Here is a 142077-nt window from a genome sequence, read left to right as displayed (position 1 = left end):
GTTTCTACTTCCTTTTCTTAATTGGCTTTGGAATTGAAGTCTATTTTTAAATTATTTGTTGTATTTATTGAATAAAGTTTTTAATGTCCCTGTTCTTACATTTAGACTAAAGTTTGCCTTTCACATGTCTCTCCTATCCCTCTTTACCACCCCAAAATTTCTACTTTCTAAGTTGTTTTTTTTTTCTTTTTTTAAACGAAGTGCTGCTGCTGCTTCCCATGACTCTGTGTCTGTGGTGGTCGTCAGTAGCCCCTCTCTCCCTCCCTCCCACTTTCTCTCTCTCTGACAGGGAACTCTTTGGGTAGGTATATGGTTTCCAAGTCTTTTCACTGGCTGTACATAGGAAGTGTGAGCATACAGCAGGAGAAGAAACACAGTGTGCTTCCCTCTGCTTTGTGAGCTGAAAGTAAAGGACTGTCACCCCTATTTACTTGTGAACGGTATCTCAGGTTTTACATTGGACTCTTGACCTTTACGCTGCCTGCTGCCTCCAGGAGTCATCCGTTTGACAGAAGGTATTTTCAAGCGAATCACTTTGAAAAAACTGCCATGTGCAGGTAGAACCTAAGTTTGGTGACTTGGCTAAATACAATACAGGTAAGCTTCATGGAAAAACAAGCTGAAAATTGGACAAAGCCTGTAAAAAAACTCTGGGCTGACTATAAGGCAGTCGTAAAGCCATAGGTAAAACAACACTGCCTTGAGGGGGAGGGAGACTGAGGCAGTGGGAATGCTAAGCTTCCTCTCCAGGACCACCAAGATGGCCCTTCATGCTGATGGTACAAAGCGACCAGAAGACAGGCCGTGGAACACTGGGCTCCAAGAAGACAAAGCTAAAATGGAACAGAATGTGCTGCTTAGAGCAGGCATTGATGGCAGTGCAGAGGCTGAGGCAGGAAGGCTGCCTGCCGCCACTTTAGGCCAGAGCGATAGTAACCTTTCGTCAAAAAGGAAAAAAGACTTTAGGGATAGTTAGGCATAAACTTTACCATAAAAATTAAAGTTTTAAGCCCCAGTCCTGTACAGTGTAACAGCTGGAATTGTGAGTTGGTCGACAGCACACAGGAAAGTGTTCCATATGCACCTCTGTCTCCATGGGCACTTAGTGTGTCCCACTCCTAGCAGCCCTGGATTTCACAGTATAATAACATGGCCCCAGAGACCAAGCAGCCTTGTCCCTGGGAAGTATGTATCACACTTGTTAAGCTCTGGTTGTGGTACAGGAATAAAGAACAGGCCAACTACAACTTTAAATCAGTTTATTGACACAGTAACACAACACACTTGCCTCCCTGACACCCCCACACCCAGTGTAGCTCTCTCTCCCTTTTCTCTTTAGAACAAGCTGTTGGTGAAAGCAGGAAAGGGAAGGCGTTTCTGCAGCCCAGCCCTGCCCCTCGCTTGGCCCTGCGGCGTAGGCACTGTTCTGAACCTGTTAAAAGGAGGCAGGCAGTACTATGCGTGGCCAGCCAGAGGCATCCAGTCGCTAAGAACAGGTTCCTCCACAAACCCCAGGCCCTGAGTTTGGTATTCTCTCTGCTCTTGGTAGGAAAGAGATCTTGGGGCCTGGGCCACAGAGGCAAGAACTCTAGTGGTAACTTGAGATGTAGTTTGGCTAGTTTCTTAAGGCCCAGGCACCCCCCAAAAAAGCCCTGGTGTGGGGGAGTGAGTTTCAATGCCCCTATTTAAAATGTACTGGTGACATTAAACAGATTAAGCCAGCTTAACCAAATGCCAGAATAACACTAAACTGTAAATAAAGCGAGGTCTGACCTGCTTACACCAGGCCAGACACAAAATGCCTGGAAGCTCAAGGTGGAGTGTCAAAAACAACCCAAGGACACTACCCAGGAGCTAAAAAAAAGCCCATACTCAGGAGCCCCTGGATGACAAGAAGCAAAGAAAAAATACCTAAGTCTTAAAAACCAAAAGAAGAAAGCCCAACTCCAAGGAGACCTGAGCCTGATGGTCCTGCCCTCCAGCCTTGTCCTGGACCAGGCAGCCCCTCCCCTCCAGGCAACGCCCTCCCCTGGGGCAGATGGAGCACATCACAGCGCAGTTTAAAAAGCTGCTAATGCCAGTTCATAAACATCTTCATTTACTATTGGTGATTACATGTGAATAATATGCGTATACTGTTCTTTATGGAAAACAATTTCAACGAGTCAACTCCGAGAACACAATGGGCAACCCTCAACCTGAGCCCCTCAATGTCCTTCCCTCTGTCCCGAGGCTGCCTCACTCCCCTCTTCCCCCAATGTGGCTCTTGGGCAAAACATCCCCTGTGACCATTAGTCCTCATCAGACAAGTTCTGGTCCAGAGGGTAAACCATAAACATCACATCTGGCCGAGAGGGGACACAGGGATGACCTGGACGCACAATCTCAAAGCCCAGGAAGCTGAACGTCTTCAGGAGTGGAGCTGCAGAAAACGAAGCATAGAGGGGACTCTGATGAGGCTCAAATCCGGGAAAACTCCACAGATCAATCAAATACTAGGTCCTCGGGCATCTCCCCTTAGCACAGCTCTCCGGCTCGGTAAGGCAAGTGTACAGTGTACAGCCCTCTGCATAGGTGTCAGAGCGCTCTGACTGCTCACCTCTGTCTTCCCGGCCCTTCCTGAAGCAGATGAAGACGTAGTTCACTTTCATCTTCTCCTCAGCAAACTCTAGCAGTGCTAACAATCTGCAGAAACAGACTGCTCAGGTCCACCCGCCGCCTCACACCTCCTCCACCCCACCCTTAAAAGGACCTTCTGAGCCTAAAGCCAGCAAAACTAATACAGAATGTCTAAACAAAGTTTTCCATTTAAGACCCTAACCTAGAGCCCTACGTGAAGAGAAAAATAAAGTCACAGACCCTGTTAGGAGGGGGAGGGTTCTCTCCCTGTAACTTGAGTTCTTCATCTGATAGTAATACTGTCTTAAAAGTAATGCAGATCAAAACACTGGGGCCTTCACCAGAGCCCAGTTTCCTCAATAAGCTAAGGCCAGGTTTGGTGGCTCACACCTTTAATCTCAGCACTCTGGAGACAGAGGCGGTGGATCTCTGTGAATTCAAGGCTAGTCTTCTGGTCTACATAGTTCCAAAACAATCAGAGTGATACAGTGAGAGCCCGTCTCAAAAGAAAAACAGAAACTGGGGTCAGTCAAGAGAATGTCCTGGGACTGCTTTTTACACACAGGTTAGTTACTTCATGAACGGCGCCCAACCCAATAAAATCCCGCCATTCTACCTGCATCCCCTGGTCTTTGGAATTGGACCTTTGTACGGAGGCTCAAGAGGAACCTGACATCTTCTGGGAATTGGATAAGCTGGTGGGTGACAGGTTAATATGCTAACAATCTGCTTTAATTATAACCCAGAGCAGGCCTGATTCGTTCACTAGCTACACACAACTTTCAACACAACATCGTCTACTAGCTCTTAAGGGAGAAGGCACAGACAGACAGACAGACAGACAGACAGACAGACATGCGCTTCACGAGTTCCTTACCCTTCTTTGCTCCCATCAGCTAATAATCCATCTGGGATTTCTACAAACAGGCTCTGGCTGGACAGGACTGCATCCCAGGAAGAGACCTTCACCTCGGTGACCTCGTACTGGAAGTGGACAATGTGAGGTTTTCCATCGTTCACGGGGAGGTCCTGGGTCACAGTGAGCTTCTCGTCCTAGGAGGGAAAGTTAGGGCAGAGGACAACTCTACCACTAACCACGCCCTATGCTCCCTTATCCAAGGGGGCTGCGTCCCTTGGGCCATTCTCAGGGTAGCCTGGATCAGGGTCATTTCAGAAATACAGACCTACAGGTCAGCTAACGACAGCCACTTCTAAGAACAGCTGCTGTTGATAAAAGCCAGAATGAGATGGGAAAGGAAATCAACCAGGTGCTTAGATATGAGCTAGTAAGGTACAAGCGATTCAGCGACTGGCCCAAGATTCCTACAGTAATAAATGCAAAGTTAAAATTAAAACCTAGGTATTCCTAACCAATAAAAACCTGAAGTTCTAGCGTTGTTTCACCGGAGCCTGGAGCAGGAGGATTATGAGTTAAAGGCCAACCCGGACTACATAAGACCTTCTGTTATTTTGTTTTGAGACAGTATCTCACTATATAGCCATGGCTGGCCTGGAACTCCTGAGTTCCACCTGTCTTTGCTCCAAAGTGTTGTAATTAAAGGCATAAGCTACTGTGTGTGGCCTAAGGCCTTGCGTTTCAGTAAACGATAGCTAGGCATGGAGTACACACCTGTGATCCCAGCACTCGGGTCCTTATGCACACAACTCTGATGCCCTGCTAACTTTCCATTCCCAGCCTAGGAAAGAAGCTGAGCTGATCCTGGGCCTCAGTCTCCAGAAGATTAAAAGGCAGCAAACAGTACTAATAATTCTCCCTCTAGGATTCCAATAAAAAAGTTATCAATTCCCGTTCTCCCTCAGCCACCCTGCTACTTCTGTCCAAGAGAAGACTAGGAAAAAATTAAGCATTTGAGTAGCTGCTCAGTGGGATCCAGCAGACTCCACCCAAGCTTCTATACAAAAATCCTCCTCCTTACCTTATATATTAGAGCTGAGAGAGAAGGATCCCTGCCGCCCCCTCGCCCACCGGGGATCTTCGACAGTGGGTGAGGGGCATCAGGAGCACCACAGAGGCCCTGGGACGATGTGCCTGCAGCACTGGAGCTGGGGACAGCTACTCAAAGGCAAAATACTACTGCAAGAGACAGAAAGTCAGTCGGTAAACACCCAGACATTTAGCCCATACCCCTCCAGCCCTCCCGCTGCCTACACAAGTATTCTAAGGCTTCTCCACTGCTCACGTTCTGTCTTCAGCATCTACAAACGGTACTTTAATCAAGAGGCAGATAGACCCAGAAGTCCAAGGGAGTCTGACCACAGGGTCACCTATCAAACATCAGTGAGCTCTTCACATGGGGTTTACCTAGTTTGGCTGCTGAGTCTCCAGCATCAGTCTCTTTCCTTAACCATCTGTGCCTTAGCCACCAACATAGCACAATCACTAAGCTTCAAATGAAGTGTCAACATGAGCTGAATACCAAGGCTACTCACTTTCCCAACCTCCATCTCAGCAAAGGAACTGCAATTAAAAAAAAAAAAAAAAGCTCCAAATTGCTCTAGGGTTATGATGAAGCAGGAGAATAGAGGAAATACTGACACTGTCGAAACAGACAAAGGCACAAGCAAAGTACGTGCTGGGTCTGAATAACATAAGGAGACCCCGCTTACAGATGTGAAAGGCTCTAGGTGCTCTGTTGCCACCATATGTGTCAGCCATTCTTTTCAAGACAGAATTTCTCTGTGTAGTCCTGGCTGTCCTAGAACTCAGTATTTAGCCCAGGTTGGCCTTGAACTAGGAGGTATGCCTGCCTCTGCTGGATTAAAGGTTTTCACCGCCACTGCCTAGCTGAAGGCCATGTTAATTTTCAGGAAAACACAAAAATACTGCCATCTTTGATTCTGGCTTAATGACAGGGAAAGAGGAACTGTGATGTGTATTATAACAGAGTAACAATGTCCAGAAATTTTTTTTCAGGTCAGGAGTTTCCCAAACCCCATATGAGAGGCTCCCCTTCTTAGCCCTTTGTTGCGGTTCTGTAGAGGTACCAGAAAGGCTGGGCTACTGGGAAAACTAGCTGACTGGCTGGCATACACTGGCAGAACTATCCCAAGGACTAGGCAAATCCCGTCTGTGACAGTAAGAAGACATCTTGAATACTAGAACTGCTTGGATTACAAAACTACATCACCAAGGCCCTCAAAATTCTAGAATTTGCTGAGTTAACTGGACATAAGCCTTACGTTCCATCCGGCATCTGATTCTTAACTAATTTATGATCAGAAATGGCAGAAACAAGAGGCTACCCCTACAAAGAATCGCACCATGGAGGGGCAAGGGCACACAATCCTTTGTCTTCCTAGAAATAATCCCTAAGGCTGGCCTCTTTCCTACACTCATCTGTAAACCTGTGATATCTCTGGTTTTCTTATCTCCAAGTAAATGCATCAAGTCCACACCTCGATAACACATCATTCACTCTTTCACACACACACACACACACACACACACACACACAAATCACATACAAGCTCTGCTGTTCTAAAAACCCTGTAGAAGGTGGGATGTGTCTAGCACCAGTTCCCTGAGAGAAACAACTGAGTAGACTTCACTGCCCATTATAATGCACTGATTAGTTACCTGACGTGAGTGACAGACGACTATACTCAAGGTATCTGTCATTTCTGAAGGGATGCAGGATGTACATAGCAATTGTGGCACATGAAACTGCCTGGCAACAACCTTCTCTGATATTGTTCAAATGATATATCAAAATTAGCTGCCAGTCACATGATGAATGAAATTTAAAAGAATTTGAAAGAATTTAAGAACAAGAGAATTACCCCCCTTCCTGCCTGCCCCCCAAACCCCTAGGTTTCTCTGTGTAGCCCTGGCTGTCTTGGAACTCTGTAGGCCAGGCTGGCCTAGAACTCATGAGATCACCTGACCCTGCAGCTTGGGTGCTGGGATTGAAAGTGTGTACCACCACTGCCTGGCTTGAGAAATGTCTTAAAGACAAATCTCTAACACAAAATAGAAAAGGTTTCATATTCAATTTAGTTTTATTTCAGCTTTTGCCCATCCTTCCACAGATTTTAGTCACTCTACTAGGGGGCAGAAATGACTTACACCAAAAAGATTATTTATTCTATCATGAGATGGAGGAGAAGGCTCAACAGGTAAAGACTTGCCACCAAACTGATAACCCCAGTTTAATCTCTTGATCCTACATGGAAAAATGAATTAGCCTTTGGCCTCCATACTCTATGCACACACACAATAAATAATGTATCCTAAACTTTTTTTTTTTTTTTTTAAGTTTAAGGCCAGAGACTTAAAAAGATAGGTTGAGAGAAGTCAACTGTGGGCTGGAGAGATGGCTCAGTGGTTAAGAGCACTGACTGCTCTTCCAGAGGTCCTGAGTTCAATTCCCAGCAACCACATGGTGGCTCACAACCATCTGTAATGAGATCCGATGCCCTCTTATGGGTGTCTGAAGACAGTTACAATATACTTACATATAATAAATAAATAAAAACCTATGGGCCAGAGCGAGCGGGGCCAGAGCAAGAGGGTGAAGGGAAGGGGGGAAGAAAAAAAAGAGAAGTCAACTGTATTATACTGCAGCCAGACACCCAGCTGATCCAGGCCTACTTTTGAGAAGAGCAAACAGACCATACTAGAAATGAAGGAGTCTGGTACCCACATCCAAGGCAGACAACACACTGGAGCTTAAAGCTGATGTTCGAGCCTCAGCTGCTGAAGGAGACACTTCAGATCACCTATATACAGCTCACTTACTGCTGATAATTCACAGCATCGGTGAGGACTGGAGTACAGCAAAGTAGAAGTATCTGCCTAGTACAGCAGGGCCCTGGGTTCAGTTCTCCAACAATCAACGTGGCTGTGAATCTACTATCTGAAATGTCCCTAGCAAGCCACAATTTCATTTGATGACCATCAACAGGTACTGTATGCGGATGTATAAAGGGAAATGAGGCTAAGTCAAATTTTTATCATTGAAATCAGATTTTTAGATCTTGATGGCATTTACTAAGTAAAAGAATTGGTCTTTTTTTAAAAGTGTATTTGTGTTTTAATAAGGTCTTACTTAGCTCTTGCCTTAAACTCACCATGTACATGAGGATGGCCTTGAACCTGCCTCTACCTCCCAAGTGCTGGGATTAAGGTACGCACCTCTACACAAAACCTATCAAATATCTTAACAAAGGACTCCAGGGCTGGAGATGTAGCTCACTGGTGGACCACCCGCCTAGAATGTAAAGGCCATGTGTCTCAGTGAACCCAGAACCACAAGGAAAAGGGAAACACTCAACAAGTGCCCATTTGTAGTCCCAGGTCTCTGGAAGCTAAGGGAGGAAACTGCTCTGAGTTCAAAGCTACATGGTGATTTAAGGGTGTGAGACCTTGTCTCAAAGCAATCCAAACAACTTCCAGGGGACTATGTCATTCTCCCCCCCCCCTTTTTTTTTTTTAATTTTAGTTTGCTCAAAACACAACCTAATCTAATAAATATTTGGAATTCAGATTCTCCAATAGTTTGGTTTTTCACTCAAATGCAGTGGCCTCAACCCTTGATTCAGGTCTGTTCCCTTTAATTCCCTCTGCCTGTCAGACAGCATCGTCAGCTGGCCTTGGCAGTATCAAATGAAAAGACACAAAAATAGCACTCCACTCCCAGTATTCTACCTTCATTCCCTCTACTTCTGACCCACTCGTGTCTCAGATCCTCAATTCCTCACATGGGTTGCTGGTACTCTAGGGCTAGGAATATCTCTGATGAGTAATCCTTATGTAAAGCAAGACTACTCCAGAACTACAAGCACACTTAGCAGTGAGGATGTAGGAAGTGTCAGGCTCCTTCAGTCTAAAGTGACCACAGATGATGCATTCCTCTGTGCACCTGTGAGAGTCATGTATGCTGCCATGCAGTAGTCACTTAAGTCACTTCACCAGAGCTGTCACATGCTCCAGAGGGAGTCTGCTCAATCAGTGTGATTGTAAGAAAATGAAATCACCCCTCTGAATCATAGGCTGAAAGCAGAAATAGGTTTGGGTTGATTTTCTACAAGAAGCATCTGATGGCAGCCCGAATACCTCTGTACCCGATGTTCGCTAATCACACAACTAACACTGGTACATCTGCCAACGACAGGCACAACCTATTGCCACTTGTGGTTGCTGGATAGCTAACAATGGTACTGTACTGTACTTTAAGATATTTTTATATGTTAAAGTCTTCAATGTGGTTTATACTGTTAGCTCTTCATAGCCCAGCCTCCCCTGAGGCAGGATTGCATCATTGTTTATACACTATCAAAGGCCTAGGAGATCATCTTAGAGCTTCTCTTACAAGACACTTGCTGCTGCTGCTGTTTACAGGAAACTGTCTTGCTCTTCCACTGAGCCATTAGTCGACTCAGTAACTTCCTTTTTTGTTTTGTTTTTCTTCTGTTGTAATTTGCCACCAGAGTCTTATTGACCATGTAGCCCTGGCTAGTCTAGAACTCACCATGTAGACCAGGCTGGCCTGAAATTTGACTACCACTGCCTCCTGGGATTAAAAGCCTGTGTCACAGGCTGGAGAGATGGCTCAGCAGTTAAAAGCACTGACTACTCTTCCAGTTCAATTCCCACCAACCACAATGTGGCTCACAACCATCTGTAATGGGATCAGATAGCCTCTTCTGGTGTCTGAAGACAGCAACAGTGTATTCATATACACAAAATAAATCTTAAAAAAAAAAAAAAGTCTTGTGTCACCACACTTTTGTTTGTTGGTTTGCTTTTTTGAGATAGAATAATCTCTGTGTAGCCCTGGCTGTCCTGGAACTTGCTTTGTAGACCAGGCTGGCCTCGAAGAGTCTACCTGCATCTGCCTTCTGAGTGTTGGGTTTAAAGGTGTGTGCCACCATGCCCGGCTTATTTTATGTATGTTGGTATTTTACCTGCATGAACACCTGTGCTTCTGGAGGCCAGAAGGCAGCTCTGGATTCCCTAGGATTAGTATCATATGATTCTATCACAGCGTCATGTGGACGCTGGACACTGGGAATTGAACCTAGGTCCTCTGAAAGAGAAGCCAGTCCTCTTAACCACCAAGCCATGTCTCCAGTCCCAGCCCCTGTCACTTTCAGTGAGCCTTCTGAATCTAACCACTGCACAACGTTTCAAAAGGGAATGAAAGCGCTCATTTGTAACATGCCTCTGCCCCACTCCTCAGTCTCCTTCATATATAAGCACAGCTCTAGGGCTAAATTTGGGTTTCTTGGCAAAATGGGGAATTGCTATTATTAGTCCCCATTGCTTTCTAAAGCACACACCCAATTTAGGGGTGTTTCTGACTATACTAGCGGTCATTCTCCCTCCTGCCCCACACTCATCAAGCAGAACTAATGATAAAGGAGAATTAACAATACCAAATTATTTGGAAAGAAACAGAAATTCCATACAGAGGAAGCCATGTAGTGAAAATACTATAGGTAGTCCTGAATTGCTCTTGGGAACTCCCTATCCCCCTCCCAGAAAACAGCTGTGGAACCTAATGTTTTTCTCCAGAGCCCATCACACAGACTGACTATAATATAGCTAACCAAGCCAGCACTGACTGTCCTCTACAGACTCGACTGTAGCAAGCCCTAGACAGACACTGTGTCCCCAGCCCCTACAAATCCAGGCAAAAGTAAGGTCACAAAATTTGGTTTCCTCTTCAATTTAAACCCATTGTTCAGAACACATAATTAAGGGGCCTTGCACTTGCTCTTTTTCCTTGCACCGCCATCAGGAATTCTGACATTTTGGAGACACTAGTCTGACTGCTAGAAATTCCAGAGGAGCCTAGTTTTCCAAACACTGCTGGTTCCTCTGCAACCACTTCTTCCAGGGAAGTAGGCCTCCCTCCCTGGAGCCTGGGAAACTGGAAAGCCCATCCCCCACCCAATGGGAACTAAGCTCTCAGCCAGCTCCCTACACTGCACATTAAAAATACCAGCACTCCTGGGAAGAACATCCGGCTGTTATCAGAACCCCAGCTAAGACTCCAACAGGATTCCTTTCAGAAAGTTAAGGGCCGGCAGAGGAGGCTGGGAAGCATACTATGGAAACAAGATTGCCATAAAGCAAAGAAACCAGACACCATGTACACCTCACCCCACCCCCAGGCCAAAGGAGATGAGCCTGATCCAAGGACCAGCTTTTGCCCAGGCCCTGGCAGGCCAACTGACTCCTCCCTCCACCTGCCTCACACAGCCAAGCCCCTCAAATTACCAACACACTAAAGCAAGGGCCCTGGAGACAAGTGAGCCTGTTTTGCCACTTAGGCGGCTAGAAGGAACCTTCCAGGTTAAGCTATCTCAACCCCCTTCTTTTAACGTGTGAGCACACCGGCTAAGTGCAACACAGTTAGAACTTGGAGAACTCACACTCAGGTCATGAAAGCGTAAGTGTTGGTCTCGAATATTCAAATCTCTGGCTCAAGCTGAAGAGGACTTGGTTGGCACCTAGACCCAATCAATCCAAAGGACTCCTAAGAATGACCACTGAAACGCCCCACTTCCAACCCCGGAGAAAAACCGCACCTCACATGCTCTCCCTCCTCAGCACACACAGTCTTCCAGACCACAACAGCACCTTTTGCCTCCTGCATCCTCCAAGGATACACCCACCTCCACCTGAGCTGTGAAGGACTGGGTTAAAGCAGGTAGAATCAAAGAGTGGAATGCTACTGGGACAAGGAAAATGAAAAGGCAGGATGTGACTACAGGCAAAGGAGGTTTAGTAGTTTGGTGACACTGGCTCAAGCACAATCATAACAAGCCAGGAAATGGGGAGTGAGTGAGTTTCTTATACAGAGAGATAACGCTGGAATAGAAAATGGCCAGAAATGGAGCACTAAATATCTAAGGTAAAGAAGAGTTTAAAAACAAACAACAAAAATGAAACAGGGTTTCTCCGTGCAGCCCTGACTGTCATAGAACCTGATCTGCAGACCAGACTGGTCTTGAACTCAGAGATCCACCTGCCTCTGCCACCTGATCAAAGGTGTGCACCACACCACTATCAGGCTCCAAAGACTTTCTTTGTGAACAGAGGAAGACCAAGAAATCACTTGTCAGTAGAGGAGGGGCTGACACTGCAGGGATGTGAGGGGAAAGGCTAGGGCCTTCTTGGGGTGAGAGTATTTTTCAACCCAGGCTCCACATGAGAACTGGAGAGCTTTAAAAGTATACACCACTAACCAGGCTCTACCCTAGGCCATTTGGAGTAATCGAGGAAAGAACAGATACCTGGTTTTGGTTTGTTTGGTTTTTTTTTTTTTTTTTTTTTTTTTGGCTTAGTTGATTTGTTTGTTTTTTAAATGTGCAGCTAGGTTTGAGACACACTGAAGTGTGAGGAAAACATAGCTGGAGAAAAATGATACTGGAAGGAGAAGCAGGAAGGAGAGAATATCAAGATCACTTAGTGAAAAAGACGCGCAAGCTTCTGGAGGACCCTGGAATGGCGGGGCCCTATATGAACAGCCACAGGAAAGAAGACGTGTTTGTAGGAGGAAGTCTGGTTTTAGAGGGACCGTGGCAGTTTGAGGGCTGGATCAGCTCACTCAGGGTCGGAGGCCATGAAGGTCCGAGGTGAGGACAAAGGGTCTATATGGGGATTGAATGGGTTCAGCAACAAGCCCTACACGGGAAGGGAAAGGACATAAGCAAGGGGCATTACAAATCCTGAGCAGTGAAAATTCTGGAATACTTATGAAGAGCATCCCTGTCTGGGGCAGAAATGCGGGATATCTGAGGACGCGGAAAGAAGAGAGGGGAACTAAAGGGATGACTTCTGCCTACTTTAGTTGAAAGTTAAGAAACCTGTCACACCATTTCAGATCCTGGGGGAAACGGGCATTGCGTCTTGAGGGAGGTAACTTCCAGAGGCCCAGAGTCTGGCTTCGGAGGCCCTGGAGTAAAATTTAAAAGGGGGTAGCACTTAAAGATCCTCCCAGGAAGGGGGACCGGCTAATGGGATGTAATGGTTTTAAATGGGGGAGGGGGGAAGATGAGCTCCGACTGAGACTTTGTAGTGTTTAAAGGGAAGAGTGTTGGCGACATCACTGGGGCAACAGGAAGGAGGGCAGGAATGGAACCCACGGTGTTAGAGAAATAGAAAGAGTGGGGTTTCCCAGACAGGAAAATGGGGCCTACCTGGAGAAGGGTGGGGAAGGAAAGTGGGAAGCGGGGTAAAGGGACGAGCTGAGAACCGCCGGACAAGCGCTTGGCTTTGGGGAGAGCCAGGCAGGGCTGAAAGAGAGGAGTCGGCCCGGGGAGCGATCTTCACTGGGGAGTGGATTTACGGCGATCAAGTGACTTGTGCAGGAAGGAGTAACAAACATTTCGGAAAGGCGAGCACCAATCCGGGGAATCCGGGAGAAAGTGCACGGTGTGGGGCACCGGGCACCGTCCCGCTGGGCTTCAGAGAACCGGGCGACCGACTGGAAGGCTACGTCCAGCTGGGGGGGGCGGCTCCGGCGAGGAGGAAACCCGGATGAGGGGGATGGGCCGGCCGGAGGAAGGGGGCTAAAGGACGGAAGGAGGCCCGATCGCGGGACTCGGGTGGCAGGGGTGGCGAAGGGGAGCGGTGGGAGCGGACGGAGCCCCCGGGGGCCCGGGCGAGCTGGGGGGGGGGGGGCGGCCACCGGAGCCGCGGAGGGGTGGGGGCGGGGAGCCTGCGCCGGGCCGTTACCTGTCCTGGGTGTTTATCATCCTCGGTGGCTCTGCTCAGGGTGGGAGGAGGCGGCGCGGGGAGTGGGTGGGTGGACGAGTGGGTGGGTGTGGGGTCGCGCGCGCGGGCCGGTCTCTGCGGGCTAAGTCCCTGTCAGGCCGCGGGCCGAGTGCGCTCCTCCTGCCTCAGCGAGCGCCTGCCTCCAACTGACCCTCCCCGGCCGCCGCCGCGCAACCGCCCCGCCCCCGAGTGCCTCATCTGCATAGCCCCACCCAGCGCCGCTTGGTGTCCTGGGAAACTGGGGCCCACAACAAAGGGCGAAGCGCCGCCCCGCCTAGGCGCAGGCGTAGCCGGGCGAGCTGTGGTCGGGGGCGGTAGCCAGGGAGCAGCGGGGAAGGAGGTCTGGATGCCGGGCTCGGGTCGGCTTGGCCGAGGCCAGTCTTCATCTCTGCTTTTGTCCTTCCTTAATAACTTATATGTGATTGCTTTTTATGCACATTGGCGTTTTGCCTGCACGTATCTCTGTGCAAAGGTGTCGGATCCCCCGGAACAGGAGCTACAGCGCGAGCTGCGTGTAGGGGCCGGGAATTGAACCCAAGTCCCCTGGAAGAGCAGCCAGTGCCCTTATCCGCTGAGCCCTCGCCACTCGCTCATTTCTGCTTTTTGTTTGTTTGTTGGAACAGTCTCTGAAGCTCAGGCTAGCCCCAAACTCACTGGAAGATGGCTCTGAGCCCCTCATCCTCCTGCCTTTACTTCCTGTCCTCCCACCAAGTGCTGGGGATACAGGTGTGCCTCACCACGCTGGGCACTTGCCGCTTTTGTGTGTGGCCAAACTGAAATCGGGGGGTATACATCACTAAACAAAACAAAATCTGAAAAGGAACAATACTGCTCATATATTTGCATCATTTCCAGCACGAATCCATCTCACGGATCTTTTTCTTCAATTCATAACACAAATTAGTCACCAGTCAGATGACAGCAAGTAACTTTACTGCCCCGGCCACCTTGCTGGTCCCCCACTGTCAGCTGAAAAGAACCATCTCTCCTATTTGGACACAGTCTCTCGAGTCAGTCCCCAGCCCCCAACACCAGCTACTGACCAAGCGCACTGTCATCTGCAGCCAGAACTTTGTAGGTCACGGTCATAGGCGCCTCACTAACTTGCTGACAATTGCTTCCAGTCAAGCAGTGCAAGCTACTTCAATCGATCATTGCACTAGTGCACTGCCACTGTCCTGACTGGTCCTCTAATCACAGATCAGTGGCAAGAGGTCAGTCAACAACACACACACCCCTCAAATCCCAGCCACGCTCAAAGGAGAACCCTAGGCGTCAAAGTGCACAGTCAACTTAAGACTGTAAACAGAAGAGATTGTGTAAGCCTCTATCCTAGCACCTAGGAGGCAGGGGCAGGTGGATCTTTGTGAGTTGAAGGTCAGCTTCAACACAATGAGACTCTTATCTCAAAGTGGGGGGTGGGGGCGGAGGGGGGACAGGCAGAGGGAAAGGGAGAGAATGCACTCTCAGACCACAGTGGTCACCTCACACCATCCATTCACTTAGTCAAAGTTCAGTAAACAGCTACTTACTATGTGCTTCTAGAATGGGCAGGAATCCAGAAATATTAAACAATGGGCCAGGCAATGTACCTACCTTGGATGTCACAATCTGGCCAGAGAGAGAGGCCATCACAATGTGAGGTAGGTACTCAGTCTGAAGGACACTGCAGAGAAAGCAACACGTGGGAGAGACAGCTTGAAAAAACTGTACTTTTTCACTTTGGTATTATTCCAAAATGCAGTGGTCATATGACCTCCGTTGCAGTCCAGTCCCAAATCACAGAGCCCCTCAGGACCTAAGGACTGTATCACACACACACAAGGTTTTAAGTTTTCAGATCATGGGGATACAGAAGGAAAGATGGGGCTTTCAAACTAAGGGGTTTTTTTTTTTTCTTTTAACAAAAATTGAAGTGAAAAAATAACTGTTATGGTTATCATTAGATCATTAGATACTCAGAACGATTGTCTAACTCTGGCTCACCTTGCTGGGCATGGCGGTACAGGCCTTTAGTCCCAGCACTGGAGAGCCAGAGGCAGACATCTCTGAGCTGAGGCCAGCCTGGTCTACAGAATGAGTTCCAGGACAGCCAGGGCTACACAGAGAAACCTTGTCTCGAAGGGGGGAAAATCCTCTACCTTGTCACCCTCAGCCATCCATACCTATTCTTCCAAGTTCAAGTCAGCTTAATTCTTACATTAGTACATACCAGAATCGGACTAGTAAACCTAGCTCCACCCACCGGGCCAACACTCCCGGCCCTGGAAGAGAATGCCTCAGGCTTTGCAAGTTACCCTGTGGTCTGAAGGACACTTTCTGATCAATCAATTGACAAATACTAAGAGCACATTATGACACTGATACCAACCATTTACTAAGCATTTTTGTGGGTTTGTGTGAGGTTGGATGGAATGTATGTGTATGTACATATTCATGTGTGTGCAGGTGCATCTGGGCTGTATGTGTATACATGTAGAGGCCAGAGGACAACCTGAGGTCATATTCCTCAGGTGTCAGCTACTTGGCTGATGGAATGGGTGAGTGACCTAGAATTCACCGAGTAAGCTAGGCTGGATGGGATCCCCACCTTCCCCCAACAAAACCCCTGAAATCCCCATCTTCCTAGAGCTAGAACAAACCAGCACTCATACTGGGAAGTTTTTGGGAGGGTGCTCACACTCAGGTCTAGGTACTTGCAAGGCAGCATCTGACTAGCTAAGGTATCTCCACAGCTCTTAAAGCACTAATTTTTTATAACAGCTCTGCTTGTTTTTGTTTGAGACAGGGTTTCTCTGTGTAGCCCTGGCTATCCTGGAACTCACTCTGTAGACCAGGCTGGCCTCGAACTCAGAAATCCACCTGCCTGTGTCTCCTAGAGTGCTGGGTTCAAAGGTGTGCACCACCACCATCCAGCCTTAATTTTTATTTTATGACGAAGAGAATTACTGTCTGTTAATGTTTATTGACCCATCTACAGCAAGAAACTTACTTGTTCAATTTCAAAGCTATCAGGTGAAGTTAGATTTTGTATCCAGGGTTGTCTAGATGTGCACAGAAGAAGTCAAAAGCATGTGCCACAGCTTGCAATTTAGGAGGTGACCATCTTCCTGCAACTAGGCCAGCAAGTGAGAACATCACACAGATGGGAACAGCCTTCCTCTGCCTACACTGTCCTGTACAACTGCTCCCACTATTTAAATCTCCATTAACTTAAATCAAATAGGGTTTGCGGCGTAGCTCTGTGGTGAAATGCTGGCCTAGCATGTGTGAGGCCCCGGGTTGGATCCATCCCCAAAACCAAAACACCTTATGGTGCAACATGGTAAGACAAATTTAAACCCGTCTGCTTGGCAGCTGTGTGACTGAACTAGTCAGGTCTTCTGCCGCCCTTTCTAACCAGTGTGAACTGGCACGGGAGCGAGTTCTCGGCTGGACACTAAGTTACTCAGTGTCTAGGAGCTACCTCACAAAAATAAACCAGTCCTCTGCTCTCTAGAAAAGGAAAGGATACTCAGGAACACAGAGTAAGGAAGAAAGGGTCAGGAGGATACATTCTTACAAAACCAGACTTCCATGACTTTAGCTCACTTTAGCGTCTGTGTCCCCCCTACCTGCTCTACCCAACCAAGGCTGGCTCCCCAGGGGCCGAGGGCCCAGGCCCCAGTCCACACACGTAATCAGCTCTTTGTTCAGGCCTTTTGGGATGAAAGCCCCAAGACTGAAAAATAAAAAGGAATTACTATGTAATTAAAGCCTTTGACCTCAAACTCCTGATCACCCTGCCTCTCGTGTGGGATTACAGACATGCGCCTGGTTTCTGCAGTACTGGGGACTAAACCCAGGGCTTCATGCGTGTTCGGCAAACATCCTGCCAATATAGTTACACACGCCCAGCCCGAACACCCACCTTTTTTACTTTACTTCCCGTGATAGGGTTTGTCTGTGAAATAGCCCTGGAGATCCTGAACCTGCTTTTGTACACCAGGCTGGCCTTGAATTTACCTAAATCCACCTGCCTCTGCCTCCTGAGTGTTGGGATTAAAAGGTGTGTGCTAACATGGCAGGCTAAGTCTTTACTGGAGGCTGGCTTTGAACCTGTTACGCAGCCAGCAATGCTCTTCATCAACCTGCCTCCACCCCTCCAGTGTGAGATCACACGTGAGCACCTCCATGAAGGAAGGCTACTTTACAGTTGGTTCTCACTCTGTAATCCAGGCTGGCCTGGGACCCTTGGGTTCTATTAATCCTCCCGCCTCACAACCAAGTACCACACCAGTAATAAACCAGACATTTTGAGGTTGGGGAACTGAGCAGTGAACCTGGGATGAGAGCAGGGTTCTGGTACCAGGCAGAACGCTGTTTTAGACCAAGTGGTGGTTCCCACCATCCTCCCAGCATGAGGCTGGAAATGACAAGGTTACTTCCATGTGTCCCTCTGAGTGCCTGTGAGCACTTCGTTAGGCCGGGTGGGAGGACTTGCCTGGTCTAGAAGGGAATTCGACCTTGACATGGTGAGAAAGAGGGAAGGAAGACACTGGGCTACCACACCCTGGGGGAAAAACCAATGGAAGGAAGAGGACTTGCTCCTCAGGGGAGGTCTCCAGCAAGGAGGAGGCCTGAACTGTGAGAACACCCAGGAGCAGCAGGGCAGCCAGAAGTCAGAGTCCGCGGCCTGCTGAAGACCTGGCCTGGCCTTGGGCTCCAGGCGCTGTGAGCTCTCCCTGATCTGCCACATTGTTCGGCAATTTCCTCCTCTGAAAGTAGAGCGGGGAATAGTGACAGGGAGCAGGGCTCCTATGGCCGAGAGTCCATGGAGCAGGGTGGGGTGGGCCTCCACAGGGAAGGGGCCGCAGCTCATTCCCATGACTGGCTGCCCTTCCGGCTGCTTGGGACTGCGGGACTTCGTGGGAAAAGGTCTTGAGAGTGCTAGAACAGTAACTATGAGAGAGAGAGAGAGAGAGAGAGAGAGAGAGAGAGAGAGAGAGAGAGAGAGTGTGAGTGTGTGTGTGTGTGTGTGTGTGTGTGTGTGTGTGTTTCTGCATGTGCACTAGACACATTTTCCACTTTAGCCACAGGACTCTGTCCTTTGAGAACTAGTTACCAGGGTATGTTTGTTCCCACTGGGCTCTGTCCAGAGAGCAGCATAGAAACCAGCCCCAAAGCCCTGGAGGCCACTGGACTAACTCCCTGGGGATCTCCTCACTCCTGGCAAATACAGACCACCTGACCTTTCTGGACTAACAGGGATCCTTCTAGAACTTCCAAGCTTCCAAGCAGAACTCTTATTACTAGATTGATGTTAAAAAAGCAGGTGGAAACCCATGAGAGCCAGAGGCCAATCAAAACAGATTTCACAGTAATCTATAATCTAATGAAAAAATAGAGCCAGATGGTGATGGCACACACCTGCCAGATGGTGGTGGCACACGCTTGTAGTCCCAGCACTAGGGAGCCAGAGGCAGGCAGATCTCATGAGTTCAAAGCCAGCCTGGTTCATAGAGTGAGTTCCAGGATAGCCAGAGCTACACACAAAAATACTGTTTCAGGAAAAAATATACATGGCTAAGATGGACATGGTGGTGCACACCTTTAACTTCAGCACTGGGCAGAGGGGGGCAGATCTCTGTGAGTTGGAGGCCAGCCTGGTCTACCTATTGAGTTCCAGGCCAGCCAGGACTACATGGTAAAACCCTGTCTTTGAAATCAGAAGACTGAAAATAAGGTTAGCATCATTCCTCTTAGACCTGGTACTTGTTATCCCAGCACTCAGAAGGCTAAAGCAGGATTTTGAGTTGGAGCTCGGGCTGCATAATCCTGTTTTAAGCCATGTGGTGGCAGCGCACACCTTTATGTCCAACACTCAGTAGGCAGAGGCAGGAGGATCTCTATGACTGCAAGGCCAGCCTGGTCTACAGAGTGAGTTCCAGGACAGCCTAGGCTACACAGAGAAACCCTGTCTCAGAAAACAAACAAACAATAGACTCTGTTTGAGAAAACCACAGTAGAGCCTGAGGACACAGTTTAATTGATAAAGTAGTTGCCTGACACTCGTGCAACGGTCGGTCCTCGGCTCTCCCGACGCTGCAGCCCTCTAACCCGCTCCTCACGTTGTGGTGGGCACAGCCACTACATTATTTCGTTGCTACTTCATAGCTGTAATTTTACTACAGTTATGAATCGTAATTTAAAGATCTGTGGTGCTGATTATCTGACACGGATTCCCAAAGCAGTCGAGACCCACAGGTTGAGAACCGCTGCCCTCATTTCTGTGGTCACAACTGAGGTAGTTTCATGAACTGGGAGTGGAGCAGACTGAGCGAGGGTCTCAGACCCCCTCCTGCCTCTCTGTAGCTGGATATAAACACACCCACATGTGGTAGTGTAGACTTTTATCCCAGCAGCTGGGAGGCAGAAGCAGGCAAATCTCTGAGTTCAAGGCCAGCCTAATCTATAGAGGTCCAGGATAGCCAGGGCCGCATAGAGAAACCCTGTCTTGAAAACCCAAAAATAAATGACAGCCAAGGAGTCCAGCTGAGCTAATCATTTAGAAAGAGGGTGCAGCTAAACTCTCCACGATAGTGACTGCTTCACTCGGAGAAAAGTCATTCACAACCACCAGCTAAACCAGGAGTCATGGTAAATGCCTGTAATGTCAGCACTGGGGAGGTGGAGGCAGGATGATCAGAAGTTCAGGGTCATCTTTGGCCACATATGAAGTTTAAGGCTAGCCTGAGCTACATGAAACCTTTTCTTTCTTTTTTTTTTTCTTTTTGGTTTTGTTTGTTCATTTGTTTTTGTTTTTTGTTTGTTTGGTTGGTTTTTTTTTTTTTTTTGAGACAGGGTTTCTGTGTAGCCCTGGCTGTCCTGAACTCACTCGGTAGACCAGGCTGGCCTCGAACTCAGAGATCCTCCTGCCTCTGCCTCCCAAGTGCTGGGACTAATGGCGTGGGCCACCACTGCCTGGCGAAACCTTTTCTTAAAAAAACAAAAAACAAACAAAAGCAGCTGATTTGACTGAGTAGTAACATCTACTCGGGGCTCAGTGCTTAAGAGAAGGGACCAGAGTTTGACTCCCAGCCCCCACATCAAGCAGCTCACAGCTGTCTACAACTTTAGCTCCCGGTTTGAGTTACCCAAAACCTCTGGCTTCCACGGGTACCTGCCCTCACTTGTACTAAACTACATATAGGCCACACACACACACACACTTAAAAATAAATCTTTATCTGGGCAGTGATGGTACGCACCTTTAATCCCAGCGCTGCCCTAGAAAGAGGCAGGCAGCCACACGGTGGCTCACAACCGTCTGTAGTCGGATCTGATGTCATCTTCTGGTGTGTCTGAAGACAGCGACAGTGCACTCACACACAAAAAATTAGTCTAAAAAAAAAAGTTAGGGCACAAAACCAGGTGTGGTAGTACACTCGTGTAACCCTGTGTATTGGAAACAGGAGGATCAGGCGCCCAAAGTCATCTTCAACTACAGAATGACTCTGGGGCCCAAAACAAAACAAGCTTCAAAACAACAAAACAAGCGCAGGGCCAGCAAGACCAGATCTGGCAAACATGCCTGTTGTCAATCTCCAGAACCTACAGAGTGGAAAGAGAGACTCAATTCCACACACACAAGTGCACACATGTGCACACATTCAGGTAGCGGGCAGAGGACAACATTTGAGAGTAGGTTCTCTCCTTTTACCACTTGGGGACTCCATCAAACTCAGATCTTCAGTCTTGGTGGAAAGAAATCTTACTCAACACACCATCTTACTGACCTGAAGAGTGTGAGGATGATGGCGGTGGTAATAATGAAAACCATCCACAGAATACAGGGAAAACCAAGAGAGACACCTGTTTGTAGACAAAATAGTCTGTAAACAGACGTGGCTGTGACTTGGTCCCAGCTTCCAGCGGGCAAGTGTTTCTCACCACCCTGGCAATGCAGGGGACGGCTCTCATGTTCTCAGTGAGAAATCCCAGTTGCAAGGGGCGCAAGAGTCAGAGTAAATGTCTGACAGTGCCCCAGCCCCAAGCTGCAACTCCTTAGCTGAGCTGTTGTCTGGAGTAGAGGCTGCAGCTGTGACTGGGACACAGGGAATGCACCTGAGTTTATACCCTATATCCAAAGTCAACTCTCAGACTTTGGTGATGGGTCTAAGCCTATGATAAAGCTTTAATTTTTATGAGATGATGCCCGTGCATAACTTGGATATTTAAATAAGCTAAAGGCTGGAAAGTTGGCTCAGTGGTTAAGAGCATGTGTTACTTTTGTGGAAGACCAGGGTTCAATTCCTAACACCTACCCTATAGCTCACAGCTGTCTCCAACTCCAGCTCTGATGATCTTTTCTGACCTCCTAGGGCACTAGGCATGTACACGGTGCACATACAGGCATGCAGGCAAAATACTCAAATAATAAATCTTTAAAAAAAAAAAAAAAAAAAAAAAAAAAAAAAAAAAACCAGAAATGCCAGGGTTCAGACCTGGTGATGTAGCTCTAGCTTATTCCCCAGTTCATTTCAAATTTGTTTGGTGATCTGGTCTACTGGCAATTCCCATCATGCCCTGCTTTGTTCTCCATACATCCTTTTGGGAAGAATGCCTGTTCTTTGTCCTTTACCAAGGCCCCTGTAGCCCTTCTCTCAGAAGCCTACACAATCACACCCGGCTTCACCATCAGTCTTTCAATCATTTGCTTTATACGCACCCTAGATTTTTTTTTTTAAATCACATACCCATCCAAAACACATGTGTTGGGTCATACCTGTAATCCCAGCACTTGGGAGGCTAAATAAAGATGGCCGTTAGTTCCTGGCCAACATGGGCTACAATATGAGAGCCTTATGAAAATAATAATGATAGAAATATAATTTTTTCCCATGAGACAGTGTCTTCAGAGAGCCCTGGTTGTCCTAGAACTCACCATATAGATCAGGCTGGCCTTGAACTCACAGATCTGTCTCTGCCTTTCAAACACTGGGTTAAAAGTGTGTGCCACCAAGCCTGGCCCAATAATACAATTCTTTAAAGGGCATGCCTCTAATCCTTGCACTGAGATATGAAGGCTGGAGGACCAGGAGTTCAAGGTCATCCTCAGTTACAAAATGAGTTCAGGGCTAACCTGGGCCTTGTGAGATCCTATCTCAACTACCCCACCTCAGCCCCTAAAAACCAGAAAACAAAATATACACACTATAAATAGCCAATCAATCATATTAAGCATTCTGCCTCTGCCCCCTGGTGGCTCTTTTTAGACCTTTCTTTTTCTAAGATTTGTTCAGGGTTTTTTGTTTGGTTGGTTTTGTTTTGTTGTTGTTGTTGGTTTGGTTTGTTTGTTTTTTTTTTTTTTAAGACAGGGTTTCTCTGTATAGCCCGGGTTTTACTGGATCTCACTCTGTAGACCAGGCTGGCCTTGAACTCAGAAATCCGCCTGCCTCTGCCTCCCAAGTGCTGGGACTAAAGGCGTGCGCCACCACCGCCCGGCTTGCTTTCATGGTTTTTTGTTTTGTTTTGTTAGTTTCTTTGATTAGTTACCAACAAATTAGGAATTTTCACATTAAATTCTGAGTGTCTTTCTATAGACAAATATTAAGCCCCATGGGCCCACCCTGCTGAGCAGCAGGGGCCTCCAGTTACTACTGCCTCCCTCTGCCTCATCATCTCTGGCCCCTACAGGCCTGGTGTGTGCAACTCTTGGCCAAGCCTGGAACCTGGTGGCACACACCTGCTCTTGACCCAGAATAGCCCCTGTAACATTAGCCAGCTTACCCTGAAAAACACCAGACCATGAACGTTAGTGCCCTTGGGCATCCCACTGTGCCCACAGAATGTTCCCACTGCTTTCCCTGGATGGGGACTCCCAGAGAAGTGGGGTTCCCCTGAGGACACATGCCCAGATGGGAGGAGACTTGCCAAAACAATGTCTCAGAAGTGAAGTAACCAGTTAGCTGCTATGTGTCAGGTACTACCAAGTACACTGGACTCTCCCAGGCAATGACCGGGAACGTTTACAAAGATGAAATTAACAACACCTAGTGGCACTGTCAGGTGCCACTGCATAGAATGCCAAGTGGCACTGGGGAGGCTGGAAGGGAACATTCCAAGTTTCAGGTACCAGATACTTCCGTCATTCCAGTGGGCAAAACGTCTACTGGCTATAACAAGGAAATATAAACTCTGGGAATATCAGCTATTGTTAGAAGACATGTGACCACTTATTACTAAAGATGTCCAGGCATTTTGTCAGTGAGGTAGGATGAAACAGAGGCCACCCTGTTACCCAGATGGCCTGATACTAACAATGTCAACCAGGCTAGCTTTGAACTTGCAAATATCCCTCTGCCTCTGCATCCCAAGTGATGGGATTACAGACATACGCTGACATATCCCACCCAACCCAATCTGCAACACCTGAATTTTATATCAGCTCTGTGTATCTGAATGCACTTGGACACATCTCTCTGCTTCTTAGGGCTGAAGCTCCTCTACCCGTGAGCCAAGATTGCTGAATGAATCTGATAACGCAGTTGTGTCCCCAGGATCAGTAGTTTATGTAACTGTCTTTAGAATGCAAAGCATACACATATCCAGGAAGTGGTCCGTGTTTGTGAGTGACTTCTCAACTCAGAGCTTTGGAGCAGGGGGTCTAGAAAGTCCCCGCCTAAGTCTGTCCTAGAGGATTCAAAGGAAAGCAGTCAAGTGGCATTGAGCTCTTTCACCAAAAGAGGGCACTCCAGCCTCATGGTCTGGATGGCGCCCCAGCCATCACCAGAAAGGTAAAGTGAAGGGAACAGAGAAATCTCATCTTCCCTCCACCAGGGCCTGAGACAAGATGCAACAAAGACAGGAGGGTGTAGAACAGAGGCAGGAAGAGGGCAGGAGGTAGGATGGCTGTAAACTAGGCACCAGAAGGCAGGAACATCAGGGACCAGTAAATTCAAGGTTATCTTGGGCTGATATGAAACTGTCTCAAGCAAAAACTGTGACAAAATACAAACAAACAAACAACCCTAATAAATTAAATAGAGCTTCCTGGGGCCAGAGTATGCCATGCCTGCAAACACAGGCAAGAACAGTTAAGGGTAGGATCACCCTGAAGTTTCTTGCCAAGAAGGCACTGCCACCTACAGTGAACACAAGCCAGGTGGGGCTGACTGCAGTCATCAGTATGCAATGTATATGCAAACACACACCAGAGAGTGCAGCCCCGAGGAAATCTTCTTGGAGACCTTGGCTCCGGCCTTTTGCACCTCGCAACCCTTGGTCAGCATCTCTCCTCCAGTCTTTGTTCCCTGAGCAGAGCTGATTTCCAGGAGACACATTGCAGATTCTAGGAATGTGAATCTGAATTTAGATAGATACAGACTTATCAGAGAGGCCTCAGATTCAAGCGACCCTGTCCCGGGAAGCCAAGAGGGAGAATGACAACCACACACCTAACTCTTCCCAGGAGGGAGAATCACACATGCCTTTAATCCCAGCACTTGGGAAGTCAACAGGTGGATGGATCTCTGTGAGTTTGAAGCCAGCCTGGCCTACACAGTGAGTTTCCAGGTCAGTTAGGTTACACAGCAAGACTCTGTCTCAAAAAAGTCATCCTCGATGTTGAGTTTGACTGGTTTCCTTTCCTCGTGTGTGTGTGTGTGTGTGTGTGTGTGTGTGTGTGTGTGTGTGTGCATGTACTTGATGCAGAGGATCTGTGTTTGATTCATAGCACCCACACCCTGGCTCACAACTCAAAGTTCCAGGAAATATCTGATGCCCTTTTCTGGCCTCTGCAGGTACCAGTCATGTACATGGTGTCTCAGTTACGGTTTTACTGCTGTGAACAGACACCATGGCCAAGGCAGCTCTTATAAGGACAACATTCAATTGAGGCTGGTTTACAGGTTCAGAGGTTCAGTCCATTATCATCAAGGTGGGAGCACGGCAGCATCCAGGCAGCCATGGTGCAGTCAGAGCTGAGAGTTCTACAGCTTCATCTGAAGGCTGCTAGTGGAAGACTGACTTCCAGGCAGCTAGGATGAGGACTGTAAACCCATGCCCACAGTGACATGCCTACTCCAACAAGGCCACACAGCTCCTTGATTATAGATGGCTCTGCTTGTGAACTCAACCCCAGTCCAGATGTGACTGTCCATCGAGGCCTTTCTGCAGAGGCCCTGCCCTCAGCAAAGCTCCATCTGGAAACAGTGCAGGACCCTCCCTTCCTCTCTCAGACCAAGGCCTGGGCCCTGCTCAATAAAGTGTGAACGAGTCACCCACCCTCTTTCCGAGAAGCCACAGGCATAGGGGCCTTTAAATTATGGAGTAGCTTTCTCTGTCCCTCTTAGGAAGACCCAACCGCCTCAACTAAATAATTCAGCACCTTGGTAAGACCCAATGGATCCTGACACAGCTGAAGTAGGTCAGACCATGGTATGGCCCCCGGAGGGGGCTGTCAAACACATAACAGCTTTTTCTCCATGCTCGAAGGAGCTGCAGGCTGGGAAGGCCCTTGCTTGCATGGGAAGATCACACAGCAGTGAGAGATTGAGTTACCCCAAAGCCTGTATGTACTTGCCTGGGCCCCTCTCAGCCCACTTAGCACCTAGATGCATGTCACCCCTGACACGTGCAGTTAACACCCTACACCCAAGGTGCCAGTCATCCAGGTTCAACTGAAGCCAGCCATGGCCCCTTTGCTCAGAGGAAACCAATCGGATGCAGGCTCTGTCCACTGGCCCTGCCCTCCAGGACCAGGGTGGACCAAGAAGCAAACTCTAAAAGCTCCCTCTAGGAGTCACTTCTCATGTAAGACTAAAACACCATGTCACAGGAGAATTAGAGCAGCTACAGGCACCCTGTCCATGCCAACCCAGGCTCCCAGCACAACCTAGCCTTGAAGATCTTTTATTCTGTTCCCAGGAATCAGCTGCAGTCCACAGCTAACAGCATGGGTAAGTTTAACCCGTCATGGGCAAGATTCTGTGGATCCTCTGTTCCCACAGGCCAACCTCGCAGGACACAAAGTCAGACTCTAGAGAGAGAACCTAGCACACCAACTCCAGTATTTCCATACTAGAGAGTCTGAGAAGACTAAGGGGCTGGAAGGGTGAAGGTGAGCAGATAAAGGCACACTCGGGTTCCTGACTGGGCACAGGGACTAAGGCTCTCTACACCTTCAGAATTCCCCGAGGAGCGTACAGGATGGATGGATGATGGAGGCATGCACCTGAAAACACTGGTGCAGTCACTCCCCACTCTTGGACAGGCTCCCCAGCTTTGTACAGAAGGCAATACAACAGCAGCTCTGAGATGTCCCCACCAGATGGCCACCAGGCCAGGACTGTTTCTGCCCTCCCTGTTGTCACCACTCAGCCCAGCAGCCTGCATCCATCCCATGGGTCACAGAAGCAAAAAAAAAAATCAGCACAGTCACTTCAGGTTTTTATTTTGCATTTCATTTATGATCCAGTCTCACATTCTCACAGGGTCACCAATAACAGCCACCTCCAAATATCACCTTCCCAAGTAGCCAGACATCTGAGCTGAGGTTAAAGTCAAAGCACAGAGGTGCTCGTAAAATAAAACAAAATTGCACCATGTATCTTTCATCTCATTCTTCTTAAACCAATGCCCAGCACAAAGGCAGACAGCTGAAAGGGAACCCCTTTTCTTATTCATGCTTCAAACTAAACATTAAACTTATCTGACAGGCTGAACAAGGTCTCATCAATAATTAATGGTAAACACATGAAAAACCCTTTATGAACCATAAATATTTTGTTACACAGGGTACAAAAATACTTTTCACGTTTTGGTTGGACACCTGTCGGCCTGGAGAAGGACACGATGCAGGACTCTGATTTGAGGTGGAATTCAGAGGCTGTGGATCTGCTGCTGGGTGAGAATGGAGAATGGCATCTGTGTGTGTGTGTGTGTGTGTGTGTGTGTGTGTGTGTGTGTGTGTGTGTGGTGTCAGCAGCTGGGGCCCCCAAGGCAGAAGTGACCACAGGCTCGGGTGCCTCTGAAGCAGGGTGGGTGCAGGGGTTGGGAGTGGCAAGGAGTAGGCCTGACCAGCTTCCAGTCTGAGAAGCCTTCCTTGCGCTTGCCTCCCCAGTGCACCCCACTCTGCCACCGCGCCTCATCCTTTCTGAACTTCAAAACCAACTAAAATGTGAAAAAGTATTTTGTACCTTGTATTTAAAAAAAAAAAAAAAAAAAAAAAAAAAAAAAAAAAGGTCAGGCTTCAGATTCACAGTGTCTAGAGGGAAACAGCAGTTCTGCACAGGACTCGGGTGGCAGTGACGGCAGAGCCCTGCTTTGGCCCCACACAACCCAGGGCCAACTCCAGGGTGACAAGACCTGAAGGGAAGGGAGAGAGAGAGAGAGAGCCATCAGCAGAGTGGAATGGGAACTGGCTATGGGAGGCTGCAAAAGGGGATGCAGGGTAAGGGTAGGACGGAAGGATGAAGCAGTCAGGTTCCTCGCCCCCCACGCCCCGCCATGAACAGGCTCTGGAGCCTACAGCCCAAGCAAGCACCCAGGAACAGGGTAAGCAGCCAGCACCCAGGACACTGACCCCTAGAGCCAACACTTATTGAGGAGCTAACAGAACTGGCGGTGATACTTCCATCCTTGCTGAAGGGTATCAGAGGAGTACCAGCGTACCTGCAAGAGAAGCCAGTCAACACATACTCATACTTACAGCTACGCATCTCAGTCCTCAGCAGGAGCCAGGTGGATCTGGCCAGAGTCTTACGGCTGACCAGGCTGTCACTTGGTAGAGCCTAGGCCAGCTACTTCCCTCTAAGCATCAGCTTCTTCCCTTAAAAATGGGAAATCACCACCTGGCCCATCTTCTCTGCAGGTCAGGGCTCCATGAGGACCACATGTCAGGATTTGAACCCTGCTATCCCCCCCCCCTTTTTTTTTTTGCTTGTTTTTTGTTTTGTTTTTGTTTTGTTTTTCGAGACAGGGTTTCTCTGTGTAGCCCTGGCTGTCCTGTAACTCACTCTGTAGACCAGGCTGGCCTCGAACTCAGAGATCTGCCTGCCTCTGCCTCCCAAGTGCTGGGATTAAAGGCGTGCACCACCACTGCCGGCTAAACCCCGCTTTTAAAAACATACTTTGTGTGTGTGTGTGTGTGTGTGTGTGTGTGCGCGCGCGCGCGCGCGCGTGCACGTGTGTCTATTTATGCATGCTTTGGCATACAAGAAGTTATAGCACAACTTGTGGGAGTTGGGCCCGCCCCTCCACCACGTGAACTCATCAGGCTTGGCAGCCTTTACCCGCTGAGCCATTCTGAAGGCCTTGGGATTTTTTTGGCTCGGTTTCAGACAGGATCTCATGAATCTCAGGGTGCTTTGACTCACCATATAACTAAGAATGACCTTGAATTTCTGGTCCTATTTTGCGTCTACCTTTTGGGTGCTAGGATTAGCACTCACAACTGAAGGGTACCTGGATTGCAGAAGAGAGCAACCTTGTTTTATGTAGGGCTGGGGATTGAACCCACGGCTTCAGGCATCCTATGTAAACTCTGCCAACAGTGATGCCTAGCCTGAAAAATTATTAACAGGGGAATGAGCTTGACACTTTTCATGCTGTTTCTTTGGATATGTTTCTCAATCTAGCTACAGAACAAACATGGCTGTAAAGAGCAAGCAAGACAGCAAGTAAGACACTAGACATCAAAGACAGTGTGGTCCCCAAGAAGTGGGTCTCCATACATGGGTCCTGCCAAGTCTTCAATGTAGCCATTTTTGACCTCTGTATTTCTCCCATGCTCTTGTTACACGGCTCCTAAGTTCAGAGACTCAAAAGCCCCACTGAGCCCTCAGGCAGCTTCAGATTGGCCTAGAAGGCCACAGCTGCCTACACTATGACAGTCACAGAAGGCCCGAAGGCGGAATTCTCAGAGACCGGTCAATAAAACAGTATGTATCCCTCCCTCTCTGTGAGCTAGGTGTCTGGCAAGAACAGCTGGGCTGCTGCCTGAAGGCTTCAAGGGGAGGAACTTGCTCCAGCAATGCAAAGCAAGGGAGGAGCATGTCAACCCCATAGTGACCCCAAACTAGCTGGGGGAAGGTGGGTCTGAACATCCAGGAGGAGAGCCTAGAGGAAAGAGTGGGGCGGCACTTAAGAGCCACTGTAGAGAATGCGGCAGGAGCTAAACATTCAGACACCACACACAGAGCTACAGTAGGCAGACCCAGTTAGCCCATTTGGGTGCATGTGATTCCTGCTTCTTGGGTAAGCAGAAAGGGCTATGACCAATGCCAGGCCGTCTCCGTGCTCCTCCCAACTCTAGGTACTACTTGTAGAGAGTATCATTTAAGCCATCACATTCTCTGAGGATAGGCAGTGATGAGAAGTTATGGCTAACTATCCTTTTTTCTTTGTTTTGTTTTTCGAGACAGGGTTTCTCTGTGTAGCCCTGGCTGTCCTGGAACTGACTCTGTAGACCAGGCTGGCCTTGAACTCAGAAATCCGCCTGCCCCTGCCTCCCAAGTGCTGGGATTAAAGGTGTGCCCCACCACTGCCCAGCATGGCTAACTATCCTAACACCTGTAGCAGCACAGGCTCTTCCTTCTGGCTGACAGCTGTGCAGGAGGAAGTTCCTCGGGCCCACTGCTGGGCCAGGATGCCCTCTCAGCTGGATGCCGGGCTAGACACTAGAACATATTCACAAACAAGGGTGTAAGAAGAAGTAGTAGCCGTCTACGCAGGGCTCCAGCCAGCTCAGAATCTCCTCACGAGCCCTGTCTGCCACCCTTCACCCAGCTGGGGCAGCCCCGTGACAATCAGCGCTTGGCTGGCCAGCAGCCCATGGAACCGGACAAAGGGTAACTGGAGGGAAGCCTTCTTAACAGAGGAGCTGAGTCCTCAGATGGCTGCTTGAAAGTCTCTTCCACTTGCTCCTCAGGTGTCCCAACTATAGCTGTTCCTCAGTCCCAGAGTATTGAGGCAGGGGCTTGGGGACATTTATGGGCCCATGGCAGCCAGGCCACAGATGCCAAAGGAATGTATTTGAATGGATGCACTCAGTGGGATTGCCGTGTTTGCCGTGGAACATGTCACAGATGCCTGGCATACGCCTGTGACCTGGCTCCCTCTAAAAGCATTCCAGTCCCTCTCTGCGTCTCCTCTTCTTGCCCTCTGGCCTCCATACATACATCACGGCACCAGGCCCATGTAAATATCATAGGTGATGAGGATGACATTAAGTAAATGTTTTAATGGATCACAGAGTCAACAAACTTCACTCCTCTCCTGACAAGACTATCAAGTTTGCACTATGACTTTGTAATAGGTCCAGGAATTTGCCATAAGGAAAACCCATCAGGCCAAGTACCCACAGTAGGGACCCACCTCACTAGATCTTGTCAGCAGGAAGGAGCTTTCAATAAGTTCTTTGACATGCAACAGGAGCTGGTGCATTTATACAATGCAGTGCCAGCCAGGCACCTGGACAGAAATCTTGTTACTGACGTGGAAAACTAACTGTCCTAAGATTAAGTCCCAGCAAGGCATGGTGGTTTTACTCCTAATGCTAGAACCCAGGTGGCAGAGGTAAGAGAATGAGGAGTTCCAGGCTGGCCTTGGGTGCATGAAACTTTGTCTCAAAAAGCCAAGAGGGCTGGGGAGATGGCTCAGTGGTTAAGAGCACTGACTGCTCTTCCAGAAGTCCCAAGTTCAATTCCCAGCAACCACACGGTGGCTCACAACCATCTGTAATGGGAACTGGTGCCCTCTTCTGACGTGCAGGTGTAATGCAGGTAAGTGCTCATATACATAAAATCTTTTTTTAAAACGTGGAGGGAGCTGGGGGACAGGACCCCTTGAGATGTAGCTCAGTTGATACTACAGGCTTAGTATCCATCCTGAGTGCCAAGTAAACCAGGGAGATGCCTGCCTGTGATCTCAGCACTCTGGAGGTAGAGACAGCGGGATGAGAGGCTCAAGGCCATCCTGACTCTTAGCTACACACAGCAACTAGAAATCAGCCTGGGATACAAGAGACCTCAGCTACAAAACCAAACCAAAGCTTTACAAGCAAGCAAGCAAACAAACAAACAAGCAAAAATGTGTGTGTGGAGCCCACCTTCAAGTGAGCACCACTTTCACTATTTAACAAGGAAATGAAAAAAATTAAAGTTAAGCAACTTGTAAAGGTCACACAGAGGTTGGGTAAGGGGGCCAGGATCTGAACTACAACTAGAAAGCAGTGGAGCTGGGACGGAGTGGGGAGGGGAACCACAGGACGAGGAGGGGAACCACAGGACGGGCAGCTACAGAGTTCAGGGACCAGAAGCAGGACACAGCTCCCAGCTAGCACAGCAGAGGAGCCCCTCCCAGGTTTCACTTGACAAACCCACCGTTGCAGGCTCCATACTTGACCCAGCCGAACCTTCTCATTTTATAAATGAGCACACATGGGCCTAAAGGTGAAGACCATGCAACTAACTAGCAGCAGGGTTGAGATCACAGTGCCTTGCACTGTTCCTGCATTTAAAGCTACCAGCTTGCTCAGCCTAGAGCACCCAGACCTTCTTAGTGCATGTGCACACGCGCGCACTCACACTCACTCACACACACACACACACACACACACACACACACACACACACACCCCATCCCTGTCTCCTATTCTGCTCCCAAGTTACTACTCAAGCCTTCCCACCTGGAAGACCTTAGGTGAATTTTCCAGACGCCCAGGGTGCTCAGCTGGAGAAAGCACCACGTTTAACCACATTTTGGCACACCATCAAAACCTGCCGGAGAAACTTTCCTGCTTGGGTACACCTGCCAAGTTAGTGGCACCTGGCTTCAATTTTCTACATGGAGACTGGGACAAACTCTGGGTCCCAAAGCCTCTCAAAAGACTTAGATTTAGCAGGTAAAGTGCCCAGTTCTGCTTCCTGTGAATCCACCCCCAACCCCACTCCCACCCCCACCCCCGCCCCCACCCCCACCCTCAAGCTTTTCTTTTGTCCATTTTCCCCATTTCCCTTTCTACTGCCCAGGTCAGGGCCAAATAGCCACCTCCAAATGTTCCTTTCTTGATGATATAGGACACTCCATGACGGACAGCCACTTCATGGCCACGTTTTGGTGACTTGTCTGAGCAGAGGTTTAGATAGACTCAAGACTGTCCCTGACTTCCTTCCTGTGGCTGCTTGGCCGGGTCCCCTACAAACAGCTACTCTCTTTTTTCTGCCCCCAGTGCCCAGGCCCCAAACCTGTAATCCCAGTTCCTGGGAGGCTGAGGTAAGGAGAACTACCAACAGTTCAAGGCCAGTCTGGCCTCTAGGGTACCACTGTCTCAGAAAAACAGAACAAAATAAAACACAACACACACACACACACACACACACGAACAAAAAGAAGTCAGGTGTTGTGTTGTATGCTTGCAATCAATCCCAGCATTTGGGAGGCAGAGGCAGAAGTATTTGGAGCTCAAGGCCAGCCTGGGCTACATAAGTGCCCCTACCTTGCCCTTTAAAAACTTAATCTACCAACAAAGCAAAATAATTAAACCAATAAAACCTACTAAAAAAGCCAGGGCTGACAAGATGGTTTGTCCCACATGGTAGAGAGCTGGTTCTCAAAAGCTCAGCACACATGAGACATAAATGGAATTAAATGGGAGTCCTAAACTGTCCAGGCAAAGTTCTGGCCTTCATTGTGTTACTACCCAACTCTAATCAGTCCGAAGGCACAGTATATTATTCTAGTTCTCCAGAGTAATGACTGAGGCATGGAAACCTCTAAAAGCTTGATTAAGTTCATAAAGACAGAAGGCTGAGCAGACCAGTTTTCTGCTCCTAACAGTGTCCCCAGAGACACTGATCCCAAAATAATCTGAGAAGACAACAGTTGTGGTTTTTTTGTCGTTGCTGTTTTGGATTTTTTTGTTTGTTTGTTTTACAGCATGTCTCACAGTTTAGCTCAGGCTCTCTTAAAAATCCCAGCAGTCCTCCTGCCTCAATCTCCTAAATACTAAGATTACAGACACGGGCTATTAATCCTGAGAGAAGACAATAATTCTGTTGGCTGCAGCCCCAGAGACAGGAACAGCCTATACCAAGGTAGGCAGACTCCTCCACCCAAAACATCTTACCTGAACATGAAGGGGGACGGCGGAAGCGGCAGCGGCAGCAGCAGTGGCAGTCGGGTAGGTGAACGTAGTTTGAGAAATGGCTGGGGTCAGCTCTGTGGTGATGAGAGGGTAAGGGGCCCAGGCCTCTGGGGATGCAGGAATCAGAGCAGCCCCCATCAGGTCATCTATAACAGGAGACAACAGCCTCCATGGTCAGAACACTGGTCTCCCCTCCCAACACCCCTTTCCATAGAGAAAAGGACCCAGCATTATAACCGAACCACAATTCCCCTTCCTCAAGACCAGGGAAAGCAGCCCTGTGAACTTGCCTGGCATGATGAAAACCCTATTTCGAGATCTCAAGCAGGCCAGAGACAGCCTATATTAAACAAGAGAAATCACAAAAAGGCTTCAAGGAAATCTTTTGGCCCTAATAGCCTTGGAGCCCAGCCTTCTTGAGTCTAGAAAAGGTTGCAGCGGAAGAAGCGAGCTGCTAAGTGTCAGGGCAAGTGGCTACGGGTGAAAGAAAGTCCCAGAGAGGGAGACACAACTGATCTCAGGATCTGAATATGGCAGCTGCTGGCTAGACCAAGCCAAAGGGCAGGAGAAGGAAGGTCAGAGCCTGACTCACAGGGGTCCCGATCGATCAAGTGCGCTCCCAGGGCACGGTGGACACTGCTGGGATTTGGTGTTGCTATTAGTTTGCTCTTGGCCATCTTGGTGTTGGCTTTGGCAAACTCTACCCTCAGGGTCTGTGGTTTCTCCGGATCAAATCGAATACCCTAGACAGGAAGAAAAGAGAGGTGCATACAAGCCCCAGAAGCAAGCTGGCTGTAAGACTTTTTCACAAAGGGCTACAGCAGAGGGGAACGCTGCTGAGCTGTGGGGTAGTGACACCTTCACAAACCAGGTAGCCAAAGATTCTGCCCTGAGACGGGTGGGAAATAAAAGCCCGTGTGTTTATTGGGTGTGCAGTAGGGGAAGATCTGCAGCAGACAGAACAGGGCCCATCACCTCGTCAGAGAAATGGCACCACCTCCGCCTACTCACATTCAATTCGTTTTTGGCTGCTTCCGCTCCTGCCCGGCTGTCAAAGATCACAAACCCAACAAGCTGGAAGGAAGAGAGAACAGCCTTGCATCTCTCCCCCCTTACATCTGCACCCCAGGTCCAGCACGTGCCTAACATGTCCAAGACCTTGGGCTTGACCCCTGCAATACCACAAACACAATAATAACAAAAGGAGGAGGAGGAGGAGGAAGAGGAAGAGGAAGAGGAATAAGAAGAAAAACCACCTAATTGGAAACAGTATTTCCCTTGCTGGTTAGGGAATACAGAAGAAATAAAGCTCCTGCCCATACCCTCCCTAGGGTATGTCTGGAAGATTTACAATTCACAAGCGACTAAGTTAAGTGTCCCTTCTAAGTACCACACTATTTATTAAATGATACCAAAACAGCACTGGCCCATGGGCCATTTTAAACATCACCTTTTCTGTAAGTTTTTTGTTGTTGTTGTTGCTTTTGTTTTTTTGTTTTTAATTTAGAGCAGCACCAAGGACTAAAGCAAGGTCTTGCAAGTTAAGCAAGTGCTCTATCACCAAGCTGTAACCACACCCCAGAAGCATTTGTAAATACACGCAGATAAAGTTGAAAGCTTCTGACTTCACACTCCTAGTGGCCTCCAGGAGGCTCTGCTATCATCTCATCTCTACTGTCTTCAGCCACTGGGGCCAGGCAGTCTGTGCTTCCAGAATGTCAGAGCCAGACAGAAAGGAGAGAGGCTGACAAGGCCCAGCTAGCTAGAAAAGAGCAGAGAGCTGCAGAGGCTGCCCTTCTGTCAGGGCTGAAGCAAGACAGCAAGGAGTGGGTTTCCACCTTCAGATGCCTTCAAACAGTAGGACAAAAGTTTCAGTTCCATGCCAGCAGTTAGCCTGGGCCGAGAGGAAAAACCTACGAGAGAAAATTACCTGTCCTGACGTGAGCTTGATCAGGGACCCTTCATAGCCCTGTGGAGAGAGGTGGCCATTTCAGGGGGTCAGAAGCTGTTGTTATGCTAACCCAGCACTGTCTCCCCCATCAGCCTCGTCTTTCCTCAGAGACCCCCTGAATCACTCTGTAATCCTCCAAAGGCAACCCTCACACTGAGGGTTCCTGCCTTAGTGCTCTGAATCACGTGGTACAGCGTGCCCAGGGCTTGCCTAGGGCTCTGCTACCTTGTAACTCAAGATCAAGTCCTTATCCAGTTTGCTCAGCTTCTTCACCGTCTCCACTTTACAGATGAGTTAAACAGAGGCTCGGCAGGGCCGAGAAACTGGCAGGAGTCAGCAGAACCGTCAGAGATGGGCCCAGATATGTGACCCCAGTTTCTGAAACACCTTTCTGCAGTTCAGTCCACAGCAGAGATTCATCCGTGCCGCTCAGCCCTGATCCTGGGCTCTGGGGGCTCCTGGGTCCTGACTCACCTGGAATGGCCGGAAGAGCAGGTAGAGTTCTCTAGGTTTGATATCCACAGGGAGCCCACTGACAAACAGTGTCCGGACCTAGAGAGAGACCACAGTGGTCAGGGCTGTTCATTCATGAGGTATGGCTTACAGAGAAACCGAGTGCCTCCTGTACACATGCAGTTCCATAGCTTCTATCAAAGATCGGAGGCATCACACCACACCGAGCACATCTCCAGGCAACAGAGGCACCGTGGGGAAGCTCCTGTGTATAAATGCACCATCCTTTTCCAGACCCAGCAAAGACCATCGCAGTGAGGCCACCCCACTCCATAAACAAGCACATAAAAATGTTATGGTTTTGCACTTGCTACAAAGTCAGAAGCACCAGTTCGAATTTGAGTGTACCCACATAATAAGCTGGACATCGCAGGAACACTTGTAACTACAGCTCTGAGAAAGATGGAGACAGGAGGTGACCAGAGCTGGCTGGCTTCCAGACTAGGTTCAAAGACGCTAACACCCTCTTCTGGCCACCATTCATCTCATGGACACAAACACATATATGTGTAAGCACACGAACACACACACAAATAAATCTTTAAAAAAAAAAAGTTCTATTTTGCCAGAAGATAACCCATAAGCCCTTGACGGTAAAGCTCTGGTCTGGAGAGGCAAAGACACACAAGGAGGTTTTCTTGTGCTCTGCAGACAGGGTGCGGGGAGTTGTGGTGTGGGGAGGGCACAGGCTGCTATGTTTTCTACACTCCACTCCACAGTAGCTGGGAACAAGTTATAATTTTATCTTTAAACCTAGATAGCACTTAGCAAATGCTATCAAAAAGTTACCAAGCTTAGCTGGGCGTGGAGGCACATACCTTTAATCTCAGCACTAGGGTGCAGAGGTGGGTGGATCTAAGTCTGAGGACAGCCTGAGCTACACAGAGAAAACCTGTCTCAAAAAAAACCCAAAACCAAACCAATTTTATGGAGCTGGGTATGCTGGCACTCACATGTAATCCCAATGCCGGAAAGGTTAAGGCAGCAGGATCAGTTCAAGGTCATCCTTGGCTACAGTGACCTTGAGCCAATCTCAGCTACAAATTTACTGGACATAGAGACTTGGTGACAAGCTGGAAATAAAACAATTATTGTAATAGATTAAAGGGCAGCCACCATGTCCATCTGGCTTTGTTTGTTGGTATGTTTTTGAGAAGGTCTCTGTAGCCCTGGCTGTCCTGGAACTCGCTCTGTAGACCAGGCTAGTCTCAAACTCACACAGCACCATCTGGCTTTCACCTGGATTTTAAAAAATATATTCCAGCCTGGTCTACAGAGTGAGTTCCAGGACAGCCAGGGCTACACAGAGAAACCCTGTCTCGAAAAAAACAAACAAACACAATTGTGTGTGGGTGTTTTGCATGTATATATGAATATGCACCACATGTGTGCCTGGTACCTTTGGAGGCCCAAATAGGGTTTTGTATCCTCTGGAACTAGAAATACAAAAGTTTTTGAGCCACCATGTGGATACTGAGAATTGAACTCAGGTCCTCTGGAAGAGCAGCCAGTGCTCTTAACCACCATATTTCTCCAACCCCCAACCTGGCTTTTTAAGTAGATCTTAACTTCAGTCCTTGAGCATGCAGGACAAGTGTTTTGCCTACTGCCTCCACAGCCCCATATGTTGAGTTTTGAAAAGTAAAATCTTGCCAGGTTCCTATAAGACAGTTTGATGCTGTAATGAGAATCCTCCTTGTGGTCACACGTTGGTAATGAAGTCAGATCTAAACACCAGGTTCTAGCTTATGACTCTTGGCCTCCAGAACCACAGATAGAGTACTTGAGAGAACCAGTAGAATTGTTTACCTTACCTAACTTAAAAAAAAAAAATTTGTCTTTTTTTAATGATTTAATTATATAATTAAATATATATTTATATGTGTGTGTGTGTGTGTGTGTGTGTGTGTGTGTGTGTGTGTATATACCATTGCTCTCTTCAGACACACCAGAAGAGGGCATCAGATCCCATTACAGATGATTGTGAGCCACCATGTGGTTGCTGGGAATTGAACCCAGGACCTCTGGAAGAGCAGTCAGTGCTCCTAACCACTGAGCCATCTCTCCAGCCCCTTATCTAACTTCTATTTTTGTTTTATTTATTTGTTTTTATGGTACTAGAACCCTGTACATGCTAAGCAGGCACTCTACCACTAAGCTACAATTCCTAGTTTTGTGTGTGTGTATATCTTGAGACAGGGGTCTCTTTATAGAGGCCCGGCTCTCCTGGAACTCTCTATGTAGACCAGGCTGACCTTGAACTCAGAGATCCACCTGCCTCTGCCTCCCTGATGCTCGAATTTGAGGCATTTGCCACCATGCCCAGCCAACTGCTAGTTTTTAAAAGAATCTTTTTGAGACAGCATCTTGCTTAAAAGGCTCAGGGCTAGTCTTAAACTTTCTGTCCCCAAGGCATGGGAACAGGTTTGTCACAGGGGTCTCTGCTATGTAAATGGTGCTGGCACCTGATATTAAAGTAGGCACAGCACTTGGGGGCTGTGGTGGGAAAAGAAGGTCCTCTAGTTTATTACAGGTTTGGTTTTGTTCTTTTCAAGATAGGGTTTCTCTGTGTAGCTCTGGCAATCCTGGAACTTGCTTTGTAGACCAGGCTGGCTTTTGAGGACACGATACTCATAATAAAAACACACAGACATATAAAATACAGCTAAAAAATTATTTAAAACAAACATAGATAGCCAGATGGTGGTGGTGCATGCCTTTAATCACAGCACTCTGGAGGCAGAGGCAGAAAGGTCTCTTGAGTTCAAGGCCAGCCTGGTCCTACAGAGAACTCCAGGACAGCCAGGGCTACATAAAGAAGCCCTGTCTTGAAAAACCTGGGGGGAAAAGTGTAAAGTAAATCCCCAGGCACAAGTGACTCACCCAAGGTCACAGAGAGAACCACTGACTGAAAATCCAAGTCTCTCTGCTACATAGCCTGGCTTTGGGGCACCAGGAAAGATAGGACCTCAGCGCAGACAGATGGGACTTCAAGTGCAAGCTGCCTACTGAAGGGACCACAGCAGTCATCTTGTCTTCTTCCTTAGAGCGGCCCCACAGAAACTTCCACCTCAGCCCTCTCCACATGCCTATCTCAACTCAGGCTAATTTTAATCCCTCCCTCAAAGGGCTCTTTGGCCAGACCTCCCCAGAGACCCCTTAAATAGCAAGTTCTCAGCACAAAGTTTCCTGCTTGGTGTGGGATCTTTCCTCATCTCCAAGCCTCTCTGGCCTGCTCCCTCTGGTTTCCATCACATATGTTCTAAACCTCCTGGAAGGCTACAGCAAGGCTCCCTGCATGTCCCTGATCACCCTGACAGAAACAAAGCAGTGTGGATTGGGTGACTGGTTCCATCTGCAAGCCACGGGCCCTTGGCAGAAGCCAAGTGTTGGAGGCTAAGTCACAAGAAGTCTGACCAAGTCACAGGAAGTCGTCTGACTGAACGCTCCACCCCAGCCAATTACATCCTTTTATCTCCCTTGTTAAGACATAGGCACTGCCAGGCAATGGTGGCGCACGCCTTTAATCCCAGCACTTGGGAGGCAGAGGCAGGCGGATTTCTGAGTTCGAGGCCAGCCTGATCTACAGAGTGAGTTCCAGGACAGCCAGGGCTACACAGAGAAACCCTGTCTGGAAAAAAAACCAAAAAGAGATAGGCACTGAGATGAGAAAGTATCAGTAACTTGTCTTTGATTTTCTTTTTTTGTTATTGTTGTAATTTTTTTTTTTGAGACAGGGTTTCTCTGTGTAGCACTGTCTGTCCTGGAACAGCAACTGCTCAGACTTCCTCCTCTCAGGAGATCACACAGGGCCCTAAAACGGGAGGTGGGGAGGTCTCCTCATTAGAGAGCCTGTACTCAGGACAGGGACCCAGCGGCTCACCACGTCCGTGTCTCTTGTAAAAGTGGGACAGAGATGACATTGTTCAGATTGGGAGAATGCCTCGGCCTTATTTTTCTTGTTGTTTTTTTAAGATGGGGGTCTCAGGGGCTGCACCTGCCCACACTGCAGACGATGACCCTGAATTCCTAACCGCCTGCTTCCACCTCCCAACTGTACCACTATGGTTGGTTTCTACTCTACACAACTCTTTATACCCACAAAGACCTGCTTCACGCCAAGTATTAAATGCTTGCTGCTCAATTACTGCGGCTAAGGGGATGGGCTCCATAAGCACCAGGTTTTATTATCCATGGAAAGGGTAGGCACTGCTTTCGGCAACCATGTGACGCGGCCACTAAACCCTCCTACCCTTTAACGCTGAAGGACAGTCACAGCCTTCCTCGGCCTCCAGCCACAGAGTAGCCAAGACAGGACCTGGGGCTCTATGCAGAAACTGCTTCCCAGAAATCTTGCTAAAGAACACCAGGGCTGCCCTGGACCTCAGAAACCCCCCAACCCACTTGAGGCAGTAATTTGCCAGCCATAAATCCTTCCAACAGTACGGGATTCAGGGAGAAGGTCCGCACAGGAAAACTTTGACTTTGGGCAATAAAAATATCCTACAAGAGAGATAAAATCAAGAAAGAGAAGAGGCTGGTAGGCACCACCACACTGGGAATCGCAGTACTTAGGAGGCAGAGAATCTGGACTACACTGAGAGGCTGTCTCAAGAATCCGTCTGGAAGACGGCTCCATGGCTAAAAGTACTAGTTCACGTGCTTAGTGATCTAAACGCAACCTCCAAAACCCAGTGCTGTGGGATAGCCAGCCTGGAGATGTAATGACACAGAAACAACAGGAATCAAATCTTGCCTCAACCAAGGAAAGGCAAGTGGCTTCCCAGTCGGCTGGCTCACACTATGTGACCCCCCACACACACACACACACAAATAAGCAAAAACTGAAAGACAGTTTTTGAAAAGGGAAAAAGAAAAAAAAATTAATTCTGTAAGTCCTTTTTTGTTTTTGTTTGGTGTAGTCTATCTGCAGTCCTAGAGACTGAAGCCAAGGCTTTGTCCACGCTAGCCAAGTGCCCCCCTGCAGGCTACCTCCAGAAGTCTTTCAGCATCTCTTAAAGTTAGAATTCAAGCTGGAAAGAAACCGCTGCCTAACCATCCATTCCATCAAGGTTCAAGTAACTCTCGCTCAAGTCCTGCCCACTCACAGCTGGAGCCAGGGCTCCCGGAGTCATCTGGATGGAAAACACTACTTAGGAGGGGGAGGGGAGAGGAGGGAAATCCAAACTGGGAAAAACAAGACTCCGGTAAGCCCTTCCCACATCCTTCCCCCACTCTGAGTTCTCAGTAGTAACCTAAATAATTTTTGAGTTGGAAGATAATGTATTTTTAGATGAGAAAACCCAGGGGTCCAGTGGGCTGCTAGCAGCCATTGCACAAGGAAAAAGTAGCTTTAAAGTCCCCGAGTGCTCGGCTCATGAGTCCGTGATCTTACGAAGCCAGTCAGTCTGTTTAGACTCCAGCGTGAAGCAGCCTTAGGTACCCAGGGACATGATGCTTCAGCTCTGACCAAAGGAGAAATGGTACCTTAAGAACACTAGGGTTGGTGAGGGTGATGCTGTGGTTACTCCTAAACAACACAGGCTCTAAAGAGGTGAAAGGAGCCAGCAAGCCATGGTGGCTCACACCTGTCATACCAACACGCTGGAGGCTGAGGCAAGAGAACAGGCATGAGAATTTGAGACTAGACTGGGAGTTCTAAGACAGTCCAAAGCCGGGCCTGAGAGAACCTTTGATCCCAGCAGTGGGGAAGGCAGAGTTACAGGCCAGAGCCTGGTCTACACAGCGGGTTCTAAGCCAGACGGACCCACAGAGCCACACTCTGTCTCACAAACAAATGAATGAGGTGGGAGGTAAAGCCGGAAGCCTGCCATCTCGGTCCTTTATGTGAGGAGCACTGCTCTTCCACTGTTTCTGGATAGGAACGCAAATGCACACCCCCTCAGTCTACATAAACTTTTCCTGACACAAAAGCACTGACACCCTACAGAGGCACTATAATCCTGGGACGGGAGTGAAGGGAAACTCCACTGAAGCAAGAAACTGGACTCAGGCTTCACCTCCCTGATCAGAAGGCAACTGCCAACAAGAAAGACTTGGAGAAATGCAAGAAAAAGCCTTAAACAGTTATCAGGAGGCCTAGGGTGAAGTCTCAGGACCCATCACCAACTGGGACAAGGGCTGCAGACCTTCCCTCCTGTCTCAGCCATAATAAAGAACAGTCCCACATTCCAAACACCCAAAGTTTTCCTTTTCTCTTTCCTTTCTAGATCATCTGTCACCATTTGTCCCAGGAAGGCATTGAACCTAGCTGCCTAAATAATTCTCTCCTCTCAACCTCTCAAAGCAATTAGGATGACAGGTACGTGCCACTTAACTCCTGTTACCAGACTTTCTTTGTATATGCATTGCAAAAAGAGCAGTAAGCTCAACCATAAACAAAGAACCTCTCGCCTGGACTCCTTTTATAAAGGGAGGAAGAAGGGAAGCTAATGAAGACTCAGTAAGGGCCAGGTGTGGTGGCACCCAGGCAGAGGCAGGCCAGCCTGATCTACAGAGTGAGTTCCAGAACAGCTGGGGTTACACAGAGACCGTCTCAAAACACAAACTACTCAGGGTAAGATGCGACCAATGTTTTTTATCCCTCTCCTGAGAGCCTCAGTGCCCACAAGAAAGCAAAGTGTAGCATAGAAAGGGACAGACAAACCTGTGAGTGAGGCAAGAGCTGGGCAGTGGGCCTTTAGGCCACCTTGGGCCCAGGGCTGAGAGCGGGGTGGGTCACTGCTGGACCAATGCTGAGGTTGCCAGGTAGAAACCTCAGGGCAGCCAGTTTGATCTTACTGGCCATTTTTATTTGTTTCCTTTGGTGTGGTGGAGGGTGAACTAGGACTCTGCTTGGGTTTGGCACAGCAAGTAAACTCTCACCCCTCCCAGGGAAAGAAGGCTCTGCATAGGGCCACTTGACGTGGGGTGGGTGGAACGTTAGCAACATGGCCTGCAGACCAAGGACTTATAAGGCACTGATGGAGAGCACAGGGAAAGAGCAAGCAGCACCATGGTAAGCAGTGGCTATGAGCCTAGAGACACAGGCTCCCTGGAGTCCAGGGCTCTGAGGACGTGCTTCCTCTGCTTCCTCTGGAGCGCAGGAGTGGCTGAGTGGCTCCCTAACACACCAACCGTAGGATTTTCTAGGCAGTTCTTGATCACATGACACCGTATCCCAAAGTTTTTGATCACCTCAATGTCTGTCCCATCATTGTGACTGCCCAGCAAACTCCAGCCCCCAATTACATATCAGAGGCTGGCTGTGAGGTTGTATTCAGAACCACACTTTGTAGTTACACTCATTCATATGAACTAATCACTGACTTGTACGCTTAACGCTCCTTTTGATGTAGCAGTGAAACAGGTATGGGCTCCCTTTTTTTTTTTTTTTTCCTTTTTTTTACAGACAAGCCAGCTCTGGGATTAGACCGACAAGAGCTGGGGGTAAAGTTCAAGTTGTTTGAAAAGTTTGGGGCTCTTACCCTCTGGGCTGTAAAAGATACCCTAAAGTACTGACTACGTATAGGAGTGAGAAGAGCAGAGACTGCAGACTCTCAAGCCAGGATGAAAACAAGTTATCTAAGGGGAGGAGTAGAGCTGGTCACATATAAAGTACTAAGGCTTCAGACTTCATCCTCTGCTCCTCAGAAGAAGGCTTCATGTTTTATGAACACGAATCAGTCAAAGCCTGGCATGTGCACTGACCTGCCTCACTTAGAAAACTAAAGCTGACAAGAAGTACCTTGCTGTGTAGAGTTGGTGCTACAGCAGGATGCTGCAGACAGATGTGATGGTCATGTGGCTCCAGGTAAAATCAGAGGCCACACCCAGAGGCAAGGCTACCTGGGCATTCCCGGCATTAAAGTAAGTCTCTCAAGTCTTCCCCATGCCCCTGGCTGCTATCATGGGTGTGATGGGCGACCGTGATGTATCACTTACCCTCCTCATGACTGGCGTCTTAGACATTGTTCTATTTCTGTGAAGACACACCATGACCAAGGGAACACTTATAAGAGAAACATTTCATGGGGAGCTTGCTTACAGTTTCAGGGGTCTAGTCCACCATGGCGGGAGCATGGCACTGGGGCAGTAGCTGAGTGCTACATGTTGATCAAAAGGTTACACAAGACAAACGGGGCTAGATGTGAGCCTTTGAAAATCTCAAAGCCCACCCCCAGTGACACACCCTCCAATAAGGCCAAGCATCTCCTAATCTTTTTAATCCTACCAAAGAGTTCTGCTCCCTGGTGACTAAGCATTCATATGGCAGGGGTGGGCACAGTCAGATCATAGAGTGCTGACTATATATGTCTATATATGACTAACAGAACAGAAGCAGACAGGTCATGCCACCACACAGCAATTCAGCTCAGTTCTGGATAGCCCTGAACCAGGAACGGACTCTCCCTCCTCTCCATCCGTCCAGGGCCCGATGGAATAAGTAGCTTAAACAAAGAAAAGGCAGCACCCTCAGCCGGTGCTGTCACCCTAATATGGAATTTAGCAACACCAATCCAGAAGGCGCGAAGAACCACCATGTCCAAACACTGAGTGGGACTAACAGCTGACTCTCTATGGAGCAAACCAGCCAGGATGCCAATATACAGAGAAGGGAGAGAGAGAGAGAGAGAGAGAGAGAGAGAGAGAGAGAGAGAGAGAGAGAGAGCGCTAGCTCCAAGAAAATGTCTCTAGAATGGCAGGAGTCACTTGAGAGCAAGACTGTTCATTTCTTTAATTAAGATGTTCACAGTGGTCTGAGGCAATGGCGTAGGAAAACAATCGGCCCCATGTATAGATGACTAAGGGCCATGACTCCTGTACAGAACTCAAAATATAACTGAGTCATTTTCGTAATTCCCAGACAATGGCGATTCTACACGTGTACGATATAATAAAGCTTTTGGCTGGAGGGGATTATTCATCACCCACTGCCAGATCTTAGGTCACCACCAGCCTAAAACAGACGGCCTGACTCAATCACTAGCTTCCTCTACGCTAGGGTCCCAGAACTCAACCCTCACATTTTTTGGTTGTAGCTGGGCATGGTGATGCTTTAATCCCATCACTCAGGCATTAGCAGGCAGATCTCTGTGAGTTTGAGGCTGACCTGGTCTAACCTGGTCTACTTAGCAAGTTCTAGTACTATTAAGTCAAGGACCCTGGCTCAAAATAAAATCATATTCCTTTTCTTTAGGGCTGCAAGAGTAGAAACTTGGACGTAGAATATTTGAATAGCAAGCACAAAGCAGGGTTGATCAGCGGTACTAGGAAAACCAGCAACTGATTAGACATTTTTTTCCCCTCCACACCACATCTCACCAACCCTAATGTAAAACAAGAGAGTACCAGCACTGACTCTAGCTAGCCCTGTGAAAGCAGGCCTCTGGTGTCTGTTTAAGGTCAGGACTCTGCAGTGCTGCTATCAAAGGGGGAATAAGATGGAGAGACACTCAACACGATGCCGAGACACACACTGCAGACACGGTTAGTTACTGCTAGCTATCTAATCTAGCCTCTTCATCTGAGCAGATAAGACAGATACATCCACAAGAACCCCTAAAGAGTGGACTGAACCCACAGAATCCGTCTGGATCCATTTGCCTGAGCCATGCTGCCAAGTACCTAGAAATATACAAGACTTCCTTCCCTCATCTTGAAAAGCTTGCCTCCGACAAGTGCCAAGATTCCATGGTCTTTCAAATGTGTGTAGGTTTATGTTGGTGGTTGGGGGTGGATGGCTGGCTTTTTGTTATGTTTTTCTGTGGTTTGTTTTTTTCTTTTTCTTTCTTTTTTTCTCTATTTAGCCCTGGTTGGCCTGGAACTCACTACTAGACCGCCTGCCTCTGCCCCCCAAGTGCTGGGGTTAAAGATGTGCAGCAAAATATGCCTACCCTTTTGGGGGGGAGAAAAGGTCTCTTTAGATAGTCCAGGGTAATCCAGCTGTAGGGTTTTGAATAAGAATGGTTCCCACAGGCTCGTATATTTGAATGCTTAGTCACCAGGAAGTGGCACTATTTGAAAGGATTAGGAGATGTGACCTTGTTGGAGGAAGTGTGTCACTGGGGCCGGGCTCTGTGGTTTCAAAAGCCTAAGCCAAGCTTCCTATCTGTGTCTCTCTGCCTTTGGATCAGGATGTAGCTCTCAATTATTTTTCTAGCACCATGACTACTGACATGCTTCCCACCATCATAATGGTCTAAACCTCTGAAACTATAAACAAGCCCCTGATTAAAATGCTTTCTTTTTTTCTTTTGTAAGAGTTGTCTTGGTCATGGTGTCTCTTCATAGCAAGACTTACAGTATAGCTAATGACCTTGAACTCCCATCCCTCCTCCTCCTTCCCAAATGCTGGGATGTGAAGCATTCAACACCACGTCCAGCTTTGTTTGTTTTGTTTTGATGTGTGTGTTGAGACAGGCTCTCATTGGGTAGTCCTCCCTGGCTTAAAATCCCTTTGTAACTCAGAATGGCCTTTGAATTTAAGACAGTCTTCTGTCTCAACCTCTTTTGAATTAGAATTACAGGCATGAACCATCCACACTCATCTTCTGTTAGGGAAAAGAAAAGGGAGATGGAGGGCTAGAGAGATGGTTTGGTATTAAGAGCCCTTACTGAGCTTGCATGGTACCTAAGTTCAATTCAGAGCCCATCTAAAATTGAAGTTTCAGGGGACCTGATGCCTACACGATTGCTCTCACATACACTGACACACATACATATACTAGTCCTAACTAAAAACTAAAATTTGAAGGAAAAAAAGAAGAAGGGAAGATGCCCACGTCATACACTGGACTCTAGAATGCCTTTGCATTCATTTAGACTAACCTTGGCCTGTCCATAACTGCAGGTCTATCCTCTTACTTACCCACACCTCAGAGAGGAAGGTTAAACTAACTTCCCAGAGGTGCCAAAGACCTGTTTCCTGTGATCCTGTGAGGATACTCTCATCCCAGCTACTGTGGAAAGGAACGGTCATAGGTCCAATTGTAGACGCCCTGGCTGCCATTACTCCTGACTTTCTACACTTTACAATTAAGTTAACAGAAAACTTCTTTACAAGCTGGGAGTGAGAGCAAGTGCAGTTAGTCCCAGCATTGGGAAAGCAGAAACAAAGTTTCATGTTATCCAGGGCCAGGTAGTGAGACCCTGTCTTAAAAACAAACTAACTACCTTCTTTCAGTCTTAGAAACTTATACCTTCAACTCAGAAATCCAAATACCACACTTGAATTACGTACGGATGCTTCTTAATTTAAAATTACTGTAGGTTAATCCCAGCACCTGGGAGGCAGAGACAGGCCAAGTTCTAGGCCAGCGAGGCCTCTAAAAATAAAATTACTGTAGGGCTGGGATTCGGCTCAGTGACAGCCGGCTTGCTTAGTTAGCATCAGTGATGCCTTGGGGATGAATCCTTAGCACCAAAAACAAAACAAATACAAAAAGTAACTTTAGCCAAGTCTCCAAAATCATCAAATTACATATTGAATACATGTAGCTTTATCAGTGTCAATCACACCGAAATAAAGTAGCTTTAAGTAACACTGAATGTAGTACACATCTGTAATCCCAAAAATACTGTAAAGCCAGTGTTCAGAAGGCTGAGGCAGGAGGATCAAGGTCATGGTGACTTAAGATACATAGTTGCAAGACAGGACAGCAATCCAAGCCAGCCTATGCCATGTAGCAAGTCCCTCTCAATAAATAAATACCACACACATTGCTCTCCAGAGACGCTCCCCCCACGCACCCACCCACCTAAGGAGAACCACTAGAATCTAAGCAGGATTTTCAGGGTCTATGTAACAATATCTAGTGCTCAATCAAGACCCACCCTGAGGAAGGAGGGTATAGCCTTCAACTAAACTTCTGCTTCTCCCTTAATTCCCACTGTCTCCCTTCAAAGGGTATCAAAGCTTTTAACACGTCTCAAGTGTAAGAAAACTGCAATTTCCTCTCTACTTCACATGCTCTCAGGCCTTTCATCATGTGGCTTTGACTTTTGCTATTTCTTCAAATAAACAACAAGGCCCCATAATCCACACGACCCTGCTCCCTCCAAAAGCTCTACTTTTGAAATAACGCCAGCCTTGAACCTAGGATCCTCCTGCCTGTCTTGGGAGTCACCCTTTGACGTATGCCATACATTTTGGAATGTACTTTCCACTCATTAACAACCTCCTATTCTACTCACCCTCATCTAGGGAGAGCTAACTTCCAACTTCCTAGTGTCACTATTGTAGACACACCGCAGACTGCCAGGCAAGTCCTCCTCACTCCCCACCCCTGCCTGAAATCCTTTCGTCTATATCCCAGAGAAGGAACCCTCTTGGGTGGAGCAGGAGGCAATCGGGGAAACCTGACTATACGAAGCAGTTTAAATTGAGCCAGGGATTCCTTCCTCCTAGAACCAAGAAAACACATCCTGCTCCTGCAACCTGGTATCCTTAGGAAGTGAGGTGTTTAAGGTAGACGGTAGCCTTTACTTCCTGAGGCTTGTTATAGCTACTCAATAGATGACTGGGAAATGCCAGTTTCAGCCACAGCAGTGAATCACCAATGCTAACAGTATTTTCTGGATGACGGTGCTTAGGGATTGTAAAACTGACTGCTTATGACTACCTAAACTCAAGGAGACAAGCTCCAGCCAGAAAAAGATGGAGCTGGGAGTTCTTGGGCTACTAACCACAACACTGTTGAGGGAAGTGCCTCCTGTTCTCACCAGACAAGAGCAGACACGGGGCAGCAAGAGATCCTGCTTCCTCAGTTTTCTACATTCAATTACATTTTAATTTGTTTTTATGTGGTCGTGGTGGACAATGAGTGCCAGGGTGCACTGTGGGGAGCAGAGGACAACTTCCAAGAATTAGTTCTCTCTCTCCACCATGTGGACTCCACAGATCAGACGGTCAACCTTGGTAATGCTTGGTACCAAATACCTGGTCAGCTGTTTTACCAGTTCTATTTTATCTTTCAGTATGGAATGCTTCACGAGTTTTTGTGTCGTCTTTAACGGAGCCCACGCCAATCTATCTTGCATTCTTATTTTACTGTACATGCTACCCAAATAAGAACCTACTGCTAAACTGTACTAAACACTACATTCAAGCCCCATGTCCCTCTGCAGGTACCACTCAGGAGTCTGAACCACCAAGGCCTACCTCCAGTCCCTTAGAAGAAAGGGGAGTAGCTATACTTCTTTAATATCCTGCCCTGTCTCCCAGAAAGACAACTTTTAAAAGCAGCCAAGGCCCCATACACTTTTCCCACCACTTCCGTGTGGCCATATGGTTAGTTCCCTCCCCCAGAAAAGCAGGTCTGAGGATTTGGTCAGCCTTTCATTAAGTGTGAAGTCCCTGCTGAGAGCCAGCCTTTTAATAGATGCAGAATTTGGGGGTCCTGGAACAGCTTCAGGAAGCACTTGCCCTCCCCCAATTTCAGCACAAAGGGTGTGTGGGGGGGTGGGAAACAAGCCGAGATCGCAGACACAATGGCAAACAACACACTCCTCACTCCCAACTCTCAGAGGAGATTCTAAAACTCAGGTAGATTAGGACAGGGTGAAGGACCCCAAAGAGAACAAAGCCAACAGAAACCAGGACCCGCCACCACCCCAGAGCTACCAGCAGAGGCGGCAGGCAGGCGCCCCCCATTTTCCATCGTTTGGGTGAACCACTGCGTATAATTCCTTGTTCCCAAAGCAGGGTCCAAACCTAGATGATCACGACGTCTCAAGATGCCATGCCACCACTGGTGCACTCGGTGCCCTGAAGCTGGTGGCAGGCCTCTTGCTGGCCCAGCCCGACAGTGGGTCATCCTGCACCAACCCGTTAGCACAAGCAGTAAGAAACACCAGGGCCTCGCGGTTTCTGCCCCAGACCAACGGGAAGGGCCCTAGGGCTGGATAACTGACCCTGGTTTCCTGGACGAGGGTATGCAGGGCGGGGCAGGAAGGGTCTCCCAGCCCCGGAGTGACACCGCAGACGTCCAGGGCTCCCCGGGAGCCTGGATCCCGCCTCCCTGCCTCGCTTCCATTCGATGCTTCCTTTAAAGCGGTTTTTATCTCCCGCAGGCGCGTCGTCCGCAGCAGCCGGCGAAACCGCGGGCCCTGCTGGTTCCCCGACGCGGTTTTTTAATCCCTTTTTCAGCCTAGGGCCGTTGGACGAGATTATGTCACCTCTCCATGGAAGACCCCACCCAGGCCAGTCTGGGGCAGCGGCCTGGCGAGAACAGGGAGCCCTCGACGCCTCTGAAGCCTCTCCTTCCCGACGTTAATTAAGCTGCCGGCCCAGCTCCCCGAAGCCGCCCAAGTTCGGAGACCCGGAGGCAACAACGTGGGCGCGGGGCAGCTGGCCGGGCCGCCAAGGTCACCGGGAGGGGCGCGGTGAGGACGACCCGAGGGCGAGCGAGCGGCAGGCTCGCCCACCGGGATAATCCAGCTCCTCCCAGCCAGGCCGCACGCACCCGCCCGGCGGACACGGGCCGCTCCTCCCCAGGGCGAAGGGCGGCGGCGGCGGGAGCCCCGGCCCCGCGAGCCCCGTCCCCGCGCCCACCCCCGCGTGCGCCTGACGCGCGCCGGGAGCCGCACACCCACCTCCTCCTCCGCCGGGCCGCCGGGGCCCGCGTCCGCGCAGGGCTCGACGTCCGGCTTCAGGTCGCTCATGGTGAGCGGGACGCGGAGAGCGGCGCCGTGGGTTCGCGCGGCGCTCGCCCCGGAGGGGAGCGCGAGCTCGTGGGGGAGGCGCGCCGGGCTAGCGGGGAAGGAACGGGGTCGCGGTGAGTTCGGCGCGCGCAGCCGGCTCCGGGACCCCGAGCGCAGCCCGCGTGCGGCCGCCGCCTCCCGCTTTTCACGGGCGCCCGAGAGTGCGCTCGCTCCCTCGCTCCCTCGCTCGCTCGCTGGCGGCGGGGGGCCGCGCGCCGGAACCGGCCTCAGCTGGGGCCCGGGCCGCCCCGCCCCGCCCCCGGTCTCCGGGGGAACGCGCAGCCAATCCCCGCCGCGCACCGCGGGCTCGCCCCGGCCCCGTTTGCCTTCCCGACGCCGCGCCGCGACCCCGCCGTTCCCGTCTCCCGAGGCGACTTTGAAAACTTCGGGGAAGTCGCTCGGGGAACTTTTCCTTAAAGGAGCCGCGCGGGTCTGGGCGGAGCCTGAGCCGAGCCCCGCTCGCGCCGCATCCCAGCCGGGGCGGCGGCGTCACGCCCAGACCTGCGCTGTCCCGAGCGCACCGTTCGCGTCCGTTCCTGCCCGGGCTTCTCTTCGCGCGTGGCGGCTGCGGACCCGGTTCTGGGCTGAGGGCGGGGACGGAGTGGGTTTGCTGAGTGACCGTGAGGAAATCACTTCCCTCACCCCGACCCCCGTCACGTCAAAGACGCGAGGGAACCCGGTCGTCTTTTCAACTTCAGGAACCTCCACTAACCCAGGAGGCTCCCGTGGTTTCCTCCGCCCCGCGCGTCAGGCTCCTCGCCGCTCGCCCTTCTTCCGCTCCGATTCCGAGCCCGGGGTGGGGGAGGGAAGAGGCGGCCCTGACGGAGCCCTGGGGTCCTTCCCGAACGTGGGCTGAGACATCCCAGCCACAGCTGAAAGGTGAGCGGATTGGGCTAGCCTCAGGTACCCCCCCCCGTGGGATCTACTGCCCCGCCTCAGGTACCCCCGGGGGATCTACTGCCCGGCCTCAGGTACCCCTGGGGGAATCTACTGCCCCGCCTCAGGTACCCCCGGGGATCTACTGCCCCGCCTCAGGTACCCCCCCATCTACTGCCCCGCCTCAGGTATCCCCTGGGATCTACTGCCCCACCTCAGGCATCCCCCCCTGGGATCTACTGCCCGGCCTCAGGTATCCCCGGGGATCTGCTGCCCCGCCTCAGGCATCCCCGGGGGATCTACTGCCCCGACTTAAAGCACAGAACTTAAGTCTTAGTAGCAGGATTTGGGGCGGATGTGAGGCTGAGCTCAGAGAGGGTCGACATGAAAAGCCCCCGGAACCAGTCAGGAACCTTAGCCGGAATGGGACACGCTAATATAATAACTAGTAGCTGATCATCGGCCAGCCGTGGGTTATTTATAATCTGCGACAGGTGCGCCCTTATCCAGCAAGGCTGTAAGGGAATCATTTTAGGAAAGATTCCTGCCATTAATATGCTTTTCCTGTTATTATTAAACAGGTAGAACACTCATTAAGTAATACCACACCCTTTGGAGCAGATCTCTGCAGGCCCACGAAGATGTACTGTCTTGTAGCGATGCCATATAGACAAATAGATGACTCTAAAGTTACATCAGTGATTATTAAGCTCTTTTATAGCGGGACTGCTATTAAGTCCCTTTCTTGTAGTCAAAACTAGGAGAGAACTCTGCCAGTCTCCCATGTGTCACCAGTTAACTGCTCTCAGATAGTAACCAGACTTTCTCCTACTCATAGCACATTCTAAGAGGTTGTAAAACAATTAACCAAAGGTCATAAAAGGGGAACTTAAGATTTATTATGGGAGCTAGGACAGAAGATAAAATGTTGCCTGGGTTTATCTATACAAAACTTTGCTAATAACTTAGTTATAGTTTTAAACCTGTGGAGCTGAGACAGGTGATGGATGTTTAGCCAGATAATTACTCCTAATGGATACGCATGTAAACATTCTCTGTTGTAAACTTCTACTTCAATTATGATTCGATTTTTGGTGTGAACTTGTGTGCCCTTCCGCAGCTTTGAGCAAGCCGGAAAGACCTTGTTTATAATTGCTTAAAATTGTTTTTTTTTTTTTTTTTTTTAAGATATTGCTATAAAGTTTTAAAAAACTATAAAATTCTCAAATTTTATAGTTATTTATATAAATACAGCTTAATTTAAAACAAACATGTACTGTTCCTAACTTTATAGGACATTTAAGAGCTCATACTGGATTGCCTGGACCCCAGGACAATGCCACAGCAGATTTGTATACCAGGCCTTACGGGAACAATTGACTGTACAATCTCATTCTTTTATCATCAAAAATAGTAATGCCTTGAGACAATAATCTGGTATTTCTAGAGAGTGTGCAAGTCAGATTGCAAAAACTTGTTCTCAGTGGCCTTAATTTCTTCATAATGGTGTTAACCCTTGAGAACTTATACCTAATCGATTATGGCAAGTGGATGTTACTCATTTCTGATTTGGGAAAATTACAATATGTACATGTGACTTAATGCCGTTTCAGGCTTTCTAGTTGCAACTGCTTTAACAGGAGACACAACTAAAAGTATAATTTGTCATTGCCTGCATTATTTTTCTATGCTTGGTGCTCCATATCAGGTTAAGACCGGTAATAAAACTGGCTGTTACAGTCAGGTATTCAAGATGCTTCGTTGACAATTTAATATTACTCATATTACTGGGATTCCTTATAATCCTCAAGGACAAGGTATCATGAAACAGGTATTATGGAACTTTAAAATAATATCTTCATAGCTCTCTGAGTGTGGGAGGAGCAGATACTGGCGCTTCTGCCCTGGTTTTGTAAGAAACTCTGAAAAATTGCCTTTTAAAAAACAAAAGAAGGGGAGTTACACTCTCCAAGGTCACCAAAAGCACGCTTTGCTTTTGTCTTGTTTTTAATTTTTTGCAAACTGATGTTAAAGGTCAGTCTACAGCAGATCGCCACTGGCATCCAGTCACTTCCAGCTCATATTGCCAGGGTCAAATGGAGAGACCCTCTAACTAATACTTAGAATGGTCCCAACCCTGGGGACGAGGTTCTGTCTGTTTTTTCACAAAAAGAAAATGGAGCCCAATGGCTGTCTGAGAGATTGGTCCATCAAGTGGACACAGATCATTGATCTAATAATACTAATGATGAAGACAGCTCAGAATCCCTATGAGCCATCTGAGTTAACCTGGAGTATAGTCTCCACTCGTACTGGAGAGTGTTTTTTATCAATACTCAAAGCCACCCACTATATTCCTGGTAGCCAGACCTTGTGCTTGATCCCTGCCTGTTAGCAGGGAGATTATATACCTGGAACATTCCCACTCACAACCTTAATTTCTACACTGCTTGGACTATTAATTATAATCTTGCTGCTTTTAACTTTTAGATCTTGAATTTTTTTTAATTATTTTACTTATTTTATGTATATGAAAACACTGTAGCTGTTTCTCAGACACACCAGAAGAGGGCATCTGATCCCATTACAGATGGTTGAGCCACCATGTGGTAGCTTTCATAGGAAACTTTTGGGGGGGGGTGTGTGGTTTCAAGACAGGGTTTCTCTGTGCAGTCCTGGCTGTCCTGGAACTCACTCTGTAGACCAGGCTGGCCTCGAACTCAGAAATCTGCCTGCCTCTGCCTCCCAAGTGCTGGGATTAATAAACTCTAAAATCACTTCTCTCTCTAAGTGTCTTTTCTTCCTGAGACCTCAGACGAGCCCAGCAAATTCCTGCTGAGATAGAACAAAGGCTGTTCACTTAATCCTTTGCTGTTTTTAGGATGGGGTCCTAAATGCCAGAAACTGCAGTTTCTGGCCTCAGAGGATCACAGAAGGCAGGTCAGCTACAGTAGCATAGTAACTTAGACGTAGATAAGTAAACTTTTATTATACAACAACCCTAAGTATCTCGGAAGACCAAGTCTTACCCTCCCCTGAGGCTGACACTCTTCCCACTTCACTGCCCCAAGAAGAACCGACAGGAAAGAAGGCTCGTGCCCCAAGCTGGAGCTGGCCTGCTTCCCCCCTCTCCCCCCAACCTTGGGCAGTGGCTTAGTCCCTGGGAACTTACCTGTGCCGACCTGCCAAGCAGAGTTGGCTCCATCGTGCATGAGAGCTGTGCTGTGGTTCCCTGATAGCTTGCAATCTCATCTTGAGGGTAAGTAAACTGAGGTTTTTGCCCAGTGATGTATTCACCTATTTGAGAAGTAATTGTTGAACCCCTACTATGGCCTGGGGGGACTTGCCTATACTTACTGGTAACACAGAATTTCCACCACACCAATGCGTTCAGGCTCTGCTTTCTGCAGGAATCAGGCACTGACAATCCGAGGTAGATGCTATCCTTTCCCAGAGTTCAAGGTTCTTCCAGTTTCCGGCATTTCCTGGTGGTATCAATCATGTGAGTCCTCAGATGCCTCTACCACACCTTCCCCTCTGGCAAATCTTCCTATAATTCTCTTGAAGTCCTCCTTCCTTTGCCAAAGAGAAATTTCCCTTCCTCCCTCCCTTCCTTCGGGATCCTCCAGTACCAGAGAAGCAACCCAGTCAGTTTTCTAAATGTAGGTATCCCCTATAGGGTTGGTTTGTACTTTTCTAATACAGAGGGGCATTTTGAAGTTAATGGCTCAAGCTTATAGATGAGGAAGCTGAAGCCCAAAGAAGTGACAGATGAGGCAGGGGCCTCCTTGGGCCCCCATCGCTGCATTTCTCTTGTTAGGAAGCTGGTGATACTTTTTTTTTCCCCTGAGACAGGGTTTCTCTGTGTAGCCCAGGCTGGCCTCGAACTCAGAAATCTGCCTGTCTCTGCCTCCCAAGCGCTGGGACTAAAGGCATGCGCCACCACTGCCCTATGCTGGTGACACTTTTAAAAAGTAATATTTCTTTTCTAATGCTAATACTTCGTAAATACTGAAAAATACGAAAATGGAAAATTCAGCCGTCTGATACACAAAATTATTATATCCTAGTCCTTTTTCTACGCATGCTTTAAAAACCAAAATTACACTCTGTTCTAAACATATACTTTAATCTTATAACAAATTCTTTGGTCAATTTTTGGTGTCCACCTTCCATTTTTTCGAGACAGGGTCTGTTTTGCTGAGCAGTTTGAATTCTTAATCCTCCTGCCTCCAACTCTGAAGATCTAGAATTATGTGCATCCATCTATCACTGTGAGCCACTGCACTCAGCCCTTCACCCTGAAATTACTTGTGGGGTTGAGGCACACAGGTGAACATACTTGTGTATCAGTCAGAGGACAACTTAAAAGAGTTTGGTTATCTTTTTCCTCCAGGTGAGTCCCAGGAATCAACTGCAGTCTGTATAGCTTTGGTGGTAAGTACCTTTACCTGCTGAGGTTGGTGCCTCTTCCCTCAGTTATTACGGAATAGAGCTGGAGGGGCGGTACCAGCCTGGCATGCACAAAGCCCCAGGTACAATCTCTAGCACTGGGGGGGGGGGGGGGGGGGGGGAGATAATTGCTTAACCACTGTATGTATTGTTTTTAATATTACTGTTTCTTATTAGACATTATTTTCATTTTTCTTGTTTATTTGCTTCCAGAAGAAACACTTTAAGGTAGGCAGTGGTTTTAATCCCAGCACTCGGGGAGGCAGAGGCAATGGGATGTCTGTGAGTGCAAGGCCACCCTGCTCTACAGAGGGAGCTCCCGAGACAGCCAAAGCTTCACAAAGAAACCTTGTCTCAACTAAAAAAAAAAGTTCTTTTGTTTTACATACTGTATGTGCATCCCCACAAAGGCAGGAAGACATCAAGAGTCCTTGGAACTTCCAGTCTTCTGGAAGAACACAGCCGCTCTTAACTGCTGAGCCATCTCTAGACCCATAAATTAGTCACACGTTTATGAGGATTCGTGTGTGTGTGTGTGTGTGTGTGTGTGTGTGTGTGTGTGTGTAGGGAGCAAGTAGGTGACGTACCTGTGTACGTGTGGAGGCCAGAGCAACACATCCAGTCTTTCTCACTTAGCCTCTTGTTGCCGTGTTTCAGAGGGAAGCTCTGCTTTCTGCTAGGCTAATGAACTCTCAGAATCTATCTGTTGGTTCCGAAAGCTATGCCTGAGGATTTGAACTCATGCTTTGTAGAACCCGGCTCTGATTCACTGAACCGTCAGAACCCTAAAGATTCTTAATGTATCAGAAAAGCTTCCTGCATGTGTGACACCTCTGAAGCACTTCAGAGGCAACTGTCTGGTGTGTGTGTGTGTGTGGTGTGTGTGTGTGTGTGTGTGTGTGTGTGTGTGTGTGAATCTCCAACCCTAAAGAGATTTGGAGATCAGGGAGACCAGAAGGCTCTGCCCAGCTCACTTTTCCCTGTGTGTCATTAGAATTTTTGATACTGCCTATAGGATCCGTCCTCATCTGTTAGAAAGAGGAATTGTGTAGCACAGGTTTGGCTTCCTGCCTGGAGATTGGGAGCTTTCCTCCGCCTCTTCCAACTGTGCCAGTCTTTCCTGCAGTGTCACCTCTGAGCCGCTCACATTTCTATTCCTTTTGTTTGTTTGTTTGTATTTTTTTGTTTTTGGTTTTTTGTTTTTTTGTTTTTCCAGACAGGGTTTCTCTGTGTAGCCCTGGCTGTCCTGGAACTCACTCTGTAGACCAGGCTGGCCTCGAACTCAGAAATCCGCCTGCCTCTGCCTCCCAAGTGCTGGGATTAAAGGCGTGCGCCACCACCGCCCGGCAAGCACTGGCTTTTCATTAAGAGATCTTCAGCAAACTTTTGTTGAATAATATTGGGCTGCTTCTGTAGGAGGCTTCAGGGCTGTCTGGTGCCTCAGCCCCTTTCTCTGATTTTCTGTACATATATCTCTTGTTTATTTATTTACTCATTTATTTTAAGACAGGGTCACACTGACCTGGAGCCTGCTGTGTAGACCAGGCCGTCCTCAAACTCAGAGATCCTCTTGCCTCTTCCCCCTGAGTGCTAGAGTTAAAGTTGTGAAACACCACTCCCAACCACGATATTTCATTCTTTTTGTTTTGTTTTTCAAGATAGGGTTTCTCTGTGAAGCCTCTGCTGTCCAGGAAATACCTTTGTAGACCAGGCTGGCTTCGAACCCATAGAGATCTGTCTTCCTCTGCCTCTAAAGGCGTGTGCCACCACACCAGTTCATTCTTTTTCTTTCTTTCTTTTTAAGATTTTATTTATTTTATGTATATGAGTACACTATAACTGTCTTCAGACACACCAGAAGAATACATCGGATCTCACTATAGATGGTTGTGAGCCACCATGTAGTTGCTGGGAATTGAATTCAAGAAGAAGAGTCAGTGCTCTTAATGGCTGAGCCATTTCTCCAGCCCCCATACCAGTTCAATCTTAAGAAGTAGAAAAAAAAAAATCAGATAACCTTGCTCCTGAGAAACACCTCCCTGGTATCTCTGAGCACTCCCAAGCAGATCTTAGGAATTCTGACTTCAACTTCACCACAAGATACCCTGGGCAATAATAACATAGGTCGAGGACCTTGAAAATCAGAGGATCGGTGTTTCTGAGGCTTATTTTCTTGGTTGCCAGCAGGGTTTAAGTTCCAGCCTTTCAGGTGGGGAGGTAAAGGAGGGACGTGCTGTTAATACCGCCCTCCCCACCCCACACCCCCCCACACACCCCCCACCCCCCGTTGTTCCTGCAATCTCTAGTTACATATTAGAAAACTGGGGCTTAGAACAATTGGAGAAGCTCTCCTACCCTTAGTAATGTCAGGGAAAGGACCTGCGTTTCATTCTTCAACACATAAAGAGCCCCTTAGTAATCCCAGTAGGAAGAGGCAGAGATAGGAGGGTTCCTGGGGCCCACTGGCCAGCCCAGCTTAGTCAGCCAGCTCAGGTCCTAGTGAGCTGTTCAGAAAACAAGGTGAACTATTGAAGGAAATGCTCATGCACACTTTAGTCCTGACAGAAGCAGGCAGACCTTAGTGACTTCAAGCCAGCCTGGTCTACACAGAGAAATCCTGTCTTGAAAAAACAAAACAAAACAAAAAAAGGAATCTCACCCCAGACTTTTAGAAAGACAATATTGTCCCCTCCTTACTTCACACGAAAAGATGTTTCTACTGTCTCCATCATTGGCTGAAAATTAAACAATCAGAAGAGAGATGTGTCTCATCTTTAAGTCCCCGTGTACCTTCTAATGCCCTCCCCAGGTCCTGACAGGAAGAATTGCAGGAATGAATGAATAAAAGCAAATTCAGGGACAAAGTGAGAGCTTGCCCAGAATTCTGTGGTGGTTTACATGTTTGAAGGTCCCCTAGGGTAATACATCTGGACGCTGGGTCCCCTCTGGGAGGTTTTTTAGGAAGGGTTAGGAGGTGTGGCCTTGTTGGAGTAGATGTGTCACTCTTTGCTTCCTGCAGATCAGGGTGACCTCTCAGCCGCTGCTCTGACATCATGCCTGCCTGCCCACATGCTCTCCAAAACTATAAAGCAAGGCTCCATTTAAGTACTTTCTTTTAAAAGTTGCCTCAGTTCTGGTGTCTCATAGCAATAGAATAATAACTAAGTCATGTGCCCAAAGTCCTCAGTGTGGTTTCCAGCACTGCATAAACTGGGTGTGGTAGCATAGGCCTATTATTTTAGCAGTTCAAGATAGTACAGTGTACTATCCGCTGTATAAGTGAATTTGAGCCAGCCTGGGTTACATGAGATCACATCTCAAAAAAATATATTTTATTTTAGAGAGAGAGAGAAGAATGGAGAGGAAAGTTAGTGTTCCGGCAGAAAAACTAGAAGTGTTGGGGGTTTTTTTTTTAGTATGTTAATATATCAAAAATAGTTTTCCCCTACTCCAAAAGGAGAGAGACTAGAATTCCAGGAACGTAAGTGGGAAAATTAGAAGGCATGAAGAAATAATATAAGCCAGTTGTGACACACACCTTAATCCTAGAAAGTTTCAGGCCAGCCAGAGCTATGTATACAGTGTGTGTGTGTGTCTGTGTGTGTGTGTGTGTGTGTGTGTGTGTGTGTGTGTGTGTACACGTACAGTGACACCCTGTCTCTGGAAAAAAAAGAAAAAGAATCCAGAGAAATCCCAGTAGGGGTGTCTGAGCAGGCCACAGGTCTCTGCCCTCAACCCTGACAACCCTACTTACACCTCTCGGCAGCAGCACCCAGTCCTTCTCCCCCGGGGGTTCCGCAGTGTTTTTGTAGATGGGGAAACGGAGGCTCGGTGGTTGACATCTGTAGCTCTGCTTTACACACAAGCTACTGAGTACCATTTTATGTTTCTGTTTCCTCAACAGAAAAAAAAAAAAAGTTTTTTCAAAGGTCAGTTCTGGTGTCATCTCTCATGAGCTGTTTATCTTGGTTGTTTTTGTTGTTGTTTGTTGAAGTAAATATTTGAAAAACGGCTGCCGGTTAACGCTGCAGCGTCTCTGCCTAGATCAGACGCCATGTTCCAAGGCCATGAGGCCACGTGTGAAACGGGCAGCCAGAGACACCAGCCCTGCCACCCACGAGATGCCAGCGTGGGAGATGGCTCTGCCAGTCTTCCACGCTGTCTCTGCAAGGCTGGGCGCTGTCCAGACCATCCCCCCAACCACACGGGCTCGGTACAGATGAGACTCTAATGCTTAGATTATCCAAAGGCTTATATATTGGGTAATGATCAATAACAAGATGCCCTTACAATCAGAAGTGTGACCCAATACCCAACCTAGATATACCAACTACCTTTGACTACAGGAGACACATGAACATCCGCCTCCATGTTTGCCTGCCCCCCTCTCTCTCTCTTTCCCCCTCCCCCTCCTAGCTCCTCCCCTTCCTCCCTTACTCCTCCCACCGTAGCTCCTCCCACCGTAGCCCCTCCCACCGTAGCTCCTCCTACAGTCGTTGTCCTAGGCTGTCTGGCCAGAGGGCTTCCATCAGCCTCCTGTCTTACCCCCAGCCATGAGACTAAGCACGTGACAACACACATGGCTTTTTACATGGGTTTTAGGGATGGAACATCTAGAGTTTTTTTTTTATCGGAATCTTCCTGTGTAGCCCAGGCTGGCCTGGAACTAACTCCTTGTCTCTGTTTCCCTTTCTTTCTGATATCAAGAGTGGATAGTAAGTACCATGATTTTAAATTCCCAAATTCATACATTGGGAACTCACTCTACAAGTTCACGTTACCCACACCTGCAGGTCATAATGCAGCCCTAGGCCTTCCCCAGATGCTGATCAGGTGTTGATGCCGTGTTCCTAGATTTACTGATCTCTAGGACCATGAGCAAAATAAACCTGTTTTTTGTAAATTTTCCAATCTAGGGTATTTCATTACAGCAACAAACCATGGACTGAAAGGGTAACTAGAAAAACAGGTGAAGGTGATAGATTTTTTTCCTCAAGACAGAAGGATCTTGAGTTCGGGCTAAGAAAGGGTGAGGTGGTGCACGCCTTAAATCCCAGCACTCAGGAGGCAAAGGAGGTGGATCTCTGTGAGTTTGAAGCTAGCCTGGTCTACAAAGTGGAGTTCCAAGACGGCCAGGACTATTATATAGAGAAACCCTGTCTCGAAAAACAACAAAAAAGAAAAAGAAACTTTCTAGGAAAAAATAAAAATTAATCACAGATCTTTTTCTATGGAATTCTCAATGAAATTTTTTGTTCAAGAACTCTGTGGTTGCCGGGCGGTGGTGGCACACGCCTGTAATCCCAGCACTTGGGAGGCAGAGGCAGGTGGATTTCTGAGTTCGAGGCCAGCCTGGTCTACAGAGTGAGTTCCAGGACAGCCAGGGCTACACAGAGAAACCCTGTCTCGAGAAAAAAAAAAAAAAAAAAAAAAAGAACTCTGTGGTTTTGTTTTTGTTTGAAATTCTGACATCCATTAAGCAGCACTTGACAAACTTTTACTGGCTGTTGACTCCTACCCAGGGAACCAAAGGTCACTGAGAATACCTCTCTGGCCTACTTCCCTGCCTGACTCCCAGAGCCGGGAAGAGAGCACCCTCTCAGGCAGACAAATTATTGAATTGTTCACCAGGTATGGTAGGCTGACCTACTAGCCCAAGTTTCCAAGAAAGGCCAAAGGACTTGACCAGTGTCCAGCGTGCCAGGTGAAAAGTCTTTGGGTCCTGAGGCACTGTAAAAGAAAGTGGTGCAAGGAAGTGGGTTGGGGGTTGGGGGCAGCACCTACCTTACCTCTGAAGGTGTGAGTGTAGCCTTTCACCTTTACTGCCCATGGGAGGGGGGGGCACACTCATTCCCTCTAAGGTCTTTTTGTTTTGTTTTTTGTTTTTTTGAGACAGGGTTTCTCTGTGTAGCCCTGGCTGTCCTGGAGCTCACTCTGTAGACCAGGCTAGACTCGAACTCAGAAATCCACCTGCCTCTGCCTCCCAAGTGCTGGGATTAAAGGCGTGTGCCACCACTGCCTGGCCCCTCTAAGGTCTTAAAGGCAGCTAGAGAGAGATCAGTACCCTAATCTAGGTATTTCCTCAGTATTGGTTACAGAGGAGTGCAGATCATAGAATCTGTGTCAGAGGGACTGTAGATAAAATCAGGGCGAGCTCATTTTTACCCTCAGACCAGAAAAAAAGTATTTATGGGAATATGTCTCCCCTAGAGCCGGAGTTACAGATGGTTATGAACCACCTGATGTGGGTGCTGCAGACTGAACTGGGGTCCCTTGGAAAAGCAGCAAGCTCTCTTAACCACTGAGCCTATCTCCAGCCCCAAAAATTAGTTTTTGAAAAAAAGGGCAGTTCCAGCCGGGCAGTGGTGGCACACGCCTTTAGTCCCAGCACTTGGGAGGCAGAGGCAGGCGGATTTCTGAGTTCGAGGCCAGCCTGGTCTACAGAGTGAGTTCCAGGACAGCCAGGGCTACACAGAGAAACCATATCTCAAAAAAAAAGAAAAAAGGAAAAAAAAAAAAAAAAAAAAAAAACAGAAGAAGAGGGAAGGAATAGGGATGGGGTGGGACAGGAGGGAAGAACACCAGGAATCAGGAATAAGGCTGCTGTCCAGATAGGAAAGGGTTTGGGAAGTATTGCAGGTCAGCAGTGCCTAGAAAGGGAAGCTGAGGAGGAAACTCCAACTCTGAGGAGTGGGACTGCAGTATGCTTCTCTTGCCTTTGGCATATAACCTTCAGAGTTCTTTGAAATGTGTACAACAAACAGCTACGCAGACCCTGGAGCAGAGCTGGCAGGGGGTGGGGTTGCAGCTCACTAGCAGAGCCCTGCCCACACTGAAGAGAGAGGGAGAAAGAAGGCTGAGGCCAATCTTCAGCCATGTAAAAGGGAAAGAAGAGAGAGAAGGAGGGTAGAAAACACCAAAAGGAGTTTGAGGCCAGTCTCAGTAGCCAAGGGATCAGAGAAACCCTGACTCAAACAAACAAAAAGGCCTTAAAGAGACTTTTCCCCAGTCTTTCTGTTTGTCCCCACAACCAGAGTTGTGACTGAAGTTTATAGTCACATATGACAGGGTATGATGGTACCTTATCTCTTATCTCAGCACTTAGAAAGTTGAGGCAGGAGGATTGCAAGTTTGAGCTTGGTTTGTGCTATATAGTGAGACCCTATCTTCAAAAAAAAAAAAAAAACAAAAAAACAAAAAAAACAACATAGCAACTACAAAAAAATACACATGATATTTGTGTGCATGTGGATACATGCACATAATGACCTACAACCAGACCCAGCAACAGCTGGTTCTAGCAGGTATTTTCAAAACAAGTCTTGGGCCTTCAAGATGACTTAGTAGATAATAGTTCGTGCGGCAAGCCTGGGGGGCAGTTGAATTTCTATACCCTCATGGTGGAAGCAGAGGACCAGCTCCCACAAAGTATCCTCACACCTCCACATGCGACCTGTGGCACACACTGAATATGTATTTTGAGACATGGTCTCTCTAGCCCTGGCTGGTCAGTTTCCACAATTGTCCTCAGACCTCCCTGTGCATGCTGGGGCACACTAAAGACATGTTTCGTTTGTTTGTTTTGAGACAAGGTCTCTCTATGTAGCCCTGGTTGTCCTGAAACTTACTGTGTAGAACACCAGGCTGGCCTCAAACTTACCAAGATCTGCCTGCCTCTACTTCCTGAGTGTAGGATTAAAAGTAGGATTACCACTGGTTGGTGAGATGGCTCAGTGGTTAAGAGCACTGACTGCTCTTCCGGAGATTCTGAGTTCAAATCCCAGCAACCACATGGTGGCTCACAACCATCTGTAATGGGATCTGGCGCCCTCTTATGGGGTGTCTGAAGACAGCGACAGTGTACTTACATATAATAAACAAATAAACCTTTGGGCCAAAGCAAGCCAGGCTGGAGTAAGCAGAAGAGAAGGGGACAGGGGGCGGGGAGTGTATTTCCACATCCTGGGGAAAAAAAAAATAAGAAAAGTTAAGTAAAAGAGAAGACTCAGAGTCAAAAGTTAGGGGCTTCTCATCTCATTCTTTCTTTTTTTTTTCTTTTGGGGTTGGTATTTGCTTGTTTATTTTGGTTTGATTTTTTTCAAGACAGGGTTTCTCTGTGTAGCTCTGGCTGTTCTGGAACTCACTCTGTAGACCAGGCTGACCTTGAACTCAGAGATCCAGTTTCCTCTGCTTCCCAAGTGCTAGGACTAAAGACATGTACCACCACCATGCTGGGCTTGAATTCATCTTGTTTTATTTTGGATTTTTATTGCTGTGATAAAACAGGGTGGTCAAAAACAGCTTGAGAAGGAAAGGGTTTATTTGATCTTACACTCCCAGGAAGGGTTCATCACTGAGAAAGTTAGGACAAGATCCTGGAGGCAGGAACTGAAATGGAGGCCATGGTGGAAGCTTACTGGCTTGTTCAGCCTTCTTGTTCAACCCAGGACCACCTGCCTAGGGGTGGCACTACCCACAGGAGACTGGACTCTCTCACAGCAATCACCAGTCAAGAAAATGCCCCAGAGATTTGATGACAGGCCAATCTTAAGGAGGCATTTTCTCTAGATTCCCCGTTCCCAGATAGGTCTAGGTTTGTGTCAACTTGACAAGAACCAGCTAGGACACTTCGGCATAATTATCACCTTGAAGAGATTGTGTCATAGGACTCTGTGAGCCACAAAACTACATGTCTGTTATAGCTACTACAGTCAGCCCTTGTAACTAGAGTAGAAAAGCGGCCATGTGTAATCGAAAAACAAGTGGGCATGGCTGTGTCCCACTGGCACCAGGCTTCAGGGTCAATATGTGTGTGACACAAGAGTGTTTGGTGTCCCAGTAAAATCTGGCACCAGGCTGCAGGGTCAATGTGTGTGACACAAGAGTGTTCAATATATTAACTCCTTTGTCATGAGAGGCTGAATCTTAGACCCCCATTGAGAGTTGGGTGGCTGGACAGGAGAGGTGGCTCAGTGGTTAAAAGCACTGACTGCCCTTCCAGAGGTCCTGAGTTCAATTCCCAGCAACCACATGGTGGCTCACAACCACCTGTAATGGGATGTAAAAGCCAGCTACAGTGTACTCACATAATAATAATAGCCGGGTGGTGGTGACGCATGCCTTTAATCCTAGCACTTGGGAGGCAGAGGCAGGCGGATTTCTGAGTTTGAGGCCAGCCTGGTCTACAGAGTGAGTTCCAGGACAGCCAGGGCTACACAGAGAAACCCTGTCTCAAAAAACCAAAATAATAATAATAATAATAATAATAATAATAATAATAACAACAATAATAATTTTTTTTAAAAAAGAGAGTCAGGTGGTATTTTTATCACGCCTTCTTTAGAACCCTCCACACACAGACATGGGGTCCATCTGGAGAATGGGGCTTTTGCTTGTTTGTCTTGGTGACTTTGAGGCAGGAGACAGGGCCTTTCTATGCAGCCCTGGTTATCCTGGGACTCTGGCTTTATATTCACAAAAATCTGTCTGTTTCCCGAGTGCTGAGATCAAAGACATGTGCCATCACACCCAGCTAGAAAACACGTGCTAAAGGCCTGAAGACTAGGGACTGGAGAGACGGCCCTGAGGTGAAGGTCGCTTGTCTTTCTTGCAGAGGACCCAGGTTTAATTTCCAACATCTACATAGTGGCCCCTAAGCATCTGTAACTCTAGTCCCATGGGGTCCAATGCCCTCTTCTGGCCTCAGCAGGCATGACATGCATGTTGTACACAGACACATGCAGGCCAAAACAAAACCCTAAACACATAAAACATGAAGGGGAAGAAAGAAATTGTTTTTAATGTCTGTATCTATGTTATTTAGAGATATTTAGATATATATTTAGATATTCAGAGATATAAACTGTACTATAGTTTTCTTTTTTTTTTTTTATTTTTTTGTTTTTTATTTTTTAACCCCGGGTAACATCGAGTTCCATATATAGACCAGGCTGGCCTTGAATTTATAGCAATTCTCTGGCCTCATCCTCCTAAGAGATGAGATTGCAGGCGTGTGCCACTGTGTACACACAGACACCGTTTAACAGTAGAATCTCATGTAGCCCAGGCTGGTCTTGAACTCACTAAGAAGTTAAGGATGATCCTCCTGCCTCTACCTAACAAGTGCTGGGGTGCCGAGTGCGAGTGCGAGCCACAGTCTCTGTGTGGTCAGCTGGCTGGTTTCCATCCCTGTGCGAGACCAGCCAGTAGGATTTTCAGTTAGAGGCCTTCTGTGTACAGTTTCCGTTCAAGTGTTTTGTGTCGTCTTTCTGTGTTTGCAGTGTTGAGGTTGAATATGAGGCCTCTCGTGTTACTCAGTGTTTTGCCCCTACTCTCCAATTTTTTAAATATTTAGATACATGCAACTGTGTACATAGTCTTCCTTTCTAGTTCTCTGACAATGAAGAGGGCTTTCCAGACTGCTCCAGACTGCCCCAGACTGCTCCAGACTGCTCCAGACTGCCCCAGACTGCCCCAGACTGCCCCAGACTGCCCCAGACTGCTCCAGACTGCCCCAGATGAGTGTCTCCTCCCCAGGCTGACCCCTGGAAACTGTTTAGGCAACATGGTGAAACATTCATAGAACTTACTGTCTTGTTTCCTACTGAGCAGCCGCTGTTTTTCCTTGTCTGGCTTTCAGTGTCTAGAGAATCCTTGTTTCTTAAATGTTCTAGGTGGAAATGGTATTTATGTGTCTTACGTGGGAATATAAGGTATCTAGACTGGAAGCGGAAATATTTAGGTGTTTGTGGGGTTTATGGTCATCTTTGCTGTTTTGGTTGTCTGCAGAAATGGTCTTGCTGTATAGTTCAGACTAGCCTTGAACTTGGGACTTTCCTGCCTTGGCCTCTGAGTGCTGTGATTGATTATAGGTGTGTGCCACCTTGTCTGGCTGAGGTCATTTTTTGATTTGCTCAACTGGCATTTATTAGGAGGGAGTTTGCCACATGACCACTTTACACTGGTCTTAAGGTTCTGCAGATATTCAAAGCTTCCCGGTCAGTGCTTTATATAAACCCTTTTCTGGGCTGGAGAGATGGCTCAGAGGTTAAGAGCACTGACTGCTCTTCCAGGGGTCCTGAGTTCAAGTTCCAGCAACCACACAGTGGCTCACAACCATGTGATGTCCGATTCTGGTGTGTCTGAAGACAGCACCGTATACTCAGATACATTAAATAAATAACAAAAAACAAACCCTTTCTTCTGTTTAGAATGTTCTTTGTAGCCATCTGTGCTTTTCTCAGCTCAAACAAGGCCTTCTTAGGCAATTCTATAGAGTACTGAGTTTCTCTATTTCCTAACACATTTCTGCTTTCTTTTAACTGTTCTTGCTACTGGGTTTTTTTTTTTTTTTTTTTTTTTTTTTGCCCAAGGTAGCCTCAAACTTGCAAACTGCCTCAGCCTCCCAGTTAGTAATTTCTGTTTTTGATTATTTTGAAGTAAGTCAAAAAATCAAAAAGCCCAGGCCTGGAACTTACTGTGTAACCCTTGGGTCCCTAATCCTCCTGCCTCCAACTCCTGAATGCTGGGATTACAAGTGTACACCGTCTGCCCAGCTGCTGAATATTTATTAATACTAAGATGAATGGGTAAGTGTGTGAAAGAATGAGTCTGAATTCTTCCCAGTGCTTGTCACACAGGGGACAGTCATACTGGGTATGCTTGGCCTGTACAAGCCTCTAGACCCTCACCACAGTTGACTCTTCTTCAGCCACGCTGTCTCTAGTGACAACAGCAGACCTCTGCATACTGGCCTGAGGAGGTCTGACAGGTGAGGCTGACGAGTTCCAGACCCAAGCCTTGGGCCTCACACAGTCCCACGGAACTGGATGCTGGGCAGAAGCCAGAGCTTAGCTTCCATGATGTCACCGCCTTCACGAGGCGCATCCTCCCAGCCTTTAGTGCTGCCTGAAACTCTTGAGAGAGTCTCAGCCAGACATAGTGGTACAGGCCTCTAATCCCAGCACTGGAGAGGCAGAGCAGGAGAATCACTGAAAATTTGATGCCAGTTTATTCTACAGAGTGAGCTCAAGCCAGCCAGGCGCTGTATAGTGAAGTGAGACCATTGCAAAACAAGTGGAACAAAGAAAGATACAGCATTTTTCCGTGTTCTAGGTACAAATCCGATTGTGAGCATTGACAGCTGTTAGAATATACCAGGCCCTGAGTTCATTCTTCAGGACCAAAAGAAGCAAAACAACTATTAGAATGTAAACAGAACGAGATAGAAGTTCTTTGATAAAGTCAAAAGTTTTACTTTAAACTTTTTTTTTTTTTTAACAGTTCTCAGTGACTTGTAGAGGACTCGGGAAACGTCTATCTCAAACTCCTAGCTTTTGACAGAGGAAGAAACAGATCTCTGTAAGATAATACATGTTAAACCGTTTTCGCACCATGTTTGAGACTTGGTGTTTTTACCTTATCTTCTGACCACCTCTGGCTAACGACCTCCAAGTCTGACGACCCAACAGGTGTCCATAGCAGTAGTAGAGAGTTTGCCCAACATGAGCTAACACCCTGGGTCCAATCGTAACATTGCAAAACACCCCAAGAGCTATGGCTACTTGTTTCTGCTTATTTCTGATGAAATGTTTCATTTATTTACATGTGGGAGGGCACATGTGTGCCGTAAGTCTAGGTGACTTATATTCCCATGTTTATTTACATGGTGGAGGTCAGGACAGTGTCACCTTGCACAGCTGAGGCTCTCAGGATCTCTCGTTTCTGCTCCTGTGCTGTGTGCTTCAGGTTACTTGGCCCATGAACTTTGAGATAGTCCTGTCTCTATCTCCCTTCTCACATAGGAATTCTGGGGTTATGCCACATCAGTGTGTTCTAAGGATGTGCTTTTCCTTGCAGGGCCGCCTCCCTAGCCCTGTGTTGCCCAGGCTGAGCTCAACTCTCCTTCCACTTAAGCCTCTCCGGTAGCTGGGACCACAGCACGCACCACTGTACCTAGTCTTACCATTTTGTGTGTGCACTGATGAGGTGCCGGGCTTTGAGCTGCTCAGTCTGTATACATCATTTGACTCTCATGTCCTTGGGTAAAAACCATCCCTTTGTTACTAACGAAGAAACTGAAGCTTCAGAGCATGGCTCTCCAACATCCTGTCATTTGTAAGCAGTGTTCACTCTGCTGAACATTGAGGTCCTGGCTTCTTTCTTCATAGTTGGAATGGCTTCTGTTTCCTACCAGCTTCTCCTCCCTGGGCCTTGAGGGTAGGGCTGTCCTGAGAGTCCATTTGGTCAGTCACTGAAACAGGGTAGACACTGTCAAAACTTTGAGTTGGAAATCTCCTCTGAGGCCCGACTCAAGCGTTTTTTTACAGTTGGCAGTGAAGATAATTCTGAGGGTCGAAAATGATCTCACATGAAAACCACAGACCCTACCATCCCTACAGTGAGTGCCCTGCTAATAGGGTGCTCAGGAACCCCCAGGTCTGCATTCTCATGGGATGGGAGGAGTTGCAGGTGGAGGCCTGAAGGTGGAAGTCTCTCTCTCTCTCTCTCTCTCTCTCTCTCTCTCTCTCTCTCTCTCTCTCTCTTTCTCTCTCTTTCTCTCTGTGTGTGTGTGTGTGTGTGTGTGTGTCTGTCTGTCTGTCCTATAGAAGGGGACTGGTCTCTCTAGGAAGGACTGGGGCTTGAGCCAAACCAGTGTGAATGAAGAAGACTTGGGGTGGAGTGGGCAAGTGGGCAGCTATACTTTCTAGTAGAGAAGCTAGGGCCACAGGCCAGGGGACCCAGCATTGCCCAAGCTCCTCAGGGAAGAGTCTCCAAAGCCCTCCAAATGTAAGTTGGATTGTTTTGTTCTGTTTGAGATTTATTTGTGTGTGTGTGTGTGTGTGTGTGTGTGTGTGTGTGTGTGTGTTGGGAGGGTTGTGTTGCATGAGCCGTGTCCAGAAATGAGGTGCTTTCGAAGGCCAGAAGAAGGTGTCAGATCCTTTGCAGCTGGATTTACAGGTGGTTGTAAGCTCCCTGATGTGGGTACTAGGAGCCAAACTCAAATCTTCTGAAACAACAGAAAATACTGGCCCTTGAAAGCTGGCCCTGGTGGCACAAGTGCAGGACTGTTGGCAGGCTGACCAACTCAGCTTCCACCCAGGCCCAGATCCAGGGCTTTGAGTTGGCTCACCCCAACATCTACCCCGTCTATGAACTACTGGAGCACATGAAGGGGCTGGGGTCCTGCAGATCCAAATCTGCAGGAGCTCCATGACCCAGGGCAACAACAGGATGTCCAGGAGGAGTCCCAGTGAGAAGCCAGGAGCAGAAGCCAGAGGCCTCGGACCATTACAGTGAACATTTACAAGTAAAGATGTTTGGACACAAAAGTGTACTGTGGGACACACTGTCACACTGCAGCTTCCACTGTGAGATTTTTGTAATTTTTAAATTTTTAAAAATTTTCTAATCAGGAGGGGTTTGCAAGGGCAGAAGATAGATATGGAGGGACAGGGAGATGAATGGGATTATGGTGCATGATGTGAAATTCACAAAGAGTGAAGCTAAATAAACCCTTGTTCTCCATCTGTGTGACAGAGACCCAAAGAAGGAAAGAGGTTTGACCAAGGATGTAAAGTGGCTCATAGTAGAACCAGACTAGAAAGACCTCACCAAAGCACTGGGCAGTGGTGGTGGCGCACGCCTTTAATCCCAGCACTTGGGAGGCAGAGGCAGGTGGATTTCTGAGTTCGAGGCCAGCCTGGTCTACAGAGGGTATTCTATAACATCCAGGGCTACACAGAGAAACCCTGTCTCAGGAAGAAAGAGGAATAGAAGGAAAAAGGAAGGAAGGAAGGAAGGACTATCCCCCTCTCCTTAACATAAACATCAAGACTGGCTGAATCTCCTTCAGGGGACCCAAGGAACTGAGGTTCATGTGAGGTTATCTGTGGTTCTCATCAGACCAACCTAAACTTCTGTCTCACTTTGGACCCCAAGGGCTTTCCTCCCCATTCTCAGGGCTACAGCCTGCTGATGTGTACTCCAAAGTCACTGGGCTGGACCACTGCAACTCTTCCAGCTTCAAGTATCCTGAAGAAAGCCAAGCCAGGGCCTCTCCTCCTCCACTTGTTCCCTAATCCATTGGAGCTCACACACCTGCGGAGTGTGCAAGCAACGTGATCTGTTAAAGATCCCTGAAGTCAGGTCTCCATTTGAACACTGGAAAAGGTATCTCAGTCATTCAGGGACCCTAGGGGTTTGGAAATGCAGAGATGGGGGAGAGGGGTGCTGCCTGGGGCAAAAATATACCAAGAGCAAAAGGGGAAAAGAAGGAATTCTGGTAGCGGCGGGCAGAGATCCAGGCAAGAGAAACGGTGGTCTGCTGGACCTACAAGGTCCAAACACAAAGGTGGTGTGGCTTTAAATGGTGCCTGGCTGGGACGCTACCACTGGGTACTACTGTCCGGTAACCCAAGCACAAGAAACCAGGCAGGGCAGGGGAGAAACAGCAATCCTTGTGTTCACTAGCTGTGTTGCCCTTGGCAGGTCTCTTGGACTCTCTGAGCCCCGAGTTACAGAATCGAATAGCAGTTGTCTTTCATCCTTAAACCGGGCTGTCAGTGAGGCCAGTCAGTGGTCACTCCTACATTCCCCTGCATTCAGAATTCTACCTCTTCCCACCGGAACCCCAGCTGCGGCCACACTGTAGCATTCTGGGAGGCCCTCCCTCCAGGTTTTGAGCCAGTCCTGAGAACCAAATGGAATGCTGGAAGTGGTGGTCTCAGGTCTTCCGGAGACATCCTGTGGAAGAGAAACCCACATCTGCACCTCCCAGCCCTGCTCCGCACTCCCCCGTCCTCTGAGAAACCGGTCAGTGCCCCGCCCCGCTTTTCCTAAGCTCTGGCCTGGCCTTCTTCACAAGGAGAGAATGTTATTTAAAAGATAAGGAGATTTGCCTTAAATAGGCATGGTGTGTTGTGCCAGGGCCTAGTGTGAGGGGTGGGAGGAGGCAGCGCTGGAGGAGGAGAGAGCAACGGATAAGAGCTTCCCCGGGGCGTGAACAGCCTTTTTATACCGAGCACAGCTCCACAGTTCCAGCCGATGGTGCGATCTTTAAACCCCAGGGATGGAAAAAAGTACAGAGGGCAGAGCGGACAGTGCTGTGGTTCTCTGACACCAGTTCCTAGAGCTCTGGTCCTGCCCTTGTCTGCTCTCCCTACCCCAGCTTGTACCTGGATGCTTGCCTTGCCTCTCTCCGCATCTCCCCGGGCGAGCTGGTACTCTGCTTACTGAACTCAACACCAGTGAGGAAGAAGGTGAAGGTGCCAGGGGGTGTGGCAGGCATCTGTGGGGATGCTGAGAGGCAAAGGGCTGAGGAACGGAAGGTGGGGTGTCCTGTACAGTTGCACATGCGCAGCTAGCCCCCTGGGACTCAGGCACCGTGCAACCCCACTGCTCGGTCTGGGCTGAGACTGAGAATGCGATAATGGGAGTCTTGACTGGGTGTGACATATACCGTTGATTCAAGCACTTGGGAGGCAGAGGCAGGTAGATTTCTGTGGACTTAAGGCCGGCCTGGTCTACATAGCAAGTTGAAGGCCAATCAGGGAGTCACAGTGAGACAATAAACAAGAAAGAAGTGGGAGTTTTGCTGGCATGGTGTCCTAGCAAACACTTGCGATAGCAAAATAGCATCTTACCTGTGGAATTTAAGGGGCAACACTAGGGGGCAAAAAAAAAAAATTCTCTTGGGCGCCCAACGTGGCTCTGTCATTTACAGCTTTGTCCCCATGGACCACCCACCCTCAAGCTGTAAACTAGGTCAGGGTCCCCACTTAGTGCTGTTCTGGTGGGAAGGCGGCCAGAGAAAAGACGGCCCTTAATATATAGTACCTCCCATTTGTTGGGGGGAGGGGGAGACTTGCTCCACTCACAGTGGGTGGGCACTCCTGGCCCTACAGCAGGCAGGTGGGAGGGAAGTCTGAGGCCACCTGAGTGGTGTTTGAGGAGGGAAGCTTATGTATGTGGGGTAGGAAGTAACCTAGTAAGTATAACCCCTTAGGTAATAAGGTCAATATGAACCAATCTGGTGGGTTTGCCTCACGGAGGTCCCAACCTGGCTCTCCTTCAGCCTTTCAGGAATTTATTTTGTTTGACTGAGACTAAGGTATCGCTAAGTAGCCCTGGCTAGCCTTGAACTGCCAGAGACTTATCTGATTCTGCTTCCAAAATGCTGAAGTTAAAGGTATGCACTCTATGGACTGTGTCTCCGGGCCCAGTTGTTCTGATTCTGTTGACTGGCTGATCACACCAAGGTTCAGAAGATTTAAGCTGAACCCCTAAAGTCACAGTTGAAAAAAGGGGAGAGCCAGTACTTAAACACAGGAATCAGCCTTTGTGAACCCTGTAAATGGGGCTTACGTTAGACCCAGTTAGCAACACAGCCTTGGCCAAGGCACCAGCTGCTCATACATCAGGGTGCTTTCTCCATAAAGGTAGAAACAGTTGTCCCACCCTCCTCTCAGAAAAAGAACAAGGGGTGGGGGCTAAAGAACCCCCAAAACGAGCTCCTGTGCACACACCCAGTGGAGGCTTCTAAACAAAAATAAAAACCTTCCAGCTCAACAGTGACTTGGCCCCCAGCTCCTGAGGTGAGGGTGTGCCCCACTCAGGCTCATTTGGAACAAAGGATTTGCAGTTTCCAGAGAAGTGTTGGATGACTCCTTGGTGCCTTCTAGTGGTGTAAGTGCTTAGAGTAGGAGGGTCTGGCTGCAACCATTGACCAGCAGGGATGAGTAAGATAGACCAGAGTCTTACAAGGCATAGCCTCCTAAATAACTGACCACCCCACCCAGGCAGGAGATGGGATCATACTCTCATAGTCCACGAAATGTTCAGAGTCTCCTTGATTGATTGATTGATTGATTGATTGATTGATTGTTATTGCTATTTTATTTTAGAGACAGGGTTTCTCTATACCTTCCCTGGCTATCTTGGAACTTGCTTTGTAGTCCAGGCTAGACTGCAGAAGCTCAGCATGGTGGTGCACCACGTAATCCCACCACTCCAGAGGAGGATGCAGAAGGACCAGAAGTTCAAGGGGATCATACATGGGGAGTTTAAGGCTAGCCCTGAATATATGAGACCATCCTAGAATGGGAGACCTCCTGCCTCTATAAGAAAAGAAGTGGGCTGGTGAGATGGCTCAGTGCTTAAGAGCACTGACTGCTCCTCCAGAGGTCCTGAGTTCAATTCCCAGCAACCACATGGTGGCTCACAACCACCTGTGATGAGATCTGGCGCCCTCTTCTGGTGTGTCTGAAGACAGCAACAGTGTACTCACATACATAAAATAAATAAATTTTTAAAAACTGATTCTCTCTCATCCACACTGACATTGTGGGAGAGTGGGGCTGGGAAATCCCATTAGTAGGATGGAGACAAGTAGGAAAGGTGTCCCCTAGAGAGCAGGCGTAAGCTCCAACTGCATTCCTCCTTCCTTTCATTCATTCATCTTTGTACATATCTGACAGCTGCTTTGTCCTGCCGAGGGGCCAGTGCTTCACCTCTGAGAGGCCAGTGCTCCGCCTGTGCTACACCTCTGAGAGGCCAGTGCTCCACCTCTGAGAGGCCTGTGCTCTACCTCTGAGAGGCCAGTGCTCCACCTCTGAGAGGCCTGTGCTCCACCTCTGAGAGGCCAGTGCTCCACCTCTGAGAGGCCTGTGCTCCACCTCTGGGAGGCCTGTGCTCCGCCTGTGCTCCACCTCTGAGAGGCCGGTGCTCCACCTAGTGACGGGAACAGTCCTGTGGCTGACGACAGACAGCCCAGCGCAAGCGCGTGTGCTCAGACTCAGGAGTAGACCGTTCTGCCCAATGGGGAACAGTGCTTGAGCCAAGGCTAGAAGGGTTGATCTGGGCTGTTCAGTCTAGAAACAGGTCCAGGCCAGAGAGGCTGTGTTCTGTCCATCTCCCTCTGCTGGGCTCCCGCCGGCCGCTCTGCTTCTGGTCTGTCAGATGTCCTCTCCTCAGAGTCCCTCTCCATGACCATCTGTGATAACAACTCTTGGTTTTCAACTTGACTCCATCAAGAATTAACTAAAACCCAGGTGGCTGGGTACACCTGTGACAGATTTTTTTCTTCTTCTTAAATTTGATTATTTGAAGTGGGAGACTGACTTTTAACCTGGATCTTTTAAGGTAGTAAGATCCACCTTTAATCTGGGCCACACTTCCTGCTGGTGGCCTAGGTTTGTCTGCTCTCTTTCTGGCAAGTCCATGCCTTCATTGGCATTAGAGTCTACTTCAAGATTCCAGCATATACTGGAAAGCAGCTGAGGCATCCAACCTCGTACACCGAACAACTACTGGATTATTGGGCCTTCTATTGATAGACAGCCATTGTCAGACCACAGCCTCTAAGCCATTCTAATGAATACGCTTTATACACATGCACATACACATACATTCTATTGGTTCTGTTCCTTTAGAGGGCCCTGAACTCTCTTTCTGGTTATGTACCATTGTCCTAGTGGCTGGGACCGTGTTCCAATGTGTTTCATTCATTGTTGTACGTTTCCTTCAGTACCCTGAGGTGGGCTGTATAAGCCTTGTGTACTCTGGGATCTACAGTGCAGAGCCCAGCACCTAACACATGAGGGGTGACTTGATTCCTGACTCAGGTGAGGTTTCACCAGAGCCCCCAGGGATGTACATTCCAGGATAGATCCAATTTTTTTCAATAAATATTTTTTCATAAATATTGAAAAAAAAAAAACCATGATCTCACAAGGAAGTTCCTGTCATTATCTGGGTAAGAGGAACACTGGGGATATGTTTGCTTGCTCTCCTCCTTTTCCCTGTTCTAAATCAGTCCTCACTCACACTGGCTTCTTTGTTTAAAATCCTGAAGCTGCCCAGGGCCTAGCTGGATTTTCTTTCTAGACCCACATCCTTGAGATGATACCGTGGGGAAGAGGCAGAAAAGGAGGGTCCTCGAGATTGGGGAGAGAATCTCCTGGGAGCATCCAGGAAGGTGACAGGGTTGCCAGGGTGTGGGGTACCTAGATAGGCTGTCCCTTCTCCCTGTACACCATAGATAGATTGTGTGTGTGTGTGTGTGTGTGTGACTCTTACTTGTGGGTGGTGGTCATTGCGTGTGTCAGCAGCCACTGAAGCCCTGCGTCATCATCCTCAATGTAGACAGTCTTGATTCCTGACTCAGGTGAGGTCTCACTAGAGCCCCCAGGGATGTACATTCCAGGATAGATGCCCCCAAAATAAAGAACTGCTAGGTTTATGCATCCCTGCCTCAGGGGCAGCGATGTCTGCAGGTCCCTCAGGGAGCACACCTGCCTTTGTTGTGCAGGCCTTCCAGGCACAGCTTTACCACAAGAATGCTTAAGGAGGCCCTTCAGGCACCCAGGTGGTCTAGGCAGATGTCTTCTCCTGTGTGACTTCTGGGAAGCAAGAAAACATCTCTTCAGGGGTGAGAGGGATAGCTCTGTGGTTAGGAGTGTGTACTGCTTGTTGTAAGATATTTGCTCACACAGTGAACCCCAAGATTATGTTATTTACTGGAAAAATTGTTTTTAATTGTTGTGTAGATCAGCCTTAGCACACACATTTAATCCAACAACTTTCTGCTTGAATATTGTAAACAGTATTAAATAAATTCAACCACAGGTCAAGAGGCAGAGCAAGCCACCCGTTGACAGGAAGTTGACATAGGGTTATTAAGAAAACCATCGCCGGACAGTGGTGGCGCACGCCTTTAGTCCCAGCACTTGGGAGGTAGAGGCAGGCGGATTTCTGAGTTCAAGGCCAGCCTGGTCTACAGAGTGAGTTCCAGGACAGCCAGGGCTACACAGAGAAACCCTGTCTCGAAAAACCAAAAACAACCAACCAACCAACCCATAGAGAGTAAGAGGGCAGCAGGAAGATGGATAGAGAAGCACAGGAAGTAGAAGGGTGGGACATTCAGTTTGAAGGAGGTTGAGACACTGTGAGGGAGGAGATTCCTGGCGGGTCATCGGCTGGAGAGGAAGCTCAGCTGGCACTTTTTCTGCCCCTCTGAGCTGGCAGGCTCCCATCCCAGCATCTGGCTCCCGAGTCCTCATTGATAAAATCAAATGACTGAGATTAAAAAAAAAAAAAAAAGGCACATAATGTGGTACCTATCTGAAACCCTTTGTGACCAGGATATGGCAGCAAAGGGGGCTGTGCCTCTGGCATTGAGGAGATACCTCAGTTGCCTAAACAGCTCACCTCTCCCCCAAAGAGGCACCCATTGGATTGTAGGGACCAACGGAATGGTCACAACTTTTCGCTAACGTGTGGTTTACTGATACCTCATCAGCCACTGATGGAACCAAAGCTAATAGAAAACGGCAGAGAATGGAACGGCCAATGCTGACAAAGGGACCACAAAATCAGCACAGTATCGGCTGTAAGACGAACAACTGGGAAAGCAAAAAGAAAATCTCCATCTTCTTCAGTTCATGGTGTGTGCAATCGTACAGCTATATGGTCATCAAAATGGAAAAATACCAACTGGCAGATAAATGGCAAGGATACCTGGTCCTGGGTGGCGTGAGTAGAAATGACAAAACCTAGCAAACCTTAGCAAAGACATCGAGCTCTGTGTGGCTCATGCAGGCGAGACACAAAATGTCTGAAAATAATGAAATAGTGCGCAAATTGGCATCATGTTTAATTAAGACTAGAATATTAAATTTTTCCAGGGAACGAATTCAGAATAAACCATTGAGGATGATAAATACAAATGGGAAAAACTTGCAAGCTTAACCCTAATAATAAAAAATAAGGGGAAATAGAGGCCAGGCAGTGGTTCATACCTTCACTACTGACACTTGGGAAGAAGAGGCAGGCACATAACAACTACAGTGATTTAAATTTAAAAGCCACTTGCAAAAGGCAGGCTGAAATTCAAAGTGAGTGTCCTTTGTGATCTGAAAATAAATACACTCAAACCTTGAACTTATAAAGGGGAATATAGCTATATTTACCCACACATACTAAGATCTATTTAGTTTCACATTTTCAAAATATTTTTCAAAATTTCAATTGGAAGATAATACTTTTTCTGTTGCCAAACAAAACAAAACAAACCATTTTGCTCTGGGAAAGATATAAGCTGCCAAAAAATAACCCCTGAGAGTTAGGATGGGAGCAGGGTTTTGCTTTTATCTTTCCAGGAGAGTAAAAGCATCTAAGTAAGGAATCTTGAGACCAATGGACAAGTGAAACATCTGAAGAAAAAATGTCCCCCCAAAGAAGGGTAAATTGGCCAAGAAGTATCACCCACCTCCAGCTGACTGGTCTGAAATCACAGCTCAGGGCCCCAGACTAGCACCAGTGCCACCATCTTGCCCGAGTAGCTGCCCCTTCCCACTGGACAACCATCTGAGGTGCTGTTGGAGGTGGGGTGTCAACCCCGCCGCAGGGAGGGGCGTGGCGGGACAACCCCGACAGGCGCTCCTTTCTTTTTTCCTGCCAGCAGCAGGCCCATGGCGGATTCCCAAATGCTTGTCTCTGCTGCCCCCTACGGACATAAGTGGTAAATGGGCTTTGTGCGGCCCCAATTCAATTAGAAATTAAAGCTGTCTTTGATTCTCTAAACCCACTCGTGCCTGTTAAAGAAAAAAATCCAAAATCTCTGGCTCATATCAGAAGAGCCACCTGGACAGAGGAAAACAAGAAATAAAGGACTGACTGTTCTATTTCCACTAATCTCACAATCTTTTGGCCTTTACTTGACTAAAACTTTCCTTAAGGTATAAATATTACCTCTAAGTCCATATACTATATATATAATATATAATTTATATATTATATATAATATATTATATACAATATATTTATATATATAATATAATATATATAATATATTATATATAACATATTATATTATATATTATATATTATATATATATTATATATATATAATTTTTCTCTCATCGCGCATTATACCAATTTTAAAAGTAATCTTCATCAAGTTTCCTGTACATGTTCTCAGGTTTGAGTCTGAAGCAAGTAACTAGGACCAAGTCTGTGTACCTTGGGTGTGCTTGATAGATTATGGTCCTCAAACCTTTTAGGGACCTGCTGAGTATAGCATTTAAAACGTTTATCTTTTCTACCATTCCTAACAGTGACCTTTGAGTTACTGCAATGACTAATCCACCTGGATTGTGGGAACGCTAACCACTGGACAGAACTGCCGCATGCCCCTTCTACCACCAGGTTCTGTGCAAACAGTGGACACTTTTGGGTTGACTGCTGTGTTCTACTTAGCTGGGATTGCCACTAAGCTGACAAACACCACCCAAAGGTCAGCTCTGGACTACAAACTGCTCTGAACATTCATTCAAATGGCTGAACCCGTATGACGCAAACATTTTACAGAATTTAGAACTCAAAGATACTTAATCCTTACACCGCCAAATAGAATCAAGCTGGACATTGTGGGAAGCTTGGCAGAAAGAGCTTCATTATGGTAGATATTTTTTTCTATATTATAGTTAAAAATCTTTCCTTTTTATTTAGACAAAGGGGTGGGGGAATGTTGCAAGATGTTTCTTTGGTCACAGTGCGAACCCTGAGATTGTGTTGTTTACTGGAAAAATCTGTTTCTAGTTGTGGTGTGGCTCATCCTTAGCAAACTAATTTAATTCAACAGCTTTCTGCTTAATTGTAAACAGGATTAAATAAAGTCAATCTTAGGCCAAAAGGCAGAGCAAGCAACCAGTTGACAGGAGGTGAAATAGAATTATTAAGGGAAAAAAACCATAGGGAGTAAGAGAGAAAGAGAGAGTCAGGGACCAGTACAGACACACAGGCAGGAGGAGGGAGGGGCATTCAGTTTGAAGGAGGTTGTTTTGAGACTGTGTGAGAGAGGCCATTCCTGGTGAGACTGAGGAGGGAGGTCAGCTGGGTGTTTTCTCTGCCTCTCTGGGCTAGCAGGCTTTCACCTCAGCATCTAGCTCCCAAAACAATTGAGATTTTGTTTAAAAACAAAAACAAACAAGAAACCCAATTGCTATTGCAGAGGTCCTGAGTTCTATTTCCAGCACCCAGGTCAGGTGTCTCACGGCCGCCTGTAACTCCGGTTTCAGAGGGGATCTGACACCCCTGGCCTTTCTGGCACCCTGGAGCTGGAGTTAAGGTAGCTAGATCTATATAACCTGTTTGAGGTAGGTTCTGGGGACTGCACTGCAGTCCTCTGCAAGAACATACTAGGCTGGTAACCACCACGCCATCTCTCTAGCCCCTCCACCATGCTTTTTGGTAAACTGTAAAACCTTGATGGCTCCCTCCCCATCAGAACATCAAAGCCAGAGTCCGAACTTAGAACTGCTCTAGAGTATCTTTGTCTTAACTTGGGGGTGACAGTTACTCTCCTGGTTGATCCATTGTTTGTCTCCACCTGCAGAAAACTCAGTTTTCCAAACGACAGTTGCTACAAGAAGACCCTCCTCACGCCAGGTTGCTGTGATCCATGTCCTTGAGGCGGCTGAACAAGCGCTCCCTCCGTGAGGGAGAGAGACCAGCCCAGAGGCACAGTTACACAGCTCACAACTTTATTTGGCCTAAATAAACACAACTGAGAACATCCGCCTCAAACACGACCTCTCCCCTAACACAGCACATTTTGCAGTGTCTGTTGGCAGTTACGTTCAGAATGATGTTTACTTGGGGCTGGCTCAGCTGTGAAGATAATTAAACTTCTATTTTGGGCTTGTGTCTGGCCTGAATCCCCTCTAGGCTTCTGCCACAGTTTGGATGGTTTTCCTTAAAGGTTTATGTGCTGGAAGCTGAGTCCCTAGTGTAGCAGTGTTATGATGATGTAACCCTTAAGAGATGGATTGCATGGGAGGTAATTAAAGCAAGGGGGTCCCGCCCTCATGGATTAATGCCATTCCCCAGAATCACTATCTTCTGTTGCTTGTCTCACATGGTCCTGCCTGTACGTGTCCCCCGCCATGTACTGCCAGCTACCATCAAACCCCAGCAAAGCTGAGCATAGGCTGGTTCCATGTTCTTAATCTTCTAGAACTGTGAGCTTATATTAATTAAAAATAGTTCTTTTGTGTGTGTATGTGTGTGTGTGTGTGTGTGTTTTTCGAGACAGGGTTTCTCTGTGTAGCCCTGGCTGTCCTGGAACTCACTCTGTAGACCAGGCTGGCCTCGAACTCAGAAATCCGCCTGCCTCTGCCTCCCAAGTGCTGGGACTAAAGGTGTGCGCTACCACTGCCTGGCTCATTTTTTTTCATAAAGTACACAGCCTTATATATTTTGTTATATAATAACATAAAGAACATTAGAACTGACCCTGGTAGCACGATTGATCGTCAAGGATAAGTGCCTGCCACCAAGCCTATGACCTGAATTTAATCCCCAGAACGCACATGGGGAGAGAGAAAACCAACTTCCTCAGGTTGTCCTCCGATCTTCACATGTACTCTGTGCACGCACATACACACAAAATAAATAAATGCAGTGTAATAAGACGGGGAGCTGCCGCCCAGCACCTGCCCGCACTGCCTCTCCAGTCTGCAGCTAAGAACTCTGTGGCTGTGTGCTGCAGCCTTTGCAGAGAGCTCTGTCCTCTGGTAACCATTACCATTCCTAGCTTCTAACCCTGGAAGTAATTTCTCCAGGGAAACAGGTGAAACTGAGGCAAAGCTAGTTAGATAGATAGGAGACAGTGTCCCTTAACCCTGCCAGAGGCTGAATGAGGGAAGAAACACGGGCTTTTCCCCAGTTAATTTCTAGGGCCTTAACCCATGAAAAACCTAAAAGCTGGTCTGCTCTTTCAGCTGAGGTCAGAGGTTTGGATCCATGTTCTCCAGATCTGAGTTTGCCTCCTCATCGTCTTGGGACTCCTAGGTCAGAACCAGAAAGCCGGGCACCGGTTTGCTTCAATCCCCAGGGCCACAGCCTGAAGACCAACACCTCTTCCCTTCAGCCTCCACCCAAAAGGAGTCAGTAAGATTCACTGTTAGGCCTCCTTCTCAGCCTGCCCGTACCCGGGAGATCCGCCTTCGGGTGACTCCTTACCAGACTGAGGCCCCTGCGCTGCCTCAGGGTGGCATAGAAACGCAGCACTCGGGAGTCACACCGAACCACCGTGGGGTCGAAGTCCAGCACACGTAGACCCTGGAGGCTACGCGCCCGGGAGAGGGCCACATAGGCCTGACCACTGGCAAACACACGGCCCAGAGTGATCTCCACACAGTCGAGAGACATGCCCTGGGTGATAAAGGAACAGTTAAACCCAACTCTGCCTGAAGTCTCTTACATTTAAGTGACTTTCACCGACCCAGCTACTGTGCCTGGATGGCCTCACCCATCCAGAGTCTTTTTTTTTCATGATTTATTTATTATGTATACATTATTCTGCCTGCACATATGCCTACCAGGCCTGTAGAGGGCACCAGATCTGATTATAGATGGTTATGAACCACCATGTGGTTGCTGGGAATTGAACTCAGGACCTCTGGAAGAGCAGCCAGCGCTCCTAACCTGAGCCATCTCTCCAGCCCCCATCTACAGTCTTAAACATAGGAGAGCCTTAGGGACAGAGGAGAGAAAGAGCTCAGACAATGATCAAACAGGTACATAGCTAAGTCTGTACAGAGCTAAACTCTGCCTCTCCCCTAGCTGTGACATCAGAAACCCTTGTTTTCTGCCTGTGAATCGTCAACTATTACCAGTTGTATCTACACTCCATATGGCTGTTAACCTGTTCTGGTCATGGTCAGGAAACGGCAGAGGAGGGCCTAGAAAGGGAGAGAAGAATGTGGCGTAGGACGCACACTAAAGAAGAGAACGGGGCTGGGGGGCGTGGCCTGGCTGGTAGCATGCTTGCCTAACAGGCACGAAGCCCTGGGTTCAGATTGAACTGCAGCACCCACATAAGCCAGGCTTTGTGCTGCATACTTGTAATAACAGCCTCCAGGAGACAGATGTAGGAAGACCAAGACCAGCCAATGTCCTCTACAGTTATAAGATGAGTTTAAGGCCATCTTGGGCTCAGCATATCCTGCCCACTCTGTCCTATCTTGCTCACCCCTGCACCGGATAGTCACCTGGCTTTTGTGGATGGACATTGCCCAGGCCAGCTGTAGGGGAAGCTGCTGCCGGCTGAGGTGCTGGCCCCCAGTGACCTGTACTGTCCAGCGGTCAGTGCGGATGACCTCAGTGATGCCACACAGGAATCGTACGTGGGGAAGCCCTGAGGAAAGCATGGAGAAGTCTTACCTTTTAGCAAGCCTAAGGACCGTTTGTCCTGCTGTGAAATAAACCCCAGTAGCATGGCCCTCCCTCCACCATCACTCACCTCTCCCTTCTGACTCAAATCCAACTACCACCCCTCGGGCACCATTCACCAGGCCCCGAGACACTGCCAAGTTCTTCACCAGCATGACCTGCAGAGGAGGAAGTGCAGGGATGGAGAGGGACCCTCCCTGGGCCTGACTCCTCTAGCAGTTAGGGTTTAGAGAGAGGGTGGGGGATTCTTAGCACAACCATCACTGTGGTGACTGTGACCTCTGAGACAGGCTATCTTATTTCCCTGGAAAACGATGTTGGCCTTATTTTGTGTCAAAGGGACTTAGTAGTCATCAAATTGCCCAGAAAGGAGGTGATAAATCCAGGAGGGTAACCTGCATCACAGGACTTTGAAAAGGGTTAGACCTAGCTGGGTTTGGTGCATTCAGGAAGCAGAGGCAGGTGGATCGCCAGAGTTCAAGGCCACTGTAGTCAACATAACAAGTTCCAGGGCAGCTGGGTCTACATAGTTATCTTGTTTTTAAAAGTGGGGTGGGGAATTCAGGGATTATGCTTGCCTAGAAGACCACAAAATTTGAGGAATGACACTAGCACCTGCCATGGACTCTGAGGAGAGTCTACCATTCTTGGCCATGCCCACAAAGAAGGAGTCAGAAGTTGCCCATCTATAAGGTATACGACTATAGGGGTCGTATACCTCATATCATGGGGCATGTTACCATGGGGACACATTTCACCTAGGATCTGAGCTTCAGTAAGGAAGACACTTGTCCAATGTGGCATTGCTTGACAGGGCTCTTGATGTTAAAAGAAGAAAGGAAGGAAAAGCTGAAGACAGGAAAGGGGGCGGGGAGTGGTCACAGTAGGTCTCAACTATCAATAACCTCAGCAGAGTGAATAATCGGGGACCCCCCACCCCCGTTTCCCACTCACCTGAGCCCCCAGCTTTAACTGAAGGACACGGCTAACAGGACACTGAGCGTCCAAGGTCCGGCTTAGCTCAGGGTCACTGTCTACAGCCTCAAAGCTGTGTACCTCACCTGGAAAAGCAAGAGTTGGGAAAACAAGTTATATATTGACTTGTGACTCAGCTTCCACAAATGTATAAGATCAAGATGTCTGTGAGGGATGGACTGGGGACAGCTCAGGCCTAGCCGGAGCCTTGGAACCAGCTCACCACAGCTTTTGGATTACAGTTTTGTCTGTAAATGTACATAGAGCTTGGGCCCAGTTTGCCAGGGATGTGGAGGGGAGTGTCGCACCCGTTTGATGGCCCCTCCTGGCTGGTTTTGTCAAGCCCAAGCATTCTATTTACCTGGCAGCTCCTTCAACCGCTTCTCGTTGGTAAGGGCCACGTCATCCTGATGGGTGCACAGTCTCGTAGCTACAATTCCATCTCGCCCCACCTTATGGGCAGCTGTGGCCCTGAGCTGGCAGGTCACTTCATCTGAACATCTGTGGGGGCTGCAGTGTCAGATCAGAGATCCCCTGGACACCAGAAAAGGTCGGGACAGTATGGCCTGCTGCACAGGCCAAAAGGGGCACCAGGACAAGATTTGCTGGTACCCAACCCCCAGCCAGTCAATGCTGTCTTCCTCAGTTACTTTTAGCTTTTTTTTTTTTTTTTTTTTTTTTTTTTGAGACAGGTTCTCACTATGTAGCCCTAACTGTCCTGGACTCACTAGGCTGGCCTTGAACTCACAGAGATCTCTGCCTCCTGAGTGCTGATTTAAAGGCATGTGTCACTATACTTTCTCCCTTTTTTATTTCTTTGTTTGATTTTTGAGACAGTGTTTCTCCCTGAACCTAGAGCTTACTTCCCGGGCCAACAAACTCAAGAATTCTCCTGCTGTGACCTCCCTGGCACAGGGATTTGCAGGCATTTGCTGTCAACCTCAGCTTTTTACACAGGCACTGGGGACTCTAAACTCAGGTCCTCATGGTTGTGGGACAAGCACGCTCCTGACTGAACCATCTCTCCTGACAGCTAGCCTGTGTTTCTGTGTGAGGTTTAAGGAGTAGGTTTGCTGGGGTTTTTTTTGGTTTTTTTGTTTGTTTGTTTTTTTGAGATAGAGTCTTCCTAAACAGCCCAGGGTGGCCTCAAACTCACTATCCTACACCTCAGCCTTTTGAATCCTGTGGTTGCTGTTGTGCTACAATGCCCAATGCCATGGCAATGATTGATTGATTGATTGATTGATTGATGTTATATAACATTCTTGACTACATTCTGTTTGGGTTTTTTTGTTTGTTTGCTTGCTTTGTTTTTGTTTATTTGTTTGTTTTTCGAGACAGGGTTTCTCTGCATAGCCCTGGCTGTCCTGGAACTCACTCTGTAGACCAGGCTGGCCTTGAACTCAGAAATCCACCTGCCTCTGCCTCCCAAGTGCTGGGACTAAAGGTGTGCGCCACCACTGCCCAGCTGTTATATAACATTCTTGACTACATTCTATCCTAAGTTGTCCCAAACCGTGTTTTCCTGTACAGACTGCTCAATCCTGAAGACAAACATCTCTCCCTCTTCCCTGGACTAGGTATGGGTACCAAAAGCTTGTAAATCCTAGGACTGAGGAGGTAGGGTTAGGAGGATCAGGAGTTCAAGGTCATCCAAATTCTCGACCAGCCTCTGCTACACAAGGCCTGCCACCCTCAAACATAATAATATAGACCCATCCCCATCCCATGGCCGCTTTTCCAGTACCCACCTGCCCAGCCTCACAGCCTGCAGTAGAGAGATGAAGGTTGGGTCTGCTTGCCTCCACACCTCAGTCAGCTCCAGAATCACTGGCACACACCTCCTCCAGCTCTTGGCCTGGTGGGGAAAGGACAGGGACAAATTAGGGATCAGAGATGACGCCCCCACAAGCATAGGATCAGAATCATGGTGTAAGTCCCCCACAAGCACAGGTTAGGGTTAGGGAGTGACCGGTACCTGAAAGCAGAATTGAGGTTGCTGGGAGCCTTTGGTCACTGGTGGCAACTGTAGGAAGTCCCCACAGATGATGAGCTGGATCCCTCCAAATGGCTTCTTCTGTTGCCGGACAGCTCTGGATGAGAGCAGAGAGTGCTTTAGAGATAGGTGTTGGGTGGGCAAACCCCTTGGGCAAATAACCAGACTCAGACCTCAGTAACTGCCCCCACTGTACACTGACCTGGCCACAGCTTCCAACTTGTCAAAGAAGTCTGCCTCTACCATGGAGATCTCATCAATGATTAAGCGCTGGCAGTTCAGCCAGCCCTGACGCACACCCGGCCGATGTGCAAGGGCCACACACTGGGCCAGGGGAGCCTGGCCTGAGCCGATGCCTATGAGTGACACGATTCAGTCTGCGCTGAAATCCCAGCTCCCCTCGTCTCTCCCTCCTTTGCCACAGGTATGGCTTGCTCTTAACCGAAGCCCAGGGGCTCACACTTACCTGCGAAGGCATGAAGGGTGGTGCCCCCAATGTGGCAGGCTGCCACCCCAGTGCTGGCAGTGGCCACAGTGCCAGTAGGGGGCAGGGAACCGAGGATCTGTTTCAGCAGGTAGGACTTCCCTGTCCCTGGGTAGTAGGCAAAGTCAGAGTTGCCTGCTCCCCCATGGCACCCTAGGGATGGCCACCACCCCATTCTTTCTCTATTACCTGCACTCCCAGTAAAGAAAATGCTCTGTCCTTTCAGAACCATCCTCAGCACAGCGGCCTGCTCTTCAGAAAGCTTTGGTTTGGCGGAGTGCATGTGCAACTTCTTCACAGGCAGGGGCCACCTTGGAGCTTCCTGGGAGGAACAGGGCTGTCTCAGAACCACCTGCGGTGCTGCTTGGTCTGTATGCATTGCAGAACGGCCCTTTGCTCGACTTCACTTGGAACTTTGAGCCGGTCCGGGTCATCTGAACATCTCAACAGATACTAGCCACCATTTCTGGCTTTTCACCAGTTCAGCGCTGGGCATCTTAGATTGGTGACCACACCTGACGGTTTTCTCCTCAGGTGATTGGGTTATTGCCTGTCTCTGACCCACTCACTACCTTTCCATGCTTCCCCAAAGCTCCTCTCCTCTGGGATTTTAATACTCGTTCTTAAGTTTTCTTGCCTTGTCTCCTCCGCCGCTATCTTTTTGGATGTGACCTAGATCTCAGTTTCCTGTCCTCAGTTTATCTAATCCAGATGATTTACACCTTACCGTCACCATACTCAAATGATGTACGACGGGCATTTCAAATCACCAGCCGTCTCCTTAATACTGCCGGCTATCTTCCCCCAACCTTGGGCCTCCTGGGTCTCCTCACTCCCTTTCTGGTCCTCACCTTACTAGGCTGGGATTCCACTGGCCGCTTTCCCAGCGCAGAATCTGGAGCCTTGATGGTCGCAGCACGCCGCAGTTCCTCTGGCTGCACTGGACTGATGGTGATAAAGTCTCGGGGCCGCGGGCCGAGCAATTGCGCGCAGGCAGAGGCCGGTCCCGGCCCTGGGGCGACAGCCAGCTTCAGGCGCAGCGTGCGCAGGAAGCGGCGCAAGCGCTCCGGGGGACAGTCGGAGAGCAGCAGTTGCACTGCGCCGGCCCCAGGAGCACCCTTGCCGGGGATCCGCAACGTGCTGCGCCCATCCGCAGCGAAGCGGGTGAAGAGACGCACGGCGCGCAGCGGGAAACAGCGTGGCCGTCCCGCGGGCCCCGGTGCCTGCAATCGCAGCATCAACTCGCGGCGTTCGTTACGACCTAGGCTCAGCTCTGCGGCGCGCAGGGCCTGGCGCTTGCGAGGTTGCCCTCCGGGACTCAGCTCTTCCACCGCTACCCGGCACCGCAGCTCCGCGTCGTTGCATTCATCGGTCGCCGCATGGGTGCTAGGAGGCATCTCCAATGCCTCTGCAGGCGTGCAGAGACCGGAGCAAACAAGTCACAGGAAATCGGGATGTGATGGTTGGTATGGCTGCCGTGACGGAAAATCCCGTCCAGACATCTTAGGGTCAACAGGTTGCCACTGGTAACAGGAGATGCCACCAAGATACTCCAAGCGCTCTGGAACAAGGAGAGACATTAGAAAAGAAGCCAGCCGAGGAAACCCACCCAGGCCAACAAGGGACTCGTCAGGGACGTCTACCCAGAACAATAATCACGTGTTGGGCGATGGGGAGGAGAGTGGCTGGGGGTGAAAACATCCCTTCATAAACCAGTTAGGAGGTATCAGGGTCAACGCGATTCCAGTGCTTTGGAAAGGGACCTCCAGGCCCAGGAATCCGTCGTCCCTCCGTCTGGCCCACGAACCTGTACCTCTCCCAGCGAGGATCACTAAAGCAATCGCGTCCTTTGTCTCCCACCTCAAGGGTCCCGCAGACTCACTTGTGGCTTTTGGATGAAAAAAGTCGATCTGGACCGACCGACCGGCAGCGAAGCTCCAGCACTAAGAACATTCAAATACTAGGACTGGAACAATCACCCTATCACCGGCCTGGTCTTTAAATTCTCTAGCCAATCAGGGCCGGGCTGGGGGCGTGTCCACGGGCGGGCGTTTCCTCGGCTTTCCAACCCTCTACTGGGTTCTGTAGTTAACCGGAACCAGGGTTTTTGTGCTGGGCTCGTGGGCAGTTCAGAGTTCCACGAGTGGGCCTGGCGGGGTCGGGAGGGGCTGCGGCTCCGAGGTGCGTGGCGAACCGTCGCCCTTCTGTTTACACTGTTTGCTGTTCTCGCTCCCACCACCACCACGTGACTGTGCGTGGCCGTGGGGAGAAGCTACCGAGTCCTTTGCACACCCTGTTCCCACCCACAGAACCACGTTCAGGTCATTCCCTGGGCCAGCCAAATCAGCTTCCCTGTTCCCTGATTCTCTCCCCTTCTTTGGCCCCCTAAGAATCATTCTATACACTGTCTCTTTTACCCTGCAGAGACCAGCGTCAGCTGACCAGTGGGTTTTTGTTTTTCGAGACAGGGTTTCTCTGTGTAGCCCTGGCTGTCCTGGAACTCACTCTGTAGACCAGGCTGGCCTCGAACTCAGAAATCCACCTGCCTCTGCCTCCCAAGTGCTGGGATTACAGGCGTGCACCACCACCGCCCGGCTGTCCAGTGGTTATAAAGGAAGCCCGTGAGTCCTTGTTCTCAGGGGATTCTTACTCCGCTTGTTGCTTTGACTGCTCAGAGAATTTGTTCTTTTTCTCTGTTGGGGCCCTGTTACATTATGTAGGCTTGTTTTAAATTCCTGGCCTTAAGGGAGCCTCCTTCAGCCCCCTAAATAGCAGTGACTGCAGGCACCTGACAAGATCCAGCTTTGAAAACTCACTTTTAATTATTATTTTTCTTTCACTGGAGTTTGAAGTTACATAGCCGAAAGGAATCTTCTGGGTGGGTTCAGTCACCTCGCTTTACAGATAATGATAGCCACTATAAACTAAATTCTCCCTTCCTTCCTTTTTCTGTGTCTGCCTTTCTTTCTTTCTTTCTTTCTTTCTTTCTTTCTTTCTTTCTTTCTTTCTTTCTTTCTCCTCCCCTCCTCCCTCCAAGATACCATGTATCCAAGGCTGGCCTCAAATATCTCTAAGTTGCTACTTACAGGGACATAACATCGAGTTTCTGATTTTTCTGCTTCCACCTAAAAGTTACAATTCCATGCATCTATCACTGTGGTCAGTCAGTTATGAAGATCAGAGTGTACAACCCTCAAATCTGATATTCAAAATAAGAATTTATAATTCTTATAGAATTATTTTACTTTATGTGTATGAGTGTGTCGCCTGTGTGTGTGCCACTTGTGTGCCCGTTGAACCCCTTGAAACTGATGATTGTGAACCAGCGTGCGGGGTCTGGGACTTGAAGGTTCTCTTCAAGGTCCACATGTGTTCTTTACTGCTGAGCCATCTCTCTAACACCGGAAATGTTTTCACTGGAACTGGAGAAATGGCTCGGGTTAAGAGCAAGTGTTCTCAGCTATTACAGTGGTTCCAGGAGATCCAACACCTTCTGTTACACATTCAAACATGTAGGCGAAACTCTCATGAACATATAGATGTGTGTGCATATATGCTTAAATAATATTTAAAAAACTATTCACCTCACATCAAAACTCTGTATCTACTGAGATAAAAATTTGCTTTTTTATTTGTTTGTTTTTCGAGACAGGGTTTCTCTGTGTAACCCTGGCTGTCCTGGAACTCACTCTGTAGACCAGGCTGGCCTCGAACTCAGAAATCCACCTGCCTCTGCCTCCCAAGTGCTGGGATTAAAGGCGTGCGCCACCACTGCCCGGCTAATTTCTTTTAAATAAACACATGGGCAAAAAATTTCTAAACTACAGACGAGGTATTATTTGATATTATTCAAATGTTAGACATTTTTCCCACCCAAGCTGCATCTCACTGTTGTAAGAGCATCAACAGTGAACCCTTGAAGGAAAAGAAACCCAGAGCTCAACCTGACCATTCTGGAGTTTTAACGATTCTTGGACCCCGCCCTCCTCTGCTGTTCTGTTATTTGGGTCTTGATTGGCAGAAGGCAGAGGGGCGTAGCCAGAGTGAGTTCCCCACATCTGCCATCCAACTTCCTTCGCTGCTTAAAGGGCTTGTGTGCCTGTGCGATTCTCTGCTTCCTGCTGCCGCTATGAAGCCAAATTCGAGGGAGACATAAGACTGACTTTGGATTTATTTTTCTAAACCCAAATCCTGGATTGGAGGCAGACATTTAGAGGGAAGGGTTTCTTATAAGATTTTCTCTTGTAGAACTCTTTCCAGGTCTTACCCGTTCTTTCTCGGAAAGGCCCCAGTGCACTCTAAAGAAATAACTGTAACTTTATAGCAAAGGGCGGTATTATGTGATACTAAAAAGAGCCCCGCCCCCACCTTAGGATTCGTTCTCTCCAAGCTTTTGCCTTCCTTCTTCTGCAATCCGAATCTTGCAAAGAGAGTGTGGTTGGAAGAGATGAACGAGGAAAGATTTTAAGATTCTGTAGCCTCCAGAGCACAAGTCAGGCACTGTGGCTCAGGCCCTTCATCTCCAAACTTCCTGATGCTGAGGTAGAAGCCAGCCTATCTTTGATCCCCTCCTCACCTGCCATTAAATCTTTATCGCCCTCCAAAATGTATATAGAGTCTGTTAATGTCCTTCCCGTCTCATTCCACACCTCCTGGTTAGCATGTGTCACCTTGTCTTAGTCAGGGTTTTACTGCTGTGAAGAGACACCAGGACCAAGGCAACTCTCACAAGGACAACATTTAATTGGGGCTGGCTTACAGATTCAGAGGTTCAGTCCGTTATTATCAAGGCAGGAACACAGCGGCATCCAGGCAGGCATGGTGCAGGAGGAGCTGAGAGTTCTACATCTTCATCTGAAGGCTGCTAGCAGAATACTGACTTTCAGACAGCTAGGATGAGGGTTTTTTTTTTGTTTGTTTGTTTGTTTTTTGAGACAGGGTTTTTCTGTGTAGCCCTGGCTGTCCTGGAACTCACTCTGTAGACCAGGCTGGCCTCGAACTCAGAAATCCGCCTGCCTCTGCCTCCCAAGTGCTGGGATCAAAGGCGTGCGCCACCACTGCCCTGCTAGGATGAGGGTCTTAAATCTCACACCCACAGTGACACACCTACTTCAACAAGGCCACAATTCCAAATAGTGCCACTCCCTGGGCCAACATGATACACCTCTACCCTAAATCACAGCAATAGACGACTAGGTACCTGGAGTCTTGGCTTCCACTCTCATTATAAGCCATTCTCTAAAGAGGAAGAGATGGGGTTTGATTGGTTGGTTGGTTGGTTGGTTGGTTGGATGGTTGGTTTTTAGAGACTGGGCTTCTCTGTGTAGCCCTGGCTGTCCTGGAACTCACTCTGTAGACCAGGCTGGCCTCAGACTCATAGAAATCTGCCTGCCTTTGCTGTGCAAGTGGGATTTTACTTTGAGTTGTTTCTTTCTGTCCAAGGAACTCTATGCAGGATGGAATGTTTCAATCTTGGAGAAAACTTATCTACAACACTGTGACCCTGGCACATTGTTTTCTGTATCCTTCAAAAAAGATTAAGTTATTTTATGTTTATGAGTGATTTTCCTGCTGGTATGTCCATGCACCACTTATATCCTTGGTGCCTGAGGAAGCCAGAAGAGGGCCTCAGATCCTCTGGAACTGGAGTTACAGACAGTTGTGAGCCACGATGTGGGTGCTGAAAATCAAAGCTGGGTCCTCTGGAAGAGCAGCAAGTGTTCCTAACCAATAGGCCATCTCACAACTCCTCTCCACCCTGTAGGTGTGTAAGGACCAGGTCCAGTCCCACCTTCTTCCATGTAGAACCAAAAGGACCTGAGAGCCTAAAGGCCAGCAGAGGGCAGTGAAAGAGAAGTTTGGTCAACTGGAGTAGCCGAGGTTAGGGCAGCCAGAGTCAAAACAGGTCATCATTAATCCATCCCACAAGCACAAAATTCTGGGTGCTGTAGCATGCGGAACACCTGGCTAGGAAAGGTCGCGCGTGTGTGCGTGTGTGCGTGTGTGCGTGTGTGCGTGTGTGCGTGTGCGTGTGTGTGGTGCTGGAGGTTTGGATGTGACAGTCACCCTACGAGCCTGTTCTTCCAAAATAAAAATGAAAGTACATAGTTGAACTTAAAGGCTTTCTTTCTCCACTCTCTAGCAACGTGGTCAGGCCAGGGCGGAAGGAAGGGAGTTAGGGTGATGCCGTCGGCTCACACCATGAGAACCATAGAGGGGTTGAACGAGGGAAAAGAGACCACAGAGTCTGGAGAGACCTTCTATAAAGGAACCGAGCCCGGACTCTGATTCTGGTCATAAATTCCAAGCGCATGGCCGGGCCACACCTTGAAGTTCCACAGGCCGACGAACCTCTTTGTGCACTCATTTCTGAACTGCGCTGGCGGCTGGATCCAGTCCCGCAACCCGGGCCCTCTGGGTCAGCCGACCTCAAAGGCATCAGCGACCCACCATCTCCCGGGCTTGCACGGTCAGCCCCGCCCCGCCCTGGCCCCGCCCTCGGCCCCGCCCTCGGCCCCGCCCCCGCCCCGCCCCACCAGCATCCCTGCCTCCGCCTCTGGGCCGGAAGCCCCCTCCCCCTCCGCGTCCCCCACCTCCCTCGTCCCTACCCCCTCCCAGTCCCTCTCCCTGCTTTGGTCCGGGAAACCTCTCTCCTCCCTCTTCCTGCTACTTCAGCTCCGCCCAGGTTCTTCCGTCCATTCCCGGAGCTCAAGACCGGCCCCGCCCAGAACCCACCCTGGCCCCGCCCAGGATCCACCCGGCCCCGCCCCTACCCGGCCACGCTCCTCACCCAGCTGCGGGGGGGGGGCGGGGGCTCGGGGGCCGCTGCACCCCTCCCCGGCCCCGCCCCCAGCCCCCGGAAGCCCCTCCCCGCTCCCAGCCCCGCCCCCCGAAGTTTCTTGGGCCCCGGGCGCCCGGCGGGACAGAAGACAGCGAGCCGCCGCCCGGCTGCGCGCAGATGGAGCAAGCGGAGCCCGCGCAACGCGGGCAGCAGTAAGCGGCGAAACCGCCGGACCTCACAAACTCGCCATGGAGGAAGAGGTGAGGGCGAGGGCTGGGCCAGACGGGACAAGAGCGCTGGGCTCGGGTCCTGCCCGCCCTCCTTCAAGGGTCTCTCTGCACAGTCCTTCCCTTCCTTCAGACAGAACCCGGACCGATGGGGTAGGGGCGGGGTGGAGGTCTCGTCTGCATCTTGCCAACGGTATCCTCGGTTGTTTTGGGCTTTTCTCACCAACTGGAAACAGTGCCTGTCATGGTTCCCATTGGATTGACGTGGAGACTGAGGCTCTGGAGAGTTAGATGACTTGGTGAAAATAGACTGGGTTGCTGCGCTTGAATCCCGTTACACCCATTCTTGGCTTTCTTTTCCTGCTTCGGCCAGGTCTGCTTCTGAGGGGTGTGTTAGGAGAGGAAAGTTTCTCAGGGTCCTGGGCCACTGTCTCAAGAAATCTGAGATTGTAACGGAGCCCGATGGCAGGAATGAAGAAATTGCTTTTTGTCTTTCTTGTGTAAATATCTCGGTGCTCCTGAGCTGTGTCTGTCTGAGGATGTTGGTTGAAGGGTCAGGTCAGCCGAGTCTCCCAGTAGCAACGCCCCTTGAGCCCCCTCTGCCCTCTGCATACAATCTAAATTCTGGCAGCATTCTCATTATCCAAGGATCCCGTATACAGCAGTCACTTACTGCATGAGTAAAACGAAGACACTCTTATCCCTTGAAGGGTGGAGAAGATGAAGCCTTCCCTCCTGGAGCCACCCAGGCCAGCTGGGGAGCCTTCAGTGAGGCATCCTTATTCCTGTCAGTGTCCACTTGTGCATTTCCTGGAGTCACTGCAAAACTGTCTGTTCCCTCTAGGCTAGACCTTGAGTTTCTGTGGGGTGGTAGATAAGTCACTTCCCCTCTCAACCCGTGTTTCCTCTTCTATGAAACACAGGGCCTAGCCTCCTACTCTAGTCCTAATTGTGGTCCCTGCACTCAGAGTGTGTACAGGTGTGGGGCCACTCTGTTTTGCTGCGGGTTGTGTGTTTGTTTGTTTGCTTGCTGTCACGGGTGGGGTGGCTGCCCGCCCTCGGTTCTGCTCCTGCAATGGCTGTGCTCTCTGTCCAAAGCCCCTCCCCATGCTCCCAGAGGATGTGGGTCAGGATCACTCCATCTCCTGATCTGCTCTGGTCCCCAGTTAAAGGAAGTTCTCCTGGGGCTTCCTGGGCGCAGTGAAGGCAGCCCTGTTCTCCCGCTGGTCCCTAATCTTTAACATGGCTACTTTGTGACTGCCAGATACCAAAAACTCCTGAAGTATCTGGGTCATTAAAGTCTTGTCCATATTCCTTCCTCCCTGGAACTCCCAGGTCTCATCTGCACAGTCAGGGGCTCTCTGTGCTTGGCCTCTCTTTGGTACCCCTGACTCTTGTTGCTTCCTGCTTCTAGAGATCATGTGTTCGTCTGTGCCTCTGTGTCCATCCGTCTCCAAAACACATCTTAGTTATGGTCACTTATCTGCCCTTGACCTCAGGCCCCCCCATCTCCCCCATCTCCCTTTCACACAGTTGTCTTCAGCCTTCCTGCTTTGCACTTCCTGGATGCCAGCCTCCCTTGGCCTCTGTATGGGATGTAGGATGGTGGTCCCTGTCAGGCTGAGGTTTGGAGGAGAGCTCCTCTGAGTTCCAGCATCTGCCTGTCCGTGTTGTCTGGTCCTCATTCCCAGTTATAAAATGAGAATGGGAATCTAGAAATTTTATAGTGTGTGTACAAAAGCTTTGAAAAATACACATATCAATGGAGGTGTTGTTGCTGCCTAAGAGTAAGGTTGGAAATATTAGCTCTGCCCCATTGTCCTCTCAAAGCATGCCTTTCCCTGACTCTAGATTGGCCACTGCCCTCCTCACTCTTACTGAGACAGGCATGGCAGTGTCCTGTGGCAGCGCTGGTTTTATGACCTGGGCTAGGCTCTTGTTTTTTCTGTTGTGCTTTTTTCTGTGGTAAAGGGTTTTATTTTTATTTGTTTGTTTACTTTTACATATGGGTGTTTTGCCTGTATACATGTCTGTGAACCACTTGCCTATGGAGACCAGAAGAGGGCATCAGATGGCCCGGAACTGGAGTTTACCATGTTTGTGAGCTGCTGTGTAGGTGCCAGAAATCAAACCAAGGTCCTCTGGAAGAGTAGCTAGTGCTACTAACTCTGAGCCAGCTCTCCAGCAGCATGGGAATAGGAAGTCTTTCATACCTTTTTGCCTTTAATAATCTGCAAACACCTATCTTCCTAAAGAGCTGCTTCACCAAGCCCAGGCCCTTGTCCCAGCAGAAGGCTAGGATGGGGGAATCCCTCAGGGTTTCCGTGAATTTCCTAACAGACTAAAGCCCTCTCAAGCAGGAGATAGCCACTCAGCCCTCCTGAAGCTTCTCACAGGCAGGCTGTGTTGTGTCTTCATTAGCCTGGAAGATCCTTTGAAACAGGGCCTGAATTATTTCCTCTCTCTGTACTTTTTAAATTTGAGACAAAGTCTCACTATATAGTCCTGGCTGGTGGCCTAAGTACTCACTATGTGGACCAGATTGGCCTTGAACTCAGGGAGTTGGCTTCTTCTGTTGGCTTCTGTCTGTTGTAACCCTGTTGTAGTTTTTCATCTATTCGTTTCCTGCACAAGGTCAAGTGACCTGTCTCTTTTCCCCCTTGCTTTTTAAAAGAATAGCCCTGAGACACTCCCATATCAGGCCTAGAGAGCCAGGCTGATGCCATTGGGTACCAGCAGGAGCTGCTTGCCCTGAAGCAGGCTGGGGAAGGCCTGCCGAGGATGGCTGGGGGTGGGGGGAAACAGAAACAGTGGTCAGCTGGTCAGTAAGAAGAAAGGAGCGGAGAAACTGGGCTGAGCGAGACAAAACTTCCCCTGTGAACCCTGCCAAGGGGAGGGGTGCCCTGTTAAAACTTACTGGGGTGTAGCCAGACCCCTGGTGGGAGGAGGTCTAAGGGGCAGGGATTGAGCTGGGTGGAGAGTGGAGGCAAGCAGGACCCTGGCGTTTATCCAGGCCTCCCATAGGATGGCTAGGCTTTGCTTTCCACCATCTGTAACCCCTCAACTGTCCCCTCCCTTCTCCCAAAATGCCCTCCTGCCCCAACCCTTCCTGGTCCCACCCATCCTTACAGACTTTAGACTAGCTTCTCTGGCTAATCTAGGCTTGCTATTCGCTAGGTACTGGTGTGCATTCCTAGAGTTCAAAGGTGGCAGCTGTCAAGGCCTAAGTCCCAGCCTTGGCCCCTAGAGCTTCCAGCTGATGTGAAGTTTCTCCATGTCAGGCAGTGAAAGTGGCAGGTAAGGGAGACCACAGGGATGTGAGGCCCGTTTAAAACGGTGGGTGGTGGCTTGGATTCCCTGGAATCAGAAGAGGAACTTGGTGCTCAGAGGTGGGAATTGTGAACAGCAGCTTTGTTCAGGAGACACTGAGAGCTTGGGGGCTTAGGAGGTGGTCAGCAGTGCTGGTGTTGCTGAGAGACATGGTTGTATGTGCAGTGTGGGCAGAGGGATTCCTATTCTATAGTTTTCTCCTTCCAGTTCTGGACCCTGCGACAGCCTGCCTGGGTCGCTGAGAGACTTAGGTCCCTGGGCATCCCACAGCCTATGGGACCCTAGCACATCCCCATCAGCTAGGGAGAGGCTGTTTGCTGTATGGTTGAATGAGAGAACTTCCATTTCTTGTCAAAGAGCCCCAAAGTCCCTCCCTCTTCCCCTGGTAGGGTGGCATCCTCACTTCCTCATTCCCGCATCCAGGAACATCATTTGGAACCAGCCCACTTCCCCATTTCTCTTGCTGTCCGCAAGTTAGAGAGGAGACCAGAAGAGACATCCTACATCCCTGGAGATCTGAGGCCAGCAGATACAGCTCGGCAGCTCTCAATCTAAATTGAGAACCACCAGATCTGGAGAGAAAGTCCCTGAGACTCAAAAGGAGGGGGGGGCAGGGTGGGCAGTGATTGGCAGTAGCAACAGTAACAGGAGTGACAGCTGCCAATCACTAAGCTCAAGGTATCCTAGGAACTGCTCACGTGCCTTATCTTCATTTAGTAACAAGCACGTATCAAGCCCTTGACTGTATGCCCGGCACAGTCTAGGCAGTGGGACATCAGTTCACAACAAATCCCCCTCCCCCCTGCACCCTCAGGGAGTCCTGTATATACTTGATCTTAGTCAAAAGGCAGAAAAGCAAGGTGGATTCCTATTTCTTACAGCAGCTAGCGTTTCCATTTCCCAGTGAACAAACTGAGACACGGAAAGAGGTGATGTCATTTGCCTCTGGACCATGTGACCTTGGCTAGCCTATGGTCCCAGTGAAGCAGAGTGTGCTCCAGGAGATAGAAAGACCACAGAGAGAAGAGGGCTAGATCTGCCATGACAGAAAAGCCAGGCCCTGCCCAGCTCCTGACAGATTACTACACTTATATCTGCCTGGGCTTGTCCTTCCAGAGACATCTGTGGCCACAGGGTATCTCTGGGGAGAGGCGTGCCTCTTAAATGGGGCCCCTTTTTGGAGCTCTATGTAAATTTTAGCGTAGCTGAAATTAGTGTTGATTTCCTTCTCGTGTCCTCTAGACTCCGATGCTGTGTTGATCTCGTCTCCACCGCCCTCCTTCACTCTCAGCGCCCCAGTACCTGTAAGATCAGCATGGTGGTGTCCTTAGCTCCCATTAGGTGTTAGAGAAGAAGATTAAGTGTTTAGTACTCAGGTGAATCTGTACTACCCCATCCGCTAGGCATGTAGACATGTATGTACCCTGCACACAGCCATCTGACAGGTCGTGGATGGGGCATGAGATGTGAGTGACAAGCCCCGAGGCTGCAGAGTCCTTACAGCCTGCCTGCTCACTCCTATCCTCACAGGCTTTGCTTGAACATCCTCTACTCTGGAGGTCTTTCTTGGCCACTGAACCACAGACCGGGTTTCCAGTGTCCTCTTATGCACCAGTGCCTGCTTGTGGCCTTATTATTTTTTCATTGCACTTATGTGAATCAAGGGGACACACACATGCGTGCATGAGTGTGTGCATGTGTGTGTATGTGTGCATGTGCACACATATGCACGCACATATGTGCATATATGGAAATCAGAAGACAGGTTGTGGGAGTTGGTTCTCTTCGTCCACCACGTGGGTTCTGAGGATTGAACTCAGATCGTTAGGTTTGGTGGCCAGGACCATTTCTGGATGAGGTATCACATCTGCTTTTGCAGATGTTAATATGTACGTTTCTTGGTATTTATTTGTTTAGCTGCTCTGGCTTTCCCAGTGTGTACTCTATGAGGGTAGGATGCGTTGCCTTTGTTCTCCTGTGACATGTGACACTCTCTGGGTCAATACATTTGTTAACTGGTTTAATAAACACCGGGAGACACAGGAGTAGGAAGGAAATGGGTCCCTCGAGACCTGCTTTAAATTTTGATTCTGTCTCTCTAGCAGTGTGACTCTAGTAAGTCACCTCTTTTTCTGAGTTTCAGTTTACTGTGACTTGTGGCTATAAAGTGTCTTTATCTTGGATAGCAATTGCAAAAGTTAAATGGAAGCCCGGTGGTGGTGGTGGTGGCGGCGGCGCACGCCTTTAATCCCAGCACTTGGGAGGCAGAGGCAGGCGGATTTCTGAGTTCGAGGCCAGCCTGGTCTACAGAGTGAGTTCCAGGACAGCCAGGACTACACAGAGAAACCCTGTCTTGAAAAAAAAAAGTTAAATGGAATTATGAGTGAAATATAATACAGTGGCTCAGTGTAAGGTGGTGGTTGCTATTATTGAATATATTATATAAAATGATATATTTATATATGCTTTGAGGGTTCCAGGGGAAGCCGCGTGTAGGATGATGCACTAAATGTGTTCCCTATGTGGTCTGTAGACCGTATGGCTTCATGGCAACAACCTTCATGATGTGTTCTGGTGCTGTCTTACAGAGTGTAAAGGAGGGGAGTGAGAAGCCTCGCGGAGCACGGACTGCAGACAAGGCTGGATGGATCAAGAAGAGCAGCGGGGGGCTTCTGGGTTTATGGAAAGACCGCTACTTGCTTCTCTGCCAAGCCCAGCTGCTTGTCTATGAGAGTGAGGTAAGGACTTGCTTGGCTCTGGCAGCAGCAGCAAAGCGAGGCCGTCCATCCAGTGGGAACCCCTGAGACTGTGGCTGAAAGATTTGTCCACTCTTGGTTTTGTTTGTTTCTTTGGTTGGTTGTTTACTTACTATGTTTACTTACTATGGTAGCCTTGGCTAACCTGGAACTGGCTCTGTAGACTAGGCTGACTGGCCACAAATTTATAGAGACCCACCTGCCTCTGTCTCCTGAGTGCTGGAATTAAAGGCGTGTGTCACCACACTGCCCTACTTCACTGACATGCTGTGCCACCCTGGGCAAGTGTCTTACCTCCTCTGGGTCTCTATGTATGGTATGGGGATGATACTTCTAGAGGCAAAGTTAGGGTTCTGGGGTAAGGGTCTGTACCAGCCATGCTTATATTATCTGAGTCTCCTTAACTACCTACCTGTTTGCTGAAACTTTTCTGTTTTGGGCCAAGGTTTCATAGAAGAAGTATTTGAGAAAACTGAAGGCATTTCAGTCAGCGTTGGCACTAAAAATACCAATTACCCCTCCTTAGCCTTCATACTTTTTTTAAAGTTTTATTTTTATTTTATGTGTATGAGCACTTGAATACATGTATGTTTGTGCACTGTGTGTACAATGCTGACAGAGGCCAAAAGAGGGCTTCAGGTTCCCTGGAACTGAAATTACAGGTGCTTGTGATATGGGTGCTGGAAACCAAACCTGGGTCCTCTGCAAGACGAGTAACTGCTCTTAACTGCTAAGTCATCTACCCAGGCCCTAATTATTCTAATTTTTTCTCTTTCTTTCTTTCTTTCTTTCTTTCTTTCTTTCTTTCTTTCTTTCTTTCTTTCTTTCTTATTTATCTGTTTATTTATTTTTGAAACAAGGTCTCCCTAGTTATCCCTGACTGGCCAGGAACCCCCCATATAGACCAAGCTGTCTTCACAGAGACCTACCTGCCTCTGCTTCCTGAGTGCCAAGACTGAAGGTGCACACCACCATGATGGGGCCTATGTTACATTTTAAAGAAAGGATCAGTAAGGGTGGGGGGTGGGGATGGTGATAGTGACATCACTGTCTCACAGAGAATAGACCCACGCCCAGTATTCTTTCCACTAAGAGACATTAACCAAATTTTACTTTTGGTTGAAAACATTTTAAAAGTTAATTACACGATGGGAGTGGTAGTGCCCACCTTTAATCCCAGCACCTGCAGAGGGAGGAGGATACCTGTGACCAGAGTCCTTTATCAGACTTTGGAATTGCCCAGGGTGCCTTCAGCTTTTCCCTCCTCCAACCAGTTGACACTTATTTTTTTTTTTTTTAAGATTTATTTATTTTATATATGTGAGTACACTGTTGCTGCCTTCAGACACACCAGAAGAGGGCATTAGAATCAATTACAGATGGTTGTGAGCCACCATGTGGTTGCTGGGAATTGAACTCAGGACCTCTGGAAGAGCAGTTGGTGCTCTTAACCTCTGAGCCATTTCTCCAGCCCCAGCTGACACTTATTAAACACTCATTTGTTTTGTATACATGTGTATGTGCACAACACATGAGTTCATCTGTGAGTGCTCGTATGTGCCAAGGCACGTGTATGGAGGTGGGAAGACAGCCTTGGGAATCCATCCTTACCTTCTACCTTGTTTGAGGCAGGTTGTCTCTGTGTACTCAAGGCTGGATGGACCACAGGCCTCCTGGGGGGGGGGGAAGTCCTGTCTCTGCTGCCCATCTCAGAGTAGAAATGCTGGGTTTGCAGACACATGACACTGTATCCCGCTTTCTATGTGAGTTCTGGGGCTCTGGACTTAGTGTTAGGCTGTGCAGCGAGGGCTTTTCCTCATGGTGCCTTCACCCCAGCCCCAGGTGACACTTCTGCTGTCCGCATATGTCCCACAGTCCCCGCACCTTCCCACTTAGACTCTTGTCCCCTTCCCACTATCAGTAGGCTTAGCGTTTGGACAACTAAGAACAGTAAAATTGTCAGCTTTACCTATAATCCCAACACTCAGAAGGCTAAGACAGGAGGATCACTCAGAGTTTGAGGCCAATCTTGACTATAGTGTAAGACGTTGTCTCAAAAAAAGAAAGAAAAAAAACCCACCTACCTAAAATGGTTAGTTAGGGAAACAAAAGAAATGCTGTTATAAGGGGGCTTGGAGGAAAGGTGACTTTTCCTCTTGGTGCTGGGGTTCAGGCTACAGGGGGCCCACCCACTGAGAGTGTGGTAAACTGCATACCTTTGGCAGATGGAACCCATGAAGATGGAGGGCTTGCAGCTTGCCTATCAACGTCTCTCAGACCCCGTTAAGGCAGCTTGGCAAATTCCCAAGTGCCCTGGGCTAAGAAAGAAAGCCTATAAGTCCCGATCTAAGGGCTCCAAGGAGTTGCTTTTGAAAAGCACCTTGGCTGTCCTGGGTGAGTCCCCAGGAGTCAGGATATGCTGTAGAAGAGCAACAAGGAATGGCATGTGCAGACAGCCACCCAGATGTTCTGTACTTCCAAATTAGGATTTGCCACAGCTGGGAAAGCGGCAGCCAAGGGATATTTTTATTAGAAAAAAAAAAGTGTGTATGTGTGTGAGTGTGTGTGAGATATGGCTTTTTCCAGTGCCAGCTGCTGTAGGAGTTGAATGACTGGCTCTCAGCTGTCAGCCCACCAGGCACTGCCATACATGTCCGAGACTGCCTCTCCACATCTGGCCGCAGCCGGGGAAACAGGGAGGGTTTCACATTCCCTAAACATGAAAAATCCAAATCACACTTTAAAAAAAAATCATATTAAAAACTTAAATGTTCCCAGAACCTAGCACCCAGGGACGGGAGCTTGGCCCCGGAGAAGGAATTGTAGAGTGCTTATTGGTTCAGTTTCTCTTTCCGACGTGAGGAGCTAGGCAAGTACGGACGCTGTTGGCTGTTTCTGTGCTGTCAGAGGCTGATGTTCCAAAGAATGCTGCCCCCACCCAGTTCCTTCTGCTTTATCCTTTCCTCTGAACTGCAGAAGGCCCTGGATGATTCAGCACTTGTAGTGTTGGTTTGTCCCAAGCCAGGCAGCACGGGGAGCTGGGTGGTAAAGATGGACTGAGTATGTCCCTAAGAGAGTGCCTTCAGCTGGTCTACTGTGGGAGCCTGGAGATCGGGGTGCTGTGGCCTCTCCCGTGTGCTGCCTGGCTGTCATGTCAACTTGACAGAGGCCAGAGTCATTTTGGAAGAAGGAACCTCAATTGAGAAAATGCCACCACAGCCTATGGGCAAGCCTATGGGCAAGCCTATGGGCAAGCCTATGGGCAAGCCTATGGGCAAGCCTATGGGCAAGCCTATGGACAAGCCTATGGGCAAGCCTGGGGTTTACTATGCAACCACAGCCTAGCCTATGGACAAGCCTGGGGTTCACTATCTTGCTTGATTATTGACGTGGTGGGTCATCCCTCAGTGGGTGGTGCCACTGTAGGACTGGTGGCCCTGGGTGCTATGGAAAAGCTGAGTACACTGTGGGAAGCAAGCCAGGAAACAGCGTTCCATCATGGCCTCTGTCAGCTCCTGTGTCCAGCTTCTTGTTCCTGCCCCGACTTCCCTGAACGATGGGCTTCAAGTTGTAAAGTGAAACCAACCCATTTTCCCCCCGAAAGTTGCTTCGGGTCGTGGTGTTTATCACATGATAAACTGAGATAGCTGCCAAGTTTGATGACCTGAATTCAGTCCTCAGGACCCACATGGTAGGAGAGAAGTGACTCTCTCAAGTTGTCAGCCCTTAAGAGGGCCACCATGCCTGGTTTGTGTGGTGTTGAGGATTAAACCCAGAGCTTTGTATATTCCAAGCAAGTGTTCCGAGCACCAGAGTTGTATGAGACAGACACACTGAGAATAGCGTAGAACTATCCAGGTATGAGATAGGACTCTGTGCTCTCTTGTGTCAGGGGCGCAGTGTTCCTGGCATCTAACATGGTATTTAACCTGGTGGTGCATGCCCCGACCAGTGGGTAAGACACAGGAGCACGAAGGTTTGGGGGGTCATAGCAGTTAGCAGGGAGCTTTTCTCAGAGTAGAATTTTTCTTCTGTGTATGTTTCATGGAGGAACATGGACAGGGTTGAGCCTCAGGGGTGAAAAGAGGAGTATGCAAGCAAAAACGGGGACTAACACAGGATGGAGCCTGGATAGAGAGATCAGGCCACCCTGGCCACCTAGATCAGTGGTTAGCTACCTTAGCCATACAGCCATCTGCCCTGAAAAGTACTGAGGTCTGGCCAGCGTCACCCCAACATTGATCAAGATGTTACCTGGGTGTAGAGGCTCTCATAAAAGTCTTTTTGTCTTATTTACTTCCTTGGGTGGAGGGACATATGCCATAGTGTTATTGTGGCAGTTGGAGGACAAACTGAGGGGGTCATTTCTCTCTTTCCACTGTGTGAGTCCTGCGGACTGAGCCCAGGTCGTCAGCCTTGGCACATCTACCTACTAAGCCATCTTGCTGGCTCACTGCTCTCCTTTTTAATTCTTTTTTTATTTTTAAGATTTATTTATTTTATTTATGTAAGAACACTGTCGCTGTCTTCAGACACACCAGAAGAGGGCATTGGATCCCATTACAAATGGTTGTGAGCCACCATGTGGTTGCTGGGAATTGAGCTCAGGACCTCTGGAAGAGCAGTCAGTGCTCTCTTAACCACTGAGCCATCGCTCCAGCCCTCCTTTTTAATTCTTATGTATTTAAGTGTACACACACACACACATACACACACACACTTTGATCACACCTCCCCCTTCCCTCATCATCTGTATATCTCCCTTCAACACCTGTTGAGCTCTTTCGTCCTAAGAAGTCCCTCATTTAGCCAAGAAGTGGCAGCTCACATCTTTAATCCCAGCACTCAGCAGGCAGATCTCTGTAAGTTTGCGGGCAGCCTGGTCTACAGTACAAGTAGGACAGCCAAGGCTACACAGAGACTCTGTCTCAAAACAACAACAACAACAACAACAACAACAACAAAGGCCCTCATTTACTTCTATGTTTTTGGACTTTGTTTTTGTTTTGAGACAGCGTCTCACTGTATAGCCTTGGCTGTCCTGGAACTCACTCTGTAGACCAGGCTGGCCTCAAACTCAGAAATCCGCCTGCCTCTGCCTCCCAAGTGCTGGGATTAAAGGCGTGCGCCACCACTGCCCAGCCAGCAAAATGAATCTTTTTGTTTTGTTTTGTTTTTTTGAGACAGGGTTTCTCTGTGTAGTCCTGGCTGTCCTAAAATAAATTTTAAAACAGCAATAACAATAATAATAACAACAGCAACAATAAAACCTTGTCAAAGACCACGCTGGGGAAGTCGGGGTCCTATAATTTGCTACAATTGGGAATTTGCTACAATTGTTTTGCTAAATGGACATGTTGTCAAACTGCCTTTTAAATATATGTTTCTGACCTATAGTTAAGTGTTGCACTTACCCTTGGTCAGAGAATTTCTGTTTACAGTGGCAAATGTGAATGCAGAGTCAAAACTGATCAAAATGTTAAGAATAAGTAACTGTTTAGTGTCCTAAACAGGTCATCTGTATCAATCCCTTTTAAGAATCAGAGGACATCATGGAAGTGAAAGAATATGAGGCCGAGGGTGAGGAGTTCTACAGAACACTGTCTTCTGGACTTGAGATAACTGTTGCAACCATAAACTCACAGCAGCAACGCCTACCAGGCCCACCAACATTCTATCGTGAATGGGGGTAGGGGATCATGAGACCACACCCAACCCTGAAGAGCTGGGCCAGTCAATGGTTGCTGGGCAAGGAGAATTCATATTCTTGGTTGATGTAGCTACTGTTAATATTTTCTTGCTCAAGTAAATAACACCCCACTATGGCCATGTAAGCACCCCTAGTTAAATGTAGTGGGACACACACACACACACACACACACACACCATACTGGGTATGGTGTTGCACACTCTTAGTTTCATCACTTGAGAGAAGCAGAGGCAGGAGAATCTCAGAGTTTGAGACCAGCCTGGTCTATATACTGAGTTCCCAGCTAGCCAGGGCTATACACAGAGAGATCCTGTCTCAAAAAACCAAAAACCAAAAAAAAAAAAAAAAAAAAAAAAAATTGTACATAAATTATTATCTGTGCATGAATGTTTTGCCTACATGTACACATCTTCATGCCTGCTGTCTGTGGAGATCAGAAGTCATCAGATCTGGAACTGGAATTATGGATGGTTGTGAGCCACCATATAGATGCTGGGAACTGAACCCAGGTTCCCTGAAAGGGCAACAATTGTTCTTAACCTCTGAGCTGTCTGTCCAGATCAGGTTTATAATACCAGATATGAATTCTCTTCTGAAGAGCAGGCTTCAAATCCAGTCAGAAAGGAGTTGGTTTTACCCCTAACAGCCATGACACTATTACACCAATGAGCACGGCTTGCCTGGCAGATAGATTTGTACCTTTCGGCACCACGGAAACTCACTGGCTTGGAGGCAGTCTCATGCTCAGCTCCGTGATTTCTCTGTGTCCTTCAGCCAGAGTGTTTGGTGTCTTTAACAGGTTTGGATGTTCTTAGAAGCCTTGAGGCTGCTGGGATTGAGTATGCCTGGCATAAAGTGATGGTTCTCAGGGGTTTACTTATACCAGGTTTTAAAAAAATGTGTATTGTCCCCAGCACTCTGGGAAGCAGAGGCAGATAGAGCTCTGTGAGTTCAAGGCTGGTCTGGCCTACAGAGCAAGTTCCAAGACAGCCATAGCTACATGGAGAAACAGTGACTTGAAAAAAAGAAATCACATTATCAAAGTCCGTGCTCCCCAAGTTTATGACTGGTGCTCACAAAGTTGCATTTCTAGCAAGTTATCAAGTCACTAATGTACCGGCAGATCGTTTTGTAGACGTTTCCATGACCTTGGTGGTGAATGATAAGGTGCCTCAGAGGGATGAGAGCAGCAGATCCTACACTGGGAGGGTCATTGGCACAGAGCCACCAGTTAAGAAGGCATCAGTCAGTCCTGTGTGGTGGTGCACTCTTTCAATCCCACTGCAATCCGCAGGGAGACAGCCTGGTCTACATAGCAAATTCCAGGCCACCGAGGGCTACACACACACACACTTCTGTTTCCTAGGAAGTTGTACCAACTGGGTCACTTCTAGAAGAGGAACCAGTTGACCACTATTAAGGGAAAGAGCTCATTCTAGGCAGCTTGCCCGAGAGGTATCCTATGCCCCAAACCTTCTAGTGTCAGAGCTGGCAAGCAGGATGTTTACAGGCAGCCTGGTGTTGTGTGACAAAAGTTTTCTTGTGGGGACAAAACACACTCATCTACTCACCCCAGATAGGGAACCCATGGTGGACCAAAGTACGGATATCAGCAAAGTCCAGCTTGGTTGAGTTTTATTGGGGTCACTTATAGGAATATGGGTGAGAGGTTATTTACAGGAGCAGAAATGACTCAAAGGCAGCTGCATCACCAGAGCCGCCCCAGCACCGGTAGCAGCTCACAAAGCTGGAACCTGGAGCACACGGTGCAGCCAATAGGCAGCTTGAGAGGTTGAAGAGTATCTTCTGTAGGTGCCTCAGCTGGTCTAAACCTGAATCTGGTCAGTTCCAGGGAGTTCCTGAAGCTGCTTTGTTGTTATTTACCTCCCTGCAGGATGGAATGTTTCGACCTGGGAGCAGTCGACTACCGCTGCGTGGCTCCTAGCCTACATAGTGATGGAGCTAGAGAGACAAGCTGACGGAGGGGGGGTGCTCTTGCTGTGTATGGCCTTCAGCCTGGGGTGAGGGGCCCTTTGCCTAGCTAGCAGTCAGGAAGGGGAGATGTCAAGTGAGGGAGCCGAGCCGGCTCAGGATCACTGGGCTGAGGGCGGGGCATGTGAGCCCACAGGTGTTTGGCTCATACTCTTCATGGAAAGCACTTCTTACTGTGCTTCATGGCATCCTGCATTCTTCTAGGCTGCCTCGTCTACAGAGTCTTCTAGGCTGCCTGGTCCCTGACCCTGTGCAGACCCTCAGGCGCCCTTTACTAAGTCTTCTAGTCTCTTATTTCTGCATCTGGTCTCAGACACTGGATCCAACCCTTAGGCACAAACCCACCCCAATTTTGTATCCCATTTCTTACCAGGACGGTAAACTTCACGGACACCTGCCGGCCGGCACACGCTGGCACTGTTTCCTTGCCGGGGTCTGAATCTCACATCTGTTGATTAGGACCAGAGACTGGAGTGCATATTCAATGATTGAGTGAGGTTCTCGGTGGGGCTGGCTCTCACCAGCCCACGTCTTTTGTATCTCTTCCTCCAGGATGAGCAGAAATGCGTGGAGACGGTGGAACTTGGGAGCTACGAGAAGTGCCAGGACCTTCGTGCTCTCCTCAAGCGGAAACACCGTTTTATCCTGCTGCGATCCCCAGGGAACAAGGTAGGGTGATTCTGAAGGCTGCCTCCCTCGCAGCCAGGATCTGCTGGGGTAAAGACAGGCTGGGCTCAGGTGGAGGACAGCTATGAGTGAGGCTGTACCTCATCAGGCCTTCAGGACCCTGACAAAGTCTGGAGTAGAGGCGAGAATATGGCATTCCCTCCATCCTCCCCTTCAGGCTTCTCTTGGGCCCAGAGGTAGGAGGCCTACTACCTAGCTTTTCTTCCTTGTGATTTCCTTCCTTGCCCAAGACTCTGTCCTTGGGTGCAGGTGAAAATTTGCTGTTTGTACCCACTTACAATTTTTAGTTTATTTTGAATTTATGTGTATGAGTGTTTGCCTATACACCACAAGCATGCCTGGTGCCTGCAGAGGCCATGTTGTCAGATCCCCTGGATCAGGAGTTACAGATGGTTGTGAGCTACCCTGTGGGTGCTGGGAATCAAACCCGGGTCCTCTGCAAGAGCAGCCAGTGGTACTCTTTCCCAACTCAGCATCTCTCCAGCCCTTGAACCACTTTTCCCTGGAGGAAGTCAGTCAGCTGGGCGCTGACACGTGCAGTTTCATGGATGTCGGGAGGGAGCTCAGATGTGACCTTGGTCAAAGTGCACAGTACCGGCTCCTGCCACACCTTGCCTGAACCTCTCCACATCATGGGGAGCCTATGAAAGTGAAGCTTCATCAAAGAAGCTGGGTGAGGGGAACACGCCTGGTCTGGGCCTACTAGAACCATGCTGTTTCTCTCCGTTTTAAAGTTAGGAGCCCCTCCCATTCTTCAGGCATTTTCTATAAATTTTTGAAGCATTTTCTCCATTTCTTGACATTTATGCCTTGGTTTCTCTGTGTGACCAAGGAGCACCACAAGTCACAGGGAAGTGGACTAGCCTGACCCTGGCATGTCTGCTCCAGGGCACTAAGTAGCACCAGTGGCTCTGGTAACAGAGACCAGGCAGAAGGAGATGAGGTTGAGGTCTGGGTTCCAAGTAACTTCACATTTACATAAAGCAACAGAACACGAGTAAAGATTATCTTTCTTGTCTTTGTTTGTTATGGTTTTTTGATTTTCAAGACAGACAGTTTCCCTTTGCAGCCCTGGCTGTCCTGGAACTCGCTCTGTAGACAAAGCTGGACTTGAACTCAGAGATTCCTCTGACTCTGCCTCCCAAGTGCTGGTATTAAAGGCGTGTGCCACCAACACCAGCCTCATGAATAAAAATTACCTGATGAAAGAAAGAAAAAAAAAAAGTTAGGAGCCTAGTCTTCAGTGGTCCCTGTGGTCCTAGATGCTGGAAGGGATTACGGTTCTTTAATCCTTAGTCTGTGCTACCCAAGTGTATGTGTCACCAAGACAGGAGCACAGGGTACTTTGAGGACAAGAGAATGGTCTGTCTTTCAGGCCCTGCAAGCCTTTCCTTATCCTAGAGACCTGCTGCTCTTCTGAACAGGTACAAAGTATGCATCTGTGTCTGAGAGGCACAGAGCACATGGAACACAAAGGTGCCTGTGTCTTCCATTCGAGCGCACTGCCTTATGTGTAGATATCACTTGGCATGTCAGGGTCATTGTGTGTATGTGTGTGTGTGTGTCTTCTGTGAATGTAGGGTGACAGGAGACATTGCTTCTTTGTCCTCTAACCATGTCACCTACTTCGTCAGCTCTGAGAATCAGCTAGTTATGTGCTAGGTGGGTCACCCAGCTTGGGCAGGACAACCCCTTCAGAGAAGCCTGTTTATACAGCTGCCCTCTCAGCCTCTGTGGTAACAGCCTCCTCCCCCCTCCTCTCCCACCACACCCTTTAGCCCTTCCAAGAGTTGAGATTGATTATGGGTGACTGGAAACATGGGCTGGAGCCAGTGGTGATGGCCACAGAGACGAAAGATACAACCAGGCTCCTGCTCAAGGGCCCTTGATCCTCATCATACCACACTACAGTGGGGCTCCCCAGAGGCCCTGCAAATCCTCTGCCTGTGCCTGCTTTTCCCATCGCCCTGGGTGTTCCCCAACTTCCTTGTGGCCTCTAGCTGGCCAGGAGGTCATGTGACCCTGGCTGTCTGGTCCTGAGGCTGCCTTTTTTTTCTCTCTAATCAAATAAACAAAGACTCCAGTGTCTTGTGTGCCCCACTCCCCCCTGCTGCTGTATCCCCACGCCCCTGTCCATGAGGTCACAGAGAGTGGCTGCCAGGAAGCAGGGTGGCCACTGCTGGGCCCTGCTGCCCTGCTGGTGTCAGCCAGCTTAGCCCGTTCCTCTTTCCGGCCTCTTCTTCCCCTCCCCCCCTTTCCTCTCTGCCTTTCTGCCCTTCCCCCTTTCCCAGGCCTTGGCTGCCTGTTCTGCAGCCATTCTTATTACCATAGATTCTCCTGTTAAGCCTATGTTCTTAGAACTTCTTCAGAGGGCTTGTGGCAAGGAGCTGTAGCCTGAGCCCACCCGGCATAGCTTCTTGGTGTTCATTCTGACTGTTCCCGTGACAGTCATCTCTGTGGAATGCCGAGCTCGTTGAGGAAGGATTACACAGACTTGATAGTAGAACCGGATCCCCACGACCTTGTGTTCTCGAATCCTGGTGAACCCATTGGTCAGTCCAGTGGGTTTTTTCTGCGGCCATATCTCTCCCAGGGAGCCAATACCCTTCCCTGCAGCCTGTACCTGGTGGACCGGGCCAGTAGGGAAGAGGAAATTGAGTCCAGTGGTTCTGTTCCCAGCCCTTTGAGGCCAGAGTTATAAAGAGAGAACTCAGCACCATAGGCTTCCTTGTCCAATCCTGCAGCTACTGACTTGCACTGTGTGTTTCTCAGCTCCGAAATGCCAGTCTGTACCAAGGAGGGGCCCCATTGACTCAGAACCCCTAACAGGTGTGGCTTCAGGGGTCACAGGGCTGACCTAGCTGCCAAGCACATCACAGGATTGAGTGGCCTTTGTAGCCCCCCAGTATGTAGTTTGGTCTCTCCCTGAGCCCCTGCAGCCCTGAAGGCTAGGCCGGGAGGAAGTCGCCAAGGTGCCTTAGGGTTTTTGACTTAACTGCAGATCTGCTGCCAGGATCTAATTTAGCCTGGCCATGCAAATGGGCATTTGGCTGTGGCTGGCATGGAGGGGGACCTAGGGTCCTGTGTGAGGAGGAGGTAGTGCTGCCAGGAGGAAGTTATATAATGAGGATACTAAGGGGACCAGGCCAAGTGCACTGTACTACAGAATTACATAACTGACTGGTGGAATGGCAGGAGGTGCTATCTAATACCAAGGTGGGGGATGGGCAAGCTGGCCACACCAATAGAGAACTAGGGCGTCTTGAGGTCAGAGAGTAGGCAGTGGCCCAGGAACAGAGTGAGGGAAGGAAGGAACCTAGGGCCAGTTCATTATGTATTGTCTCATTCATCCACTAATTATTGAGCACCTACTATGTGCCTTAGTTTTGATCATGTTTAATTGCTTTGTAGTAAAACATGTCATCCCATTTTACAGATCAGAAGAGTAAGACTGCAGGTGAAGGCTGGGTTATTATGTGCTATGAGCACTCATTCTGCTCAGCTCCAGATTTAGTTCCTTAGGTGCTTTTTATTGTTTTTCAAAAGACAGTCTAATATTTACAAGCTGGCCTCAAGCTTCTGATTCTCCTGCCTTTCTCTCTGCCTCCCAGTGGCTGGGATGACAGGCATGCACACTGTCACCTGGTCTGTGGTGCTGGGGCTGAAGGCAGGGCTTGGTGCTTGCTCTGCAAGCTCTCCACCAATAACCAAGCCGCATCCATCCCCAGCCCTAGAGAGATCTTTTGAAAACAATTTTGTTGCTGGGGAGATGGCTCGGTAGTGAAGTACTCTCTATGGTGTGTACAAGAATTCAGATCCCCAGTAAGCCTGTTAAAACCAGATGGGCCTGTAATCCGCGTGGGAGGCAGAGACGTGGAATCCCTAAAGCAAGCCAGTTAGCCAGATCAACCAAAATGGCGAGCTCTGAATTCTACAGGAGACCCTACAGCCAGTGCATAAGGCAGAGAGTGAACAAGGAAGACGCTGGATCTCAGGCCTCGCATCAACCTTACACACACACAGACACACACATACACACACATACACACACAGACACACACATACACACACACACATAGACACATACACAGACACACACAGACATACACACAGACACACAGACACATATACACACACACAGACACACACACAGAGACACACACAGACACACACACATAGACACATATACACACACACAGACACACACAGACATACACAGACACACATACACATACACAGACACATATACACACACACAGACACACACACACAGACACGCACACACATAGACACATATACACACACACAGACACACACAGACATACACACACAGACACACATACACATACACAGACACATATACACACACACAGACATACACACACAGACACACACACACATAGACACATATACACACACACAGACACACACAGACACACACACACAGACACACACAGACACACATACACAGACACATATACACACACACAGACACACACACACAGACACGCACACACATAGACACATATACACACACACAGACACACACAGACACACACAGACAGACATACACACACAGACACACATACACATACACAGACACATATACACACACACACACAGACACATACACAGACACACACATACACACACAGACACACGCAGACACACGCAGACACATATAGACACACACAGACACATATACACACACAGATATACACAGACATACACACAGACACATATACACATATACACATATAGACACACACAGACACACACACACACACACAGACACACACAAACACATATACACACACACATACACACACAGACACACACACAGACACACACACAGACATACACAGACATACATACACACAGACACAGACACACACAGACACATATACACACACATATACACACACACAGACACATATACACACACAGACACACATACACAGACACACATACACAGACACACACAGACACATATACACACACAGACACACATATACACACACATACACATACATACACACAGACACACACATACACACACATACACAGACACACACATAGAGATACTTCAACACCCATGTGAGCATGCAGTACACATAACTAATTATTGAGCACCTACTATGTGCCTTAGTTTTGATCATGTTTAATTGCTTTGTAGTAAAACATGTTATCCCATTTTACAGATCAGAAGAAAAAACAACTGTTTATGATCAAACACAGAGACTAAAACAAAACAAAACAGGGCTTCACTATGCAGCCACAGCCCTTGGCTGGCCTGGAACTCTATGTAGAAGAGTGGCTTCAGATTCCGAGATCTGCCTGCCTCTGTGTCTAGCTTTTGAATGTTGGGATTAAAGACTTGCTCCACCATTCCCAACTATTATTTCCTGAACTATTTTGAGCAAATAGTTCAGAGGCATTAAATTCACTCTTAAGGAAGCTTCATCTCCACCACCCTTCAGAAGTCTTAAAACTTATCAATCTGCACCCAAAATCCATTAAATCCAATCCTGGCTCCCATCTTCTCTTCTTCCGGTCCTGGGCAGTCACCACTCTACCTTCTGGCTCAGGTTTTGGCTTTTCTGGGTGCCATGTGGGGGTAGAGGGCAGTCAGTCTCCAGCTTCTTGTGTTTATTACACCCCACATGATATTTATTTATCTTACCCTGAGACAGAGTCTGATGAAGCAAGACCATACCGGAACCCTTTCTACAGAGCGAGGCTGATTCCCCGCGAGTCCCTGGAAGCTGCAGGGTGGAGGGGGCCTTTTTTGATGTGTGCCCTCCCTACTCAAGCTCAGTGTCAGAATGCTCTGGGGCATTTAGCTACACTTTGGAATCTGGGTTGGAATGCTTCCTAAAGACCCGAAATGTGAATCCTAAAAATATCTGCCATCCTCCCTGCCTGTCTCTCACAGGTCAGTGACATCAAATTCCAGGCCCCCAGTGGGGAAGAAAAGGAATCCTGGATCAAGGCTCTCAATGAAGGGATCAACAGAGGCAAGAACAAGGCTTTTGATGAGGTATGGGGTGTGGTCCTCAGGATGGTTGTTTCTGACCCAGCAGTCTTGTAGAAGACTGTGCCCACTTCTCTCCAAACTACCCTCAGTTCTGTCATTGCTTCAAACAAGGGGACATACTTCATTTAATCTCCTGAAAGACCTTCAAAGTGGGTGCTAGGGTCCAGTTTCTACCAATGAAACCGAGGCCCTAGTAAATGAAGTAATTTTATTTTATTTTATTTTTATTTTTTTATTTTTTCAAGACAGGGTCTCTCTGTATAGCCTTGGCTGTCCTGGAACTCACTCTGTAGACCAGGCTCGCCTCGAACTCAGAAATCTGCCTGCCTCTGCCTCCCAAGTGCTGGGATTAAAGGCGTGTGCCACCACTGCCCGGCTGTAATTTTATTTTTTTACATGGTCTCACTATGTAGCCCCTGAAAAGCTAACACAGAATATCATCTTATGCATTCTGGCTTGGAACTCAACTATGTAGTCAAGGATGACTTTGAACTTCTAATTCCCCTGTCTTCAGTCCCCAAATGCTAGGATTTCAGGCCTATGCCACCAAGCCTGGTATTATGAGGGGCTGTAGACTGAAGCAGGACTCCCTGCCTGCTAGACAAGCCCTGTACCAGCTGAGTCACGGTTCCATCCCATAAGTAATTTGTTTTAAATTGAGAAGCACATGGGCTGGAACGTCACTGTGGCAGAGCATCTGAGCAGAGTCTTGGGCTCAGTCTGAAAGGGAGCTGAAAGCACGTAGGTAGTGGGTAGACCGTACCTGGCTGTACCAAATATCCTTCCAGCCCAGCCTCAGTGGGTAAACAGTAGCAGTGTGGCAGTCTCGAGCCAGGAGGGCTGGGGGTGAGTTTAGGGGTTAAAGGTGCCCGCCATCACTATCCAGCCCATGGGCTCCTTCTTCAGTAGGTTTCCCTGACTGTCTGCAATAAACTTCCATTCCTGAGGCTCCTGTGCTGTAGTGGTAACTATGGCAACGCCGACTTTAAAAGTGAGGCTTGGAGTGAGTGGTTAGGGTGTCCTGTGGGGCCAGGGAAGGATCTGCCTTTGACATCACAGGCCCATAGCTGTTTGGGTTAAAATGTGTTTTAAGAACAGCTTGGATGGCAGGACATGAGACTTGAGTCGAGCCTCCTTCCCCAGCAGGTCTCAGATCCTGCCTTGTGAGTCCTGTGTTCACCGAAGTCACTGAACTATGCTCTCCGCCTTCACTTTATGGGAAAATTTCCTCTGTGGGAGAAGAGAGGTCACCGAAGAAGCCATGATGGCCTCATAGGCAGTTTTGGCAGGTTCCCTCTGCTTCTCAGCGGATCATAGGAGCAGGCAGTTCCAGAGTTCAGAGTCCAGCTCTCCTGTGTGTTGAGACAACCTTCCCTGACTCTGTGAAGAGATGCTACCCTCCACAAAGTCAGGCCCAGCCATAGAGGCCCTGCCCTTTGCTGGCCTGGGCATGGCCTTGGGAGAATCAGAGACCTAGTGTACCCTAGGTACCACAGGATCATGATCTGGCGCCCCCTCCTGCTCTGCTGTTCCAGCTGAGCCCCAAACAGCCTCAGGGCTGCTCATGTTTGGCCAGGAAGACTGAGCTGAAGGGAATGGCTGTGGAGAACGGGGATGCTTCATAGAAGCAGACGGAGCACCCATGACAGTGCAGATAGACAGAACAGAGGGAGCGCCCATGATGGTGCAGACAGAACAGAGGAAGCACCCATGATGGTGCAGACAGAACAGAGGGAACACCCATGACGGTGCAGACAGAACAGAAGGAGCACCCATGACAGTGCAGACAGAACAGAAGGAGCACCCATGACAGTGCAGACAGAACAGAGGGAGCACCCATGATAGTGCAGACAGAGAAGCAGAGGGAGCACCCATGACAGTGCAGACAGAACAGAGGGAGCACCCATGACAGTGCAGACAGAACAGAGGGAGCACCCATGACAGTGCAGACAGAGAGAAGCAGAGGGAGCACCCATGACAGTGCAAACAGAGAAGCAGAGGGAGCACCCATGACAGTGCAGACAGAACAGAGGGAGCACCCATGACAGTGCAGAGAGAGAACAGAGGGAGCACCCATGACAGTGCAGACAGAACAGAGGGAGCACCATGACAGTGCAGAGAGAGAACAGAGAGAGCACCCATGACAGTGCAGACAGAGAGAGAAGCAGAGGGAGCACCCATGACAGTATAGACAGAGAGGAGAGGTCCCCAGTACAGAGGCACATGGAGGAGGGAGGTACAGACCTTGACTCTTGAGTCTGGACACAGTGGGTGTTTCCTACTCTTTCAAGACCTGGCAGGGACTTACCTGCTTCTAACTCCTTCCCAGGTAAAAGTAGATAAGACCTGTGCCCTAGAGCATGTGACGCGGAACCGGGTACGTGGGGGTCAGCGGCGACGGCCACCAACAAGAATCCATTTAAAGGAGGTAAGGCCTTCCCTCAGCTTCAGCAGTGGGAAGTCAGCTGAGCCTGGTATTCCAGGCCCTTAGGGTGGCCATCAGCACTCAGGGCTGACCTGGAGTTGGGGCTTGCTAGGTGGTATGTGTGTAGGGAGGACAATAGAGATGTCTGGGCCCTTTCTCATTTGTGGTTCATGGGCACCTGAACAGCAGAGAAACAGGCTTGGGAGGGGAGTACCTGCGACTTAGAACTCAGCCTCCATCAGGAAACCGGTCCTGTCCTGCTAGTTAGCTGTGATTAGTTCGGTGGTAGAACAAGTCCAGGAGATGGGGACAGGAGGGACCATGGAGGAGTAACTGGGTTTTAAGCAGACACTAGCTTAAAATTCAATAGCTCTGGTTTCAGTTGACAGATGGAAGTGAGCAGGACCTTTGCTGGAGGAATTGGTGTGAGCTGAGGCACCAGGCGTAACAGTTTAGGTGTGCGAGGGGCTCGGTTGGCTTGTGGATTAGGCTGGGAATGAAGAAGGAGGAATTATGGAGCCTACGAGGCAGGGTTAGGGATGTGGTCGGAGAGATGTTTCAGGGATCAGCTCGAGGTCTTAGTAGGGTGGATTTGGGTTGGAAGAAGGTGCGGGGTCCTGAAATGAAGGAAGAGGGATCCCAGGCTCTGCCAGAGTTTGAAAGGGAGGAGAACTGGATGGAAATACACAGATGCCACAGGGCTGCAGGCAGGCGGTTTGAGAGAAGGAAGGGGAAGGGAAAAGGAGTTGCCTCTAAAACACTAGTAGAACTGACAAGGAGGGAGACTTTAAGGGCCAGGAAAAATCCTCAGCAAATAAGGCATTTCAGGGCCACCAGCAATGGCTACTGCAGAAGAGAAGGCTTTTTCAGAGGAGAGGTCTGGTGGCCAGGACAGAGTTCTTCAAGCAGAGCAAGGAGAAACATGTGGACTTGAGGTGACTTGGGCTTAGGAATCAGGTGCATCAACACAGGCCCTGGTGCCACAGTGGCAAGCGGCAACACCTGCAGCATAGTTTCAGAGAGGTCAAGTTTAGGGGTACAGAGCCTTAGGGACCCCCAAAGTAGGGGCCATAGGCAGGAAGAACACAGGGTGGTTTGAAGGTTTGTTCTTTACCTGTCAGCTGAGAGAGGAGGAGACACAGAGATACGGAGAAAGGGCTATCCACAGGAGGGTGTGGGGTAAGTTCAAGTCCAGCCTTGGAGAAGAGACATTCTCTGGGAACTTAGGTAGGAACCTGCCTTGGGAACTGTTCCAGATGTTGGGTAGACCATGTGGTGTATGTAAAAGGGTGTGAGGCTCTCAGCCAGGACTCCACTCACCCCACCCCCGTTACCATCTGAGGAACCTTGGAAGATACTTCTTGCTTAGCCCTACGTCACGACCTCTGAGGCTCCCCAGGCAGGTCCCCATACCGTGAGGAGGGTCCAAGAATCAGGCAAAGTCAAGGGCTAAGAGACTGGTCAGAGGTCTCTGGGCAAGCAGAAGTAGGTGAAGTAGGTAGTTTGGGGGATGATGCATTGGCCATCTAAGATGACATCTGGATACTACCCCCACACCAGGTAGCCAGTGCAGCTTCTGATGGGCTTTCACGGCTGGACCTCGATGTCCCAGACAGTGGACCACCAGTGTTTGCTCCTCTCAGTGATATCAGTGAAGACCAGCCCCAGGAGCCACCTCGGGCCCTCATGCCTCCTGTCAAGCCTTCCCCAGTACCAGAGACCTCTGGAGCTGAGGACAGCAAGGAGACTCCTGCAGGAGACAGAGCCCAAACCCCTGACTCATCAAGCTCTGAGGCCAATCCCGAGAGACAAGAGGACGCAGAGACCCCAGCCAAGGAGGACAGTGACTTTAAGAGGCTCCCCAACAGCACCTTGTCTGAGAAACTGAAGGTGAGCTGGGAGAACCCCAGCCCAGAGGAGCCTTCTGCTCCTGAGAGTGCACAGTTGTCCTCTTCAGAGACTCCAGAGGCTGCCCCCAGGGAGAGCAAAAAGCCCCCTGCACCTCCTCCCAAGATCCTGTCAGAGAAGATGAAGGCCTGTATGGATGCTTCTGGTCCATCCCAGAGTTCTGAGGCCCCTGAGACCACTTCCCCAGGCCCTACCCAGGTGTCTGTGAATGGCATGGATGGTCCCGAGTCTGCCTTGCAGGCCATGGGCACCCGTGGACCTGCCTCAGAGGATGCGGCAGCATCCCCTGCACCGCCCTGCTCAGACTTGCCATCCCAGTTTCATCCCCGATCCTCTTCCCTTGGGGACCTACTCAGAGAAAGCCCTCAGCATCCACGACTGCCTAAGGAAAAGTTGTATCGGGCCCAGCTGGAAGTCAAGGTGGCTTCGAAACAGACAGAGAAACTGTTGAACCAGGTGCTGGGCAGCGAACCACCTGTGTGTGCTGAGTCATTGCTCACCCAGGCTGTAGAGCAGCTGAGGCAGGCCACCCAGGTCCTGCAGGAAATGAGGGACTTGGGAGAGCTGAACCAAGAAACCCCTGGGCTGATGCAGAAACGGAAGGAGCTGGTGACTCTCTACAGGAGAAGTGCACCCTAGGCCTGCCAAGCCCCAGGCACAAACTCCCTCCCCACCCCCACCCCCCACCCCAAGTACCTGCATCTGTCACTGTCCAACCTTGCTAAGGACTGAGCTGCAGCTGTACCCACTGGGTACATCCAGTTTGGCCAGGACTTGAGGCTCCTCATGTCCTTCCTACTCTACCCTGGCCTGGGGCTATCTGTCTGGGTCCCTGTTCCAGCCTCCTCTCTAGGCTCTGGGCTTAGGATGGACCATGGTCCCGTGGTCTACGTGGTTAATGCAGACTGCCCCAGGGCTTTGGCACCATCCTTGGAGTTTCCAGGATGGCACCAGCTCTATTCTCACCCCCAACAGTTTACATTCTGACTTCCGGGTGGAGCACAGCTGAGCTGCCTGAGGCTCCCATCTTCTGGTCTTTGGGCAGCTTCCCACCAGCCACACCCACTTATGAGGAGCTGTAGGGGCCTTGGGTCCAGGCTGTAGTGAAATGTGACATCTATCAGCTGAGTGAAATGTGGCCTTTAGCTGTAGCCTAAAGATGGACAAGGGTCTGGGTGAAGGAGCTATTTAGTCTGGTTTGTTTTCCCTTTCTGCAAACCGAGGGTCTTCTCCGAAGCACCCCTACCCTTTTGGAGAGCTGTGATGCAAAGATCTCAAGGCTTCCAGGGAGAAAAAGGAACTCAGGCTTCCTAATGGCGTCTGTTCCTGGGCCAGCTTCTGTCCAGCCTTGCACATTCCTGAAGATGAAAACCCTAGAGTGTCCTGTGCATCTGAAAAACCTGTATGAAATTATCATTAATCAATCTCTAGAGGCCCCGCCCCCACCCCGCCTTCCGTGCCTCCCAGATGGGATTTATCTGTGGTTCTCCCTCAGCTGGAACCGCTCTGAGACACACCCCTTTTCTTCATATGCTGGAGTCTGTGACTACAATCCACCTATCAGGCCCCTAGTGGGCTGCCCCTCCTTTATTTCCTAGTGAGAGAAGTGTTTTCTCTCCTCCCCTTCCCTCCCCTCCTCCTTTCCTCGTTGTCTCTGGCTCTCTGAGCCCTTGAGTCTCCAGCACACTGCAGCAGCCAACAGGACTGAGTCTGGAGCCTCGCTGGGGGAAGGAGCGGCCACAGAGAATCTGCCCTGAGGATTCTGCATGTGCACTTTGTTTACTGGAAGAGAAGGGAGGGTCCCAGCAACCACGATGCCTTTCCACTCACCCTGTTTCCAGCTGCCAGTTGTGCCCACCAAGGCCTGCCAACCAGTGCAGGCTGATGCCTTCATTATTGTACTGTCCCTTTCTAGCTGTGGGTAGCAGGCAGGAGCTGAGTAGACAGCAGTGTCTTGACTCACGAGCTGCCTCCCACCCCCGCTGTTAGCCTCAAACCACACTCCTCGGGCTCCTGTGCCAGCCTGCCTTTCCCTCCATCTCCTGTACAAGAGCGAGAATGTCCTCAGGTGTCCAGTCCTGATCCCCTGCCATCTTCCCTTGGGAACAGTCACCCTCTACTGCAACAAGGGTGCTGTACTTCTGCAAGTCACCTGCTACCAGGAGGTAGAGCCTGTCTGTGCTGTCACGTGACTATCAGGCAGGTAGTTCTGGGGTTACTGCCTTACTGACTGGTTGGATGGAGGAGGGATGGGACTGCCTCCCTACCACCATGGAAGGAGGCACCCAGTGTCTTCTGCTTAGGATCCATCTTTCTTGAAATTTGGCAATAAATCTCATTTTATGGAACTTCTCTGCCCCAGGCCTGTGTGTTGTTATGGGAGCCCGAGACTGGACCCCAGGGAGTAAAGGACTTGTGGCAGTCGGCCAGTGGCATCAGCAGCCTTCCAAACTCAGTTCCAGAAAGGTAGTTCTCATGGTCCTTTAAACACTTAAAAAAAAAAAAAAGTCAATGTAGGCCGGGCAGTGGTGGCGCACGCTTTTAATCCTAGCACTCAGGAGGCAGAGGCAGGTGGATCTCTTGAGTTCCAGGCCAGCCTGGATTTGGATTATACAGAGATAACAATAGCAGATGTAAAGTCAGTATATTTGTTTGGGTTCTGTCTGTCCGTCCGTCCGTCTGTCTGTCTGTCTGTCTTTCTTACAAGATGGGGTTTCACCGTGTAGTCCAGGTTGCTGTAGAACTCATACAGACTTGCAGACACAGAGAACTGTACAGATCAGTTCAAACTGTATAGACCAGTGGGTTCCTACCTCTGTCTCCCAAGGTGTGGGGTTAAAGGCATCACACCCAGTACTTACTTATTCTTTGTTCTGTAGCCTTAGCTGACCACACATTCATAGCAGTTCTCCTGCCTCAGCCTCCAGAGTGCTGGAATTAAAGGCATGTGCCACCACTGCCCATTTTTTTGTGATTTTGTTATTTTTGTTTTATTTGAAGCAGTTTCACTATATAATTCCTGGATGTCCTGGAACTGCCTGTGTAGACCATGCTAGCCTGAAACTCAGAGATCCACCATCTTCTTCATCCCCATTTTTAATTTGAGACAGAGAGAATCTTGATATAAAGCACAGACTGGCTTTAAACTTGGATCCTCCTGCCTCAGCCTTTCCAGCACTAAGGATATGGATATGTGTCACAGCTGCTGTATTCTAACCCCTTAGGCTTTTAAAAATTAACTCAGCCTGACCTTTAGCTCTAGCTCAAAATGAATTTAAACTCTGGCCCTTATGTGTCCACCTCAGAAGTGTTAGGGTTACAAAAATGACAGCCAGCCCTCTCCTATTAGTAACAAATCTCTTTAGAGTTGAGGTTTTGTCATGATTAAGCTGGAGTCTGGCGTGGTGGCATATACCTTTGATCCTGTAAGGCCCCCACGAAGAGAGGACCTCACCTAAGCCTCAGGAATTCGAGGCCACCCATTAACTCACAAGACACTGAACTTGATGCAATCAGCAAGAGGTATATTTTGATCAACATGTTGAGGTCAAGACCCATTTCCCACGCAGGGGCAGTGGGGTCTGACCCCAGGGTTTTGGAGACATAGAGAATTTAAAACCAAAAACCACAACTCAGGGTGGGGGGAACCACAACTCAGGGGGAGTGAAGGAGGGTTATTGGAGAGCACCTGTGGAAAGTCCCAGCCCATTATTCAGTTTGTGACAGGGTACAAGGAACAGTCATGGGGAACATTTTGTATAGGCTATTCTCTAAGAGCCTATTCGTAACCATCTATCTTGTGGTCAGCCAAGTTCCTGAAACACAGAGCTCACGACCAAGCTGACCTGCACTCTTGCCTCTGCTCTGCCTGCTAGGAGATTTTGAAAAAATTTTAACCCTTTCAATCCCAGCACTTGGGAGGCAGAGGTAGGCTGAAACTCAGAAGTTTGAGGCCAGCCTGGTCTACAGAGTGAGTTCCAGGACTTCCAGAAACCCTGTCTCAAACAAACAAAAAGAGAAAAGAAATTCCCAGCTGGAAGACTACATGGGTCCTAACAGGTTTTCTCTGGTTATCCCATCTGGAGATTCAGATCCTTGACATCTGTGCCTCAATGAAGATGTTCTTTCTGGGGATTGAACCCATGGCCTTGAACAAGCTGTAAACATTCTTTCCACCATGAGCTCCACTCCCAGCGTCAGCTTTTATTGTAATCACCTGAGAAACAAAGTCTGATTTTTTTCCCCACTGTGTAATGTTTGGTTTTGATTGTTTTGTTTTTTTCCTTTTATAAGTAACAAGTACTCTGGGAGTTGTAGAAGACCAATCTTAGTAAGTTGTATCTCATTGCTCAGTCCCGCAGTGTCCACACTGGGCATGAGAGAAGGAGAGGGGAGAGGCAAAAACCACAGTGAACAGATGAACAGATGTTTACATCAGTGATTCCGAAATGGTGGTTCTAGTTGTTTAACCATCAGAGGTTGGTCCTGGTTAGGGGTGAACCTGGACCACTGCAACCAAAGCCCCATTGACAGGAATGCTCAGGAAAGCCCTGAGCTAGGGCTCAGGTCAGGCTGTCAGGATGTAAGTCCCACCCAGGAACTTGCCTGTGAAGTTCCACTTTAAGGGGGGAATCTCAATTTCCTCACCCACAAAAGGAGACTGCAGTGATCTCCCCCTTGTGTGGGAAAGCACCACTGCGCTTGCCAAAGGTTGGCCCCCATCTTCCTCTGTGAGTCCACTGGATAGGTTCTGTGGCCCAACATAACAGGAAGCACCTGACCTTAGATGTATGAACTGTGGCTGTGACCCTTGTGAATTTCCCTGTCACCAGCCTGTCATGTGACAGCCACATTTATAGGAGAGGAGTCTCCTTACTGGTGGGAGTCTCTGTTTAACCCTGACCCAGGAACTAGCTTACTGGGATGTGTTGGTGGCCAGCGCCGGGCTGAGGAGGATGTGGTAAGAACTTTCTTTCCCTCCGGTCTTAGGGCTGCAGGCCCGTGCAGAAAAGGTGAGCCTTCCTGTAGAGCACACTTTGCAGTCACCTCAGGCATCTGAAGGCCTGCGTGGCAAACCATGACTTGGTTGCTTTCACATAGAACCCAGCAACAAGACGAGGTCTTGGTGAGCAGGGGTGTTCTTGTCCCCTCTCCATGTCCACTCATGGGCTCTGGAAGCACCCTGTGTGTCTGGGTGGTGGCGCACACCTTTAATCCCAGCACTTGGGTTACAGAGGCAGGTGGATCTCTGAGTTTGAGGCCAGCCTGGTCTACAGAACTAGTTCTAGGACAGCCAGGACTACACAAACTCTGTCTCAAAACAAAAGACAACAACCAACCAACCAACCAAACAAACAAAATCCCTCAAAAACAAAAAACCTAACAAACCCCCCATGATTCTGGAGGAAACAGGGTCTAAAGAGAAAACAATAACAACAAAGCAACAAATTTAGCTTTGGAAGTGAATGTACCTGGATTCAACCCCCAGGAATGGGCAGAGAACCTAGTTTAACCACACAGAGCTTGCCTAGCGTAAATGAAGCCCTCATTCCATCCCTGGTACTAAATAAAACCCAGCCAGGTGGCACACTCTCTAACGGCAGGGCTCAGGAGGTAGAGCCAGGCGTCAGGACAAACTGCCTCTTTCTCCTATGTGTGATGTGGACTGATTCTGTGGGATGCTATGTCTACTTAATAAACCCAGCACTGTAGCCTCACAGAGCACCTATGTTTGCTGAGCCTACTGAGGTGTTATCATCGTAGAAACCTCAGGAGAAAGACAGCATTCAATCAACTTCACAGCCTATGACTTTAAGAATTAAGCAACTTGCCCAGGAGACTGAAGTTACTGTTACAGCCAGGGGATATGACTCTGGCAGGGCACAGCCTGAGCCCACAACTGAGGGCTTCCTTCTAGCTCTCTAGAGCATCTAGTGCTTCAGGTGGATGTTCAGCCCAGACATTTGGGCTTGGGCCATCCCCATTTCCACATCTGGAGGATGCCCTAAGGCCCCGCCTGGCTCTTCACCAGCAGGCCACGGGCAGAGTGTGCTGCGGGCTCGTAGGGCCTTCCCTTATAAGGGCAACAACTTAGCTGTGATGAAACCTCGTGGTCTCCCAGCTGGGTGGGCGGGGGAAGGGAAATGACTGAGGCTCCAAGGGCTACAGCTGTGAGCCCTGAGCCTCTGCAGGAACCCACCCACAAGCCTCTCTGGTCCCCATCCTGTGTCAGCTGCTCAGAGTGGGGCTTTCCAGAAAGTCCCACTGGTCGGACTGGGGAGGAGAGGAGGGTCCAGGCAAGGCCTGGGAGGCTGGGAGTGGGAGAGAGGATTGGCTCAGAAGGAAAGGACTAGAACCAAAGTGAAGTAACAGGACCTCTCTGGAGGCAGAAAGGGGGAGGGGGTCTGGACCCTAGGTTTTAGGCCAGGATGGCTGCAGCCCACTGATGGCTAAGCTGTCTAAGCCCTCTGAATGCCTGGAGAAGGGCAGGAAAGGGGTGGGAACGGGTCAGTCAGTTAACAGTATCTCCCTGTATTACTCCTGAAGTTCATGTCCCCAGAATTTGCCAGCCCACTGTCCAGCTGAGAAACCAATCATGGAATCGCAGGATACACAGATTGATAAACATCTCTGAGACCATCTCATGGAATTGCAGTATATGCAGATGGATAAGCATCTTTGAGACCGACCAGTTTCAACCACCAGTTTTAGATGAGGAAGTCACAGTTCAGGGAGGATCCAAACCTGCTTATCTGTTTTGCTAAAAATGTGTGTGGTATGTGTGTATATTTGGCTTTTCTTTGGTTTCTTATTAAAAGTTCCTTTTAAAGAAATCACAAACCAGAACAGGGCGTGGTGGCACATTCCTGTAATCCCAGCACTTGGGAGGTAGAGGCAAGAGGTTCAGGAGTATGTCACCCCAGCTATCTGTCGAGTTTGAGGCTAGCTAAGGCAACATGAAACCCTATTTCAGAGAGAGAGAGAGAGAGAGAGAGAGAGAGAGAGAGAGAGAGAGAGAACCATCTGCAACTAGGTTAGGGGTGTGAGCCAGTGGGGGAGAAGAAGGCCCACCTAGCATATAAATAACCCTGGGCTTGATCCCCAACACAAAAAAATAGAAAAGAAAGAAGAAATCCCAGCTTGATAGCTGCATAGACACAAAAGGCTCTTCCACTCTCAGTTCTAGTTAGGTGTGATATTGATGTTTCCTTGGAGAACACATCTTGGGCGTATCAACATTGGCATGGAACCACATCCCAGGGGAGAACTGTGTGTGACAGAGAGTTGGTCACTGACAGCAGTATTCATAAGCTTCATGGCCTGGACTGGCTGCTCAGCCCTCTATCCCGTCTCTCAGGAAGGAATTTTTGATGATCATTTTGGTAAGGCATCTAGCCCAGAGCCTGTCACATGGTAAGGATTTAGTAAGTGGGTAATGTATCTGTTCTGTACCGGCACCAATCCATAGACACCAAGTATGAGAAAATGGGGTCCTTGGGCGTGTGGTTCCCTGCCACTGAGAGACAGTCAACACACTGAGGCAAACTCTGCCTTATGAGATGGTCAAGTCCTGTATAGCAGGGCAGATGTCTTTGGCTACTTTGGGTCAGGGAATGTGGCATCGTGGAGGAGGTGGCCTGTATCTGGGATTTGTAAGATGAGTAAGAGTTTACCAAACACAAGCGAGGGAGAACATCTGGGCAGATGAACAGCCCCACGGGGAATTCGTTAGGAGGTATCCTGTGGGGAAGGTGCTAAGGGTTGGAGAAGAAATGGAAGCTGAGGTAGGAGGAGGAATGACAGAGAAGATATCCACCCACAGCGCTTGGACATGAATTCATCCTTCAAGGTGTCAGTGGGGATAAGTAAAGGCTGAGGGTGGAACCTAAACAGAAGAAAACCTGTTAGGAGTCGGTCCTGGTGGAGCAGGTGAGGGGTGGTGAACCCTGGGAGTGGCGTGGAGGTTCTCTTAGGAGACAGAATTGGACTCAGGGGACTTGAATGCTCCACTGATGTAGAAAGGATTAATTCTTTTTTTTTTTTTTTTTCTGGGATAGAGACTCTGTGGGGAAACCAAAGTACAGGAAGGGTGGTGACAGGGAAGGGTCCGGTGGCACCAGAGTTGGTCTAGACCGAGCCCACAGTCCCAGACATCTGGACGGCAGGAACAGCATACCGAGTTTCGAACGTTACTTTGGGCTAGCTACAGTGTGATTGGCAAGAGGATACCATGTCAGGAGAGTTCTTCCAAGGGTGCCCCCTGGGCTTTTGGGGAGCTAAGCCAAGGGCATGTCTCTCCCGCACAAATTCAGTCTTCTCATGCCAGCCAGATTGTCAGAGGGCAAAGGTACCTGATGGCCTGAGTATGAACCTGGGAACCCACATGGTGGAAAGAGAAGTTGTTCTCTGTTCTCCATACATGTGTGCTCGAGAATTCTCCACATACATACATACATACATACATACATACATACATACATACGGGCTAGAGTGATGGTCGTTCAGTGATTGACAGTGTATACTGCTTCATCAGAGGACCCGAGTTCAGTTCCCAGGATCCACATCAGGCAGCCCATAACCACCTGTAACTCCAGCTCCAGGGATCTGGTGCTTCCTTGGGCTTTGCACTTACATGCACAGACCCGCACAGAGAAATATTCAGACACATTATTAAATATCATACAAAAGCCGGGCGGTGGTGGCGCACGCCTTTAATCCCAGCACTTGGGAGGCAGAGGCAGGCGGATTTCTGAGTTCGAGGCCAGCCTGGTCTACAGAGTGAGTTCCAGGACAGCCAGAACTACACAGAGAAACCCTGTCTCGAAAAACCAAAAAAAAAAAAAAAAAAAAAAAAAAAAAAACATACAAAAATTTTAAGTAGCTAAGAGGGGGGTGGACAGAACATGGTAGTCTATATTTGTAATCGCAGCACTTGGGAAGCAGAGGCAGGAAGACCCCTGGGGCTTGCCGAGCCGCTAGCTGTGCTGTAATTCATTGAATAGCCCACAACGTCTGACCTAAAATGTCAGCAATACTGAGGTTGAGAGCTGTGACCTACATGGGCAATGTATAGGCCCTTTACCATAACTGGACAGATTGTGAAGCGAATGGCTTGTCTTGTCACTATGAACAGGCAAGACTGTCCCCCGCAGGCTGTGATGTCAGGATCATTCATCAGCCACTCAGACCATTAATCTGTGGTTCTGTCAGATTTGTCCCAGCTTGGCTGGCTCCTGCCTTCAAGACACAAAAGCAAAGAGGCTTTGTTTACTTCCTTCCTCTGGCCTCCATGCGCACACGCACACGCACAAGCACACGGGTGAGGACACATATGAACACGCACAAACACTTTCTTTTTAGGGGTCGTTTTTTGAGACAACTCCTAAAAAAGACTTTAAAAGATACAGGCATTTCTTTGCCCACCGGCTACCCGATAGCTGCTGGTAATAGGAAAGCCCTATAGTGTACAGGGCAGAGCGACCCAGGCTCTAGTCAACCTTAGGTCCTTGTCCCACTCTGTCCACATGCTGGCCTAAATAGCCAAGTGACCTCTGTGGCCCTGACTTTTCCCAAGCACGTCCAACCCTTCTGACACCTTCCCCCACGAGGCCTTCTAGCTGAGTCGGCAATCTGGGACCACCCACCTCCATTTCCTTTTTGCCTGTGGCCTTGGGTCTGAAAGGAAGCTGGCCTGCCCTGTTCCACACAGCCAGTGCCAGGCTGCTTGGAAGCTGAGCTCCGAATGTCACTGGAGTCCCCAGGGATTGATCTAGCGTCTCTGTTTTGGGGGAGCAAAGGACTCCCCAGGTCAAATAGCCTTCTGTTATTTCCTGAGAGGAACTCAGCTCAAAATCACCCGTTAGGCCTGAGCCAGAGGACGGTGGCTCTGAGAAGCAGGATCTCCATGTGCTCCAGACTTTTTCTGGTGCCCCAGGGGGACCCTAGAGTTCTTTATCCTTTTTTAAATGTCTGAGTTCTTCCACAGGACCAAGTAGCTGGTTGGGTTTGTGGCATGGACCTTCCAGCTCTGATCTTTGAGATGTTATCTGACCACTCTAGTCCTGGTCTCCTTTCTGGAGCCTGAGAATATAATATCCACCTTTGGTTTGAGGATAAAAGGAGGCCACATCTGACCTGCTCCTGCACCGTGCTGGCTCGGGGCCTTCAGGAGGCAGTAATTCTTTTGCCACTGTATTTTTTTTTTCCAAGATAGGGTTTCTGTGTGTAGCCCTGGCTATCCCGAAACTATTTCTGTAAACCAGGCTGGCCTTGAACTCACAGAGATCTACGTGCCTTTGCCTCCTTAGTGCTAGGATTAAGAAATGTGCCACCACCACCCAGGCATGCCACTGTATTATCAAAGCAGGCCTCCGGAGAGCTTGCGCTCTCCACTCAGGCCGCTTAGGAGTCTCTGTCAGTCACAGACAGTCTACAAGCTGGTAAAGTGGCCGCCTGGCATGCACGCGTCCTTGGGCTCCGTTTCTAGTACCATATAAAACCTGTGCAGCAGGACTGCAAGCCCTGTGGTCCCAGTGCTCAAGAGGTGGAAAAACAAAGTGTGGGGCAGGATCTCAGAGGCTTGTGACGTAGGGCTCTGGATAAAACACGGCAATGGGGCACAGTGGTAAATACTTGCTTCACAATCGTGAGGCCCCCCGGAGGTGGGTGGTCTCTGGGTTCAAATCCCAGCACTGGGGGAAGGGATGGGGAGAAAAAGCATCTGGGCTCCATTTTACAAATGGAGAGACCAGGGCAGGCTCTGGCCACACAGGAGACGGTAGAAGGTACCAGTTGCATTCACCTTTCCCCATCAGGGCACTAGCCCAGTCCTGTCAGTTGTACTTTTGGTAGTAAGAGCTCCAGACATCAACCAACTGTTTCCCTCCATCCAGGCCTGGAATCAGTAAACAAGGGGCAGGCATTGTCCTTCCTGACATCCACTCGCAGGCCTGGCTTCCTGAACTACAGCTGTGGCAGCAGCTCCGAGATTTGGCAGGACGTCCAGCATTCATTTAAAAAAGCAATCTACGGGGCTGGGGATGTGGCTCAGCTGGTAGGGCGCTCGCCTCTGACACCCTACCTTGGATGTGATGACCCAGCACAGCGTACAGCTACCAGTGGTGACTCAGGTCCTGCAATGCCAGGGCTCACAGAGTTCAATGTCACTGTTGGCCGTGTAGCAAGTTGGAGGCCAGCATGAGACCTTGTCTTGAAAGATAAAAAAACCGAAAACAACAAGGAGCCACGGGCCACAGGGTGCTCCTGAAACACTGGCAACTGCTGGCAGGGCCTGGCCATTTCTGTGAACAGGGAGGAAAGCTAATGAACTTTCTGAAAGCTATGGAAATGCAGACACGCTGTCAGCCTCCCAAGGAAACAGCTTTCCGGGCCTCTGGCCCCGCGCCACGGTAAGTTCTAGGCTAGCAATTGCAGAAAGATGGACAGGGCTGGCTGGCAGCACAGGGAACGCATCCCACCCCAGTGTGTCAGCTGGAGGCATCAGTGTCACGTGCAAAAAGACCCTGCTGGGTTTGGATTGCCGCAGCCCAAGGAAACAGGCCCAGAAATGATGAGAGTTCTCCCGACAGGCGAACAGCACGTGGCAGAGTGAGGAATCCAGGCATCTGGGAAGCCACAGGCTCTGCCCTGAGTGTCGTATCCACCCATCTAGAACAGAGCTTTCAGCTCACGCTGCCTCCTTAGCTCCACTGCGGTTGCCAAGACAAAGTGTGCAAATCACACGTAAAGCAGAAGCAGGCCTGGTGCCTGTTTCCTCAGTCCACTTCCTGTTTGGAGTTCAGTGCAGTCACTTCCAGCTCTTACCCAAATCAAGAGAATCTCCCTCCAAGGGCATGTCTTAGTGTGTGATTTAGGGAAGGGGCAAGACAGCGTATGTGGCAGAACCTACTGGTTATGTGGCTCTCCCCATCTGCCTGAAATCTCACCACTAACCCTATTCCTTAGTATCAATTCCCCCTTGGAGTCCTGAGACTCAGACACATCGTATAGCTGTGAGCTCTGAAAATGGCCTCAGTTTGTGAAATACGTTTCCACTAATTAGGAGGGGGCTGTTTTTGTTTTGAGATAGTCTCCTGTGCTTCAGGCTAACCTCAAACTTACTATATAGCCGGGAATGACCTCAAAGTGCTGTTCTTCCTGCCTCTGCCTGTCCAGTGCACCTGTCATGCTGAACTGTAGGTCAGTCCTAGTGTTTCCTGCATGGCAGACAAGCGCTTCACCAGCTGAACTGGGTTCCCCATCCCCAAACAGGTTTTTAAAAGTATATTTACAGGTGGGTACAGTAGCTCACGCCTATAATCCCAGCAAACGGCAGTTAGAGGCAGGAGGGTCGGCTAGCTCAGTCATCTTCTGCTGTGGAGAACAGCGTGGGCCACATGTGAATTAGACTTAGATTCCTTTTTGAAAGTCTTGCCAGGTATGATGGTGAAAATGTTTAATCTTAACGCTGGAGAGACAGAGGCAGGTGGATCACTGGGGAGACAGAGAGTTCAAAACCAGCCTCAACTAGAGAGTTCCAGGCTAGCCAAGACTACATAGTAAGATCTAGTCTCCAATAAATAAATACAACTGTTTAGTCTTCTGCAGTGCTGGGGTCAGGCACAGGCATCTGATCAGGCTGAGTTGTCTCTCACTAGGCTACAGTCTAACCCTAAAACTTTCCTAGTTTCTAATTAACATGTAATGATTGATGTTCTGACGCATATACATATACACATACATATATATACATACACATACATACATATACACATACATATACACACACATATATATACATATACATATACACACACATACATACATACATACATACATACAAAATATGCAATGGTCAGATCAATAATGAACTTTTTTCTTTTTTAAAATGTATTTTATGTGTATGAGTGTTTTGCCCGTGTCCGTTTGAGTCATCTCACTATGCTACAGAACACCAGAACCCTGAGCTGTTTATATGGCTTATATGTTTATATGGCTGACTATCATCTCTGACTTCCCTCTTCCCAGATCTGATAATCTTATCCACTGGTTTGGTGTGTGTGTGTGTGTGTGTGTGTGTGTGTGTGTGTGTGTTCATGTCTGTGTGGATGGATGCCTACAGAGCCTGGAAGAGCCCCTGAAACTAGAACTTAAAACAGCTGTGAGTTGTCAAACATGGGCGCTGAGATTCAAACTCAGGTCCTCTGGAGAGTGTTGTGTGCCCCGGGCATCTCTCCAGCCTCTGTGAAGTCAAGCGGGGTTTTTGTTTGTTTGTTTGTTTGGTTGTTGTTTTGAGACAGGGTTTTTCTAAGTACTCCTGCCTGTCCTGGAACTAACTTTGAATTCAGAGATCTGCCTGCCTCTGCCTCCCAAGAGCTAGGACTAAAGGCATGTGTCACCATCATCCAGCCTTGAAACCAACTTTTAAAATTTTTATGTTTATTACTGTTTTGTTTTGTTTGTTTTCAGACAGGGTCTTTCGGTGTAACCCTGGCTATTCTGTAACTTGCTCTGTAGACCAGGCTAACCTCAAACTCACAGCAAGTCACCTGCCTCTGCCTCCCAGTTGCTGGGATTAAAGGCGTGAGCCACCACTGCCTGGCAATATCGATTTAAAAATGACATTTTATGTGTTTGTGTGGACAGGTGGGCGGGCACATGTGCCATGGGTACATGTGGAGCTTAGAGGACAGTTTTTGAGAATCAATCCTTACCTTCTTCCATATGGGTCTCAGGGATGACTTTTGTCATTGGGCCTGGTGGTAGATACCTTTACTCTCTTAGCTTTTTCTATGGCTCTAAGATGAACTGTTTCAGCTTTAGATATGAGACAGGTGATTATGGTCTTGGTGTTTGATTGTTTGTTTGTTTGTTTGTTTGTTTGTTTGTTTCAGACAGGGTTTCTCTGTGTAGCCCTGGCTGTCCTGGAAGTCACTCTGTAGACCAGGCTGGCCTTAAACTCAGAAATCCTCCTGCCTCTGCCTCCCGAGTGCTGGGATTAAAGCCGTGCGCCACCACTGCCCTGCGATTGTTGTCTTTCCATACTTGACTTACTTCACTTGACATGGTATCACCCACTTCTCTTGTTTAGTTCTCTTAGGCTTTTTAAAAAACTCAGCCTGACCTTTAAGTCTAACTTAAGATGAATTTAAACCCCGATCCTTACGTGTCCACCTCAGAAGTGCTAGGGTTACAAAAATGACAGCCAGCCCTCTCCTATTAGTAACAAACCTCTTTTGAGTTGAGGTTTCGTCATGGTTAAGCTGGAGCCTGGCGTGGTGGCATATACCTTTGATCTGTTATTGTTGATGTCCTGAGGTGTGTCATGAATGGTTGCCCATGCATGCATTTATGTGAGCCAGTGGCCCGCTTTGGGTCCTGTCTGTCATTCTTCGAATTACCTTTTGAGACAGGGTCTTAAACTGACCCGAAGCTTACTGATTGGCTAAGCTTAGATGGCCACCAATCCCTGGGGATCTTGTCTTCACCCACTGACACTGGGATATGGGTCATGCCACTGCAACTGACTTTTTTCTCCCGATAGGTTACTGGCGTGTGCATAGCAAGCCCTTTAGCCACAGAACCATCCACCCAGGCCTCACAGCCTCTGATTCTATCTGTGGAGCCACAGATTACAGAATTTCATTGATTTTTTTTTTTTAATGGTTAGATTGTGTGTATGTGTTCGATTTCATTGCATCCGTTTACCCAGGGACCTCTGGTTAATTCTGTACCTTGGATCCTGCGCATAACACAGTCATCATGAAAGTACAGCTGCCTCCTCCTCAATGCACCCCTCCCTTCCCTTTCCTCTGGATATGTAGCTAGTAGTGACATAGCTGGATCATATGATAACTCTATTTTTAGCTCCTGCAGAACTTCCATACTGTTCTCCATAGCAACTACACTAATTTCCATTTCCGCCAACAGTGTATGAGAGTTCCCCTTTCTGACATCTCATTTGTTATGTGTGCAGTTTGCTGACAGCCATTCTATCTGGTGCGAGATGATTCCTCATTGTGGTTGAACTATTTTGGCCCTCTTCACATCAACGAAAGGTAGAGTGACACGTCTACTAGACAAATGAGGTCACCGAGGGATGGCAGAGGACCTGCCCAGCAAATCAGAGCCCAAACTTAAACGTAGGCCTTCCTGCTCTCTGTGCCACAGAGGACATAGCAGGCAGGTTTGGGTAGGAAAGCAGAAGGGACAAGTTCTGGAGGGCAGAGCTTAGCCAAAGAGGAGCATGGGTCCCTGTGGTCTGGAGGGTCTGGCAGGAGGCAAAAGTAGCTTGCCAGTTAGGAGGAGCCAGATGGGAGCTCTTGCCTTCCCTCCAGGCTCCAGCTGTCCTCTGTGCTCTGAAAATGCCACTTCTGTTGCTTGACACCAGCTAGGAGAGCAGGGAGGCTCATTACTCTGTTAGCACTGCCTGAGTCAGGGCCTCACAAATGTGTTCCTCATGTGACTTGAGATGAGTCAAGAGGGGAAGTGGTGGGTGGGGATTCCCAGGATGCAGGCAGCTGAGGGCCTGGGGGAAGGAGGCCTAGAGATGGGCTGGAGGCTGGTCCTCTGTAGTGTGGCAGGTACTATCCTCGGTCCGTGAGCCAGTGCAGAGAGTACGAGCAAGTTGGAAGTGGTAACTCCCCTGATGGGCAGCTTCAGTATGTGAGCAACTCAAAGCCTCTGGTTACAGGGAAAGACCTGGCTTGGTGCCAAACAGTATAACCACAGCAAAAACCTAGGCGTGGGACATGGGCCCCATTTCCTGAGATGTCCTATTTGCTGGGTATTTATTTGCATAGAAATCCAATCAGACACTGCATTTGATATACTTATATATAAAATAATGTATGGGGCTGGCAAAATGGCTCGGCAGGTAAAGGCACTTGCCACTAAGCCTGCAACCTGGGTTTGCTCCCAGGGACCCACATGGTAGAGAGAATGGAATACCTCAAGTTGTCTTCTGACTTCCACAGAATAAAAATAAATAAATAAATAAATAAATAAAATAAAAATAAAAATAAAAAGTAGAAGTTAGTCATGGTGGCCCAAGCCTGGAATCTCAGTTCTTGGGAAGTGAAGGAAAAAGGATTAGGAATTCGAAGTAATTCTCAGCTTCATAGTGAGTTTGAAGCCAGTTTGGGATATATAAGAACCTGCCTCAACCCCAGCAGTGGTGGTGAACGCCTATAATTCCGGAGTTTGGGAGGCAGAGGCAGATTGATCTCTGAGTTTGAGGCCAGCCTGGTCTACAGAGCAAGTTGCAGGACAGCCAACACTACACCAATAAACCCTGTCTCAAAATCAACAACTTGGGCCTGGAGAGGCGGTGAAGAGCACTGACTGCTCTTCCAAAGGTCCTGAGTTCAATTCCCAGCAACCACATGGTGGCTCACAGCCATCTGTAATGGGATCCTATACAGTTGTACTTAAATAAAATAAATACATCTAAAAAAAACCCAACTTGTTTGGGTTATGTATCTCAGTGGCAGAGAACTTACCATGTATAAGGTCCTGAGTTTGAACCCTAGAATTCCCTCAAAAAAAAAAAAGTCTCCACTAATAATTGTTTGATGATTGCATTTTATTTAATTTTTTTTTTGAGATAGAGTATCACTACACAGTGTTGGAATTCAAGGTATGTGTTACCATATTCAGTTTGTGTTTTTTAAAATTATTTTTATTCTATGTATATGGGTGTGTTGCTTCCATGTATGTCTGTGTAGTATGCATGCCTGGTGTCCACAGATGTCAGACGAGGGTATTGGATCATTGGAGCTACAGTTCTGGGCAGGTGTCAGCCACCATGTGAGTCCTGGGAATATAACCTGCATCCTCTGGAAGAGCCGCCAGTTTCTTAGCCATTGAACCATCTCTCCAGCAACCCATCCCCCTCCCCATTTAAAAAAATGTCTTAAGGTTTTTTAAAAAATTACATGTATGTGTCTGCCCGTGGTTTGGGCATTCAACACCCTTGGGGGCCAGAAGTAGTATTCCCTGGAGCTGGGGTTGACAGGCATCTATGAGCCACCTCATAGATGCTGGCATGGTTGCTGGGAACTGATCTCCTGTCCTCTGCAAGACTGGGAAGCACTGTTGAGCTCTAAGATTTATTTATTTATTGTATATATGTGACTACACTGCCACTTTCTTTGGATATACCAGAAAAGGGCATCAGATCCCATTACAGATGGTTGCGAACTACCAAGTAGTTGCTGGGAATTGAACTCAGGACCTCTGGAAGAGCAGCCAGTGCTCTTAACCTCTGCACCATCTCTCCAGCTCCCCTGATTTTCTTAAAGGCCATTTTCTAGTCCTCAGAGCTGATCCGGTCCCTTTTGTTAGTGGAGTGTGGTTCAGCTCCGAGACACCCATCATTGTCCAATGAGCAATCCACTGCTCTCCAACTGCCTGCTGCTAACGGTCCAGTGTGAGCCTTCCCTTCCCGTAAGCACCGACATTGTTTAACTTCACTTCAAACAGCCTGGAGCCCTCACATGTTTTTCTTCATGCACATGCACAGTCACCATGAAACAATGTCCTAAGAGGAAGAGTTAAAGGAAACGGGGGATACTGGCCAGAAAAGACGTTGATATTTTAGCTCTGTGGGGGAGAGAACATAATTCAATCCCCACCCTGATCTTTGTACCACACACTATGCAGCAGAGGCTAGCCTCAAACTCATGGCAATCCTGCTATTTCTTCCTGAGTCTCGGAGTACTGGGATTAAAGACATGAGTTGCTATGTTGGAAGAGGGATGTGAGGTTGGAAATGAGGATACTCGGGGAATTTCCAGATGGGCTGCTTCATCCTAAAGCTACCTGTGCCTCTCTGGGTCCTGGATCCTCCCTCTACTGCCCATCCTGCTACCAAAAAGGGGGTGAGAGAGGAGCTGGTGGAGGGCACAAAGTGGGTGGTCATAGTTTTTGGTGGAGGCACCGTTGTTAGTCTCAGTCTCCTCAGCTAGGAACAGGGAACAAAGGTGTATGTTCCTGTTGGCATGGGCTAAGTGATGTAGTCACTGGGGAGACATTTTTGATCGGAGACCATAATGATCGTTAGCTCACTGACACCGAGTGCCTTCGGCCAAGAACACTAGGAGACTGCTTCTCCTCCAGGGGCTCTGTGCTTGTTTTAAAACTGTCAATCAAGTTTAGATTGGAACTGGATGTGGTGGTCCAGGTATGTAATTCCAATACTCAGGAAGCTGAGGCAGGAGGATTAGAAAGTCCATCCTTGGCTACAAAACAAGTTTGAGGCTAGCCTAGGCTATATGAGATGTTGTCTCCAAAAGGAAGAAAGGGAGGGAGGGAGGGAGGGAGGGGGGGGAGGAAGGAGGGAGGGGGGAGGAGGGAGGGAGGGAGGAAGGAAGGAAGGAAGGAAGGAAAAACCCAGATGATCACACTTTTGAGACACACTTTACTGTCTGTTTAATGGGCTCATAGGATGTACTAGTGCTATTTTAAAGATTAGGTAAAATTCTATGTGGAAAAAAACTCAGAGCCAGAAGTTTCCAGGGAATTTCTCTTTTCTTTTTCTTTAGGCAGGGTCTCATTATGCAGCCCTAGATGACCTGCAACACATTATGTAGATCAGGCTAGCTCAAATGCTCAGAGAGCCTTTTGCCACTGCCTCCCATGTGTGTTATCACAAAAAGGAAGAGAGAGCTGCATCCTGAGGCTTCTTCCTGACAGGCAAGACACTTCCCTGGAGGCTTCTCTTGTGTCTGGTCTTGGAATGAGTGTGTCTGATATCTCCAGTGGCCTGCCCCTCCGGGGGTGACCCAAGACTGCAGGCTCAGAAGGTCAGGCTCTGGTTGAACCCTGAGTCTTCTCTTAAGTCCCTGGGGCCCAGAAGTGGCTGGCTGCCAGTTTCAACGTTCAGCTCCATGCAACTGGATCTCTGACTAGTCTTCGAGACTGGTGTGGGAGGCCCAGAACTGAACTGCCTCTTCAGGGAGGCCCAGTGTCTAAATCTTGCCGTTGGTGTTACAGACAGTGAGCAAAGTTGAAACTAAGCCTGAGGAGACTAGGAACTGGGACCCTAAATGAGGAGCTCAAACTGAGAGAGGAAGGGACACCTACACGGGGCAGGCTAGGAGCCCTACCCTTTCTCAGAGGCAAGTCCAGGTTCATACTTTCAACCCCACGACCTTACCCTTTCCCTCTCTGCCCACCTCAGGCCAGCAACTAGGTCTTGCCCTTACTGTAAGCCCTGGGCTTGCATTGCCAAGGATGACCGACCCTCACATACAGGTGACTGTGTCTGAGAGCCACTGTACATGGCAACCACAGGACCCAGGCAGGATTGTATGAGCCGCCTCTGACCTGATGGGTTCTTAGTGCCACTGTGGGGCCTCAGCCATGTGTTTATCACTTTCCAGATGTTTTTCTCCTAAATTATTATCCATTTAATATTTTCCCTTACAGCAAGCCCTTTGAGGTAGCGTAAGTGGGACCCAGAGTACATTTCTGTGATCCCTATAGCCTCAGCACCCGAGCCCTCACTAGGCTGGGTGGGAAGTTCAAAACCAGCTTGGGGTATGCAATGAAACTCTTTAAAATTGAAGAAGAAGAAGAAGAAGAAGAAGAAGAAGAAGAAGAAGAAGAAGAAGAAGAAGAAGAAGAAGAAGAAATAAAAATAATGATAATAATAAATAATAACTAAAAATAATAAAGGATCATCCAGGGTGGCACATGACACACATGAACTCTCCACACTCTGAGAAGTAGAGTTGGAAGAATCAGGAGTTCAAGGCCAGCCTCAGCTACATGAGATCTTTTGTCCCCAATACAAAATTTGGGTAGGCAAGAGACCTTACTGGGGAGAAGGTTGTTGCTGCAAAGCCTGACAGCCAGAGTTTGATCTTGAGACCCACAAGGTGGAAGGAGAGAACAAACTCCCCACAAGTTGTCCTCTGACTCACACGCATAAGTGCTTATGCACACACAAGTGTACACTTAAAAAATCTTAGCCTATAACCCCATCTGTAAAACCACTGTGATGAGCTGATTTTGTTTTTCTGATCAACGTTTGGATTAATATATGGATATGGTTCACCCACAAACTTGCTTTGTGGATTTTTTTTAAAAAACAGAGTCTCATGTTGTCAAGGCTAGCCTTGAATTCACTATGTAGTTGGAGATGCCCTTGAATCTCTGATCCTCCTGTCTCTACTTCTCTAAGCCTAGGGTTACAGGTATGAGCCACCACACTTGTCTCGTGGTCCACATTTGTTTCATTTTGAAACAAGGTCAAACTATGTAGCTCTGGCTGGCTTGAAATCTGGTAGACCAGGCTGGCCCGGAACTCAACAGACATCTGCCTGGCCCTGCTTCCTAGTGCTAGGGTTGTGAGGGCTGCTATGGGCTATGGTTTGTTTGTTTGTTTGTTTGTTGAGACAGGGTTTCTCTGTGTAGCCCTGGCTGTCCTGGAACTCACTCTGTAGACCAGGCTGGCCTCGAACTCAGAAATCTGCCTGCCTCTGCCTCCCAAGTGCTGGGATTAAAGGCGTGAGCCACCACTGCCTGGCCATGGGCTATGTTTTAAAACTCTCCTTGTGGTCCATGTTTTGGGAAATGAGTGGAGAGATTGTGTGACTTTGGGAATGTTGCTCAGACTCTCTGCCTTTCACTTTCATCTGTGCAATGGGATTCTCTCTCCCTCATCTGTGGCAAGGTACAGTGATTCTGAGCACACACACAGCTTGTCCATGGGGGCCTTCCTCCTGCCTCAGGCTCCTGTAACTGTCCCTGCAGGTGTGACCGCTGGCCAGTCTCAGCCCTCTTCATGACCACAGAGAGCCATTGTTTTCCTCGGAGGCCCTGCTCTACAGGCGGGGCTGGCAGGAGGTGAACACTGCTTTGCTCCTGTGCCCAGGTTTACCAATCCCAAGGGGAAGTGCTTCCTTGTGTGTCCCCTAAGTCCTCTGCTGCAATGTCACCTCCCGTCCCTGTATTTTGTCCTCAATGGACCTGGGATTGGGTAAAGGTGTTTTCTCTGAAGGGTTGGCACTATCTTATCCTTATCCGAGTCACTGCCCGTCTCTGGACATGACTTTCTCATAGGTAAAATGAAGGGGCCAACTTTCTGAAATGGGCCATCTCCCACTTCCTCTCCCTCCCTGCAGAGACGGGGGAGTCAGGGTAGGGCTCTAGCTTTTTCCTATTGCGCTAATGGTTTCTGTTTCTCTTCCGGTTGAGGATGGGAACGTAGATCTGGATGGACTGGAGAGGAAGTTGCTGCCGAGGGTAGGAGCCTGCCTGCCAGGGAGGCCTCCCCATCTGAAAACCCCCTCTTTGTCTCTTCCTCAGACCACTAGACAGAAGGGTCTAGGTGTTTCCAAGGATGGTGGTGGTGGGGGGCAACATGCCTGTATCTCCATCCCCAGGCAAGGTTCTACATCCAAACCTGAGTCTCCAAGGAATGGGGTAGTCAGAGATCATCTGGCCCACTCAGCCCTCCTGCTTTTACAGAAGTGGAAACTGAGCCCCAGAGGACTGTGGCCAGGATAGTTCTCTGCCGTGCCTTGTCAGGAGTGTGGGGCAAGAACTTGGAGTCCTGAACCTGCTCAGGGGAAGCTGTCCTGCCTGCCACCACCTCCTGCATGGCACAGGGAGAGTCAGGCTGCTGTGAAAATTTCTCTGACTCTTAACAGGAAATGTGGGTTCTTCACTCTGAGTTGACAACCACAGCAGCTACACACACACACACACACACACACACACACACACACACACACCTTCCTTTGAGCACCAGTGCAAGCACATACGCAGAGCAGCCTATTTGTTCTCCTTTGTGAGCAAGCATACCATAGATGGCAACGGATCTGAAGCTCCCACTGGGTCCAGACGCCCAGCTCAGGTTCATACTCTGTGCCCTTTGACCCACATCACATTTCATGGTAGAGAATGGACTTCAGGAGAGGAAGTGAAACCAGGACACTAGGCACGCCTCTCCTGAGTTGTCACAATTTAGCAAAAGTCCCCACACATGAGGCTGGTGACCATCAGTCCTGTAACCTGGAGGAAAACCTCATGCTCTGACAGGACAGACTGACAAGAATAACATCCCCCCCACCCCCTAGGGCCACACAGCGTGGCACACTCACGACCACTCAGAGCCAGACACTGCCTTTGATCCATCTGATAAGAGAGGCCAAAGAAATGGGGGTTTGCCTGCAGAGGCTTAGCATGTAAATGACAAAGCATAGATTCGAACCTGGAGTCAGAAGCTGGACCGTGGTGGCTTTAATCCCAGCACTCAGGAGGCAGAGGCAGGAGAACTTCTGTGAGTTTGAGGGCAGCCTGGTCTACAGAGCAAGTTTCAGGACAGCCAAGGCTACACAGAGAAACCCTGCTTGGAAAAACAAACAAACAAATAAAGAAATAAAAAGAAAAAGAGAGAGATAGAAAAAAAAAAAAAAAGAACCTGGCGTCAGGTCCACTCATCTTTATGGTAAAGCAGCTATCAGAGCAGTGGCACCCTGGGAGCCTACAGCTATGACAGGGTCTCCTGCAGACAGCGCACGGAGAGCAGAGGTCCTGAAGTCTTGATGACTATGAGTAAAGCTTTCCAAATGAGATGACACTGGAAACGGGGAATTGGGCTGGGATGTGGCTCAGCTGGCCGAGTGCTCACATAGCTTGCGTGAAGCCCTGGACTGAACCCCCTAAAATTATGCTGCACGATGGGACATACCTGCAAATCCCAGCACTGAGAAAGTTATCCTCAGCTTCATAATGAATTTAAGGTTAGCCTGGGCTACACAAGAGCTCTGGGATGAGGCTGGAATTTTAGGGTACCCTAGTCAGTCCTAAGAGAGGGGTATGTGGTTCTGTCGGCCTCATGTTCCAGAGACCTCTCAAAGATGAGCTGTTACAGGTGCCCAGGCCAAAGTCATGTGACAAGGAGCAGGTCCTTAGCAGTGGGAAGGAGGAGGAGGAGGGAGCTGAGAGGACAGATGCTCTGGGAGAGTCAGGCTTCTGGTGGGAATGAAGATGCAGCCACCAGGTCTGGCTTCTGAGACCACATGTCCACCTCTGGTCTAGCTCAGGACCCTGGGTTAGGACTGGCAGGTTGTAGACCACGTTCCCCCCAGACCTCCTACTGTTTGTGGGTCCTACCCACCTTAGTCACCCTTCCTCTGAGGCAGGGAAGGACTTTGTTCTTTACTGGATAAGGTGCCAAACTCAGCCTCTCCCTGCAGAGCTGGAGGGACAAGGCTGGCTGCACCAGCAGTGAATGAAAAAGCCACAGGCTTTCTGTCCTCACAGCTCTAAGAAATCTGGATGTCACCAGCAGCAGCCTGGGGTGGTCCTTGTGACTGGCAGTACCTGGATGGGTGCCTTAGCTGCAAGGGAGGCTGGCAAGGGGGTGTATTGGACATAGTTCATCTCCGGCGTAGAAACTGGATTCTTCCTTGAGAATTCTCCAGCCCTAGGAAGGACTTTCTGGTTCTGTTATGCTACTTCACAGGGATGTTGGTGAGAATTACATTGTATAATCCATATAAATGTGTTTTGCAAAGTACCAAGAATAAAAAAAA

At 48.8% G+C, this 142077-nt stretch overlaps 5 protein-coding genes across 7 annotated transcripts in view; 2 read left to right on the top strand and 3 right to left on the bottom strand.

Annotated features, from left to right (window-relative positions):
• The window catches only part of Znf609 (zinc finger protein 609), a 127813-nt gene extending 127715 nt beyond the window's left edge, over positions 1-98 (top strand). Inside the window, exon 10 of the mRNA XM_076925822.1 lies at positions 1-98. This exon is cut by the window's left edge and continues 3825 nt beyond it. The gene's annotated coding sequence lies outside the window, so the exon portion shown is untranslated.
• Positions 99-1242: 1144 nt separating this feature from the next.
• Positions 1243-13528, bottom strand: Oaz2 (ornithine decarboxylase antizyme 2). The gene is given in 6 exon segments (XM_076925824.1): positions 1243-2422; positions 2600-2685; positions 3497-3672; positions 4557-4637; positions 4639-4714; positions 13328-13528. Coding segments are annotated over 6 exon segments (570 nt in total). The 5' UTR covers positions 13348-13528; the 3' UTR covers positions 1243-2291.
• Positions 13529-26784: 13256 nt separating this feature from the next.
• Positions 26785-51132, bottom strand: Rbpms2 (RNA binding protein, mRNA processing factor 2). Its single transcript, XM_076925821.1, has 8 exons — positions 50554-51132; positions 35920-35997; positions 35425-35463; positions 34506-34568; positions 34087-34237; positions 33477-33640; positions 27933-28021; positions 26785-27715 (listed from the first exon to the last, which is right to left on the bottom strand). Exons 1-7 carry the CDS (start codon positions 50620-50622, stop codon positions 27959-27961), a joined length of 627 nt encoding a protein of 208 aa, XP_076781936.1. The 5' UTR covers positions 50623-51132; the 3' UTR covers positions 26785-27715; positions 27933-27958.
• A 28279-nt stretch (positions 51133-79411) lies between these two features.
• Positions 79412-88668, bottom strand: Pif1 (PIF1 5'-to-3' DNA helicase). 3 transcript variants are annotated; one of them, XM_076925819.1, is made up of 13 exons: positions 88486-88668; positions 87530-88239; positions 86868-87000; positions 86661-86786; positions 86397-86550; positions 86177-86291; positions 85950-86056; positions 84560-84699; positions 84178-84284; positions 83294-83381; positions 83043-83188; positions 82012-82203; positions 79412-81836 (listed from the first exon to the last, which is right to left on the bottom strand). In XM_076925819.1, exons 2-13 carry the CDS (start codon positions 88073-88075, stop codon positions 81777-81779), a joined length of 1914 nt encoding a protein of 637 aa, XP_076781934.1. In that variant the 5' UTR covers positions 88076-88239; positions 88486-88668; the 3' UTR covers positions 79412-81776. The 3 variants fall into 3 exon arrangements, with proteins under 3 accessions (XP_076781934.1, XP_076781935.1, XP_076781933.1); XM_076925820.1 differs by having other exon boundaries at positions 88492-88668; XM_076925818.1 differs by having other exon boundaries at positions 88561-88664.
• Positions 88669-93572: 4904 nt separating this feature from the next.
• Positions 93573-120879, top strand: Plekho2 (pleckstrin homology domain containing O2). Its single transcript, XM_076925817.1, has 6 exons — positions 93573-93719; positions 99605-99754; positions 108027-108143; positions 114097-114201; positions 116528-116626; positions 118184-120879. The coding sequence occupies exons 1-6, from the start codon at positions 93708-93710 to the stop codon at positions 119168-119170; spliced, it is 1470 nt and encodes a 489-aa protein (XP_076781932.1). The 5' UTR covers positions 93573-93707; the 3' UTR covers positions 119171-120879.
• The last annotated feature ends 21198 nt before the right edge of the window (positions 120880-142077 follow it).

Source organism: Arvicanthis niloticus, chromosome 26, assembly GCF_011762505.2.
Source record: "Arvicanthis niloticus isolate mArvNil1 chromosome 26, mArvNil1.pat.X, whole genome shotgun sequence".
NCBI classification, from domain to species: Eukaryota; Metazoa; Chordata; class Mammalia; order Rodentia; family Muridae; genus Arvicanthis; species Arvicanthis niloticus.
This window is presented reverse-complemented; position numbering and strand designations above follow the sequence as displayed.

Coding starts and splice junctions, on each gene's coding strand:
- Rbpms2 (XM_076925821.1), bottom strand. CDS start 50,622: ATGAGCGACCTGAAGCCGGACGTCGAGCCCTGCGCGGACGCGGGCCCC. Junction 34,569..35,424: donor TCAAGCTCACGTCAGGACAG/GTAATTTTCTCT, acceptor TCTTCCTTCCAG/CTTGTTGGGTTTGTGATCTT. Junction 28,022..33,476: donor CCGTCCCCCTTCATGTTCAG/GTAAGATGTTTT, acceptor CTTCTCTTGCAG/GTACGCTGGTACTCCTCTGA.
- Plekho2 (XM_076925817.1), top strand. Junction 99,755..108,026: donor TGCTTGTCTATGAGAGTGAG/GTAAGGACTTGC, acceptor CTCTTCCTCCAG/GATGAGCAGAAATGCGTGGA. Junction 116,627..118,183: donor CAAGAATCCATTTAAAGGAG/GTAAGGCCTTCC, acceptor CCCCCACACCAG/GTAGCCAGTGCAGCTTCTGA.
- Pif1 (XM_076925819.1), bottom strand. CDS start 88,075: ATGCCTCCTAGCACCCATGCGGCGACCGATGAATGCAACGACGCGGAG. Junction 87,001..87,529: donor TGGAATCCCAGCCTAGTAAG/GTGAGGACCAGA, acceptor TGTTCCTCCCAG/GAAGCTCCAAGGTGGCCCCT. Junction 83,382..84,177: donor AGTTAAAGCTGGGGGCTCAG/GTGAGTGGGAAA, acceptor CCTCCTCTGCAG/GTCATGCTGGTGAAGAACTT.